At 55.6% G+C, this 100,968-nt stretch overlaps 3 protein-coding genes and 1 long non-coding RNA gene across 4 annotated transcripts in view; all 4 read right to left on the reverse strand.

Moving 5' to 3' along the window:
• ADAM33 (ADAM metallopeptidase domain 33) overlaps positions 1–14,080 on the reverse strand; it is a 32,688-nt gene extending 18,608 nt beyond the window's left edge. Inside the window, exons 1-3 of the mRNA XM_077782540.1 lie at positions 13,963–14,080; positions 10,460–10,542; positions 1,772–1,848 (exon numbers count right to left, since the gene is read on the reverse strand). Of these exons, the coding sequence (XP_077638666.1) occupies positions 1,772–1,848; positions 10,460–10,542; positions 13,963–14,080 (278 nt within the window). The remainder of the gene's footprint in view (positions 1–1,771; positions 1,849–10,459; positions 10,543–13,962) is intronic.
• A 7,005-nt stretch (positions 14,081–21,085) lies between these two features.
• LOC110480051 (centrosome-associated protein ALMS1) lies at positions 21,086–37,236 on the reverse strand. Its single transcript, XM_077782557.1, has 6 exons — positions 36,783–37,236; positions 31,736–31,974; positions 31,003–31,267; positions 29,676–29,739; positions 28,427–28,526; positions 21,086–21,495 (listed from the first exon to the last, which is right to left on the reverse strand). Exons 1-6 carry the CDS (start codon positions 36,823–36,825, stop codon positions 21,451–21,453), a joined length of 756 nt encoding a protein of 251 aa, XP_077638683.1. The 5' UTR covers positions 36,826–37,236; the 3' UTR covers positions 21,086–21,450.
• On the reverse strand, positions 37,053–80,766 carry LOC110480054 (uncharacterized). Its single transcript, XM_077782541.1, has 17 exons — positions 80,068–80,766; positions 72,857–73,022; positions 64,821–64,923; positions 61,908–63,846; positions 59,171–59,330; positions 58,133–58,557; positions 57,130–57,607; positions 55,726–55,856; positions 49,720–50,818; positions 48,592–49,434; positions 47,615–47,740; positions 46,516–46,677; positions 42,701–43,330; positions 41,697–42,598; positions 38,494–38,608; positions 37,443–37,643; positions 37,053–37,081 (listed from the first exon to the last, which is right to left on the reverse strand). Exons 1-17 carry the CDS (start codon positions 80,764–80,766, stop codon positions 37,053–37,055), a joined length of 8,208 nt encoding a protein of 2,735 aa, XP_077638667.1.
• Positions 80,767–82,693: 1,927 nt separating this feature from the next.
• LOC110480053 (uncharacterized) lies at positions 82,694–86,551 on the reverse strand. Its single transcript, XR_002467040.2, has 2 exons — positions 86,063–86,551; positions 82,694–83,137 (listed from the first exon to the last, which is right to left on the reverse strand). It is a non-coding gene; the product is annotated as an uncharacterized LOC110480053 (long non-coding RNA).
• Between the last annotated feature and the right edge of the window lie 14,417 nt (positions 86,552–100,968).

The following is a 100,968-nucleotide window of genomic DNA, read 5'->3' on the forward strand; positions in this document are numbered from 1 at the left end:
GGATGGCAGATCCCAGGGATGGCAGATCCCAGGGATGGCAGGTCCCGGGGATGGCAGAAGCCAGGGATGGGAGATCCCAGGGATGGCAGATCCCAGGGATGGCAGAAGCCAGGGATGGCAGATCCGGGGATGGCAGATCTGGGGATGGCAGGTCCCGGGGATGGCAGGTCCCGGGGATGGCAGGTCCCAGGGATGGCAGGTTCCAGGGATGGCAGATCCCAAGGGATGGCAGGTCCCAGGGATGGCAGGTCCCAGGGGATGGCAGGTCCCAGGGATGGCAGGTCCCAGGGGATGGCAGATCCCAGGGATGGCAGATCCGGGGATGGCAGGTCCCAGGGGATGGCAGATGCCAGGGATGGCAGATCCGGGGATGGCAGCTCACTCCTGGGCTGGCAGGGCCCTGTGGAAGGGCAGGACCCCTGCAGGGGGCTCAGCCACCCAGAGAAGGACAAGGGCCAGGTTTTCCCTGCTCTCAGTTTAGCTCAGCTTTGGGGTTTGGCCCGTCCCAAAGGTTCAGTTCTGCAGAAGAGAAGAGAGCAGCAGCACTCCCAGAACAGCCCTCCCGCCTCTCCTTTCTGCTGTGCAGCCAGCGTGGCCCCAGAAATGTCACTGCGGGCACGGCTGCGGCTTCCCAGCCTCTCCCCAGCCTCCTGCCGTGGGTGCTGGCACCGGGGCTGCAGTCACAGCTCAGACAGGGGACAGCAGCTCGGTCTGGCTCCTGCCAGCGACACGTGGGTGGCTGGCACGGGGACACGGGGACAGGGTGGGGACAGGGACGGGACAGCTGGGCTGAGGACACCGAAAGGCAAATAAATCCCCCCCACGCCCAGGGAGCTGGGCTGGGATGGCTGAGCCGGCCACAGCCCAGGCTGTCCCCACAGCCAGTCTGGGGTGCTGTGGGCTGCTCTGGGCGCTCAGGTCCCCTTTGTGCCACCATCCCCAGCTCAGGCTGAGCTCACCTCCTGCCCCCAGAGCCCCCCGGGCTGCCCCTCTCCCTCCTGCCCCTCTCCAGCACGGCAGAGTGGCACCGAGCAGGGCCAGGGGCCACTCCAGCGTGGCCAGGCCCGGAGCACAGCCAGAGCCAGGGCTAAGCTCTGCTCATCACTTCCAACCCCACCACCAACCCCCTGGCCACAGCCCTCAACACCCCCAGTTCCCCTTCCCGCACACCACAGGCTCCCCTGCTGGCACTGGGGGACACCGTGGGGGCTGGGTTTGCACCCCAAAGCGGCAGGAAGGGCTTCTGCCAGGAGCTCACCAGGGGACACAAACCCCCCAAGGGACAGAGAACTGGGGCTGCCCCAGCCCTGGAAGTGTCCAAGGCCAGGCTGAGCAGGGCCTGGAGCAGGTCCCAGGGGATGGCAGGTCCATGCCATGCATGTCCCTGCCCATGGCAGGGGTGGCAGAGCATCTTCAAGGTCCCTTCCAGCCCAAACCACTCTGGGGTTCTGGGGTTCTGTAAAATGCCACGAGGTCTGAGGCAGAGGGACATGGAGGGCAGGGCAGATGGACACAAGTTCTGGCCTTGTCCCAGGGGAGGCCAGGCTGGGTGAGTGGCACAGGGGACAGGGGACAGGTGCTGCTGCTGCCACCTGCATCCAAACTGCAGGGACGGAGCCCAGAAAGAGGCGACCAAGGTGGCAAAAGGAGCATTTCAGCCCAAATGGAGCCATGGGCTGTCCCTTCCCCTGCTGGACAGGGTGGCCAGGACACTGCCGGTGCTGGCAGGGGTCCCCAGTGTCCCCTCCCCAGTGCCAGCCCCGACACTCACTGGTTCCTCTCCAGCACCAGCACCAGCTCTTTGCCCTCGGCCGTCACAGCCACCTCTGCCCGGGCAGGCGCCGGCACCTGCAAGGGAAGGAGGGAACGAGGTCAGCAAAGGTCCCTGTGCCAGAACCTTCCTCTGCTCCCAGCTCCGGGGGCATCCCCGCCTCTCCTCCCCGGTCTGCTCCCCCCTCTGCACCCTGCCACGGGGAAAGTGGGATCCCTAATTCCCAGCCAGCCGGGATAACCGAGCATTCACGGAGATCCGGGATGAGGCAGCAAGTCCCAGCTCTGCTGGCAGCTTCCCCAGGGAAAGGCAGCGAGGGGGAGCAGGACAGGGGACAGGAGCAGAGCCAGGAGCATCCCGGGCTGGGCTCGGTGTGCTCGTCCCACCAGCTCTGCCTTGCTGACACAGGGAGACGGGCTCAGCCCTGGCAGGGTCAGTGCCCACGGGCACCCGGGGGATGGAAATCAGCACCAACGCCCCGGGCACAGGATGAGGGCCGTTAAAAATACCTCAGAACCGCGGGCAGAGAAAGGAAACTCTGACTCAGCTTCCCCAGGATGCCAGTGGTTTTACTCATTCCCTCTCTTCCGAGGGTGTTCAATGGAACCTGCCTTTGGATCCAGCCTGGCTCGGCCCAGCTGAGCGTGACAGGATGGGCCAGAGCCCAAAGTGCTGCCCTTTCCTGTGTCCCCACCCCCGTCCCCAGCGCCGAGGACACCGAGAGCGTGGCCCTGCCTGCTGCCATGCCTGGACTGTCCCCTCAGTCTGAGGTCCCCTCAGTCCGTCCCCATCCATGAAGCACACGGGGAGCTCAGGGGCTGCCAGCCCTCGGGATGGCCACGGGCCCCATCGTCTGGCCATGGACCCCATCGCCTGGCCATGGCCACGGGCCCCATCGCCTGGCCATGGCCACGGGCCCCATCACCTGGCCATGGCCACGGGCCCCATCGCCTGGCCATGGACCCCATCGCCTGGCCATGGCCACGGGCCCCATCACCTGGCCATGGCCACGGGCCCCATTGCCTGGCCATGGCCATGGGCCCCATCGCCTGACCATGGACCCCATCGCCTGGCCATGGCCACGGGCCCCATCACCTGGCCATGGCCACGGGCCCCGTCACCTGGCCATGGCCACGGGCCCCATTGCCTGGCCATGGCCATGGGCCCCATCGCCTGGCCATGGCCACGGGCCCGGTGTGCTTTTCCTGCCTCTGGAGGGAAAGGGGACAGGGGAAGGAGCTGTCCCCACATGACCCCGGGTCTGGCTGCTCTTGGCATCACAACTTTGCAGCTGGAACACAAGGAGCGCAGCAGGGAGGGGGCAGAGCTGGGTGATTCACGGCTTGGGACGGAACAGAGGTGAAATCCTGCTTCCCTAATTCCTACGGAGTTCGCTGTGCTCTTGCTCTTTCTGTAGCCCAGCCCTCCCACATATTGGGTATGGGGGGGACCGGGGGAGCCCCGGCCGGGCAGCCCCAGGGGACCCTCACCCTGAGCTCAGGACAAAGCATTTTGGGGTGCAGAGCAGCATTTCAGGGTGCAGAGCAGCATTTTGGAGCACCAGCACTGCTGCCCCGGTGTGGGGTTTGCACTCCAGGGTGGAGCTCCTGCACATCCCCCCGCAGGCTGCTCCAGGGCTGGGCCATCCAGAAAGCTGCTCCAGGGCTGGGCCATCCAGAAAGCTGCTCCAGGGCTGGGCCATCCCAGAAAGCTGCTCCAGGGCTGGGGCATCCAGAAAGCTGCTCAGCTGCCCGTGGGGCGGCTGTGTTCCGAGGAGCTCCGCGGGGCTGGGCTCAGGTCCGGAGGACAGCGAGGTGCCACTCCCGCCAGGCGGGATGTGGGATGGAGCCGGGATGGAGCCGGGAACGGGGATGGAGCTGGGATGGAGCCCGGAATGCAGATGGAGCAGGGAATGGGGATGGAACTAGGATGTGGGATGGAGCTGGGAACGGGGATGGAGCCGGGAACGGGGATGGAGCTGGGATGGAGCCCGGAATGGAGATGGAGCAGGGAATGGGGATGGAACTAGGATGTGGGGCTGGAGCAGGGAATGGGGATGGAGCTGCAGCCGGGCTGGCTGAGCCCCCCTGGCCTCCTGCTCCGTCTGCCCAGCTCCAAAAAAGGCGAGCAGCCACAGCACCCCAAGGAAACAGCCCCGGAGCAGAGGGAGGCGAGGCCCCGGCTCCGACACCTCCGGCGGGTCCCCGGCCCGACCGCGGCCCCGCCGAGCCCCGGGCAGGGGCTGATCCCCTCCTCCGGCGGCGCCGGGAACGGGCGGTATTTTTGGAACACGATCTTGTACAAACATCGCTCTCTGGCCAAACATGGTCTGTACATTTTTCTCGCCGTTTCCCTCCTTTCCCCCGCCTCTTGCCCTCCCTTTTTTTTCTCCCCGTCTCTGATCTCCCCAGCACCCGCTCCCTGCAGCCCTCTCCTCCTCCTCCCCAAGTCCCGGCCGGCTCCTTCCCGGTTTAGAATTCCCCAGCAATTACTCCCTGCCTCCACTCGAGAGCCGTTCCTGGCAAAATGTTCTTTCCCAGCTGCCGTCTTAAAGGGACACGGGGTAATCCCGGCGCCCAGCTCCCGTCCCATCTCCCGGGCTGCCAGAGGCTGCAAAACAACCGGCTGCTGCTGGGATTGACGGGATGCACCACAAGCTCTCCCCCGTGCCTCAGTTTCCTCTGAGAGCTCCTGGAGGGGCAGGGGGAGCAGGGGATGGATCCTGGTTCCAGCTGGGACGGGCCCAGCTCAGCTCCTGGAGGGATCAGCAGCAGTAAAAGCAGGGAAAGAGGAATGCGGGCAGCCCTTGTGCCAGCAGGAGTCCCGTGCCCGCTCTGAGCCCGGGCAGGGTGGCTGCAGTGCTAAAGGCTGCTCCTCGTGCCTCGGGCCTGCCAGGGAGCCGGGCCCCAGCGCTCCTCGGATCTGCACTGGGAATGATCCAGGATCAGCTCCTCCCTGCGCTCCAGCATCCTCCTGCTCCAGCGTCCTCCTGCTCCAGCATCCTCCTGCTCCAGCATCCTCCTGCTCCAGCGTCCTCCTGCTCCAGCATCCTCCAGTTCCAGCGTCCTCCTGCTCCAGCATCCTCCTGCTCCAGCACCCTCCTGCTCCAGCATCCTCCTGCTCCAGCGTCCTCCTGCTCCAGCATCCTCCAGCTCCAGCATCCTCCAGTTCCAGCATCCTCCAGCTCCAGCACCCTCCTGCTCCAGCGTCCTCCTGCTCCAGCATCCTCCAGTTCCAGCATCCTCCAGTTCCAGCATCCTCCTGCTCCAGCATCCTCCTGCTCCAGCATCCTCCTGCTCCAGCGTCCTCCTGCTCCAGCATCCTCCAGTTCCAGCATCCTCCTGCTCCAGCATCCTCCAGTTCCAGCATCCTCCTGCTCCAGCGTCCTCCAGTTCCAGCATCCTCCTGCTCCAGCGTCCTCCAGTTCCAGCATCCTCCTGCTCCAGCATCCTCCAGTTCCAGCGTCCTCCTGCTCCAGCATCCTCCAGTTCCAGCATCCTCCAGTTCCAGCATCCTCCTGCTCCAGCATCCTCCTGCTCCAGCGTCCTCCTGCTCCAGCATCCTCCAGCTCCAGCGTCCTCCAGCTCCAGCATCCTCCAGTTCCAGCACCCTCCTGCTCCAGCATCCTCCTGCTCCAGCATCCTCCTGCTCCAGCATCCTCCTGCTCCAGCATCCTCCAGTTCCAGCATCCTCCAGTTCCAGCATCCTCCAGTTCCAGCATCCTCCAGTTCCAGCATCCTCCTGCTCCAGCATCCTCCAGTTCCAGCGTCCTCCTGCTCCAGCATCCTCCTGCTCCAGCGTCCTCCAGTTCCAGCGTCCTCCTGCTCCAGCATCCTCCTGCTCCAGCGCCCTCCAGTTCCATTATCATCCCTGGCTCCAGCATCGTTCCAAGGTCCGGCATCATCCTGGATTCCAGAATGTTCCCAGGTTCCAATATCGTTCCTGGCTCCAGCATCATTCCAAAGCCCAGCATCCTCCAGGGCTCCAGTATCACCCCAGGTTCCAATATCAGCCTGGGCTGCAGCAATTTATCAGGTCAGCATTATCCCAAGGTCCAGCATCATCCTGGATTCCGGAACATTCCCAGCATCATGCCAGGTTCCAATACCATCCCAGGCTCCAGCAGCCTCCTGGGCTCTGCCATTGTCTCAGGCTCCAGCATCATCCCAAACTGCAGCACAATCCTGTGCACCAGCACTGTCCTGGGATCCAGCAACATCCCAAACATCAGCATCATCCCAGGCTCCAATATGATCCCACGCTTCAGCAGCACCCCAGGCTCCAGCACATTCCAAGTTCCAGCACGATTTGAGGCTCCAGCACATCCCAGACTCCAGGATCACCATCCTGGGCTCCAGCCCCTTGCCAGGCTCCTCTTGCTCCTCCATCTCGTTGCTCCAGCCCCCATGACAGAACAGAGTTCCAGTCCTTGCCGAGGCTGCAGGAAGCGCCTTCTCTCAGCCCTGGCTGTGGGTGCAGGTGGTGGCCCCTCTCCAGGACATCCCAGCACCTCCAGTCCCACAGGGGCTGGAATTGTGGAATTGCAGCTGGGATGACTCTGCCCTGGCCAGGCCCCAGCCCGTGCCTGGCCCAGAGACCCTCCAGGTCCAGCTCCAGTCTGGTTTTACTTTTCACTGCCTTGATGAGAAAAACCCCAGGGCTCTGCAGAGGGCCAAGGGGGTTCAGCTGCTCTTCCCCAGCTCCCCAGAGCTCCCAGCACTCTCCTGATCCAGGCTGCCTCCCTCCCTGCCGGGAAGCTCCCGCTGCAGGACGGAGCTCAGGGAGCATGGAGCTCGCTGGGCAATCACCCAGAGCTCAGCTCCCAGCCAGGTCCAGCCCGGCCATCTGCTCGGGCAGCTCCCACACGCCCCCAGCCCCCGCGGAAGCTCCCAGAGCCCGGACGTGACGGGCAGGACACGTGAGGGATGGAGGCTACCAGGAGATGCTCCGTGGAGGATTTGCTGATGGGATTTGCAGCTGCTGCAGCAGCTGGGCCGCACCAGGGCTGCCCCAGGCAGGCGGGTGCCAGTGCTGAGCCCGGAGCAGCACGGCTCGGGATTCAGTGCTTGGCCAACACGGCTGGAGCACCCATGGACAGCAGCACCCATGGATGATAGCAGCACCCATGGACAGCAGCACCCATGGATGATAGCAGCACCCATGGACAGCAGCACCCATGAATGATAGCAGCACCCATGGACAGCAGCACCCATGAATGATAGCAGCACCCAGGGCCAGCGGTGTCCCAGGGCCGCCAGGGGAAAGGGGACACGGCGATATCACCGGGGCCCATGGGATAGCCGGAGCATCCCAGCACCGCCCCAGGGCAGGGATGCAGGAGCCCGCGATGTCACCAGGATGTCACTGGGATGTCACCGGGATGTCACCGTGATGTCACTGCAATGTCACTGCAATGTCACCGGGATGTCACCGGGATGTCACCGGGATGTCACCGGGATGTCACCGCAATGTCACCGCAATGTCACCGCAATGTCACCGCAATGTCACCGGGATGTCACCAGGTGCCGCGGTCCCACGGGCGGGGATGCTGCCTCGGGGCAGAGCGGGCTGCCGGCCTTTCCCGGCCGTGTTCATTTGCAGCATCTCTGCCGGGGGGCAGGAGGAGACACGGGGCACAGAACAGGGCAGAGAACGACACCGACACCGACCCCGGGCCCGGGCCAAGGGGCAGCGCCCGGCCCTGCCCGGCCACCCATCCCTGCCCCGAGCCCCCCACTCTGGCTCCAAGCCCCCGCTCCGGCCCCGAGCCCCCCGCTCCGGCCCGAGCCCCCCGCTCTGGTTCCAAGCCCCCGCTCCGGCCCCGAGCCCCCCGCTCTGGCCCTGAGCCCCCCGCTCTGGCCCCGAGCCCCCCGCTCTGGCCCTGAGCCCCCCGCTCCGGCCCGAGGCCCCCGCTCCGGCCCCGAGCCCCCCGCTCTGGCCCCGAGCACGCCCCTCTCCCCCCGCTCTGCCGGGAACAGGAGGCTCCTTGTCCCACTGGCCGGGCTGCGGGACGGCAATGCCGGGAAACACCGGCACCTTCCCGGTGCCCCGGAATGCCCCGCGGCCCCCGGTGCCCCGGAATGCCCCGGCTGCGGCCCGCGCCCCCTGTGCCCCCGGGGGCACCGGGCGGTGGCAGGAGCAGAAATAAACCTGCCCACCCCGCGTTCCCTTCTCATTGGGTCCAGTTAAATATAGACAGAGCCGGGGCTGCCCGCCGGGGAAGGACACTTCACCAGGGAGGGACACTTCACCAGGCAGGGACATTTCACCAGGGAGGGGACATTTCACCAGGCAGGGACATTTCACCAGGGTGGGGACACTTCACCAGGCAGGGACATTTCACCAGGGAGGGGACATTTCACCAGGCAGGGACATTTCTCCAGGGAGGGGACATTTCACCAGGCAGGGACATTTCACCAGGCAGGGACATTTCTCCAGGGAGGGGACATTTCACCAGGGAGGGACATTTCACCAGGCAGGGACACTTCACCAGGCAGGGACATTTCTCCAGGGAGGGGACATTTCTCCAGGGTGGGGACATTTCTCCAGGGAGGGGACATTTCACCAGGCAGGGACATTTCTCCAGGGAGGGAACATTTCTCCAGGCTGACCACAGCACCCACACGGGCCCTTCCAGCTGCTGCAGGAGCAGCCAGCCCAGGTTCCCCTGGAGAAGGCACTGCCCAGCCCCTGTGAGAGCCAGGGGACCACAAACCCCCTTCCCAAGCCCAGCTGGCTCCGCTTTGGCATCTCCTGGAGCGAGGAGGGCTGGCTTGGACCATCTCAGGTGCGATGCCAGCAGAGACCCCTCCCAGCAGAGCAAGCAGCCCCTCGGAGCGTCTGAATCACAGCTGGAAGGGCTGGACCTGCCCAAAGGAACCCCCAGCCCCTCCCGGAGGGCAAGGCTGGCCACAGGCAGCTCCTCCAGGGATGTGGGGACACCAGGGGTGGCAGGGAGGGGGGGGACAGGCTGGCAGGAGGGCACTGCTCCCAGGTCTGGCAGCACTTTCCCTTGGCTGCTCCTCCTACCCCAGCCACAGCAGGAGCTGACAGATCACTCCAGCTCCTCTCTCCAAGCTCTCCAGCTGCCTTCCACTCACCCTGCAGCTCCTGGCCATCCTCCTCCTGCCCAGCACTCATTTAACACCATGTTTAATTAACTCACTGCTGCACCCTCTGCTTTCCCTGATCATCACCTGAGGATGGTGATAGATCCTGCAACTGCCCAGTCTGCTCATGGATCCTGAAATCCAGCCCCTGCCCATGGATCTGAAATCCAGCCCCTGCCCATGGATCAGAAATCCAGCCCCTCTCCATGGATCTGAAATCCACACCCTGCCCATGGATCTGAAATCCAGCCCCTCTCCATGGATCATTTCTGAAATCCAGCCCCTCTCCATGGATCTGAAATCCAGTCCCTGCCCATGGATCTGAAATCCAGCCCCTCTCCATGGATCTGAAATCCAGTCCCTGCCCATGGATCTGAAATCCAGCCCCTCTCCATGGATCTGAAATCCAGTCCCTGCCCATGGATCTGAAATCCAGCCCCTCTCCATGGATCTGAAATCCAGCCCCTCTCCATGGATCATTTCTGAAATTTGTGGATCATTTCTGAAATCCAGCCCCTCTCCGTGGATCATTTCTGGAATCCAGCCCCTCTCTGTGGATCATTTCTGAAATCTGTGGATCATTTCTGGAATCCAGCCCCTCTCTGTGGATCATTTCTGAAATCTGTGGATCATTTCTGGAATCCAGCCCCTCTCCATGGATCATTTCTGGAATCCAGCCCCTCTCCATGGATCATTTCTGGAATCCAGCCCCTCTCTGTGGATCATTTCTGGAATCCAGCCCCTCTCCGTGGATCATTTCTGGAATCCAGCCCCTCTCTGTGGATCATTTCTGAAATCTGTGGATCATTTCTGGAATCCAGCCCCTCTCTGTGGATCATTTCTGAAATCTGTGGATCATTTCTGGAATCCAGCCCCTCTCTGTGGATCATTTCTGAAATCTGTGGATCATTTCTGGAATCCAGCCCCTCTCCATGGATCATTTCTGGAATCCAGCCCCTCTCCATGGATCATTTCTGGAATCCAGCCCCTCTCCGTGGATCATTTCTGGAATCCAGCCCCTCTCTGTGGATCATTTCTGGAATCCAGCCCCTCTCCGTGGATCATTTCTGGAATCCAGCCCCTCTCTGTGGATCATTTCTGGAATCCGTGGATCATTTCTGGAATCCAGCCCCTCTCTGTGGATCATTTCTGGAATCCATGGATCATTTCTGGAATCCAGCCCCTCTCCATGGATCATTTCTGAAATCTGTGGATCATTTCTGAAATCCAGCCCCTCTCCATGGATCATTTCTGGAATCCAGCCCCTCTCCGTGGATCATTTCTGGAATCCAGCCCCTCTCCGTGGATCATTTCTGGAATCCAGCCCCTCTCTGTGGATCATTTCTGGAATCCAGCCCCTCTCCGTGGATCATTTCTGGAATCCAGCCCCTCTCCGTGGATCATTTCTGGAATCCAGCCCCTCTCTGTGGATCATTTCTGGAATCCGTGGATCATTTCTGGAATCCAGCCCCTCTCCGTGGATCATTTCTGGAATCCAGCCCCTCTCGGCGGCTCCTGCAGGCTCCAGCCCTGGGGTCCCCCCGAGCTCGGCCGCAGGAGCTGCAGCCCCTGCCCTTACCTGCTCCTGCGGGCTGGCGGCTCTGCGGGCGCGGCCCCCCAGCAGCCAGCGAGGGGTGACCCGTTCTCCGAGGGACGGCGGCCCTGGGGAGGAGAAGAGCTGCTGAGCAGAGCTGAGGGAGCCCCAGAGCTGGAGCCCCTCCAGCCACGGCACAGGGGTTGGGAAGGGACGGAGCTGAGCACCAACACCCAGAGCCTCCCTGGGTGTCCCGGGGGATGGACCGAGCACAAGGCACTGTCACCCCTCCCCGGCCAGCCCCTCACCGCCGGCTCTGCCCTCAGCCTGGAAGGCTCCCAGGAGCATTGCTCCCACCCAGGCCCCACAGCAGGGGCCTAAATCCCCTGAATCTCCACCCTGGAGAAGCAGCTGGCACGGGGGAGATGTGGCTGCCCCGGATCCACGGAATGTCCCAGGCCAGGCTGGACACTGGGGCTGGAGCAGCCTGGCACAGTGGGAGCTGTCCCTGCCATGGCAGGGGTGGCACTGGTGGGATTTAAGGTCCCTTCCAACCCAACCATCCCATGGCTCTGTGATTTGTGGGAAGTGTGGTTCCAGCACCCCAAATCCAGCCACGCTCTTTGCAGCCAGGGCTGGGCAGGAGCAGGAACAGGAGCAGGAGCAGGAGCAGGAACAGGAGCAGGAACAGGAGCAGGAACAGGAGCAGGAGCAGGAGCAGGAACAGGAGCAGGAGCAGGAACAGGAGCAGGAGCAGGAGCAGGAGCAGGAGCAGGAGCAGGAGCAGGAGAGGAGCAGGAGCAGGAGAGGAGCAGGAGCAGGAACAGGAGCAGGAGCAGGAGCAGGAACAGGAGCAGGAGCAGGAACAGGGGCAGGAACAGGAGCAGGAGCAGGAACAGGGGCAGGAACAGGAGCAGGAGCAGGAACAGGAGCAGGAGCAGGAACAGGAACAGGAGCAGGAGCAGGAGCAGGAACAGGAGCAGGAACAGGAGCAGGAACAGGAGCAGGAGAGGAGCAGGAGCAGGAACAGGAGCAGGAGCAGGAGCAGGAGCAGGAGCAGGAACAGGAGCAGGAGCAGGAACAGGAACAGGAGCAGGAGCAGGAGAGGAGCAGGAGCAGGAACAGGAGCAGGAGCAGGAGAGGAGCAGGAACAGGGGCAGGAACAGGAGCAGGAGCAGGAACAGGAGCAGGAGCAGGAACAGGAGCAGGAACAGGAGCAGGAGAGGAGCAGGAGCAGGAGCAGGAACAGGAGCAGGAGCAGGAACAGGAACAGGAGCAGGAACAGGAGCAGGAGAGGAGCAGGAGCAGGAGCAGGAGCAGGAACAGGAGCAGGAGAGGAGCAGGAACAGGAGCAGGAGCAGGAACAGGAGCAGGAACAGGAACAGGAGCAGGAACAGGAGCAGGAGAGGAGCAGAAGCAGGAACAGGAGCAGGAGCAGGAACAGGAGCAGGAACAGGAGCAGGAGAGGAGCAGGAACAGGAGCAGGAACAGGAACAGGAGCAGGAACAGGAACAGGAGCAGGAGCAGGAGAGGAGCAGGAACAGGAGCAGGAGCAGGAGCAGGAAACAGGAGAGGAGCAGAGCAGGGACAGCAGCAGAGCAGAGGAGCTGGCAGGGCTGTGGCCCATCAGGGTTTGTCTGAGCTATCCCAGCCCCCCGGGCAGGCAGCACAAGCCATTCCTTGGCTCCAGCCAAGGCAGACAGACTTTCTAAGATTATTTCTTTCCTAAACAATGTGGCTGGATTTGACTGCAGCGCAGGGAGCAGCCACTGATGACTTAAGCCTGGATGACAACAGAAGAAAAAATTCAAATCTGAAGCTGCTGCAGAGAGGGGACGAGGCTGAACAAAAATGTCAAGGGTTGGGCCACCTTGCCAAGCCAAATGTTGTCAGGGAGAGCTTGGATGGAATTATCTTCCCCAGCAAAGTTATTTACTCAGAGAGTGGAATAACAGGGCTCAGGGCTCTGTGATTTTACAAGCTTGTTTTGGTTCCCCTTGCCGAGACCCGGGGCTTTGGCTCGAGGGAAGATGAAGTTATTGAAAGACAAAAGGAAAACAAAGGTGGAGTTACGGGCTGGGAATTGCTGCTGGAGCTTTTGGGATCAGGTCACCCCGCCCGGCCACCTTTGTTCCCCGGGAGCGCCCGGCGCTATCGCCCGAGGTATTTAATCGGTTCCATTAAATATAGCTCGGAATCAGATTCCAGGAATAGCTGCAGATAAGGGGTGGCACCATCCCAGCTTCCTTCTCCTCACCTCCTCCCAGAGCAGGAGCCAGGCCCTCCACCCCAGCCACACACGAGCTGCTTTTCCACGGGGAAACTGAGGCACGGAGTCAGCCGCGCCGGGGCAGCCGCTCCGGTGGGGTTTGGTGCCCTCCCATTTCAGGGCAGAGGAATAAATCCCACTGCTTTTAATTCCCAGAGGAGGAGGGCAGGGAGCGCTGCCTGCCCCGGCTCTCCCACGCCAGCTGGGGAGAGGATGGGACGCGAGGGGCGGCTCTGCTGGGCTGGGCTCCGGGCCACGTCCCAGAAATCCCTCAGTTAGGAGGTTTAAGAGACGAGATTTAAGTTACGATCTTTTAAATTTCCCACTGTTTTGTTTGTAGTTTTTGCTGGGAATCTGAGAGACTCAGAGCACGAGACGGGCCCTCCAAAATAAACCCAAATGTAGCACAGAAAGGGTTTCCCACATCCCCCTTCCCTGATTTCCTGGAAACCACTCATTCCCAGCCCTTTTTGGGAGCGCTGTGGGGAACAGCGCTGCTCGGGCGTTCGGGATGCCGGACCCCGAGCTCGGGGCTGGGGGAGCCCCGAAGGAGCCTGCAGGGGCCGGGATCCATGCAGCGGGCAGCTTTCCCCTCTCCTCTCCATCCGAGCAGGGCTCTGGCCCCAGCGCCCTCCCTGCTCCCCTCCCAGCTCCCGGCTCTCTCGGGGTAGCTGGAAAACTCCGAGCAGCAGCCGAGCCCGGCAGAGCTCGGAAGAGAAAGAAATAATAGCAAAAAATGCGCTCTGGGTGGAGGAACATCAGCCCTGACTTCTTGGGATGGCTGGGGAAGGAAATAGGGATGAGGAAGACGCTGCAGGAGGCCGAAGGGAAACTGGCACCCCCCTCTCCTCCTCCGGCTCCCATTTAAAACGCGATAGGAGCCTCTGGGGAAAATCCGTATTTCCTCACCAACGGAACGAGCCACGTTTCACGGCGAAACCCGCAGGCAGCCCAGACCCCGAGCTCGTTCCCGAGAGCCGCGGAACGGGGGCTGTGAGCCGGGGCTCCGGGGCTGCGAGCCGGTCCCGGCCCGGTGCCGGGGCTGCCCGGTCCCGGCCCGGCCCAGCCCGTCCCTCCGGCCGGCGGGGCCCGGCGGGGGCAGCGCGGAGCGCCGAGCGGGGGCTGGGGGTCCCGGGGGCGCGGGGGAGCGAGCGCAGCCCGGAGCCCCATCCCAACCCGTCCGCATCCCCATTCCCATCCCATCCCATTCCCATTCCCATCCCACCCCCACCGCTGTCCCTTCCGCCCCATCCCCACCCGCGCCCCCAGCCCCCCTTACCTGCCGGCCCCGCCCGGCCCCGCGGGGGGAGCCCCAGCAGGACCCCCAGGAGGGCGAGGCGGAGCCCCCAGCCCGTGGCCGAGCCCCGGCGGGGCCCGGGGGGGCCCGGCCCGGCCATGCCGCCGCTCCCGGGCTGTCACCGCCCCGACTCGGCGCCTCCGGCCCGACCTCCTCCTCTTTATGCCGCCGGGTCCCTCCCCCGCCGCGGAGCCCCGAGCGCGGCCGGCCCGGCCGGGGGGCGGCGGGGAGGGGGCGGCTTTGTTCGCCCGGATTTATTGCTGTGATTCTTGGCCCGGCCCGGCCGCGTAATGAGAACCAGACCCGCGGCTCGGCGGCTCCCAGGCTTCCCCCGCCTGCCGCGGCTCCATCCATCACCCATCCGTTATACATCCACCATCCATCATCCATCTGTCATCCATTCGTTATATATCCACCATCCATCCATCATCCATCCATCATCCATCCATTCATCCATCCATCCATCATCCATCCATCCATCCATCCATCCATCCATCCATCCATCCATCATCCATCATCCATCCATCCATCCATCCATCATCCATCCATCATCCATCCATCCATCCATCCATCATCCATCCATCCATCCATCATCCATCCATCCATCCATCCATCATCCATCATCCATCCATCCATCCATCCATCATCCATCCATCATCCATCCATCCATCATCCATCCATCCATCCATCCATCATCCATCCATCCATCCATACATCCATCCATCCATCATCCATCATCCATCCATCATCCATCCATCCATCATCCATCATCCATCCATCATCCATCCATCATCCATCATCCATCCATCCATCCATCCACCATCCATCCATCCATCATCCATCATCCATCATCCATCCATCATCCATCCATCCATCCATCCATCCATCATCCATCCATCCATCCATCATCCATCATCCATCCATCATCCATCCATCCATCATCCATCATCCATCCATCATCCATCCATCATCCATCATCCATCCATCCATCCATCCACCATCCATCCATCCATCATCCATCATCCATCATCCATCCATCATCCATCCATCCATCCATCATCCATCCATCCATCCATACATCCATCCATCCATCATCCATCATCCATCCATCATCCATCCATCCATCATCCATCATCCATCCATCATCCATCCATCATCCATCATCCATCCATCCATCCATCCATCATCCATCCATCCATCCATCATCCATCCATCCATCCATCCATCATCCATCATCCATCCATCCATCCATCCATCCATCCATCCATCCATCATCCATCCATCATCCATCCATCCATCCATCCATCATCCATCCATCCATCCATCCATCCATCCATCCATCATCCATCATCCATCCATCATCCATCCATCCATCATCCATCATCCATCCATCATCCATCCATCATCCATCCATCCATCCATCCACCATCCATCCATCCATCATCCATCATCCATCATCCATCCCTCCATCCATCATCCATCCATCCATCATCCATCATCCATCCATCCATCCATCATCCATCCATCCATCCATCCATCATCCATCATCCATCCATCCATCCATCCATCCATCCATCCATCATCCATCCATCATCCATCCATCCATCCATCCATCATCCATCCATCATCCATCCATCCATCCATCCATCATCCATCCATCCATCCATACATCCATCCATCCATCATCCATCCATCATCCATCCATCCATCCATCCACCATCCATCCATCCATCATCCATCATCCATCATCCATCCCTCCATCCATCATCCATCCATCCATCATCCATCATCCATCCATCCATCCACCATCCATCCATCCATCCATTATCCATCCATCCATCCATCCATCCATCCATCCATCCACCCACCCATCCATCCATCCATCATCCATCCATCCTCCATCCATCACATGTGGGGTGACGGAACGCGTGTGGGGTGAGGGAGCACCCACTTCCCTTCCTGCACACACGCCCAGCCCCTTGGGGTGCTCCTCTGGAACCAGCTGGATGCGGCTGGAGCAGCCTGGGACAGTGGGAGGTGTCCCTGCCATGGCAGGGGTGGCCCTGGGTGGGATCCCATGGACTTCTGCCTTTCCTGGGCCCCTCTGGTCCCCCTGAAGCTTCAACCCACCCTGCAGGTCCTGCCAGCTCCAGGAGAGGACAAATGCTCCAAAACGCAGACCCTGCCAAGAGGGACTGTGGAAGTGTGGTGGGAACCCGAGGGCACGGCTGGGAATCAGCAGCCTGGCACAGACAGGGCAGATCCCAGGGCACAGACAGGGCAGATCCCAGGGCACAAAGGGGACAGATCCCAGGGCAGACAGGGCAGATCCCAGGGCACAAAGGGGACAGATCCCAGGGCACAGACAGGGCAGATCCCAGGGCACAGACAGGGCAGATCCCAGGGCACAGACAGAGCAGATCCCAGGGCACAGACAGGACAGATCCCAGGGCACAGACAGAGCAGATCCCAGGGCACAAAGGGGACAGATCCCAGGGCACAGACAGGACAGATCCCAGGGCACAAAGGGGACAGATCCCAGGGCACAGACAGAGCAGATCCCAGGGCACAAAGGGGACAGATCCCAGGGCACAGACAGGGCAGATCCCAGGGCACAGATGGGACCCTGTCCCCATGGCCTCACTGCTCCTCCCCACCGTGGGACATTTCTCCTCCTGTCCCTCCCCTCGGCCGGGCAGGAGTGCCCTGCGTGCCCCAGGAATGCCAGCCGGCTGTGGGACGGGCAGAAGTGGCTGGCAGCAGCAGCTGGGGCTGGGGCAGAGTTACAAAAGGACTTTTTGTGGGCAGGAGCAGGCGCCGGCCCCTGGCCCCTGTCACCAGCACAGGCGGCAGCTGCAGCCAGCCCGGCACAGGGGAGTGAGCCCAGGGCACAGGGGAGAGCTGGGGCCACCCAGAGCCTGGGGTCACCCAGAGCCTGGGAGCACCCAGAGCCAGGGTCACCCAGAGCCTGGGAGCACCCAGAGCCGGGGTCACCCAAAGCTGGGGTCACCCAGAGCCAGGGTCACCCAGAGCTGGGGCCACCCAGAGCGGGGGTCACAGACAGGAGAGGCCCCGGGGCTCTGGCTGCAGGGCTGCTCCCCCTCCCAGGCACTCCCTGTCCCCAGCACATGGACATGGGCATGGCAGGGTGACCCTGGGCAGCCACAGCCTCGAACCATCACCCCTAATGTGGCACAGCTCCCTCTGGGAGGGACACCCTCAGGTGTGCCAGTCACAGAATCAGGGCATCGTTGGGGTGGGAAATGATCTCCAGGATCACCAAGTCCAAGCTGTGCCCCATCCCCACCTCGTCACCAGCCCAGAGCTCTGAGTGCCACCCCCAGGGATGGGGACTCCACCACTGCCCTGGGCAGCCCCTTCCCAAGCACCTTTTCCACGAGGAAATTTCCCCAATATCCACCCAACACCCCCTGGCCAGCCTGAGGCCGTTCCCTCTCCTCCTGTCCCTGTTCCTGGGAACAGATCCCAAATCCCCCCGGCTGTCCCCTCCTGGCAGGAGCTGTGCAGAGCCACAAGGTCCCCCTGAGCCTCCTTTGCTCCAGGCTGAGCCCCCTCAGCTCCTCAGGAACTCTCCATTCCCTTCCCAGCTCCCTCAGGAACTCTCCAGCCCCTTCCCAGCTCCTCAGGAACTCTCCAGCCCCTTCCCAGCTCCTCAGGAACTCTCCAGCCCCTTCCCAGCTCCGTTCCCTGCCCTGGACACGTTCCCTTCTCCAGTCAAACATCTCCCCCACGCCTGTGCCCTGGCAGACCCAGATGGAGCCCATCAGAGCAATGTCCCAGCTCTGCCATCCCAGGGACAGCCCAGTCACGCTGGTGTCACACAGCTCCTCAGCCCTGTCCCCTCCTCCCGGGCAGTCCCAGGGGCTCTCCCTGTCCGGAGCGAGGTCAGGGCTGAGTCAGGGGCCAGGCAGGAGCCAGGAGCCAGCCAGGACGATTCATGGGATGTTCTGAACCCATCTCAGGTGGGGGAGCAGCAAACCTGGGGAGAACAACCTGGAATCTCTCTGGCATCGTGAACCTTGAAGGAGCCTCTTGGGAAGCAACAGGGCAGCAGCACGTGGGCACATGACTAAAATGAGACTGGATTTGAGAAGCCCCTTCTCCCTGGGAAGGCTCTCCCGGGTGTCCTCATGCCCCTGGAATCTGAGCTCCTTCCAGGAGCATTAATCAGCGTGGCTTCCATTTGTCACGCCGAGGCCGCTCACCCTCTGCAGGGTCCCGCAGGGCCGGGGGAATTCACTTTATCTGCTGATGTAGGGAGAAAAATATTACTAAAAGCTTGACTTGCAAGCCTTGCTCGTGTGAAAGCGCCGGGCCTTCCCCGTTTCCAGCCACATTCCTGCCCCAGGCTGAATTCCTGCCCCGGCCCAGCGCTGGCTCCAGCCGGCCCCAAGAGCAGTCACGGCCCCATAAAGGCAGCACAGAGGAAACAATATATTAAAACTGCTCCGCTGGATTGAAGTGGGATCTCACTAATGAACAGCCACTCAGGAAGTCATGTCTTCCTCAGGGAATCGTTTCAGGAAAAGTGAATTATAATCCAGGACGCACTCATGGAAAAAACGAGATGGACTTTGGGCTGACAGAGCCCACAGCCCATCCAATCCGAGGTGCCGGTGCAGGGCAGGGCCTGCGTGGCCTTTAAGGTCCCTTGTGATCCCAACCATCCTGGCATTCTGGAAGTGGTTTCCTCACCTGCTTTGGCACAAATCCTTCATCTTCTCCTCTCCAAAGCCTTCCCGTGGTGCTCTCAGTGACGAAACACACGGGCCGAGAGAAATCCTGGCAAGAGTCCCCCGGAGGCAGCCACGCTGGGCAGGCCGTGTCCAGGCAGAGGGACAGTGACCACGGACGTGGGGAATGTCCTTTTCCAAGGAAATCGGGCACCTGAGCCGTGTCTGGCATCTTCCCTGCACTGCATTTCCATGGAAGCCCTTCCAGAGCCCAGCAGTGACACAATGTGCCCCACACACCCCCCGAGCCCCAGCAGCCCCTGATGGGAGAGGGGTTCTCCAGGGGAGGGGTTCCAAAACCCCCAAACCAGCTGAGAGGGGTTCTCCATAGGAAGGACTCCAAAAGGGCTGCCTCCACAGAGGAGGATCAGGGCTGATTCCCTCGGGATGGAATTTACAGCACAAAGGAAGAACAAGTGCAATGGTCATAAAGGAAGAAATGGAAGGTGCTTCTGAAGAGGAAAAAACGCCTCTCATTTTAAAATAAAGCATGTTTCAAACAAAAGGTGGATTTTTACACCACTTTTCCATCTCTTCCAGGAGGTTTCCCAGCTGCAGGTCAGGCTGTGGACACACATCTGTCCTACACAGCAATCCCTGGGGGGTGCTGCTGATCACAGGACAATTCTGAATAACAGAACACAAATCTGCTCGACAGTGTTGAAAAAACCAGTCCTGCCCTAATTCCACTTCCAGAGCTCTGCAGAATTTACCCTAAAGTCTGTGTCCAGTTGGAGGGATGACTCCACTCTGGAATCGGCACAAGACAAGCACAATTTCCTGAGGTTTTGGAAAGCAGCTTGGCGTGCTGGAAGCAGTGACTGCAGATGTCAAGAGCCCCCAGCAAACTGGGAGCTCTGCACCCACAGGAGCCCAGCCCACCTGGGCAGGGAACGGCCCTGGAGCAGGCAGGGGCAGCTGGGCAGCATCCCCAGGGAGAGAGACAGCAGGGGTGGCTGGATGGGAACCCCCACCAGCTCTGGGGGGAAACCTCATCAGCCAAAGGTTTGTGCAGCCTGGCACAGTCCTGGAGTCCCATCCTCCGAGGGGTTTCACAGCCCTGGGGTTGTGGCACCTGGGGACACGGCTCAGGTGTGGCCCTGGCAGGGCTGGGGGAACACTGGGCTTGATCTCAGAGGGGTTTTGGAGCAGCAAGGCCCTCAAGCTCCCCTCCTGTCTCCTCACTGAAAGCTTAAAGGCACAAATAAGCACCTGAGTGGCCTTGAAGGAGCTCCAAGTGAGGCAGGATCTCGTTAGGGCTCCAGCACCCCCCATTTCTCCCAGGGAACAAATCTGTTCAGGAATCCGATCAGCCCCTGCAGCCTCAGCACCTTTTGCTTCACACAAAGCTCATTGCCAGCCCCAGTAAAATTCCAAAGGCAAGGCAGCAATCCCATCCCACCTGGTCCCAGTTCCAGCTCAAGGCCTGGCTGGACAGGGCAGGGGGTGGCACTGGATCCCTTCAACCCAAACCAGGCTGACGCTGTGATAAACAGGTAAAATTGGGTTTTGGGAGGTGGGAAGGTCTGGGAAGATGAGCCAGAGTCTGAGCTGATTTATCCCAGCCATGGGATGGTGTTATTTGTAATCTGCACTTTAGCTTCCATTTCTGAGACCAGACCAGATCAGGGAATCCTGCAATGGGTTGAGTGGGAAGGGACCTCAAATCCCATCCATTCCCACCCCTGACATGGCAGGGACACCTCCCACTGTGCCAGGCTGCTCCAGCCCCAGTGTCCAGCCTGGCCTTGGGCACTGCCAGGGATCCAGGGGCAGCCACAGCAAATCTGGGAATTCCAGCCCAGCCCCTCCCCACCCTCCCAGCCAGGAATTCCTTGCCAAGATCCCAGCCCAAGCTCCCCTTTCCCAGTGGGAGCCATTCCCTGGCTCCTGTCCCTCTGTCCCTTGTCCCCAGTCCCTCTCCAGCTCTCCTGGAGCCCCTGCAGGCCCTGGAGGGTCTCTCCAGAACCTTCCAGCTCCATGGTGCCCAGCCCTCCCAGCACTGGGTGTTCCCTCCCAGCTGTTCTGAGCTGCCACAAACATCTGAGGCAGAGAAGAGAGGAAGCCACAGCTCACACCCTCTCTGCTTTCCTCAGATGTCTTTTCCTGTTTATCCATCCCATGAGCTGCTCAGGGAGGATCAGATGAAACTGAGACTTGAGCACTTCATAAACCTCATTTCTCCCCTGCATCTTCTGGGTGCTGCTGGCCCAGGGCACAGCCAGGGACCCTGGCAGGACAAACCATCCAAAAAAGGGATTCTCCCAGAAAAGGCCTGAAAGCTCCCCCACCATCACCGTAAGTGTTTCTGCTCACCCCTCCTGGTCCCTGCACAAACACAGCTGCAGCAGTTATTACAACTCAGCTGTTTTATTGAAGTACAAAACATAACAAGTGAATTTCCTACATTGAGACAGGAATTAAAAAAATTAAAAATAATCCTCATTAAAACCCACTGAAAATAAATATATAAAACTGCTATTCCAATCAGGGAGTTATAAATATATTATGAACCAAGTTTTTCCAGACTCTGTTTCCTCTGCAAGTGCCTAAGACCACTATAAAACCCCAGCTATTTATTTCAAACCCTGGCACTCCCCAGGTCACAGGCTCTTACGCAGGGCAGGATGGCAGTACAGGGGGAGGCAGGAGCACAAAGTGGGGCTGCAGGAGCCTCCAGGGCCCGTCCCTGTCCCGGCACTGCTGCGCTGGGGGCTCAGCTCCAGGACACCTTCTTCCCCAGGACACGGCTGGCGATTTCCTGAGGGACAGACAGAGGGGCACACGTGAGTTTTAGTGCTCTGAAAGCTAAAAACGCCGAGCAGAGCCTCTCTGCACACATTGCCAGGGAATCCCAGAGGGGTTTGCCTGGGAGGGCCCTGCAAGCCCACCCAGTGCCACCCTGCAGGGACAGGGACACCTCCCCCTGGCCCAGCCCCAGGGTCCAGCCTGGCACCAAGGGGCAATAAACACCCCAAAAGGGGAATTTAAACTGTAACATGTAATATATGTTATAAAATAATTCATGTTAAATTAAATTAAAACCACAGCATCTTGTGTACTGAAACCAGTGTCGGGCAACAAGCAAGCTAAGGGATAGAAATCCAAAATGCCAGGAAGACACTGTCCCCAGAGGTGTCTATTCCAAAGCTGTACATTCCAAAGCTGTATATTCCAAAGGATTTTTCGTCTGACAAGACCCCAGCTGGAGGCATTTCTGATAGGCAGCAGCAGCAGCAACAGACAAGTGATAAAGATTCAAACACGAAGAAGGCACTGTGCCAGAAATGTGTATTGCAAGGGATTTCTCAGGTCTGACTAGGTCCCAGCAGGAGGCATTCTGATAGGCATCAGCAGAAGCTTATCCCAGAGATTTCCACCTGACAGGATTCCAGCAGTTTTCCACCGGGAAAAGCACCATAACATGCTAAAGAAGACAATTTGCTAAAGTAGATCCCTTCCACAGCCCAGAGACTGTATAAAAATGGACCCCTTAGAAGTGACTCTCGGAGACCCACGGGGACTTTGGTGACAGAGAGGCCAAGCCCTAAATCTCCCTGACACTGATGGCCTGGCTCAGAGTCGAATTGCTTGTGGCTTTCCTTTTTTAAATGTATGCTTTGATCATGTAATACATTTCTTTAATTATGCCACAGGACCATTAATTTATAACATAAACCAGGACAACTGAGACAGCCCAGAGCTGCTCCCTGGGAACACCCGGATGTCCCTGTGGAGGCTGCAGTGGGAATGGCCAGGGCCAGGAGGGTGGGAATGGCCAGGACAGGCTGGAGATTGTCCCTGGAGCTGGCTGAGACTTCCTCAGCAGGAGCAAGAGCTCCTGGAGCTGGTGTGAAATCCAGAGCTGTGCTTCGTGTCAGGCAAAGAAAGGCAACCTGTGCAGCTGTGGTCATGAAATGGCTGGAACACGGCCATGGGGCAGCTATGAAGATGAGTGCTTTTGAACCAATCTTTTGCGTGTAAATAACAATTATAAGTCTTAAGCTGTTTTGTAATAAGAACTTTTGAATTATAACTTTAGAATGTTGCTTAATATTAAGGATTTTAAAGTGCAGTTTTAGAATGTACAAAGGATTTAAGCAGAAAGGGAAGTGACCCTATCTCAAGTTCCTGGAGAAGGAAGATGGACATCAAGATTGCTGATTAGTGATGTCAAAAGGGGAAGCTGAACATCACTACCATAGATTAATGATCCCAGAAAATAGAAGTTGGAGCCCAGCATGTGGACATACATCCTGGGATATACACAATAGGGTAGAGAAATCGGAAAGGAACCAGACAGCACCATCATAGATTTACCATCCTGGAGTACAGAATTGTGATGTTAAAGGTAGAAATGGAAACTGCTGAAAGCTCATGTAAAAATCTTATGAATATGCATGAATATGACCAATAAATACCAGCATGCCAAACAATCAGTGTGCAGTGGGAGGGGAATCCCCCAGCACTGTACCCAGCGCTGGCTCTGCTCACACGTTATGATACTAATTAATAAATTAATACATTAATAAATGACTAAATTAATAAATGGAGTTGCTGCCTGATATATTGGCCGAGTGAAGCGTGTGGCTCCCATGGAAGGGAAATGTGCAGCAGCAGGGGAGGGCAGCTGGAAAGGAGCCAGGGCACAGCACCCCCAGGCACGGAGAGATTCCAGAGGCTCCCCCAGGCTGCAGCTCCACCTGTGGTGTGCCAGCACATCCCAAACCTGCAGAAACCCAGCTTCATTCCTCAGGGATGCAGGGCAGTCACCCATCGCCTGCTGCCCTACAAATTTGCTTAAGTTTGTTGTTATTTTTGTAATAACCCATTTTATTATTATGTTTTATTATTTTATTATTGTTTTGTTATTATTTTTGTAGTAACCAACAAACTTAAACAACACATAAACCTAACAATAAATTTACTGGAATCACAAACTCACTCCACCTTGTGGGAAAGCCTCGGAAATGGAACCAATCTGCATCCGATAAATTCAGAAAATCCATTTCTGTTTCACTGGGGCTAAAAGTTCTGACTGCTGCTGCCATCAGACCAGAATCTGTTCCCACTACAGAGTGCAAAATTCCAGGGCACTCCCCATCCCCTCATCTGACTGGGATGATTTTATGGTCCATTTAAAATTAAAAGCACAAAAGCAAAGGGCTGCTGGGACAGAACATCAGCCCAGATCCACGTGCACCCTGTGATAAAAATAACTTTGCTATCTTAATAAAGAGAAGTATTGAAGGATTTCAGAGACTAAGAATGTCTGTGCACTCCAGCCCAGGGATTTTTATGGCTCCAGTTCTAGGTGGGCCCATGTTGTTTCCTGCTCAGGATCATCCTCACTCAGTGCCAAGAAAACTTTCTTTTTCTCTTTTCCCCTCAGTGAGCTGCCCCAAACTGAAATACCTTGAGAGCAGCCCTGACAGCCCTTCACCTCCCAGAGCCCTGCAGGGATATTTGCACTCTGCTTCACAAAAGGGAACCAGATTTTGTTCATACATATTCACTAATTTGGGGTCTGATTTCCAGTCAAATAAACTCAGCTGCAGCTCATCCCTCAGCCTGGACACTGAGCCTGTCCCTCACTGGCAGTGTCCCAGGCCAGGCTGGGCACTGGGGCTTGGGGCAGTGGGGGTGTCCCTGCCATGTCAGGGCTGGGATTTATTCATTCATTCCTTCTTTTCCCAAATTTCATCATCTCTGTGAGCCCTCAAAGCCTTGGGGAAGGGGCTGGAGAGTTCCTGAGGAGCTGGGAAGGGGCTGGAGAGTTCCTGAGGAGCTGGGAAGGGAATGGAGAGTTCCTGAGGGAGCTGGGAAGGGAATGGAGAGTTCCTGAGGAGCTGGGAAGGGACTGGAGAGTTCCTGAGGAGCTGGGAAGGGAATGGAGAGTTCCTGAGGAGCTGAGGGGGCTCAGCCTGGAGCAAAGGAGGCTCAGGGGGACCTTGTGGCTCTGCACAGCTCCTGCCAGGAGGGGACAGCCGGGGGGATTTGGGATCTGTTCCCAGGAACAGGGACAGGAGGAGAGGGAATGGCCTCAGGGGAGCCCCAGGGTGGAAAATGGAACTATTCCTCATGGGAAGGATGCTCAGGCCGGGGCAGTGCCCAGGGAGGTTTGGGGTGCCCGTCCCTGAGGCCCTTGGGGACAGGGGCAGTGGTGGCCCTGGCAGTGCTGGGGATGGTTGGACTGGATGGGCTCAGAGGGATTTTCCACCCTGAGTGACTCTGTGGCTCTGGAATTTGGGACAGAGCACCCAGGGGCTGTGCCCAGCCCCACACGGAGCTGTGCCTCCCTGTGCCGTGTTTTCCCTGGAAAAATGCCGAAGGAGCTGCTCCCACAGGGTCACTGGGGCTCCTCGGGGACAGCAGCAGAGCAGGAGCAGCTCAGCCCTCCCTGCAGCAGCCTGGCCATGGGCGTCCTTGAATCCACAGCCCCATCCCACACTTCATGGAGCTCCTGGAGCATCTCCTTCCTTCCTTCCTTCCCCCAAAGCTCCCTCGTTTCTGGAGTCATTCCACAAAATCTGTGGTTGATTTTTCAGGCACACTCAAACTGGTGCTCTCAGCCCATCCTCACCAAACCGTTCCCTGATTTACAGCAGCTTTTCTGCACCAGCAGGGAGAACTAAAGCACTGGAATTGTTTGCTGCCATGAATCATCACCTCCCTTCCAATCAAACCCGTATTTATGCACAGAAGTTCTGATCCTGTTTCCTCCCTGCTTCCAGCCCACTCTGCCACTCCAAGTCAGTGACTGCCAAAACTCATTAATTCCTCAAATTGTACTGTACCAGCATCTGGAATTCTCAGACTAGGGAAAGATGTCCTGAAAATACCCTGCCCAAGTATAGCAACAAATTAAAGTCTTTCTAGTGGTAAATTCCCCAAATTAAAGTGGGAAGATGCTGTGCAGAATATATTACAAGTGCTGACTTCCAAAATCCAATGACTGCTGTTCCAAACAAATACCCAGCCTATTATTCCAGCTCTGGAATACTCCAGGAAAGGAGTTGTTTCAGCCAGGAGTTCAACACTAAAGCTGAGGTGCAGGTTTAGGATCCAGAGTTTAAAGAAAAGGCCAGATTTAGTTTCAGTGCCTGTCCATGCTCAGGGACACTGGTTTATCCCTCAGCCCCCCAGACAGGGGTCCTGGCTGAGCAGAGCTAGTGCTGGACAAACAGAGACTGCTGGAATCCTCAGATCCCACCAGGACTGCAAGGTTTAGGCTGGATAAATTAAGGATGACCCCAGGCTTTGTTAAGCACGGCTGGGAATTCCCAAATCCAGGCACAGCCAGGACACAGGAGAGCAAACCCAGCAGCCTCAAGGACACTCGTCCTTCCTGGGATGTGCTCCAAGACCAGTGTTCCACCCCAGGCCCTGCACAAGCCCTTGTTTGTATCATTTCACCAGCACCACGTTCCATTTTCCCATGGGATGGGAGGATTTCAGGAAAGGAAGGGGGAACTGGGTAGCAAAGCTGGGCTGATGAGATGGACCTGGACGCCCAGTGTCCTGGGCTGTGAGATATGGCTGGGGTGTGTATTCCAGCTGCCAGGGGTGTATTCCACCTGCCAGCAGTGTATTCCAGCTGCCAGAGATGGGGCAGGTATCTGTTCACTGGGCAGTTTTCTTTATCTCTGCCACAGCCCATCCTGCCTCCAGGAGATCTCTGCTGTTCATGGGCCATTAATTATTAATTATCTCCTGTTCATGGCCACTGAGTGTCCCTGCATGGCTGAGAAAATTCCATCATCCATGGGGAGATGCTCTGCCCAGGGGAGGAGCCAAACATTCCTACCTGGATCCAATCTGACCTGGGAACCCCACAGCAGCCTGTGCCCCCTGCATTCCCAGAGGAGCAGCTTTCTTCCCCCTGCATTCCCAGAGGAGCAGCTTTCTTCCCCCTGCATTCCCAGAGGAGCAGCTTTGTGCCCCACTGCATTCCCAGAGGAGCAGCTTCCTTCCCCCTGCATTCCCAGAGGAGCAGCTTTATCCCCACTGCATTCCCAGAGGAGCAGCTTCCTTCCCCCTGCATTCCCAGAGGAGCAGCTTCCTTCCCCCTGCATTCCCAGAGGAGCAGCTTCCTTCCCCCTGCATTCCCAGAGGAGCAGCTTTCTCCCCACTGCATTCCCAGAGGAGCAGCTTCCTTCCCCCTGCATTCCCAGAGGAGCAGCTTTCTTCCCCCTGCATTCCCAGAGGAGCAGCTTTCTCCCCACTGCATTCCCAGAGGAGCAGCTTTCTTCCCCACTGCATTCCCAGAGGAGCCCAGGCCCGTCTCCCCCAGCCCTGGAGCTCCAAGGAAAACTCCCCCCTTGTGCAGATCCTGCTCCAGCAGAAGCACAGCTGGCACTGCAGGAGGGCTGAGCCCCCCTGGGATGGGGCTGAGCCACTCCCTGACCCACAGGGGACAGGGCTGCTCTGACTCTGGCACTGGTTTGTTTGTACTATTGCATAGGTATTTTCAATTTTCCTAGTAAAGAACTGTCATTCCTATTCCTGTATCTTTGCCTGCCAGCCCCCTACTCTCAAAACGATAATAATTCAGAGGGAGGGGATTTACATTTCCCATTTCAGGGGAGGCTCTGCCTTCCCCAGCACACACCTGGCTTCTCACACCAAGGGACCTCCTCAGCAGATCCCTGTGTCAGGGACTCCCTGAGGGAACGTGGTGCTCCAGAGGGGACAGGGTGTCACACATAGGTAAAACCTTACTAAAAAAAAGCCTTTTAAAATCAGGCCTAAGCTAACAGCCAGCCTGATAGCTCCAGTGAGATAAGAATCATCACAGTGAGAATCAGCATTAAGAGAAGACAGGACACGTGTGAGGAGGAAGGTTTACCTGTGTGGAACACTCACTCCCCAGGAGACAAGACTGTGAACACACCCAGAAAGAGAAAGGTCTGATGGACACCTACACTAGCCATGGGCAGCCAGTGAGCTGAGTTTCAATGGATTGCTGACCAGTTACATTCAGACATGCTGCCTTCTGATAACCATAGAAATATAATGAAATATATATTAATACATTATATATAATAATATAATTATTATAAATATATAAAATATAATGATATAATAATATATAATATTATATATTATTATAATATATAATATATAATATATAATATATAATATATAATATATAATATATAATATATAATATATAATATATATTATGTAGTATATATAATTATATAAATATATACTATGTGAAATATAGATTTATAATATATGAATATAAGGTATATCATATAAATATATGAAAAGATATATTTTATTCTATATATTAATACAATAAAATATGAGCTATGTGAACAAAGTTTTGGCTATCCTGCATGAAGAACAGGTGTCTTTGTCCATCTCCATTGTGACAAGGGGGCACTCCCAGTTTTGTAGGGCTGAGCCCAGAGAAGCACTCAGGGCTTTGTAAAGCTCAGCTCCAAGGAGGCACTCAGGGTTTTGTAGAGTTGAGCTCCAAGGATGTAAAGCTCAGCTCAAACAGGCACTCAGGGCTTTGTAAAGCTCAGCTCCAAGGAGGCACTCAGGGTTTTGTAAAGCTCAGCTCAAACAGGCACTCAGGGCTTTGTAAAGCTCAGCTCCAAGGAGGCACTCAGGGCTTTGTAAAGCTCAGCTCAAACAGGCACTCAGGGCTTTGTAAAGCTCAGCTCCAAGGAGACACTCACGGTTTTGTAGAGCTGAGCCCTCAGGCGGTAGGAGCTGTACTCCTGCTTCCTCTGCTCCTCCTCCCTCTTCCTCCTCACCTCGGGGAGCTGCTCGTAAATCCTGACGGGAGAGGAAAGTAAAACCAGCGATCTGAAACTGCCTGACACCAAAAACCACCCAAGGAGAAATACTACAAAAGAAAAGCCCTATAAAATATGGTTTAGGCCCTGCTACTTTAGCTAAACTAGTAGCTAGCTTGTAAGTTCTTATGTGAAAAAAAGTATAATGAGAACCAAGTTTGCATAACAACTTGTAAAAATAAAGCAATAACAAAAGATCTGTCCTGTGGGAATCTACAAAGAGAAAATGTAAGCACCTGAAGAAAAAGTCTTAACACATACACACACACACAAGCACCTCCTAACCAATAAACTGAGTGTTGAGAAGGTTACTAACCAATTAGAGTCAAACACAGCTTTAAAAACTGTATAAATATGGGATTTGTTTATGTATATTTATTTCTATATTCATGTTATTTATATATTTATATTTACATAGTTTTGCTTAATTTATTTATATTTTATTTATTTATTTAAATATTAATTTTATTCTTCCTGCATGAAGAAACTGAGTCCTGTCTGCTTTACTGCAACACACCCTTGGCTTTATCCCCACATCCCTAAGGGTTGCTGGCCAAGCACATCCCTGACAAAACACAAAAAACCACAAAATTTTCCCTCCCCACACCCCCTCTGCAGCAGAGCTGTTCCAGAGGTAAATCCGTGTGAGTGCGCTGGGCAGTGCAGAGGTGAATTACTGCAGTCAGAAATAAGACAAACCCGATCTAAGGAGGTTTTTCCAAAGGTAAAATTCCCTGTACTCCCTCGGGGTGTTTATTTCTACAGAAAGCCTCTTCCCTGGGGAAATGCTGCCTCCCTGCTGCCCCATTACCCACTCTGTTAATCTGGGAGCTTGCTCAGATCCTCCAGTGTCCCCCAGCCCATTCCCTCTCCACTGGCACCCCGTTTGCTGGGGGTGGCTGACACTGCAGCACAGTCCTCAGCTTTGGCTACAGAAATTATTTCCCAAAAGGATTTTGTTTCTTGGAACTTCTAAGGACATTTCTCCCTCCCTCTGACAAGGCACCTGCATTTTTCACTGGAAAAGCTGAATTATTTGCACACCCAGTTCTTTGACTGCAGACAGGATTGAAAGCTCTTCCCTGCCCAGGGTACTGATCCACCTGAAATAAAATTCCCTGAACTTTACCTTTTAGATCTTTGAAGCATTTCACGCTTGGGAATTGCTCTTCTTTTTTCTTTCATCAGGAAACCTGAACGGAAAGTTTTGAGATAAGGGAACGATGAACGAGTTTGTTACAGCAAAAATGTGAGTCCTTTGTGAGTTTTATCGAAGTTTTTACAAAAAACTCTTTATAAGATCTTACAGACAACAGGGTTAAATAACTGTAATGCCTTTAGGCATACAGTTTATTTACAGAGAAATAAATAATAAATAAATAAATGTTTTTGGAGTTTTTAATGAACGGGACGAGACTACTGGGGTATGTTCCTTGAGCTTTACTGCAACATCAGCCTCATGGCATGGCTGAGACAATATGAAGATGGCAACAGCTCAGTCCTGCCAGCAGCAGCCAAAGATTTCTTTGTTACAGAGCATTTAAAAAACCTTCTAGCCAATAACATATTGCTAAAGCTTACAGACAATTGTTCCAGCCAATCACTACAAGCACACCTGCTGCACACAATGCTTGCTTGCATGCTTTCTATTACAACACACAATACTCCATTATTCATTTAAAACCTTCTACTATCTTGCTAAGCATATTTTCCTGCAGTCTTAAGGTCTAACTTAGCCAAGCCTAAAACTCAAGCTATTGTTTCATGTCCTTGCTTGCTGTACTATTCTAACCTTTCTACTTTTGGACTTTGCAACTGCAGCTAGTTCTAATTTCTCTGCCCTTTCTAAGGCCTGCTTTCCCAGTTTTCTGAAAATCTTCTTACCTTTACAATTTCTCACATTTATCCCTCTCCACAAAGAAACTCTCTTGACTTTGTTGCTTATTAACTACTTTTTTTGTTACATAGCTCTGCTATAATAGGTATTTCTTTTTGCTTGTTTGAATCACCTCTCTTGCTTCCTTTAAGTGTTGCTATTTTACACCACAGCAATTTTAACGCTGTAAAATACCTGGTGTGTTCAAAGGATGAAAGTCAAATCCAGTAGTAGTTACTATTTGCTGTTCTAATAAGTCTCATCCGTCCCAAGGTCTTAATTCAAAGCCTCCATCTATGTCTATACTTGCATCCACTGTCTCTGTAAGATCCCGAGAGCTTTCTGTGATTCCATTTCCTGCAATCTGCACTGCAAGAAGCAAAGCTAGCCAGCAGCAGCGTTAACACTCCATTTCACTCCATACTCCATTCTGCACTTCTACCTTTACTATTTCCCACAAATAAACACACCCTGAAGCACCACGTGGAGTTCATGAAACCAAAGAATTCAGATAAACACACCCTGAAGCACCACGTGGACTTCATGAAACCAAAGACTCCAACGCAGACCCCTGAAGTACCTCGGTTGGACACTGGGTGATTTGCAGCCCTGCAGTCCTTTCTCCTCCCTGCAGGCTGCAGCAGCTGCTGGGCTGGCAGCAGTCTGTCCCCCTGGGCTGGCAGCAGTCTGTCCCCCTGGGCTGGCAGCAGTCTGTCCCTCTGGGCTGGCAGCAGTCTGTCCCTCTGGGCCTTGTGCAGCCTCCTCTCCTCGCGGAGCAGCCGCAGGTGCCGCAGGCGCTGCCCCGAGCGCGAGATGAAATCGGGGCGGTGCAGGGCCAGCGCCTCCTGAGGGGACACAAACACACCCTGCCTGGCCAAGCTGGGGCTGGCAGCTGCAGGGGAGCCCCAGAACATCCAGCACGAACCCCAAAGCATGGAAAGAATCCCATCACAACACCGGGTGTCATATAAAACTCCTGTCCTTAACGCTGGGCAGGTGCTCGGAGGCCAGCGGCCTCTGAGCCTCTGGAAAGGAAAAAACCCTAAAATAGCAAGAAAGAATAATAAAAACCCATTTTGATCTGATACAGCACACCTCAATACTGTTTCTGTGTGGAAACAAGCAGTGGGACATTCTGCCAGCTACATCCCGCCAGTTCCTGAAGCCAAGGGTTATTAACCCCTGCGATACCAGACCAAGTCAAACACTGGGGAAACAACTGAAGTATCCTGGGGAAAGGCAGAGTGCCTCGAGCATCCAAAGGTTTGGCCCCTGAGGAGGCCCAGCAGTGCCGGGGTGCAGGGTGGCCTCACCTGCAGCGTGAGCTTGCCCAGGGGCTGCCCCAGCCCCCTGCCAGCCCCCGTGGGCACCGCCGCTCCCCGGGCCAGCCTGGGCTGCTCCTCCCGGTTCTTCTCCCGCAGGGGCTCTCTCCAGGCCTTTGTGCTGCCCCAGGGCTCAAACCAGGCTGGCCCAGGGCCAGGAGTGGCACTGCACTGGTTTTCTTTCCTCCATTCCCATTCCAAGTCCTCTGCTGGGACGAGCCACGGAGTCCCTGTTCAAAGAGCACAGGAGAGAAAGAAGACTTGAGGCAATTCCTGTGCCTGCTGCCCATCCCAATCCATGCAGGAATCCCAGAGGCTGAGGGACAACAAAGAGCTGGGAGGGGACACAGCCAGGAGAGGTGATGCCCGCTGACCCAAGGGTATCCCAGATCACAGTCAGGAGACAGAGCTGAGGGAAGAGGAAGGGGAGCACTTGGAATGATGGTGCTTTGACCTCCTAAATCACATCAGGCACAATGGAGCTATCCTGGGGATGGGAAAGTGGGCTGGGGGTCCCCAGGGTCCCTCCAGTGCCTCCAGGGGCTTCCAGGGAGGCTGCAGAGGGACCTGGGACAAGGGGAAACGGTCTGAAACTGAAGGAGGGCAGGTTGACACCAGATATGGGGAAGGAATTGTTCCCTGGCAGGGTGGGCAGCCCTGGCACAGGTGCACAGAGCAGCTGTGACAGCTCTGAATCCCTGGCAGTGTCCAGGCCAGGTTGGACAGGCTTGGAGCAGCCTGGGACAGTGGGAGGTGTCCCTGCCAGGGCAGGGCTGGCACTGGGTGGGATTTAAGATCCATTCCAAGCCAACCCATTCCAGGATTCTCCTGGAGCAGGAATTCCTTGTCTGGCTGTGCTCCTGTGGCTGTTCCTTTCCCCTTTATCCTGTCTCTGTCCCGATCCAGTGGTTGCCCACTCCCACCCTCCCACCCTGGCCCACATCCCGTGGGAAGGGAAGGACAGGGGGCTCAGGTGCAGCTGGGTTACACCACTGGCACTGCTGTGCCAGGTTTGCAGCTAGACCCAGCCAGTGCCAACACCGCAGCTGAATCCCAGGGGAATTTCCCAAGGAAGCACCTTGGGCAGGTTCAAGAGAATTCCTTCCCCAGGTGCCCCATTACCAGCAAGTCTTCATCAAACACCCCTTTTGAAAGGCCCAGCATTGTTCATTTTCCAGGTTTCTCTCCATGGAAAGAACAGCTATTTAGCAGCAATCACACATTTTTAAGGAGCCCTTCTGCTGGCCTAAGCCCTGTGGCTCTTCATCCATGTTTTGGAAGATCAATTGGCTGCTCCCAAATGTTCACCGTATCTCCAGGAATTCAGTTACTCACAGTTTACACACACAATGATGTGAATATATCAGCTGGGATTCTGAACAGATACTGAATTTTCTAAATTATACCCTTATGAGAATCATCAGTCCCCACAACAACAACAGTGATGAGTAAGGGAAATATTTTTAAACATTTAATTGTGACATTGTGAAGAGTAGCAGGAATTTAAGAGACAAAAAAATTTTAAAACGGTCAGGAGACTTCACCAGCAGCCTAAAAATGCAACTCTCAAAAACAGTGAGATCCTCCCAGTTTTCACCCAAGGACTCTGGGAAGCCTCAGGGCATGAGACATTAAGGACAAGGTGGTGACCAGCACCGAGAGTTTAACAGAATGTTTTGTACCTCAGAAATCAGTATTAAGCACCTACACATTCCCAGCTCTCTGCAGTGTTTATTGCTCCCTAGTGACTGCATTTCCTGCTCTGACAGCCATTCCAAGGCAGCAGTGCCATCCCACGGCAGGGTCTGCTTGAGTTCTCATGAGATGCCACTAGGAGGGGGCTGTGCCAGGGACAGCTCTTGGAGGCCCCCGAGCCTACCAGGTGTAATATGTAATATATGTTATAAAATAATTCGTGCTAAATGAAATCAAAACCACAGCATCTTGTGTACTGAAACCAGTGTCAGGCAACAAGCAAGCTAAGGGATAGAAATCCAAAATGCCAGGAAGACACTGTCCCCAGAGGTGTCTATTCCAAAGGATTTTTCGTCTGACAAGACCCCAGCTGGAGGCATTTCTGATAGGCAGCAGCACAGCAACAGACAAGTGATAAAGATTCAAACACGAAGAAGGCACTGTGCCAGAAATGTGTATTGCAAGGGATTTCTCAGGTCTGACTAGGCCCCAGCAGGAGGCATTCTGATAGGCATCAGCAGAAGCTTATCCCAGAGATTTCCACCTGCACTGGGAAAGCATGATAATATGCTAAAGAAGATAATTTGCTAAAGAAGATTATTTGCTAAAGAAGATAATATGCTAAAGATAACATGCTAAAGAAGATAACATGCTGAACAAGATAACATGCTAAAGATCCCTTCCACAGCCCAGAGACTGTATAAAAATGGACCCCTTAGAAGTGACTCTCTGAGACCCACGGGGACTTTGGTGCCAGAGAGGCCAAGCCCTAAATCTCCCTGACACTGATGGCCTGGCTCAGAGTCGAATTGCTTGTGGCTTTCCTTTTTTTAATGTATGCTTTGATCATGTAATAAATTTATTTTGATTATGCCACTGGACCATTCATTTATGACACAGAAAGGGCAGAGGCAGTGCCCTGCAGAGATGCACCTCAGGCTCTGGGCACTCCTCGCAGCTCAGGGGGAGGAAGGAGCCTTCCCCACGGTGCTCTGCAGCCCTGGGCCACTTTATCCCAGTCCTGTCCTGCCCCTTGGCCTCTGGCCTTGCCTGCATGTTCATCTTCTAGAGTTCTCCCTTCCCGGGCTCCCAGTGGTTTGTGTAACCCTGCCCATCCACCCTGGCATTCCCTGTTGTGCGGAATGCTCTGAATCCTCTCCTCAGGGAACTCCCAGGGCCTTGCCTCCCAGATTGAAAAGCAAGATGTATTAATTTCCCATCTGTATGGCAGTTGTCTTGCTAAGTGGGCAGTTCTCCTTATCTCTCCCACAACCAGTCCTCTCTCAGGAGACATCTGCTGATAACGGGCCATTGAATGTCACTGGTGACTGATAAGAGCTGTAAGATCCCACTGAGAGGTGCTGTGCCTAGAGGGAGGAACCAAGCATTTCTACCTGGATATAATCAGGAGTTTCTGGAACACCAGCACGCTTTTCCTGCACTGATTGCCCAGAGGAGCAGCTGCCTCTTCCACTGCAGGAAGACTGCACCTTTTCCACAGGGTCACTGCTCCAACAGAACCACACCTAACACTCCAGCAGCCACAATTCCCAACTAAACTGCCACCAACACGCTGAGTGTCAGGTTGTGTTCTGACTCTGTCAGTGCTGCTTTGGTTCACTGCATTGTTTATTTTATCTTTTTATTTTCTTCCCTAATAAAGAACTGTTATTCCTGCTCCCATATTTTTGCCTGAGAGCCCCCTTAGTTTCACATTTTTAACAATTTGGAGGGAAGTGGGGTCTACATTTTTCCATTCCAGGGCAGGCTCCTGCCTTCCTTAGCAGACACCTGTCTTTCCAAACCTAGACACCTTGGAAGAAGGTATCGTAGAGCTCTCCCCAGGCAGGCTGACAGAGAGGATGAGCCCATGGTGCTGCCCATGTCCACAGACTGCCTCCCCTGTGGCCAGCTGGCACTGCCCACCCCAGCTGCTCACCCCTCATCCCCCTGCAGTTGTGCCTTTTGCCCCCCATGCCCCCAGCTCACTGACCCCACACTGCAGTCGTGCACAGCACGTGGTTTGGGGTTGTCCCTGGTCCCTTTGGTGTGCCAAAAACCCTCTGGAATGCACCCCACAGAGCCCCTGCTGTGCCTCCCTGCTGAGCTGTCTGTGCTGTGAGTGAGTGCACGGACCTGGACTGGCTGTCCTTCTGTCCTGACCCTGAGCAGCTGCTGAAGGACACCCCCAGAGAAGGCTGCAGCATTTCCACCACCCTGCAACCCATCGGCCCCTTCACAGTGTGCTGCCCCTGAGCCCTCAGACCATGGATCCCTGATGCTCTTCTCTACCCCTCTTCCTCCGAATTTACACCCTGGACCCTCCTTTGTGTTTGTCTGTGGCCCTGGACCGCTGCAGTGTTAGACCCTGATAAATCCTTGCTGGACCTCCATGCCTGGAGCCTCCTGTGTGTGTTGAGACCTGAGGTTGGGAATTAACTGAGGTCAGAAATCCATTTCAGATTCAGGTGAAGTGTGCTGCTTTGGCTTGTTTCGTCTGTAGAATCTGTTAATTTGCTGTGCTCGTAAAAATCTGCTTGCAAAAGCAAAACTGCCTCAAACAAGGTGAAAGAAATGTGAACTTCCAAGCTAGAAGAAAATAAGGAGCCCCTTAGACCTTAAAGCAAGAAGCAAACCAAAACTAAAGTTACAGGAGACAGATGGACAACCAGAGAGCTCTCTGCACGAGAACTGATAAGAACTAATTGTGATAAATAAATATGCATAAACCTATTGCAAAACTTAATGCATGTGCAACAGGTTAAGGGACAAGAAGGACTCTCAAAGAGCACCCATACCTTCAGAAATCACTCAGCTTGTAGCCAGTGCTGCAATAAACACACCCCTTCTCAGCTTTAATTTCTGCAGTCACCTGTCCACACACCAGTGTGGTGCTGGTGCTCCCGTGGCTCCTGCCCCTGGGCACGAGATGCTCTTGGGGAAGGTTGTGGCTGCCACCACCAGGGACACAGCACGGGCCTGGGTGTCCCCAGCCCTGTCCTGGGTGTCCCCAGCCCTGTCCCAGTGTCCCTGGCTCTGCTGTGTGTGTCCCCAGCCCTGTCCTGGGTGTCCCTGGCCCTGCTGTGTGTGTCCCCAGCCCTGTCCTGGGTGTCCCCAGCCCTGTCCCGGCTGTCCCCAGCCCTGTCCTGGGTGTCCCCAGCCCTGTCCCAGTGTCCCCAGCCCTGTTCCAGGTGTCCCTGGCCCTGTCCCAGGTGTCCCTGGCCCTGTCCCAGGTGTCCCCGGCCCTGTCCCAGGTGTCCCCATCCCTGCTGGGAGTGTCCCTGGCCTTGTCCCAGTGTCCCCAGCCCTGCTCCAGTGTCCCCAGCCCTGCCCCAGCACTGACCTTGCTGGAGGCGCAGCCTGCTCCTCCTGCTCCACGTGTCCATCAGGAGGGTGCCTGGCTGTGCCCAGCCCTGCTATGTGTGTCCCCAGCCCTGTCCTGGGTGTCCCCAGCCCTGTCCTGGGTGTCCCCAGCCCTGTCCCAGGTGTCCCCAGCCCTGTCCTGGGTGTCCCCAGCTCTGCCCTGGGTGTCCCTGGCCCTGCTGTGTGTGTCCCCAGCCCTGTCCCAGGTGTCCCCAGCCCTGTCCCAGTGTCCCCAGCCCTGTCCCAGGTGTCACCAGCCCTGCCCCAGCACTGACCTTGCTGGAGGCACAGCCTGATCCTCCTGCTCCATGTGTCCATCAGGAGGGTGCCCGGCTGTGCCCAGCCCTGCTATGTGTGTCCCCAGCCCTGCTGGGAGTGTCCCCAGCCCTGCCCCAGCTGTCCCCAGCCCTGCTGGGAGTGTCCCCAGCTCTGCACCAGCCCTGTCCCAGTGTCCCCAGCCCCGTCCCAGTGTCCCCAGCCCTGTCCTGGGTGTCCCCAGCTCTGCCCTGGGTGTCCCTGGCCCTGCTGTGTGTGTCCCCAGCCCTGTCCCAGTGTCCCCAGCCCTGTCCCAGTGTCCCCAGCCCTGTCCCAGTGTCCCCAGCCCCGTCCCAGTGTCCCCAGCCCTGTCCCCGGCGCTGACCTTGCTGGAGGCGCAGCCTGCTCCTCCTGCTCCACGTGTCCATCAGGAGGGTGCCCGGCTGTGCCCAGGGCTGCTGCCAGGCTGGGCCCTGGCCCGGCCCCGGGGGCTCCCGCAGCTGCTGGCTGCTCCTGGGCGTGGGGAAGGTCACCCCAACGTCCCGGGTGTTCTTCCTGGTGGCACTGCTGACGATCTCCAGGTCTCCTGGAACGGAAACCAAGCAGGGACGTCTCGCTGCCGTGTGCCAGGGCAGGGAATGACCCCACTCCACTTCACCCACCTCCAACAGCCCAAACCTTTCACATTCCCACTTCCCCAAACAAGGAGAGTTTCCTGTGGCTCAGGATGGTTACTGCATGTTAATCTGAGTGAAATTAAAACCAAATACCCCAAGCAAATTATACATTTATCTGGAGGTGGGAATTCAACTGGAATTAACTCTGCCTTATGAAAATCCTTCCCTGATTCAATCCGCTTGCACACAAGCAGGAATAAATAAATAATTGCTGCATCTGATGAATAAACCAAGGCCATTACTCAATGTGATGACGGGGAGTTGGCGTGGAAATGAAAGCAATGAAGAAACTGCTAATTGCCACCAGAAAAAACCCAACTGCAGAACTGCACCAGGCCAGGAGCAGCTCGGGACTGAAATAGAATTTAACACCCAAAATATTCCCGGGAAGAGCACGGAACACTGCAGTTGCCTTCTGAAATAGCATATGCCTACAAAACGCATTCTGGGAGGAACAGATGTCTTGGGGAAAAAACAATAGATGAAAAAAAGGCAGCTCACCTTTGCCACTGAAACGGAGCAGAAGCTGAGGTTAATAAACTTCCAAGTGAGAAAACTGGTTTTTAAAGCAGCCCAAGAATGGCAAGTAAACAGCTCATGCTCAGTGAACACATCACCCTTCCCTGACAGCACTCAAAGGGAATTTGGAGGGTGCTGCCTGTGCAGACCCATGCCCAGGAACACCCAGGAACGGGCTCCAAGGACAGGAGAGGCAGGAGGAGCCAGGGAAGCGTGGAATTGTGGAATTCAGGGCCTCACCTGCCTGGATCCCTTTGTTCAGCATCCATGCCCGTCGCTTGCTGCTGAGGGCAGAGCTGGGTCCCCAGGAACTGCTGCTGGCACAGGTGGACTCCAAGGAAAAGGGAATGGTGTGCTGCAAAAACAGGCAGGAGAACAGAAATGCCTGAAATTCCAACCAAAATGAGCAGCAAACAGGATTCAAACAGAAAAGAGTCGTTGCTTTTTCCCTTGCTGTACCTCGGTTCTGCTGTTAATGCTGAGCCCGGGCTGACCTGTCCCACTGCTCTCACAAACCCAGCCCTGCTCCACCCTGGGCACTTCCAGCAGCCCCCTTTGGTACATCATTAAAAAGCACATTATTTACATTAGAAAAACACATTATTCCTGTGGGAAGGGCTTGCTGGCATCAGTCAGGACAGCACTGGGCATCCTCCAACCCACCTGGGGCTGTTCAGCTGCAGGGACAGCTCAGAGCCCCTTGCTGGGCCTGGAGGGGCTCCAGGAGAGCTGCAGAGGGACTGGGGACAAGGGACAGGAGCCAGGGAACGGCTCCCACTGCCAGAGGGCAGGGATGGATGGGATCTTGGGAATTAGGAATTGTTCCCTGGCAGGGTGGGGTGGCAAAACCCTTTTGAAGCAGGGGAAGCTCCCTCAGCCTGTGATCCTCACCACAGAGTCCTGCAGGTGGGAGAAATTAAACTCCATAAATCCAAGAAATAGGAGGGACCAGGGGAGTGTCACACCTTCACCCACACCAAGCCAGGTGTGAAAGCTGCAGGGCTGGACACAGCTCGGAGATCACACATTAATTTCAATTAATCAAGCCATCAAACTGCAGGGCTGCTGTCCCAAGCCTTGGCTCGGCGCAGCACAGGAGGGCTGGGGTGTTACCAACACCAGTGAGCTGGCAGCACCTCCAGGCTCTCTGCAATTCCTGACAGGGCCTGCAGCCCCCTGAGCTCCAGCTGCAACTCCACAGCTGCAGCCAGCAGCCTGGAGAAAATTAACTGGTGTCCTGTGAGCAACCCCAACGCCAGCCACCACGGAAATGCAGAGGCCTCCTTATTCCCTTCCACTGCAGCTCTAGCACCCCAAAGAAGACCTCAGTACTAGAAGGAGGCAGTTTTGGCTCCCATAAACCTGTTTTTCTTTAATCTCCTGTACCTATCCCTGCTCCAGGAGAGGCACTGCACAGATGCTCAGATATGAATTCTCTTTCAGATAATAGAACGTGCGAACATTTGAATTGTGAATGTGTGAATTTGAATTATGTGCTCGGCAGGAACGTGTAAAACCAGGGAGAAAAACCCCGAAATATGCTGAAAAATCCCCTTCCCCTGCAGGTGCAGCGCTGAACAGCAGCAGGCAGCCTGGGCAGGGCCAGGAGTGCTCCTGGTGGATGGGAATGCTCCCTGCTCCCCAGGCTCAGCTCGCAGCTCCGGGAGAAGCTCCTGGACTGGCTCTGGGAGCTGCAACCACAAAAGCCAAAGCTGGAAGCAGGTTTGCTGGAGGCAGAGCTGACAGTGGGCTGCCAGCAAGCTGAGCTCCCAGTGCAGCATTCCCACGAGGATTGGGCAGGGATCTCTCTGGGATCCTGCTCAGAACGGAGATATCCCTCAGGACCAGACATCTGCACTAAAAGTACAAAGAAATCTTGACTTTTCCTCAGCTAAACAGCCCAGAAGTGACCAAAAATGGAATTTTAAATTAAATTTGCTATTTTGCCATCTATTTTCTCTCACTCCTTATCTGAGGAGGGTCATGCGTGTCTTCAGATAGATTTTTTAAAAAAGAATATTTCACCAGCAGATAAAAAATGTGAGTTTCTAAAGCCACAGGGGGTTCAATGAGCCTTTAAAGGTTTTATTCCCATAGCATTAATTCCATTTGTCATCTCACAGGTAATTTAACAGGTACAAAAAAATCACATTTGGGTTAACGGTACAATAGACCCTGAAAAATTCATCTTGTGAATGGAACACGGAATAAAATCATCTTCTGAATTCTACAACTGTGCCCAAAACGTTGGATCCTAGTGCTGGTGTTCTGGTTAACAGTCCTAATATTGCAAAGGTCAGGACAGTTTTATTTTACCTTCAAATAAATGCTGTTAATAAAAATATTAAATATTTTTTAAGCCATTCTTCACCTTCAAAAAGATTGCTTCTCCCCCAGATTTGTTTAGTTATTTGCATTATTTCTCATTATTTCATCATTCACTGGCTTATTTGACAAACAGACTTGGAGTTGTTTCTATAAAATAAAATGGCTAATTTCAATTAAATCTGGTAGTAATGAAGCCAATTCCACTTTCATCTGGAAATACAAAAGAGTGAAAGAAGTAATTCAATATTCCTCACTTGTTCTGTGCTTTTCAGCATTCCTGTGTATCGCAGAACCCCTTAACTCTGTAATTCCTTACTAAAATCACCAAATCCAGGCTGAGTCCCTCTTTAAGAACATTTCCATTTCTCCTGCCAAGGGCAACAGCCAACTTCACCTGAAGGAATTACTCCCTCCCCTTTCAAACAGCTGCAGGGCAGAGTTCTCACCTGGAATTCTCAGCTCTTTAAAGAAAAATGTCCACAACCAGCCGGACAAAACAATTTACACATTTTTACAAGACCAACAGCAGGGAAGCTCCATCATTGTATGGATGCTTGCCCAGGGATGTCCTGGCTGGGACTTGCACCAGATTCACAACCTCTGCCCAAAGCAGAGCCTGCAGGTATGGGGAAGAGCAGGATCTGTGCCAGGGGAATGAGGGAAAGCAAGGGAATGCCCCAGGGAAGGAAGGAAAGCAAGCAAGGGAATGTCCCAGGGAAGCAAGGAAAGCAAGCAAGGGAATGTCCCCAGGGAAGCAAGGAAAGCAAGCAAGGGAATGTCCCCAGGGAAGGAAGCAAGGAAAGCAAGCAAGGGAATGTCCCCAGGGAAGGAAGCAAGGAAAGCAAGCAAGGGAATGTCCCAGGGAAGGAAGGAAAGCAAGCAAGGGAATGTCCCAGGGAAGGAAGCAAGGAAAGCAGCCCCAAAGCAAGCCCAGCTGGTGTTCTCCAGCCCGAGCTGCTGCCCTGGCTCCTGCAGACTCAGCCCTCGGCCGGGGCAGCTCCAGGGAAGGCAGAAGCCTCCCCTACCCCAAGTTCTCAGCGGGTCCCCGCTCCCAGAGCCCGGCACAGGAGAATTCCCGTGGGGATGGTGCAGGGCAGGGCTCAGGGAGCTCTCACCTGGCTCTGCCGGTCCTTGCCCATGCTCTGAGCAGCCCCTGCCCCTCCACTCTCCTCATGCCACTTCTGGGAACGGCTCTTCTGCTGGCTGATGGCACTGTAGAGCCGGGCCAGCCTCGGGGCCAGCTGTGGGGCCGGGCTGGGGCTCTCGGTGTCCGGGGCCAGCTGTGGGGCTGGGCTGGGGCTCTCGGTGTCCGGGGCCAGCTGTGGGGCCGGGCTGGGGCTCTCGGTGTCCGGGGCCAGCTGTGGGGCCGGGCTGGGGCTCTCGGTGTCCGGGGCCAGCTGTGGGGCCGGGCTGGGGCTCTCGGTGTCCGGGGCCAGCTGCAGCCTGCGCTGCCCGAAGGCCCGGAGCAGCCTGGCCGTGTCGATGGTGGACAGGGACGGGGAGCTGCTGTCCCCCGAGGCGGGCGACGTGTCCAGCCCCGCCGGGGTGTCCCAGGCCGAGCTGCTGCCGCTGCTGGGCCCTGCGCTCAGCCTGCTCTCCGGGGAGCTGTCACTGGGCATTCCCGGGCTGCCCCGGCTCGCGCGTGGCCTGCGTCCTGCCCGCGCTCCCCTGGGCTCCGCGCTGCGCCCGGGCCCGGCTGTCCCTGCCAGCCCCGCTCCTGGCCGCTCCCTTCCCGGGCTCTCCTCCTCGGCATCCTTCTGCCCCGCTGCTGCGGGCGCCAGCGCGTGCCGGACGGGGTTCTGCAGGAGCCTGGCCAGCCGATCCAGGCGCTGCACGAGGGACAGCTCCCCGACCCCGCCGAGCTGCTGCTGCTGCTGCTGGCGGCCCTGGCGCTCCAGGAACCTCAGCCACAGCTCATCCAGGCCGCCCCTGGCACGGCCTCTCGGCCGCGGCGCCTTCCCCACGCTCTCATCCAGGCGAGCCGGCCGGCCACGGGGCCCGGGATCGCTGCTGGCAGCTCCATGGGGCAGCTCTGTGCCAGCAGCTCCGTGGGAATACTCCCTGCCAGCAGCTCTGTGGGGCAGCTCAGTGCCAGCAGCTCCATGGGAATGCTCGGTGCCAGCAGCTCCGTGGGGCAGCTCGGTCCCAGCAGCTCTGTGGGGCAGCTCAGTGCCAGCAGCTCCGTGGGGCAGCTCCGTGCCAGCAGCTCCGTGGGGCAGCTCCGTGCCAGCAGCTCTGTGGGGCAGCTCCCTGCCAGCAGCTCCGTGGGAATACTCCGTGCCAGCAGCTCCGTGGGAATACTCCCTGCCAGCAGCTCCGTGGGGCAGCTCGGTGCCAGCAGCTCCGTGGGGCAGCTCGGTGCCAGCAGCTCCGTGGGAATACTCCCTGCCAGCAGCTCCGTGGGGCAGCTCAGTGCCAGCAGCTCCGTGGGGCAGCTCAGTGCCAGCAGCTCTGTGGGAATACTCCCTGCCAGCAGCTCCGTGGGGCAGCTCCGTGCCAGCAGCCCCATTCCCGAAGGACGCCCTGGCGCCCGGCTCCTCGCTCCTGCTGTCATCGGGCTCCGCAGCGAGGGTGAAGAACGGCCCCGCTGTGCCCCGGGGGGCACGGGGACCCCGCTGGCGCCGGGGGGCAGCCCCCGAGGAGGGGGCAGCGCGCCCAGCTCCGGCCCCGTGCCGGGAGGGCTCCCTGGGATCCTGGCAGCTCTGCCCGGCGGGAATGCGGACACCACGCCTGGAACCATCTGGGAGCTCTGCAAGACAGAAAGCACTGGAATGGTTTGTTGCTCTGCTGGAAGCGGAGGATTTTCATCCTAAAACACGACAGAGGATTAAAAGCAGGATCACCCAGCTCATTCCCAAAAGCAGTGAGCCCGGAGATGCGGTCTGAGCATTATTACAATCACATAAAGAAGTATTTCCGATCTTCTGCAACATGAAATATTCCATCCAAGTGAATCTGGGGAGGAATCTAATTCCACCTCAGGGAACTGCCCTGACCAGCCCTGAACTGAACTTTTATTTGGTCCTGCAAGGGACCCCCAAACCCATCCAGTGCCACGGGCAGGGACAGCTCCCACTGTGCCAGGCTGCTCCAATTCCCACCCAGCCTGGCCCTGACACTGCCAGGGATGGAGATGCCCTGGCCATCCACTAAACACATGCAGCACGAGCCAGGATCACTCTCCAGAACAGCTCTAAAGTGATTTTTAACATAATGTAAAAACTACCAAGTTTTAAAATGTGTTTTGTGTTTTTTGTAGAAAGGACCGGGTGGTTGGATCTCCTCCCTTCCCAGCCTGGGGCTGAGGTGGAACACAGAGATCAGGGATGCTGCAGCCAGGGCCAGCCTCACTAACTCTGGAAGTGCAGGAATTTTTCTTCCCATACAAGGGCAATGTTTATAAACTTGTGTAAGAGGCTTCCTCCACATCCTCCTGACAAATGAGATCAGGCTTGGGAATGCCAGGCAGAACTTTGCTATTCCTGGCTTTTTAGAAAGTTACCAAGAAATGGAAGGAATGTAAACAGGCAAAAAAATAAAAATAAGTTTGTATAGAGAAACTTCTTTTAAAAAAATACATAACTTGCATAATTTTAAGTTCTAGACAAGCTCTGTGGGTAGAGGTAATCTTTTATTAGATCATCTAAAAATACAGTTGAAGAAGTCAGGGAAGATTTAAGACATGCAAGTCTTTCTTCTGAAAGCTCCTTTAAAGTTCCAGCTGCACTGGCTGCCTTCACAAAAGATTCTTTCTCCTTACAGTTCCTTTCTTACCTGGGCCTTTAGACCATCACAGCAATAAAAAATGTTAGGTGATAATTTTATATTAACACTTTTGTTCCCCCTTATTTTTATCCAGGTTATTGATGTTGCAGCCTTACATAATCATTGAAATTTTCCTCTGCAAATAAAAATTGTCTTCTGGAAACACCAAAGACTCACCATTCTGAGAGGAAAAGCCTCAAAGAAAAAAACCCATGTGAAGTGAAAAATGAAAATGATCAGATGGAAACCCTATCAACACATCAGGACAAGGCCCTGGCAGGCACCATCAGCACAGCAGCTGCTGCAGAGATGCAGCCACCAGCGAGGGTCTGGCTCCAGCAGCTGTGTGCAGGGATGAAAACCCAGCACCAGCCACACACAGGCAGAGTCTGTGCTCTACAAAGTGTGGGAATCCAGGGAATCTCTCTGGCTGCCCTGGGACTCTGGCAGGGGTCAGGAACCCCCCTGGACAGAGCCCCCAGAGACACTGGCTGTGATCTCTGTCCATGAAAAAGAGTTTTCAATCTTACAGGATCAATTACCAGCTCTGAGTGTTTGATATCAGTAATAATTAAGTGTGGCACGGGTGCAAAAGTAAAATTTTAGGATTCTAGATTAGGGGTCCAAAGGGGACAAGATGGAGGAAATTGGGTGTGCCATGTCCTTTTTCTCCTTCTTCATGCCCTCCATGTCTCACTGTGCTGTTGGCATTTTTCTGTTGGTTCAGGCTGGGGACACACTGTCCAACGTAGGTGACAGATATTGGCACGTTCTTGTAAATCCAGCCCAGGGAGTTTCTGGTATTTAATGTTTGTCACATCCCACTGAGGGCAGAGCCCCACACGCTGCCCTGCAGGACAGAGCTGGGCAGGGCAGCAGAACATGTGAGAGATAAACAGAATAAACAACCTGGAAACCAGCACAGACCAATTATGGCTTCTGCTTTGGCAGCGGGGCTGACAGACAGAAAATTTCTACAATCTCAAAATCATCAATACCACAAATTCCAACAACAAAGTGTCCAGGAGGATTCCTTCCAGCTGGGGTAATGTCAGTGCTGGTGGCATCTCAGTGCCACCACAGCCAGGTGGCACCCAGGGCTGGGCTCAGCCTGACCCCTGGGGCAGAATCCTCACCAAACACAGCCTGGAGTGGCCTTCCTCCTCCTCCTCCTCACCAAACACAGCCTGGAGTGGCCTTCCTCCTCCTCCTCACCAAACACAGCCTGGAGTGGCCTTCCTCCTCACCAAACACATCCTGGAGTGGCCTTCCTCCTCCTCCTCACCAAATACAGCCTGGAGTGACCTTCCTCCTCCTCCTCACCAAACACAGCCTGGAGAGCAAACCCTGACCTTCCTCCTCCTCCTCACCAAACACAGCCTGGAGTGGCCTTCCTCCTCCTCCTCACCAAAGACAGCCTGGAGAGCAAACCCTAACCTTCCTCCTCCCAGGCAGTTCCTCCAGCCAGACAGGGACAGGACAGGGCCAAGGACAGGGCCAAGGACAGGGCAGGGACAGGGACGGGGACAGGGCAGGGCCAAGGACAGGGACAGGACAGGGCCAAGGACAGGGACAAGGACAGAGACGGGGACAAGGACGGGTCAGAGACAGGGACATGGGCAAGGACAGCAGCACACTGAGCTGCAGCTCGGGGACACGCAGGGCACAGAGGAACCTGATGTGACATCCCAGGCCAGTGGAGAGTCCCTGAGCAGGGACAGCCCCAGCCCCAGCCCAGCTCAGGGAATCCCAGCCACAGGGAATTCCTGACAATCCCTGGAGACACAGGAATGCCAGCAAATGCCGATGGCCGAGTTTTCCCTGGAATCCTGCAATGGGCTGGGTCGGAGGGATCTGAAATCCCATCCAGTGTGACCCCTGCCAGGGCAGGGCCATCTCCCGCTGTCCCAGGCTGCTCCAGCCCTGTGCTGCCTGGCCTGGGACACTCCAGGGATGCAGAGCCCAGAGCCTCCCAGGGAATCCTGGATTTTATCAGTCAGGGAGAAGCAGAAGGACAGGAAAACAGAGTCAAATCTAGCAATTTCTGGCAGACTCTCGGCAATGCCACCAGAACCATGGATCCTGAAATGTCAGATCTTTTGCTCTGATTTCCTTCACATGTATGAACACACAGAAACGATTACAAAATTAAGTCCACATTCTAATTACCTGGAGGCTGTTCCAGTGGCGTGCTGTGCTCCTCAGGCCAGGCCAGCTTGGGCCGGTGAGTGTGGATCATCCTTCCGTGCTGGGCAGCTGCCCTGGCTGCAGGGAGATCATCTGCCACACCCAGCACTGGGGCCAGGAGCCCTGCAGGAGCCTCTTCTGAGCCTGCACAGAGAGAGCAGCGGGAGGAAACAGGGGAGCAGACACAGAAATGCCACAATGAGCCAGCACGCAGGAGCCCTGGGATGTCCCAGGCCAGGCTGGATGGGGCTGGGAGCAGCCTGGGGCCGTGGGAGGTGTGGAATGGGATGGGCTTTAGGTCCTTCCAACCAAACCATTCCATGCCTCCATGAGCCTACCCCTTGAACCTTGAGCTGTCCCCAGCAATTCCTCATCCTTGCCAACCCCACCTGGTTACATCCCATGGATTTCCTGCACTCAGCTCCCTCAGCTGCCCCCCTAAGCTGAGCCCCGAGTGCAGCAGGGACTGGGAAAAACAAAATGTATTTTTCCACCCTGCTGCACGTTTTCCTAGAACCTTGTGCTGCTTCATTTGCATAGTGAATTTTTATATATGGCATCATCATTTCTGCAAAACAACAGATTTGTAGCACATTTGTTTCTCTCATTTTGGACACGTTTCGCCAGATAAACTTGAGAAAGGTCAAGAGCAGGGACACCTAAACTGTGCCCAGCACAATTTCTGGGCACTTCTGGCACTGCTGGATCAGCCTGACCCTTTGGTCACCACTGCTGGAATTCAAGAACTGGACATCTCTAACACAAAACTCTCAGTATTATAAAGCTCTGAGTGAAACCAAGCTGCAAATAAAACTGTGATAACCTGTAAGAAAAACCTGCAATAAACCCAGTGGCCTGCTCTTTCCAGGAAAAGTGGCAGAGATTTGAAAGGATCCCAAGTGAGCAGCAATTCCCAGAGGAAAGCAAGGGCTGATGGGGCTGCAGACACCGAGTTCTGCTCCTTTTGGCTGCCAGAATGGAGCAAGCACCCCCTGCAGCCCCGAGGAGAGCAGAGCCCGCAGCAGGAGCTGCTCACAGACAATTCAGCAGAGTGCCACCAGCCTGGACAGAGGGCGAGTACCTGAGTGGGAGCTGGCTGTGCTGGCCTCAGGCTCCCCGGGGGACATGGTGGCTCCTGGCTTCTGGAAAGGCACATAATACATGCCAGAGCTTCCCGAGGGCTTGTAGGGCAGCAGCAGGGGCTGGGCTGGGGGGGCAAGGCAAACAGTGAGCAGGAGCCACGCTGGAAACCCTCATGCAACAGGGCAGGGCCTGGGCAGGCTGCTCCTGCTGCTACAGCCTGAGGAATACACTGTTCTTCAGCCAAATGGATTGCTATTTCATTAGCTAAATTAGATTCATTGGATTTTTTAATCCCCACCCACAGGTAGAAGGTTACCATCCCTTACCTGGAAAAACAGCTTCACCTGTTAATTATTATCACCCTGTGGTCAGGGTGGCAAACAGTGACTTCCAGAAACATCTCCTGTACCCACAGAGCTCCAGCTGATCCCAGTTTGAAGGAGCAGGGATTTGTCCCTCGAGTCAATAAAAGCAACAACAGAGCCCCAGTACCAAACACCACAGGGGTGGGAAACCCTGTGAACACCCACATCCCTCTGCTGATAGATACCCCAAACCCTGCAGAGTTTTCTGTTTTGTTCTATTAAAAACAGCCATGTGCAGATTTGCCCCTGATTTTTTGGTGTTATCTTGACTAGAGAGTTAATCAGCAATCAGCTCCAGCTCTCACTGAACTCCAAGTGAATCAAATCAAACCACCTACACACAAACACCAGAAAATATCCTCCAACCACACCTGGACACAATGGATTCAGCCCTAGAGAAACCTGAACTGAATCCCAACTCTGTCCACACACAAATCCCTCCTAAAAGGGCTGAAAAACTCAAGGTTAAGGGTTGGGGTTTTCCCCTCATATGAGCAACTTCAAATATCCCAGTTATCTCAAGGATGTTATTTCCACAAAAAAGCTGGGTTTGGTTTTGTGCTTTCACATTCACCAACACAAATCCAAGGTAAGGCAGGACTTTGCTCACCCGGCTGCCTCGGGAAGGGGGGAATCTCCCTGCGGGACGGAGCTGCAATCCCAGGAGCTTCAGGGGCGCTGGGCAGCGATGGCAGCTGGGCAGGGCCTCCCCCGTCCTGGGCATCAACACAGATCTCTGCGGAGAGCGTGGCTCTCGTGGCACCTTCCGTGGTGATCTGCGTGGCAGCGTCGGAAGTCCTCGTGCCAGCTTTTGCAGCGGGGGCAGAGCTGGGGGTGCCCCGAGCCCCCCAGTCCCGGAGCCGGGCTCTGGCGCTGCCCTGCAGCAGCTCCTGCCTGGGGGAAAAGGCCTGGCTGGGACCTGCTGGGGCCACTGGCTCAGCCGAGCTGGGAGCCTCGGGAGCACCCTCAGCAGGAGGGGATGCAGGAGCAGCTTCCACTGAGGCTTCTGGAGCTGCTTTTGGAGTCACTGCCCGAGCCCTCCCGTGAGGTTTGTCCCACAGCTGGATCCCGTTCCCCCCGCTCCCGGCCCTGGAGGAGAGGGTGATGTGCACACAGCTCAGGAATCTCCTCACGGGCCACGAGGGAGCCTCAGGCACGGTGGATAAAGCCTCATCTGCAGGGAAAGGCTGAGCAGCGCCCAGCTGCTCCCTCCCAGCCTCTTCTGATGGCTCCTCGGGGCTCTTCCTGCCCTGTGCCCACACCTGGGCAGGGCCCTGCAGCAGAGCCCGGCGTGCAGCTGGGCTGGGGCTCTCGGAGCTCTGGGGGAGCCGGCTGTGGCCAGGGGGGATCTCCTGCTGCCGGGGCGGGCTCGGAGCGGGGGGTTCAGGGGATGCCTGCACCTCCTGGCTGAGCCCCCCGGCCGTGGCACGCCGTGCGTCCCCCTCGGGCACGGCTCCGGGCACCAGCTGGGGCTGCTCTGCTCCCGGGCTCTGCCTTTTCCCAGCCAGGCTGCCGGGCTGCCGGGCTGCTTGCTGCAGAGCTGCAGGGCCAGCAGCAGCCCCAGCAGCAGCAGCCGAGGCAGCCGGCCCGGGGCTGGGGGCACAGCCCTGCCTGGCAGCCCGGGGCTCTGTGCCCAGCCCCTGCTCCCCAGGCAGGAGCCCAGCCTGGCTCTGCGAGCAGGGGCTGCTGCAGGGGCTCGGCCCGCCCGGCTGCCCCCAGCCCTGCCCCGGCCCCAGGCCTGCCAGGGACAGCTCCCCGTGGGCACGGGGGGCGGCCACAGAGCTCCCTGCGCCGGCATCCCGGGCCAGAGGGGCACGGAGCTCTGCCATGGAGCTGGGGTGCCCCACGGCCGGGGGCTGCAGCTGCACATCCTGCAGCTCAGCAGCACTGCAGGGCTTTAGCTGCAGGTCAGCAGTGCTGCAGGGCTTCAGCTGCGCATCCTGCAGGTCAGCAGTGCTGCAGGGCTTTAGCTGCAGGTCAGCAGTGCTGCAGGGCTTCAGCTGCGCATCCTGCAGGTCAGCAGCACTGCAGGGCTTTAGCTGCAGGTCAGCAGTGCTGCAGGGCTTCAGCTGCGCATCCTGCAGGTCAGCAGTGCTGCAGGGCTTTAGCTGCAGGTCAGCAGTGCTGCAGGGCTTCAGCTGCGCATCCTGCAGGTCAGCAGCACTGCAGGGCTTTAGCTGCAGGTCAGCAGTGCTGCAGGGCTTCAGCTGCGCATCCTGCAGGTCAGCAGTGCTGCAGGGCTTCAGATGGATGTCCTGCAGGTCAGCAGCACCCCAAGGTTTCAGCTGCATGTCCTGCAGCAGAGACCAATCCCAGGGATCAGCTGTAGGCAATGGTGCTGCTGGTGGGGAGCTGGGCTGGAAGAGCTCCCCAGTCCTGGAGAGCTGTCCATGAGAGCTGGAGAGCTGTCCATGAGAGCTGGAGAGCTGTCCATGAGTGTTGGAGAGCTGTCCCTGAGTGCTGGAGAGCTGTCCCTGAGTGCTGGAGAGCTGTCCATGAGTGCTGGAGAGCTGTCCACGTGTGCTGGAGAGCTGTCCATGAGAGCTGGAGAGCTGTCCATGGGTGCTGGAGAGCTGTCCATGGGTGCTGGAGAGCTGTCCATGAGTGCTGGAGAGCTGTCCATGAGAGCTGGAGAGCTGTCCATGGGTCCTGGAGAGGTGTCCATGTGTGCTGGAGAGCTGTCCATGAGAGCTGGAGAGCTGTCCATGTGTGCTAGAGAGCTGTCCATGGGTCCTGGAGAGGTGTCCACCCCTGTCCCTGGGACAGCTGGAAGCCTGGACCCGCTCCTGCTTCCTCAGGTACTCAGAAGCTGCTTCCAACCCACAGAGCCAGGGATCCTGAAAAGTTCACAGGGGTCACGTGGAGAACGTCCCACCCCGGCCAAACCTGGCAGGAACAGCCAAAGACGAGAGCTGTCACCAGCCAAGAGTTTGTCATCAGGGAGGGAACCCAGCCAAGGAATTAGTTCCTTAACATCCCCAGCTGTAAGAAACTCGTTAAACTTTATCCTTTTGAAGTGCCAAGTGACTGTGCCCAGCCATTTCCCAGGCCAGGGCTGGTCCCACCACAGGAGGGGCTGCCCCTGGAGCCCTGGCAGTGCCCAGGGCAGGCTGGAGCCTGGCAGCAGCCTGGGGCAGTGGAGCCCACCCCGTGCCAGGAGCAGCAGCTCTCCCACCCCTGCCCTTCAGGTCTGCTGTGGGCATCTGGGGCAGGACAGGGCTCACACACAATTCCATGGGGACCCAGCCCTCCCATCCCCACGTCCCAGGCGTGTGGGGCTCTGTGCACCCTCCTGTGCACAGAACTCCTGCAGTGGCCTCAAGTTGCACCAGAGCACGTTGAGAAAGGATCTCGGGACCAATTTCTCCCTGGAAAGGGTTAGCAGGCATTGGAACAGGGACCTGGTGGTGTCACCATCCCTGGAATTGCACAAACATGTATGGGTTAGGCACTTGAGGAGACTCTGGTGCTGAATATGGTGGTGCTGTTTGATGGTTGGACTTGATGATTTTGGAGGCCTTTTCCAACCCGAATGATTCCATGATTCCAACCATCAGCATGAATTTATTCATTCAAGTACAACCCAAAATTCCAGCACTTCCACTGAAGAGAGTAAATCTGAGATAAATGTGCTGCCATGGAGATGGGCCAGATAAGCTGACTTAGAGAAAAAAGACACAAAAATCTAGGTTATATTTACTTTTTCCTACTGGTTGGGCCAACTGTGGAAGCAGCAGAGTGTACTCCAGTCATGAAGCACCACGGGCCCCTGGGTGATTATATCCCCATCAACCAGTGGGAATTTGGCAAGGAAAAGCAGCGGGAAGCATTTTTGGTGTAAAGCAAACATATAAACAAGTATTTCACAACAGCTTTCCCAGCCTTTCTCCACCCCAGATATCCTGACAGCAGCAACTACTCCAGCAGGGCCTGGATCACTATCCCACTTCTCTATCCCACTTCTCTATCCCTTTATGGATTTTAAGGCAAAAAATGGGTTTATTTGGCATTTCCCCCAGCCAGGAGGGGCTGTGGAAGAGCACAGGGATGATCCCAAGCCTTCTCCTCCCTGCACCACGTGCCAGTTCAACGGCCTGAGGTAATCCAGAGCAACTCCCACCCGCGAGAGCAGGCACAGAAGTTGTGATAAACTCATCTTCCCAAGCCTTTCACATGTTTTATTGTGCCTCTTATGTGTCATGCTTCCAAAAAAGCTCCCTGTGCCATATGATCCACAGGAGCCTGCAGAGCAAATTTAGAGCTACAACTCCGTGAACTTCCTGGAGAAGTGAGAAAGCTCAAGGAGTGGAAAAGTACAGCAGGGAGTGGAGGAAAACGCTGCACCAAGGGGAAAGGAACCCACAGGGAAGGGGAGAGGAAGCATCTGGCACCCTAAAATAAGGTGGGGAGATCAGGTCCTCAACTTAGGAGGAAGATCCTGAGGTTGAAGATGCTGGAATTGTGTTTACACCCAACAGCAGCTCCAAACCTGCCACGGCAGGGATACCTCCCACTGCCCCAGGTGGATCCAGCCTGGCCTTGGGCACTCCAGGGATCCAGGGGCAGCCACAGCAAATCTGGGAATTCCAGCCCAGCCCCTCCCACCCTCCCAGCCAGGAATTCCTTGCCAAGATCCCAGGCCAAGCTCCCCTTTCCCAGTGGGAGCCATTCCCTGGCTCCTGTCCCTCTGTCCCTTGTCCCCAGTCCCTCTCCAGCTCTCCTGGAGCCCCTGCAGGGACTCTGAGCATTCCCTGGAATTTTCCCTTCTCCAGGGGAACATTCCCAGCTCTGCCAGCCTGTTCATGTTGAATATTCCAGGGGTTTTGAGCCCTCCAGAGCACTCCAGGCCGTGTTTGCAGCCCCTTGCAGTGCCCCTCCTGAAGCCTCTGCTCAGGCAGATGTGGGAAACCCGCAGGATTTTCCCTGCCTGTGACAAACACCTCCCTGAGACCCTCACCGGCCTCAAAAGGTGGAAAATCTTCCCAAGTGAAACATCCCAGAGAACTCCCCCAGGGCCCTGCTCCTTTCCCTGCCCTCAGAGCTCACACACTTCCCGTGGCAAACAAGAAAATGCCAAGAAAATCCAGGGGCACCTGAATTCCTGGAGCTGTCACCTCTGAAAGCGAGAGGCAGAGCCTGGACATTCCCAAAGAACACCCAGCCAAACCCGCCCCACAGGCACTGCACAGAGACCTGCTGGAGGAGTTGTTTGCTTCAGTAGGAACAGTTTGTCCTTCTCAGCCTGAAAAGTTTAGGAGAAGGAAAATGTCTTTTCCTAACCTCTGTGCTGTTCTTTTTAAGCCCATGCATGGCACTTTGGCTCTAAAACTTCCACCCTTACTGTACACAACAGTTCCCATTACATTTACAGCAGAATATTTTGCCTGGCTATGGTTTTTTCAGTGCAATAGTTTTGAACAATCTGTATTTTTCAGTGACAGTGTTTGTCTTGGAGGGAAAAGTACATTTATCTTAAGTACAATAAAAAAACTCAGTGACCTTCACTCTGTAAATTCAAACCTTTTTTTATCTCAAATTAAAAACATTGCAGTGCAAAAGTACTTTCCAGATCAAAGCACGAGGTGCTGTGGTTGAACTAAAGCAATTTCTCGGGAGCCTGGTTTGCAACATTATGGGGAATTTCTTCTTACTCTAAATGGGGATAAAACAATCCCCAGCTGACACTGAGTCACAGCAAGGTAAAATCCTTGGGTCCACACTGCACAGAGTTCATTTTAGGGACAAAGTTGTGACCAACAAAATCTAAAATCTGGGGGGAAAAGCTTTGATGCCTCTGGTTTTGTATTTCTGTTTTGTTTCTTTTTTTTAAGAAATCTGAAATTTAAGAAATGTGAACTTCTAAAATATAATATTTATAATGCTATCATATATTAAATATTTCTATAGTAAATATAATATATATCATTAAATTTTATATATATTATTAAAATGTATTATTTTATGTGTATAATTTATTTCGATAATAATTGTTAATAAAATAGTCACTTTCTTTTTCCCCAGTTGCCCAGAGATTCCACCAGCCAGGAATAGCTGGGAAGCTGGGCCTGACGGGGTTTGGGAGCTGCTGTGTCTCCTCCCAGCACTGCTGATGCAGAGAAGCTCAGAACACAGAGTACTCCTAAAGCACGACTGTCACTCCTTCTAATGCAGGGCTTTTAATTAAAACAAACAAACCAACCCCTGCTGCTTTTCCCAGGAGGCAGGCAGGCTGCAGGAGAAAACAGGAAAATAATCACAGGAAAAAATAAAGAGGGAGCTCTTCCTAAAGCTCAGGGCACTTGTCTGAACCACCAGTCCCTAAAAACCTTGCCCTAGTCACCCTGGAGACCAGAGCAGTGCCAGAAACTGCATTTAAAGTGAAAACAAAGGTAACACACTCCTGCTCAGACAAACAGCAGCACAGACATACGTTCTGTAATGAACTAGAAACACTCCAGGGGAGATGCACCACCCATGGCAGCTCCAGTCAGAGCTGCAGAGCCTGACCCTCCTCAGCCCTGAGCACTGAGCCTGCCCCAGCCCAGCACAGCCACCCCCACGCTCCCCCAGACACTGCCCAGCTCTCTGGAGAACACCCTGTGTGCCAGCATCCTCACCTGCAGCAGCCTGGAGCAGCCCTGTCCTTCCCTTCCCTTCCCTTCCCTTCCCTTCCCTTCCCTTCCCTTCCCTTCCCTTCCCTTCCCTTCCCTTCCCTTCCCTTCCCTTCCCTGTCCTTCCCTTCCCTTCCCTTCCCTTCCCTGTCCTTCCCTTCCCTTCCCTTCCCTTCCCTTCCCTTCCCTTCCCTTCCCTTCCCTTCCCTTCCCTTCCCTTCCCTTCCCTTCCCTTCCCTTCCCTTCCCTTCCCTTCCCTTCCCTTCCCTTCCCTTCCCTTCCCTTCCCTTCCCTTCCCTTCCCTTCCCTGTCCTTCCCTTCCCTTCCCTTCCCTTCCCTTCCCTTCCCTTCCCTTCCCTTCCCTTCCCTTCCCTTCCCTTCCCTTCCCTTCCCTTCCCTTCCCTTCCCTTCCCTTCCCTTTTCTTTTGAGAGTTTTAAAGTTCCTATACATCTTCTGATATTTACATATTTCAGCAGAGCTTTCTCACACTGCTCATGTAAACAATGATTGCTTTGCATTTTTCTTTGTGTGAGGAGAGGATTGATGGGCTGCTGCCTTGACCAGTGTGGTTGGAGAGGTGGCGGCTTCCCCCTCCAATCCACTGTCACTTTTGCTACGGTATATACACTGGAGTCAGAAAATAAAGTTTACTTTCTTAAGTTCTTTTTCTTTCCTTTTACATCTAGCCCGCCTCTGTGAGTTATTTTGTGCCACAGAGTGACACTGCCCTGCCCTCTGCCCCAGCACAGGAGGGCTCCAGCCCCCCTGCCCCAGGAGCCCCCAACCCAAAAATGCTGCCATTGCCCGGGGGTGCCCCATGCCACCCAGCTCCTGCCACCCGGGAGTTTCCCAGGCACCACCAGCTCCTCCACAAACGTTCTGTGGCAAGAATTCCTGCAGCCAACCCAGAACCAGGAGCTTTGGGCACCAATCCTCCCCCACCCCTCTGTCCCCCATGCCTTCCTCTGGCACATCTGAGTGCCACCCCCAGGGCCAACCCACCCCAACGTGCCTGGGAAAAGCACAGAAACCCCAAAGCCCCCGAGGGCAGGGGCAGCAGCATTCCCCCAGCTGAGCTGCTCTGTACCTTGGCCTGTGCAGGTTTCATTCCCCCAGCTGAGCTGCTCTGTACCTTGGCCTGTGCAGGTTTCCTGGCCTTTGGGAGCAGCTCTGCCTCGACTCCCTCCATCCTGGGCAGGGTCTCTTCATCCCAGTCTGGCCCACGCTCCTGGGACTGGCTGGCCAGCTTCAGCTTCACCCAGGCTGCCAAAAAAACAGACCAGCAGAGCTTTCCTTTCCCATTCTATCTACAAGAAGAGTCTTTAACTTCAAGGCAAGCTGTGCATGTCTGGTTAGCCCGGCTGAGAGAACAAAGAGCACACCAAATTCCAGAGCTCCTGCAATGACCAGGAATACAACAGCAAAGGGCTCCTTGAATGTCTCTTTGGAGAGATGGACCCAAGACTTTCCTGGTTCTGCCATCCTCACAGGCTCAGGCACAAGTCAGAGCTCACTCACACAATCCCTTCCCACATTCCTGACTTCCTAACTGTGTGGACAAAGTAATCCCTTACAGTGATGTCAAGAAAAGAAAGTTTTCAAACTGGAGAAGCCCAATTCTACCCAATTCTGTCACAGCACAGAGGATTCCCCAGGGTCCTGCTTCTTTCCCTGCCCTCAGAGCTCACACACTTCTCGTGGCAAACAGGAAAATGCCAAGAAAATCCAGGGGCACCTGAATTCCTGGAGCTGTCACCTCTGAAAGCGAGAGGCAGAGCCTGAACATTGCCAAAGAACACCCAGCCAAACCCGCCCCACAGGCACTGCACAGAGACCTGCTGGAAGTCAGAAGATCCCTGGGAAGTGCCCCTCACTGAAGCCCTCTCCATGAAAGCTTCTCATTACACTACATGAGAAATAACCAATATATAATCTCCTTCAGGCAGGGAGCAGCCTCATCCCATCACTCCGAGCAACCCCTGACACAAACCCGCCCCAGAACGTGCCAAAGCCAGCCCAGCATGTGCCAAAGGCAGCCCAGCACGTGCCAAAGCCAGCCCAAGACGTGCCAAAGCCACCCCAGCACGTGCCAAAGCCACCCCAGCACGTGCCAAACCCACCCCAGGATGTGCCAAAGGCAGCCCAGGCTGTGCCAAAGGCAGCTCAGCACGTGCCAAACCCACCCCAGGATGTGCCAAAGGCAGCCCAGCACGTGCCAAAGCCAGTCCAGGATGTGCCAAAGGCAGCCCAGGCCGTGCCAAAGGCAGCCCAGCACGTGCCAAACCCACCCCAGGATGTGCCAAAGGCAGCCCAGGACGTGCCAAACCCACCCCCGGATGTGCCAAAGGCAGCCCAGCACGTGCCAAACCCACCCCAGGATGTGCCAAAGGCAGCCCAGGACATGCCAAAGCCAGTCCAGGATGTGCCAAAGGCAGCCAAGGATGTGCCAAAGCCACCCCAGCACGTGCCAAAGCCACCCCAGCACGTGCCAAAGCCACCCCAGGCCATGCCACGGGCAGCTGAAGGGCTCTCTCACCTCGGATCTTGCTCTCGTGCTCCTCGGCACTCCTCAGGAGGCGGCTGGCAGGGATCCCGGGGGAGGTGGTGCCCAGGAGGCTGCGGACACGGGCTGCCAGGGAGTCACCACTGCTGCTGCTGCTGCCTGTCCGGCTCCTGGCACTGCCAGCCCCGGGCACACTGCTCTGGAACAGCCCTGGGGCACTGCCAGCCCCGGGCACGCTGCTCTGGAACGGCCCTGGGGCACTGCCAGCCCCGGGCACGCTGCTCTGGAACGGCCCTGGGGCACTGCCAGCCCCGGGCACGCTGCTCTGGAACAGCCCTGGGGCACTGCCCAGCTCCTGGGAGCGCCCAGGCCTCCCCAGCAGGCTCCTGATACGGGCGCTGAGGGAATCCCCACTGCTGCTGTCCTCGCTGCCCCGCGTCCCTGCTGCCCTCCCGGGCTGGCACAGGGAGCCCTGGGAGCCCCCCAGGCCGGCAGGGACGCTGCCCAGGGGCTGCAGGGCAGGAGGATGGCCTGGCCCTGGAGCTGTGCTGGCACTCAGGCGGCTGCTGGCACTGCTCTGTGCCAGCCCCACAGGGGCAGCCTGGCTCCTGCCCGTGGTCACACCGCTGCACCCCTCTGGCTCCGACCTGCCCGTGGATTTCCCCGTCCTTGGCTCCAAGGCCATTCCCTTCAGCCCCTCCCTGCGCTGGGAACTGACAGCCAGAGGCTCTCCCCATGGCAGCTGGCAGCTGGCAGGGGGCAGAGGATGCATCCCCAGCCCCTGTCCCTGCTCTCCGCTCTGGACCACGGCCTCATCCCACGACAGTCTCCTCTGCAGCTCAGGGATCCGGTCCTGGCCTAACCTGGCACCCTTGGGATCCTGCCCAGGCTCCCTGCAGGGGGCTGTGGGCCGAGCAGCACGGCTCCAGCTGGCAGCGAGACCCTCTGCCTGTGCCAGCAGCTCCTGCAGCTCCCGCAGCGCCCCGGGCCCCAGCAGGGAATGCCCTCCCTGCCCCTGGCTGCTCTCACTGCCCACACTGGAGCTCTGGGATGCTCTGTCCAAATCCGTGTCGTGCCCAGCCCCAGACAGCGTCCCCGCAGCCCATCCCTGCCCGCTGCTGCCCGAGCTCCGGGACTCGGGGTCAGCAGGGACACCCCCAGCCCGGGCAGCCCTGCCCGGGGAGCGGCCGGGCACGTCCTGCTCTGCCCCAGCAGCTCCCTGTGCACCCCGGGGTGGCCCGCCCGGGGCAGCCCCCGGCAGCTGGGCGCCTGGCACGGTGCCCTGGCCGGGTGGGCGCTCCCCGGGGAGCCTGGGGGAGCTGGGGCACGGCTCCCGGGGGGACGGCAGCTCCCGCTCCTGCCCCCAGCCAGCCTCGGAGCCCGCGGCCAGGGACACGCTCAGAGGGGACACGTCCGAGCCACGGCTTGCCTGGCACATCTCAAAGGCTGGCAGCAGTGCACCTGCAAGGGAACAGAGCACAGATCAGTGCCGGGGGCTCCAGAACGCAGCGCACAGCCCTGCCTGTGCCACAGCGCACACCGAGCGAGGACAGAGCGGGAAAGTATTTAAGGTGTGCTCTTAGCATGGCACCTGAACCAAGATCTCCATGAGAATTGCCTCCTGACAGAAATCTCAGGAGTACTTCAGATAGATATCAGACAAAATACAAACTTATCAGAGTTGTGTTATTTAACTAATTATAATTGTTATAGTATACATATACCAATTATAAGTAGTTACATAATAATATATAATGTATATTATTAATATTAGGTGTATTATAATATAATAATGTAATACAATATCTACTATAATAATAATAGACAATTAGAATTAGTTATTAATAATAATCTATCCCAATAATTATTATTTATTGACTAATTATAATTTTAATTGGCTATAAATACTTATAACTGTTAAAATTAATTATATAATAACATAAAACATATATTATTAATAATCTTGGTTATATAGTAATATAATGTAATAAAGGCTAATATCATACAACAATATACAACAATTAGGATTAGTTCCTAGCAATAAGCCAGCAGGGAAAGAAGCAAAGCCCCGTACCCTGAGCCCGCGGGGGAGCCTCGCTCAGGGTGCCCAGGGCGGGCTGCAGGCTCCTGGGCTGCCAGGGGGAGAACTCCAGCTCGCACAGGGACCCCCGCGGCACGAAGGGCGCCAGGATGGTGCCAGGGGACTGCTGGATGCCCAGGTTCCGCAGGTACACCTGGGGGAACAGCACACGGTGCCAACCGGGGCAGGACGCAGCAGAGCCCTGCCAGCCTCGCCACGGGCACGGCACTGCCAGCCAGGCTGCCCAGAGAGAGAGCCCAGCCCAGCTGCTGGGAACTCCTCTCCACCTCACACACACAAATACAAACACAATCAGAAACACAAACACACACACAGAAACACAAACACAAACTCAGGGAGAGAGCCCAGCCTCGCCGCTGGGAGCTCCTGTCCACCTCACACACACAAATACAAACACAATCAGAAATACAAACACAAATTCAGGGAGAGAGCCCAGCCTCGCCGCTGGGAGCTCCTTCCCACTTCACACACACACACAAACACACACACAAACACAATCAGAAATACAAACACACACACAGAAATACAAACACAAACTCACAAACTAACAAACACAAACAAACACAAACACAATCAGAAATACAAATGTCAACACACACAATCAGTAATACAAACACTAACTCTCACACACAAACTCACACACACTAAAACTCACACACAGACTCACACTAACTCACATACACACACTAACACACACTAACTCACACACACTAAAACACACTAAGACTCACACACACACTCACACACACTAACTCAAACTCACACACACAATCTCACACACTCCAACACAAACACACATCTGTGGGTTCAAAGCCTCCTCCCTCCCCAGACAGCTGCTGCTCAGGAAACACTGGCAGGCTCGGGAATTCCAGGCAGCAGCAGGGAAGCTCCTGATTTTTTAGGACAAGTGTGGCCAAACCTTCCAGGCAAATGGTTGGGAGCACTTTTGTCAGGGCTGGTTTACACGCAGATGTTATGTGCAGGGAAAAAATACAGACAAAATTTTCCTTGACTTCATCACCTGTAGGGCAAATTAATTTCAACTCATCCACTCTTATGTCCTCAACTAGCCAGGAAAATGAAATAAATTGATTACCTTACAGCTCCATTTCCTGTGATTTGATGACACACTTCCACATTAACAGCCAGGTGAGTGACCTAATCTCCTTTAGTTTCCACTAAAGGAGCAGCACTGCTCAGAACTAGGCTGGGAGTGTAATTATAGCCAGGAACAGAACTCATCTCTGTGGCTCATGAATGCCATTTCAAACACCCCCCTCCAATATTTATATTTGTTTCACCACGGGTTTGCAAAGACAACAGAGGGAAAAGAGCTTCCAGAGCACATTCCCAAAGAGCTGGTGATTATGGAGTCATCTTGTGAGAGGAGCAGCCTCTTACTCAGAGGACAGTAACATGTTTGTCATTACCATAAATCTGCATCTCATTTGCTCCAGCACTCCCAGCTATTCTGCCCCGAAGGTGCTGCAGTGCTCTCCCCTGGCTCCAGCCCAGCCAGGGGAACCTGGATCAGCCAGGCAGGACACAGAGCAGGGAAGGGAGGAAGAGCTCTGAAGGTCCTGCATGAGGAACACTTCAATAATTCAGAACTGGGGCCTCAGGAACAGGAACAAAGTGAAAAAGCAGAGTGAGAAAATCACAGGAAAATAAGAAATTTCATTTCCAAGGAGTAGTGTTGGGTTTGCTGCTCCTGCAGAGCTGGGGGGGAGCTCAGCTCTCCTCACTCAGCACCTGAACCTCATGTTTGGACAAGGAGAGATCTGAGAGAGCCACCAACTTCCCCTTCTCTCTCCTCCTGCTCCCCTGATGTCAGATTATGCCTTTTTCTGACCCAGAGATGGGATAAGTGAGAGGTGTTTTAAAACTGTCATTCCATTTCCAGTCTCATGTGAAGGGTGAGACAATACAGATGTTATAATTCACACCATCACAATCAGAAGTTGACTATTTCCTAATTACAATACACTAGAAGTGTTTTTTGGCCTATCAGCTTTAGCCACAGCATGATGTAAATGCCTTAAAGCCAATCACCTAAAATTACCTGTGGGTCCCACTACAATGCATCTTTCAAAGCTCTATTTCTCCGAAGTATCCAGGCTTATTTGCAAGGCCATCCTTTGAAATTAGTTTCTGGTTCCATTTATCTCTCAACAATGCCTGTCCCATTCCATGGCATTCTAAGTCAGCATTTCTTGTCTCAAGGTTTGCACTGGGTGACCCTTCTGCCAGGCTTTGAGAGTTCTCCACAAATCCATTTCCTACACCCTGACACTCAGCTACCCCTGGGAACGACAAGAGACCTTTCCCATATCCAACCCTGTCTTTGTCCATGTTAAATGTTACTAAAAGTTATTTTTCCACCTGTATTTAAGCTAAGCTGAACCAGTAGCATGGATGAAATTCACTGTAGCACAAGGCTGTGTAAAACCATTTGTTTTGGCTTGTAGTGATTAGATCCTCTCCTAAAAGAGCAGTGGGGCAAAATGGAAAAGTGAAAAACAAATTGAAAACTCTGAAAAAAAAAAAGGAAAACTCTAAAAAAGAAATGGAAAACTCTAAAAAAGAAATGGAAAACTCAAAAAAAAAAAAAGTGAAAAAAAAGAGAGATAACTCTGGGAAAAGAAATGGCTAATGCTGGGGAAAAAATGGCTAACTCTGGAACCAGAGCTTGAATTAGAACCAAACTTACCGGGATCCTTTCTTCAATATTGAACTCTTCTTTCTTGGGAGTCTTCAGTGCTGCTCCAGGGGGGATGGGGCTGCTCCCTCCTGCACTGGGGCAGGGTCCGGGCACCACCAGGGCCTCCTGAGGCTCCCCAGGACCATCAGGAAAACTCAAACTCTCCAAGGAAATGGCTCCAAAGATGTCCATGATATCGTCACCACTGGGCATGCTGAGGCTGAGGGACTCACTTCCCTTCTCCTCACACTCCTGGTGCTCCTCAGCCGGGGAGCTCCCGTCTTTTCTGAGGAGCTGAGCAGCACTGGACACGAACACAGCCGGGGCCGAGCTTCGCCTCGCGGCGCTCCGCACGCCTTCAGCTGGAGATCCAGGAGCCACCTCTCGAGTGGTGGAGCTGCCAGAGCCCCCCAGAGCCCCCCAGAGCTGCCCTGGGCTGGCTCCAGCCAGGGCTCTGCTGCTGCTGCTCACGGCGTTGTCAGACCGGGACCTGCTCAGGGCAGGGGCAGGCAGCGCCTCTGGGAGGGGGAAACGCAAACTTCCCAGAGACCCTGTGCCCCCGCAGGCAGGAGCAGCGCGGCCCTCGGCATCTCCAGGGCCTTTCTGCACTGGCAGCACACAGCTGGAAGCCCTGGGGCGGGCACTGGAGGCTTCCCTTGCAGGGGGAACCGCACCTGGGACACGCGAGCTGGTGGCATCGGGACCCTGCTGCGGCTGGCCCACGTCCCAGGCTCCCACCTTCTCCAGGAAGCCCAGCGAGGGCAGGGACTGCATCCTGCCAGGGCACGGGGATTCCAGCTCCAGGGACTCCAGACATGCACAGGTCTTGTCCACAGCACTCTGGGGAGGCTGCTGCTCCCCAGGGCATCCAGGGGCAGGGGACTCCCCTGGGGCTTCTTCATTGGAATGGGAAGGAGAGGCCTGAAGGTCCGTAGGGATCTCCACAACTCCAGCACGTCCTTCTGCCTTCCCAGCTTTCTTCAGGAACAGCCCTGGAGTGGACTGGAAGTTGGGATGAGCCAGGTGCAGGGAGAAGGAGCCCTCAGCTCCCAGACTGAAGGAAGGGGAGATCTCTGTGGCTCTGTGTCCCCTCTCTATGGAGCAGTCGGAGGCAGTCAGTTCATCCCTGCTCCCCACGGGCTCTGCCTGCCCTGGGGAGTGCCCAGGGCACGGGGCAGCCTCCTGGGGCTGGCTGGGTGGCACAGCAGGGACCAGCCCCTCTGTGCCCAGCCTCCCTGCTGGCTGCTGCTGCTGAAGGGCCAGGAGAGCTCCCTGGGAGCCCCCGAGCTGCTCCCCACGTTCCTCCTGCGCTCCTCTGCCTGCCCCAGCAGCTGCTGCACAAAGAACATCTCGAGCGGCCGAGTTTGTAGCACGGCCTTTCCTCAGGATGTCACAGAAATTGCTCGGCAAACCAAGCTCAGGCACCTTCTTTCCATTTTCCAGCTTCTCCAGGACTCCTGCTCCACTCCCAACCGCTTTCACCTTTTCCTGCTGCATCCCCCTTTCACTTTTCTCCGAGAATTTGGTCAGTGCCGTTGTATAGGAGGAGTTTCCTGAGGAGGAGGATTCCTCCTGCCCCGGGGACTGCTTGTTGCCCTCTGACAGCTCAGAGCCAGCAGCTGGGCCATCACTGTCCTGGGAGGAGCGAGCACAGCAGTGTCCATCCTCCCCAGCCGTGCCCCAGGGCTGCTCCAGCCCCTTCCCCAGCCCCTCCTCTGGAGCTGGGGGTGCTGGATCCCCCCTGCCCCGGGGCCCTGCTGCCTCCTGCTGGGACCCCCTGTCCCCTCTGTCCCCCCGGCTGCCCAGGGGCTCCGCAGGCAGGGCAGCAGCTCCAGGATCCGCCTGTCCCACGGGCTGGGAGTGCTGGCATGGACTGGGAAGGGCACTGCCGTGGACGTGGGGAGGCCCTGAATGCTCCAGGGATGCTCCAGAAACATCCGGGATTCCCCTGCAAGAAAAGTGAACTTCTGATCATTTATTTTATTTCAGCATCTCTGGTTTAAATCAGAAACAAAAGAACCCCAGTGACAACTGGGGGTTAGCAATATTCACACAAATACCCATAAATGCATCCCCTAAAGGGGCAAAACTCAAAGGAATGCAAAGAAACATCAAAAATCTCCTATAAAACAAAGGCTCAAAAATAATATAACAATTATAACAATTTTTACTTAGTATGGCAATATTTTTCAACCTGTTTAGGACTGAAACATGTTTTACTGACAGGCTGTAATTAGTTACATAAATAAATAAAATTAGCTAAGTAAAATATGCAACATGTACTTACACATATCACAGCTTGCCTTTGATTTTTTAATATAAATCACCTAATTCAGTTCATGATATCAATTATTTTTTTAAAGGACATAAAAGCAGCCAGGACTCAGATAAGCAACGAATTCCTATAAAATTCTAATTCTCATATTGGGGATTGCTTAATTAATAGTTCCTTTATATTAAACATACCATCAAATCCTAATAAATATTATTCCACGCAAGCAGAGCACCTCGAAATGAAGGTGACAAAGCCTTTTACTGAAACGGCTTTCTTTATGCATTTTAACCCCAAATTTGTACTGTAAATTACACACTGGCTCCAGCATAAACCACAACACTGTCCATGTATGTTTTCCTCCTGTAAATGCAGAAATCTGATCTTTGTCCCCAAAATTTCATGAAGTTTATTCCAGAGATGTTGAAGAGGGTGGAGTTCCTCATTTTCCCCGGATACCTCAGCAGACAAGCTCAGAAGAGCCTGGTCCTGCTTCTCCCTTGCTCAACCTCTTCTGAAGGCAAAATCCAGAGGTGCCTTCTCTCCACACAGCCCCAAACCCCCATTTCTGAGCCCAGGCCCTGCCTTTACCCATCACCCAGTGCAGAACCAGCCAGGGGAAAGGAACAGCCCCAGGAACCCCATCCCACCTCAGGGGAAGGAAATCCATCTGGGATCCCTGCAGGAACGTCTCAGCCAGGGCTGGGCTCAGCAGCAGGGGCAGGCAGGGGGAGAATCTGCTCTCCTGGATAGCTGTGAGAGAGAAAACACCAACAGGGCACTGAGAGCTGGCAGCAAGCCTCACAGCCCCAGAGATGCCCAAAGATCCCAGCCGCACATCCCCAAAGATCCCTAAAGATCCCAGCCCCACATTCCCAAAGACCCCAGCTACACATCCCCAAAGATTCTGGCCTCCCATCCCCAAAGATCCCCAAAGATCCCAGCCCCACATTCCCAAAGACCCCAGCTACACATCCCCAAAGATTCTGGCCTCCCATCCCCAAAGATCCCAGCCCACATCCCCAAAGATGCCCAAAGATCCCAGCCCCACATTGCCAAAGATCCCAGCCTCACAGCCGCAGAGATCCCCAAAGATCCCAGCCCCACATTCCCAAAAATCCCCAAAGATCCCGGCCTCACATCCCCAAAGATCCCAGCCCCACATTCCCAAAGACCCTGGTCTCACATCCCCAAAGATCCCAGCTGCACATCCCCAAAGATCCCAGCCCCACACCCCAAAGCCTCCAGCCGCAGGGAAGGGAAGGCAATCCCACCCCTGAGGCCTGGAGCCTCCTCCCTCCTGGATTAAATTCAGCTTTCTCAGCCCCTACCAAACCCAAGCACTCACCCCTGGCACTGCCATCCCAAACTCATCCCAGATTTCCTTCTGTGCCATCCCATCCCTGCTTGTTTCCAGGTGGGATGTCACAGGGATTTGAACCCATCACTTCTCACTGTACAACCCAAGATCCCACAGATTCCCTTCTCTGTTTTCCATAAACCCTGATCCCAGCAAAGGCTCTGTGCCATTGTTTTCCTGAGGGACTCAAGTTGAAGTAACAATCAAACCCAGCAGAGTGATGATTGCTGCAGCAATTCTAGTTTCTATCCTGCATTTCTTTGCTCTTTGGGGTACTTGGTGGTTTTTCCCAGCTCATTGCTTACAAAAACAAATGGAAATTGTTCATACCACGAGAATAAAACAACTCTAATATAGATAGAATTATCTGTGGGGTTTAGATACAACTGTACGTTTGGGGGGGTTTTCCTTTTAACTCTAAGCTGGTGTCTGAGAAGTGCAAATAACTACAGACATGTCTGAGGGGTGCAAAGCAATACTCCCAGTATTCAAAGCAAGCCTTGATTATTAAAGAGAAAGAGCTATCTGTGGTCACGAGAGTGACTTCCCAACCCAGAAATGCCATTTATTTAATTTAGGCTCATTAGTTTCCAACCACTCAGACATTGCACAGTCTGCAGCACTTAGAGGAGCACAGTCACATCAGAAAAATGAGCATTACACACAAAAATTCCAATTTTCATTCCATCAGCTCCAGCCCAAGGCATCTCTACCCACACTGCATCACCTGACCAGGGGCAGCCAACCACAAGGCAACCTTGCTTATTAATTTTTTTTTATTTAATACTTCCAATTAACATTTTTAATTACTTTAGAACACTAGGTACTGAGAGGATACTTGGCCAGATAGAATAACTGAATTTGCAATACCAAATATGATTAAAATGCTTTTTTTGGAAGCTTAGAGAAAGGAAATGAGCTTAAAAGATAGGTCTAAATAGCTATTCCTGAGCATTATGACAGCAGGAGGAATTCCAGAGGGCTCAACCCACACTGGGAAGCAGAGCTGGATGGCAAAATTCATCCTGACACACGTGGAAGTGGGAAAAGGAGAGGAGCAGCACAGAGGGGCAGAGCCAAGAAGGAAGCAGCAGGGTCAGGAAAACTCAACTGCAACTCAGCAGCTCCTCGGGGCCCTGTTCCACCAACAGAACACCCCAAAGTGGGATTAAAGGGGCAGCCCCGAGGGAACAGTGGGACTGGGGCAGTGATGGGATTGGGGCAGAGATGGGAACATGGGATTGGGGCAGTGATGGGATTGGGATTGGGGCAGAGATGGGAACATGGGATTGGGGCAGTGATGGGAAGAGTGGGATTGGGGCAATGATGGGAACATGGGATTGGGGCAGTGATGGGATTGGGGCAGTGATGGGATTGGGATTGGGGCAGTGATGGGAACATGGGATTGGGGCAGTGATGGGAAGAGTGGGATTGGGGCAGTGATGGGATTGGGGCAGTGATGGGATTGGGATTGGGGCAGTGATGGGAACATGGGATTGGGGCAGTGATGGGATTGGGATTGGGGCAGTGATGGGAACATGGGATTGGGGCAGAGATGGGAACATGGGATTGGGGCAGTGATGGGAAGAGTGGGATTGGGGCAGTGATGGGATTGGGATTGGGGCAGTGATGGGATTGGGATTGGGGCAGTGATGGGAACATGGGATTGGGGCAGTGATGGGAACATGGGATTGGGGCAGTGATGGGATTGGGATTGGGGCAGAGATGGGAACAGTGGGATTGGGGCAATGATGGGATTGGGGCAGTGATGGGAACATGGGATTGGGGCAGTGATGGGATTGGGATTGGGGCAGTGATGGGATTGGGATTGGGGCAGAGATGGGAACATGAGATTGGGGCAGTGATGGGAAGAGTGGGATTGGGGCAGTGATGGGAACATGGGATTGGGGCAGTGATGGGAACAGTGGGATTGGGGCAGTGATGGGAACACTGGGATTGGGGCAGTGATGGGAACAGTGGGATTGGGGCAGTGATGGGAACATGGGATTGGGGCAGTGATGGGATTGGGATTGGGGCAGTGATGGGAACATGGGATTGGGGCAGTGATGGGATTGGGATTGGGGCAGTGATGGGAACATGAGATTGGGGCAGTGATGGGAAGAGTGGGATTGGGGCAGTGATGGGAACAGTGGGATTGGGGCAGTGATGGGATTGGGATTGGGGCAGTGATTGGAACATGGGATTGGGGCAGTGATGGGAACATGGGATTGGGGCAGTGATGGGAACAGTGGGATTGGGGCAGTGATGGGATTGGGATTGGGGCAGTGATGGGTACATGGGATTGGGGCAGTGATGGGAACAGTGGGATTGGGGCAGTGATGGGATTGGGATTGGGGCAGTGATGGGAACATGGGATTGGGGCAGTGATGGGATTGGGATTGGGGCAGTGATGGGAACATGAGATTGGGGCAGTGATGGGAAGAGTGGGATTGGGGCAGTGATGGGAACAGTGGGATTGGGGCAGTGATGGGATTGGGATTGGGGCAGTGATTGGAACATGGGATTGGGGCAGTGATGGGAACATGGGATTGGGGCAGTGATGGGAACAGTGGGATTGGGGCAGTGATGGGATTGGGATTGGGGCAGTGATGGGTACATGGGATTGGGGCAGTGATGGGAACAGTGGGATTGGGGCAGTGATGGGATTGGGATTGGGGCAGTGATGGGAACATGGGATTGGGGCAGTGATGGGTACATGGGATTGGGGCAGTGATGGGTACATGGGATTGGGGCAGTGATGGGAACAGTGGGATTGGGGCAGTGATGAGATTGGGATTGGGGCAGTGATGGGATTGGGATTGGGGCAGTGATGGGTACATGGGATTGGGGCAGTGATGAGATTGGGATTGGGGCAGAGATGGGAACATGGGATTGGGGCAGTGATGGGATTGGGATTGGGGCAGAGATGGGTACATGGGATTGGGGCAGTGATGAGATTGGGATTGGGGCAGAGATGGGAACATGGGATTGGGGCAGTGATGGGATTGGGACAGAGAGGGGATTGGGATTGGGGCAGTGATGGGATTGGTGGGATTGGGGCAGAGATGGGACTGTGGCAGTGACAGGATTGGGGCACTGAGGGGACTGGGATTGGGGCAGAGAGGGAATTGGGACTGGGGCAGTGATGGGATTGGTGGGATTGGGGCAGAGATAGGACTGAGGCAGAGATGGGACTGGGGCAGAGACAGGATTTAATCACTCTGAACCCCAATTTAAAACCAGGAGCAGGAGGCTGAGCCAATTCCCTGTGATGTCCCTCACGCTCCCCTCAAACGCACAGAGAACAGAGGGGTTTGTCCAGGGCTGGCACTGGATTTTCCACTCCCAATTCCCAACAAGTGACTGGGAGCACACAGGATTTCCAGTGCCTTTGGCCCGCCCAGCACACATTCACTCCAGGAGTTTTTCACTGTTACACTCGGGAATACTGAGCAGATTCATCTGCATACAGAATTGCATTAAAGATGCAAACCAGTGTTTTTTAAGAAATATTAAGCAAGTTGGAATCTGAACTCTCTCAGCTGTGTTAGATGGAGTTTTCCCCCTCCCAAAAATTGTTTTCTATTTAAAATGGCATTAGTGAACAAATAATAATAATTGCAGCTATCAAATCAGACTTGTCAGCTCCCATCATGACACACTTCATGTGGCAGAACTGGCACCTTATTTTTAGTCATGCAAGAAAGGAGGAAAACAAGCTTTTCTGATTTCAGCTTAACTTCTCCACTTTGAATGAGAACGTATTTTTGAGCTAAACTGAAAAGCAGGAGTGATTAAAGAACAGGATTTTACACACACACACAAAAATAGGGTGTGCTTTGGAAATGAAGAAACAAAGAGGACTAAGGGAGGGAGCAGAAAATAATAGGGGAAAAAAGCTGTCAAAACCAGATGTTGCCAATCCTTTGTGTACAGAGATTAATGAAGTAGATGTGCATATACAGGCACATACACACACCCCATAAATCACAACATTTGGCTGATAAATGAGTGCTTTCAGCTCTATTATACCAACAAAAACCTAAGTGCCACTCGACATTTGTTTTAAGAAACTCAAACAGATGAAAAAGTGACTGAACACTCTCCATGAGCAGGAAACTCAGCCCAACCATTCCCAGCTCAAACCATTCACAGCTCAGCCATTCCCAGCCCAAACCATTCCCAGCTCAAACCATTCTCAGCCCAACCCATTCCCCCTCAGTCAGAGCAGCCTGAGGGGATGCAGGAGGAACCAGCAGGACAAGGAAAATCACTCGTTTCAAGATCAGACCTCACACACCAAACACCTGCAGAGCTGTGCCCTCACCCTGGGATCCCTCACCTGGTCCCACCCTGGGATCCCTCACCTGGTCCCTGGCTTCTCCCAGGAGTGCTCTGGTTTTGCCATGTGGCAGTTATCTGCTGGGGCTGACAGCTCCCACCTTTTCCCAGGAATTCCCCAGGGATCTGCTGGGGCTGACAGCTCCCACCTTCCCAGGGGATCCCCTCAGGACTCGGGTGGTGAGAGCTGGTTGGAAGCAGCAGATGATGACAGGGCCAGGAGAGAAGGGCGAATGAAAACTGGGGCAGGAAAAGGAAAGAAGAGGCAGAAAATTGAGATGTGCAGCAGCCACATTCTCCATGGGAATGCAGCCTTGCAGCTCGCTCCCTGCAAGGAGCTCAAGGAGATCAGTAAGGAGCATTTCACAGGGCTACAAACCTGATTTCATGGTTATATAACACAGAATTAGCTATTCTATGAACCCCAAACATAGCCCTCTCCCAGGCTTTCCCTCCTTCGCTTTCTTCACCTCTCACAGCACACAGACCTCCTGTTTGTCAGTGCCTGCCTTTCCTCTGGGGACAGAAATCCTGGGGCACACTTGGGGTGCTCAGGAGGGATCCTGGGGCACATTTGGGGTGCCCAGGAGGGACCCTGGGGCACATTTGGGGTGCCCAGGAGGGATCCTGGAGCACATCTGGGGTGCCCAGGACAGTTCCTGGAGCACATTTGGGGTGCCCAAAACGGTTCCTGGAGCACATCTGGGGTGCCCAGGAGGGCTCGGGTGGCTGTGCCCAGCCCGAGGCAGGCCTGGAGCAGCAGCCAGGGCTGGAAGCAGGCACTGACGTCGGTGCTGCTGTCCCCGAGCTCCTCGTGTCAGAACTGGGACTCTTCCTGCTGTCACTCTGAAGGCCAAAAGCCTCCTCAGAGGAGTTCAGCAGGCAGGCAAAGGCAGGCCTGTGACTTGTTCTGCCAGCCTGCTGACAAGTCTGAATGCCACAGTCAAGCTGCCATTTGGGGGATAAAAAAGGAAGGCAAAACAAAAACAAAGCTTCGGCTCTGTCAAGCTGTTCCACGGAGCAGCAGGAGCACTTCAGTACAACTGTCACTGTCACTCCTCCCCTCCTGACATGAAATCCAAGACACTTTTTGAGGAGGAGAAGAAGAAATAAGTGAGTATTGCAGCTATGGCTTCCTTCCCCCTCACCTCCCCTCCCGTATCTGGGAATTCAGAGCACACGCAAAGCCTGCAGCCCATCTCTAGAGAGCAGCAGATGAAACAGCACAGGAGAGGCTTCTCACAGCTTTTAGCACACCACAGAGCCTTCTGCTTGCTCCTTAATTCCAGCTGCACTGGAAACGTAAAGCTGGACAAATATCAAGAAGTTTTCCTTGATTAAATGGCTTCCAGTTGTGCAAATAACAACACTGGGGAAAGGGCTGTAAAACACCTGAAACACAGGAATGCTGCTCAGAGGATGGGCAGGAAAAGGCATGGCCAACCCTCCATGTCCTCCCACTTGCCAAGATCTGTCCTGAACCTCACTTTCCTACAAAAACAGGGATTTATTCACTATCCACCAGCTTCCTGTGATGCACACACAGCCTTTAACCACCATGCTGCCTGCAGATCCAACTCAGAGGCAGCCCAGGATGGTTTTCATTCCACGAAGGAGAAAAACCCTGCAAAACCACCTCCCAGGTAGCTGCAAATGCCCAGCAGGCAGCAGCTCACTGGTGCTGTGAATGAACTCAGCTACGAGCAGCCCGTGCTGTGTTCCCTCTCGCTGTCCCCTCCACTGCCTGCCCTGGCTGTGGAAAACAAACCTGGCAGGAGGTGCAAACAGGAGCCCTTTGATCCAGAAGTTACCAAAAGCCAACCTAATCTCTGCAGAAAATGTTACAGGAGACACCAGGGACAGCCCTCAGGTGACACCCACAGCAGCAGGGACTGAGCCTCAGAGGGTTTGGGTTGGACCAGAACCCACCCAAGGTGTTCCTTCTCCTCTTTGCAGGCTCCTTCAACAAGGACAGAGCAAAATCATCTCAAAAACTGAAGAAAATCACCAAGAGCTCTGCATTGAAAAAAGTAAAAGTCAAACTCATAAACCCCTCAGGAACTGCTAGGAGGAAATTCCCAAGGCAGTTTAACTCCATGCCCTTCAAGTGGAGTTTAACTCCCAAACAAAACCCCAAAAAGCAGCTGCACACAGGCAAGCTGGCACAGGGAATGGCAAATGGCACAGCTGAACCTGCACTTAGCTGTAAGCACGGGAGGTTTATGTAAAAATATCACAGTTATGTTTTCTGCCTCTCCATAGTTGTGTTTGTGAGGAAACACCACCAACTTCAGGCACACGTGGAAAGGTGAGTCACAGGAGGAATATCCTCCTGGGCAGGGGAACTGCTGGTCCTGCAGAGGGATCCGTGCAAAAAGAACCACACTGGGCTGAGAAACTGCATTTTCAGGTTGTGCTGGACCAGGATGCTCTGGCTCCACATGGAGATGAATGGAACCAAGGAAGCACAAAGGTGAAATTTGAAATGCTGGAGTTTCTCAAGCCTTCTTTGATTGACCTGCTGGGACGGGGTGTGAGAAGGAGCAGTGGGGCAGGGACCTTGGCTGGAGTGAGTGTTGGGACTGGAAATCTCAGCAGCAGCAGAAACTGCACCCAAAGCCAAGGGCAGCAATGAGGAATGGCTCAGGTGGAAGGGATTTTAAAGATGTTACAAAGATATGTCATTGCTCCCCCTGCCATGGACACCTTCCCCTGCCCAGCCTGGCCTTGGGCACTGCCAGGGGTGCAAGCTGCACTCAGGTTCACTCTGAATTCACAGGAAAACAAAACAAAGCTTAACCTGGCACAGAAGGAACCTGCTCATGGCAGAAGATCCAGGGAAGGCACTCAAACCCTGCCTGAGGGGGGCTTTGACACCAACATCACCCCAAGTCCCCTCGCAAAGCTCATTTCTCCCTGAAGTAAGGTCCAGGGCAGGCTGGGCCTGACTGCCCAGTGCAATCCTCAGCCTGTGGCTGCACATACCCAGGGGGGAGGCAGGGGCTGCAGCTCCAGAGGCCTCTGCTGAGGGCAGCAGCCCTTCCTCCAGCGTGGGCAGCTCCGACAGGGCCCTCCGGGCACAGCTCAGGCCCAGCTTGGTGTCCCAGGAGCAGCTGCTCCCCTGCTCTGCTGCCAGCCAGAACCATGGCTCCTGGGGGAGGAAAGAGAGCTCCATCAGCATCAGCACCATCATCATCATCATCAACCACGGCTCCTGGGGGAGGAAAGAGAGCTCCATCAGCATCAGCACCATCATCATCAACCATGGCTCCTGGGGGAGGAAAGAGAGCTCCATCAGCATCAGCACCATCATCATCATCATCAACCACGGCTCCTGGGGGAGGAAAGAGAGCTCCATCAGCATCAGCACCATCATCATCAACCATGGCTCCTGGGGGAGGAATGAGAGCTCCATCAGCACCATCATCATCATCATCAACCACGGCTCCTGGGGGAGGAAAGAGAGCTCCATCATCAGCATCAACCATGGCTCCCGGGGAAGGAAACACTGCTCCATCACCATCATCATCAACCATGGCTTTTGGGGGAGGAAACACTGCTCCATCACCATCATCACCATCATCACCTGTGAGACTGAGACAAGCAACCAGTGATTCTGAACAGGGTTTCCTACACAAACGCTCAGCCTGGAGTGTGAAAGGCCCAAGAGTCATTAATGACAGCAGGGAAGTCATTAATGAGTGCAGCAAAGTCGTTAATGACAGCAGGGAGGTGTCCCAGGAACTCTGGGAGCCCAGCAGTGCCCCTGCTCTGCCTTTGCAGGCACTGCCAGGGGCTGCAGCTCCTCTCCCCAGCAGAGCTCTGGCACAAGCAGGTGGAACTGCAGGAACTGCCCTGCAACAGCACTCACAGGAATGTCATTTCTATTTAAATGTATGGCAGAGCAAGCAGCAGGGCAAGACCCAGCCCTGCTGCCTGTGCTGAGCTGTCCTTCCTGAAAACACCCAGGGAACCTCCTGGGAACTGCACCAAGCCTGCACTGAGCTCCATCAGACTGGCCTTTAGGGTGTCCCAGCTATTCCCCTGGCTGTTCCCACCCTCTGCTCCAGCTTTTGTTACCTGTCCTGGTAAGAGTGAACCTGCAGGGCCTGTCCTTCCTCCAGGGCTCCTCCAGAGCCTCCAGCAGAGCTCATCCCCCCGGACATCCCCAGGCAGTCTCAGCGGAGCTCTCCCCAGCCCGGGCAGCTCCCCGGATAATCCAGCCAGGAATGATCCCTCCCTTGCAGGGCCTGCCAGGCAGCAGCTGCAGCAGGGCCATGCAACAGTAACATTTAACCGAGTAGGAAATCTATCTAGATTTAAGTGAAATGTGCTGCGTACTGGCTTAGTAACATGAGTGAAATATGCTGTTTACTCTGTTAACTGGACTGTACTTATAAAACTATCTTAGCTAAAGAAAAAAAAATGCAATCTCCACAGTGAAGAGATAAGAGGGGCCCCTTAAACTCTGAAACTATAAAAAAAAACCAAAGTTAAGTCTACAAAAAATTGACAAAAAATTAGAGAGTTCTCTGTACAAAGAGACAACTATAAATTATAATGTGAATTCAACAGAATAAATATACATAAACCTATTGTAAGATTCCATGTATACGTAAATTAGTACAAAATAATTAAAAAAATCAAGAATCCTCAAGGGGCAAGCATGCCCTTTGAAGAGAAATCCCTGCATGCACCCAGCGCTGTAATAAAAACATACCGTTCCCTACAAATCTTTAATAAAGTTGTAAAGTCTTCATTTTTCATCACAATTCAGCAGCAGCACACTCTGCTGCGTTATTCCAGCTTTCATCCCCGTTCCAGAGAGGAAATAAGCTGGGTGAGAAACTGCCCCCTGGCAGCACTGGGTGTACCAGGGCACACAACGAGGCAGCTGCAGGCAGGAGCAAAGATTTACTAAATGAGTGTAATCATCTCGGAGGGCTCCCACATACTTTAAATCAAATGAAGGAAATTTAACAACGTTTTTCTTCCTGAAATTCAATACATCGCTTCAGCTGCTAAATACATAAAGAGGGGTAAAGACAGAAATAAAGCTGAACAACTACAGCCACCCCCACAGCACCCAGTGCCATGAATTAGAGCTGGAAAAGCAGCTCTGAACCCAGGCTGCAGTTCAGGGACAGAAATATTAATGTTAGGGGTTTTCAACTACTGTCACAGCCAGGTTAGCTCTCCTTGCGTTATTCTGCCCCACAGACCACTGAAAACACCCCACAGCAGAACAAAGTCAAAACCCAGGGAGAGGAGGGAAGGAGATCTCCCCAGATAAGTGATGGCAACAACCTGATCTGCCAGGACATCAGAAACACACTGTGATTCCTGCCAACACCTGAGGGCAGCCCCAGTAACCCCACAGCCACCCCCTAGCACTCCCAGGGACTCAATCCCAGCCCCACTAACCCCACTGCCACCCTCCAGCACTCCCAGTCCCACTAACCCCACTGCCCCTAGCACCCCCAGCCCCACTAACCCCACTGCCACCCTCCAGCACCCCCAGCCCCACTAACCCCACTGCCCCTAGCACCCCCAGCCCCACTAACCCCACAGCCACCCCCCAGCACTCCCAGGGACTCAATCCCAGCCCCAGTAACCCCACTGCCACCCTCCAGCACTCCCAGTCCCACTAACCCCACTGCCACCCTCCAGCACCCCCAGCCCCAGTAACCCCACAGCCACACTCCAGCACTCCCAGGGACTGAGTCCAGCACTCCCTGGCTCCAGCCTGACAACCCTTTCTGGGAAGGAATCTTCCCCAATTTCCAACCTAAACCTGCCATGGCACCACCTGGGGCTGCTCCCTCCTGCCCTGGCGTTTGACACCCCAACAGGCTCTGCACTTGGGCATTGCTTCCTGCCCAAACTGAACTTAGATCTGGGCAAGCTGCTGTGCTGGGCCTCATCTCCTGTGGCCCCTGGGAAGCCCAGGGATTTCTGCACAAAAGCAGCTCAGAATTTGTCCGTCTGCTGGTGGTGCCATGGTGGCAGGAGGAGATGGATGGTTTGGGTCTGGAGAGCACCGCTGGCCCCCCAGTCATGGCTAGAGCGAGGTACAGCTTCAGCAGTTTTAGAAGCAGGGTTAATAACAGCACAAATCAGAGCTAAATGAAGCTAAAGGAACCTCTGCAGCCTGGCCTGGCTCTTGCCTGGCCCCAGGTGCAGTGAGAGGCCGGGGCCACTGGGAGTCAGCAGCCACTGCTGCAGGGCAGGGACAGGGACAAACAGGAACTCACCTGGCAACCAGGGAGCACCGGGAGCACCGGGGATCTGCCTGGAAACACCAGGGATTGCCTGGAGCACCTGGGGATCCAGCTGGGAGCACTGGGGATCTGCCTGGAAACACCAGGGATTGCCTGGAGCACCTGGGGATCCAGCTGGGAGCACCGGGGATCTGCCTGGAGCACCCGGGGATCTGCCTGGAGCACCCGGGGATCCAGCTGGGAGCACCGGGAATCCAGCTGGGAGCACCAGGGATCACTGGGAGCACCGGGGATCTGCCTGGAAACACCAGGGATTGCCTGGAGCACCTGGGGATCCAGCTGGGAGCACCGGGGATCTGCCTGGAGCACCGGGGATCTGCCTGGAGCACTGGGGATCTGCCTGGAAACACCAGGGATTGCCTGGAGCACCTGGGGATCCAGCTGGGAGCACCGGGGATCTGCCTGGAAACACCAGGGATTGCCTGGAGCACCAGGGATCCAGCTGGGAGCACCGGGGATCTGCCTGGAAACACCAGGGATTGCCTGGAGCACCTGGGGATCCAGCTGGGAGCACCGGGGATCCAGCTGGGAGCACCAGGGATCCAGCTGGGAGCACCGGGGATCTGCCTGGAAACACCAGGGATTGCCTGGAGCACCTGGGGATCCAGCTGGGAGCACCGGGGATCCAGCTGGGAGCACCAGGGATCTGCCTGGAGCACCGGGGATCTGCCTGGAGCACCAGGGATCCAGACATCTCCTGCCCTGCAGTGACCATAAACATCTCCCATTCATCACCACCTCCCAAAGAGCCCTGGGGACCTTTTGTGACACCAGCCATCCCAGCACCCCCAGACACACCGGTCCAGCCCTGTCCCTGGGCTCTGTCCCTGCCCAGCCCTGTCCCTGGGCTCTGTCCAGTTTATCCCAGCTCCCTCTCCTGAGCCTCCACCCCACCTCACCCCCAGACTCCTCTCCAGGTACACAGGGCAGGGAGGAACATTCCGAAGCACTGTGGGGTTACCCCCTTCTGTCCAGCTGAAGCTGCATCCCTCCCTCTGTTAATTCTGAGCTGCTTATTTTGGGTTTCGTGCAGCAGCTCAGTCAGAAGGGGCCCTGAAAGATCAGCTGGTTCAGCCTCCTGTGGGAAGGGAGCCCAGTTCCCAAAGAGAAGCACACAGCAGAGCCAACAGCAGCACCCACAGCTGAGAACCAAAGCCAGGAGCTTCCCTGCACCATCAGCCCCTTCCTGGCTCACTGCAAATCAAATTTAGAGTCACCCAGGGCAGCTCTGCCATCAGATTTCCATTCCTGTGCAAAGCCCCCTTAAGTGCCTGCTGCCCAAATCTCACCTCCAACACGAACACTTAACAGCATTTCTGAGTTATTTCATGGAGTGAGAAGCCACCACTCCTTCACACACTCAGCTCTGGACCACTGAAAAAGCACTGACTATCCCCTGGCCTTTCATTTGTGCTTTACTTAAATCATACTTACAAGAGCTGCATTTTGCATCTCACTGTCCTGGGATGTTTTTAGGAAAAATGCTCATTCCTATATATTTTCCACCACTGAAATAAAAGGTACCTCTGTCATCAGGTACCTTAGTTTGCTATCCCTACTTCAAAAATGAAAAAGCAGAAAGCAGAATTTCAAGGAATTATGGACATTCTGGCACTTAGCCATCAATTTGCAGCATTTAAGAATGAAAACCAGGAACCTGACCCTCATTTGTCACACTCAAGTTTAGCTAAATGTAGAATCAAAAACTTGTTAGGACAGGGCTTAAATCATCCTCAGCTTCAAAAATAAACTGAGAGAGGAAATGGCCAAAGCTGAAAAAGCTAGAAATGGTATAAGCCAGAAGCCTCAGTCTGTGGGTTACAGAATTCCTCCCCTGATGCCCAGAACACCTTTAAATTCCCATAAACTGGGACATCACTCCCAGCCTCTCCTCAGCGAGCAAAAACTTGAGGGAAGTGTTGAGAAGTTTTTTAAGCCAATTTGAATCCCAGTCCACCACAAATCTGTGCTGGCTTCTGTCACAACGTGTGACAAAACACCCCAGAGGCCAGGACAGGTGAGCAGGGCACAGCAGCACAGGTGACTCCTGATTGCTGCTGGGCTTGGTCCTCTGGACACCCCTGGGAAACTCCAGCCTGAAGCCCCCAGCAGAGGAGATTTTCTGAAACGAGCTGAAATCACGCCAGAGGGGAACAGAAGGGCACAGCAGAGGTGTCAGAGCAGCCACCTGGGCACCAGGGCTGCCCTGGCTGCACCTGCAGCCCCAGGGCAGCAGCAGCTGAGCTGGGCTCAGTCCAGCTGGGACTGCCAGGGCTCAGCTCGGGTTGTCAGAGCAGCACTCCCAGCCTGGGCAAAACAAACACACAGGGGACAACGGCCAGCAGGGAACAGCAGCGCCCAAACCAGCCCGAAGGAACTGGGCTGAGCAGGACCGAGTGACACAAGAACCAGGAGGGGAATTCACTGCTCTGGAACCCAGCTGGCTGGGAACTGCCCTGCAACAGCACTCACAGGAATGTCATTTCTATTTAAATGTATGGCAGAGCAAGCAGCAGGGCAAGATCCAGCCCTGCTGCCTGTGCTGAGCTGTCCTTCCTGAAAACACCCAGGGAACCTCCTGGGAACTGCACCAAGCCTGCACTGAGCTCCATCAGACTGGCCTTTAGGGTGTCCCAGCTATTCCCCTGGCTGTTCCCACCCTCTGCTCCAGCTTTTGTTACCTGTCCTGGTAAGAGTGAACCTGCAGGGCCTGTCCTTCCTCCAGGGAATGTTTCTAGAAGTTGATAAGGCATCTACCTCAGGTTTCCACATGGCTGCTGCACCTCTGAGCCCCTTCCTGGCTCTGGGGCTGGCACACCTTGGGACTTTTCCCTCTGAGAGCAGGGGCACAGCGACCACCAAGTGCCAGAGCACTGCACCACCACAGCACGGAGCTGCCCCGTGCTCCCACAAGGTGCCAGCTCAGCAGGACACCGGTTCCTGCACGGCTGTGACGGGACACAGCTCACAGGGATCTCTTCCCAGCCCCCTGCAGGGCTCTGAGCACAGCTGAGTGCACAGAGCTGTGTGTGAGCCCTCCACGGAGAAAAGGAGGCTCTGGGAGACCTCCAACACCTCCCAGTACTTAGAGGTGGCTTTTAGAAAAGAACAACAACTTCCTACACTGGCAGTTACTGAAAAGAGAAGGGGGATGTTATCTGAATTAAAAGCTGAGAGATTTAGATGAGATTTTGGGAACAAATCCTTCCCTGCCAGGTGGGCAGGCCCTGGCACAGCTGGGGCTGGCCCTGGATCCCTTGCAGGATGGACACTGAGGCTGGAGCAGCCTGGGGCAGTGGGAGGTGACGCTGCCAGGGCAGGGGTGGCACTGGGTGGGATTTAGGGTCCCATCCATGCTGTGATCCATGAGGGCAGCCCCTGTCCCTGCTCTCTGCAGGTCGGAGACTCTGCTAGCTGCACCCACCTGTCCCCAGGGAACAGAGCAACTCATCATTATTCACCTATAATTAGCACAATAACAGAACACAGAGCTTTTCCCAGGAGAGCAGAGGGAACCCGGAGCCAGTGTGACCCTTCTCCGGGGGAGAGAGCAGGGCACGGGGGGACCGGGATGGGGCACGGGGGGACCGGGATGGGGCACGGGAAGGGGCTCGGGCCACCGCCTTTATCGGGGGGAAGTGACCCCTTAAGAGCCCTTTCACGGGCCAGGAGGTGACACCGGCCGGCTGCCCCAGCCCCAGCAGGGTGGGGACCCAGCGAGTGACCCAGCGTGGCGCACGGACACGGGGACACACACACGGGGACACACACGGACACGGGGACACACAAAGGGGGACACACAGACATACATATAAACACACACACACGCACACACGCACGCACGCGCGCGCACGCACGCGCACAACGGCTCCGGTCAGTGAGCGGCTGCTCCCGCCCGCCCGACCCCGTGCTCACCTGAGCCCGCTGCTCCTGCTCCTCCTGCTCCTGCTGCTGCTGGCCGTGCTCCATGGCGGCGGCCGGGCCGGGCCGGGCCGTGCCGAGCCGTGTGTCTGTGTGTCCGTGTGTCCCAGTGTCCCGCTGTCCCCGTGTCCCGCTGTCCCCGTGTCCCGCTCTCCGCCGGGCCCGCGCGGTCGCCAGGGACTCGCGCTCGCCCCGCGCGCGCACGCGCCGGGACCGCCCCCTCTCCGCGCCGCCATTGGTCAGCGGAGTGGGCGTGACCGGAGGCGCGAGCCCCGCTTCCCGCGCGCTGATTGGCGGGCGGGGAGTGGCGGGGCGGGGCTGCGGGAGCGCGGGCGCGCGCGGGTGTTTTGGCGGGCAGCGGAAGTGCCCGGATGGAGCGGGGGGCGGGGCCGTGAGGGGCCGTGAGGGGCCGGAGCGGGCAGGATGGACCTGCCGGGGCACGGACACTTTCCGCTGCCCGGGGAGCTGCGCCCAGCCCGCCCGGGGACACTGCCAGGGTTCCGGGGGCAGCCACCGCCTGTCACCTGTGCCCGGAAAAGCTCCCCCGTATATCGGATCTGACGGGATCACCGGATCGCTGGGGCTGGAAAAGCCCCTCCGCACCGCCCAGTCCCACTGTGCCCCATCGCACCTTGTCAGCAGCGCAGAGCTCCGAGTGCCACCTCCAGCCCCTCCCCGGACACCTCCCGGCATGGGCGTCCTGCCAATATCCAGTGACCCCCCTGTGAATAAAGCCTTTCTGATATTTGTCCCCTGGTCCCAGCCCCGCCTCTGGCAGCGGGAGCCATTCCCTGGGTCCTGTCCCTCGTCCGCCTCGGTGCTGGCTGACACGCAGCCCGCAGCAGGCCCTTTGAGACCGGCGGTGTTAGCGGAGATGAGCTGGGATTTTCCTGCCTGGGATTCCCCTCAGCTCCCTCCCGAGCTCGCCGGCAGGAGCGGGGTCTCTGGTGTGTCAGGAGCCACGGCCAGCGGGGCTGGAAGAGCAGGCTCAGAGTCCGGGAGATGGGGAAGATGAGCAGAGCCTCTCCATGGACACCTTTAGACCTGTGTGTCAGTCCTGAAATCCGCCATAATTCCCGATCCTGAAATCATGCGTGGTTTCCTGATCCCCGAAATCCGCCATAATTCCTGGTCCTGAAATCACGCATGGCTTCCTGATCCCCGAAATCCGCCATAATTCCTGATCCATTAAATCCTGCGTGGCTTCCTGATCCCCGAAATCCGCCATAATTCCTGATCCCGAAATCATGCATGGCTTCCTGATCCCCGAAATCCGCCATAATTCCTGATCCTGAAATCATGCATGGTTTCCTGATCCATGAAATCCTGCATGGCTTCCTGATCTATTAAATCCTCCATGATTCCTGATCCATTAAATCCTCCATGGCTTTCTGATCCCTCACCTCCTCCATGGCTTGTTGATCCCTGACATCCTCCATGGCTTCCTGATCCATGAAATCCTCCATAACTCCTGATCCCTGAAATCATGCATGGCTTCCTGATCCATTAAACTCTCCATAATTCCTGATTCATGAAATCCTCCAAGGTTCCTGGTCCATGAAATGCTGCATTGGCTTCCCAGCCCCTACAATCCTTCATCACTTCCTGATCCATTAAATCCTCCATGGCTTCCTGATCCCTGCTATCCTGCATTGCTCCCTGATCCCTGCCATCCCCACGGCTCCCTGATCCCTGCCATCCCCAAGAATCCCTGATCCCTGCCATCCCCACGAATCCCTGATCCCTGCCATTCCCCACGGCTCCCTGATCCCTGCCATCCCCAAGAATCCCTGATCCCTGCCATCCCCACGAATCCCTGATCCCTGCCATCCCCACGAATCCCTGATCCCTGCCATTCCCACGAATCCCTGATCCCTGCCATCCCCATGAATCCCTGATCCCTGCCATTCCCCACGAATCCCTGATCCCTGCCATCCCCAAGAATCCCTGATCCCTGCCATTCCCCATGGCTTCCCAGTCCCTGCCATCCCCACAGCCTCCCTTCAGTGCCCAGAGGGAAGGAGGAGCTCTCCCTTCTGCGGACACAGCCTGGGCCTGGCAGAACATCTCTCAGAAGGCAGTGTCTGCACTGGCTCTGCAGAGATTTGGGTGTTATTTTTCAGCACTAGATAAATGCGAATGCTCAAATACAGCAAGGCAAACATTCCTTAAAATAATTAAGATGCTGACAAAAAAATGCAGCTTGATATTCAGCCCCATCTCCTGTTCCAAATCCAATTAAATGTGTCGGCTCAGCCCGTCCCAGTGCTTATTTATGCACACCCCTAAAACCCATCCCCTCGGCAGCGATGGGAGAGGCTGGAGGGAGCAGCACCCATGGGAGTCACTGGCGAGGGGAGAGGAGGGGCAGCGATCACAAAGCAAACCCCGCTGGAAGAGAGAGGCAGCAGTCCCACACTCGCTTCCCGGGCAGTCCCTGGAGGGCTGGTGCTGCTGAGAACAGCTCAGTGTCACCTGGGGGAACCTGCCAAGCGCTGCCGGGGACTGAAGGGCTCCTCTGTCACACAGATTCTGTCACTGCCTTTATTTTTAGCGATTCACAGGCAGGGAGAGGAGGAGGAAGGGTTGGCTGAATGTTTATCGCTCGCACATCACACAGGAAGCTGTTCACATTTTTATTAATTGACTAACAATATCCAGAGACTTACTCAGGCTGAGATGGAATATGCTCAAATCCTTTCCAGTAAAATGTCACTTGAAATGAAAATGGCAGAGGAATTTTTAGAAAGGCCATCGCTGGGGGAGATTCTTGGAGAGAGAAGAACCTGCCTTTCCCCAAAACTCTGTCAACCTCAGGGGCTTTTAAAGGTGACATGTAGTATATTAAAATACAGGGACTGATTAATGTGCTAATTGCAGGGGAGAATATAAAATACAATCGTGACTTTAAATACCTTGGAAAAGGGGAATGTTTGAACATCAGGCCGTGGCTGGTGCCAGTGACATGTTAATTGCCAAGTTTTCAACGTGAGGATTTCTAAGCTCCAAGGTGGTTGGAAACTCATCGTTACTGGGATCTGATCAACAGGATTCCTCAGCCGCTCTGGAAAACAAACCTCTGCTGGTTTAGTGTCTGTGTATTTTAGAATCAGGTAACTTAGGAACACTTACACCTGACTGAGCTTTCTCCCCTGGTTTGTGATTGAAAAAATGGATGTGCTTCCACGTGAGAGATCCAGGTAACCTCTACACCAGCTCCCGTTAAAAAAATGGAGAGGAAGAGGCAAGTGAGGGAAGAGAAAGTGTGTCAGAAGGGTGGGCAGCGAGGAGCCAGCGAGTGCTGGCACAGCAGCAGCGTGAGGAGGCAGGAGATTCAATGAGCCAGGGGCAGGGGGAGTTCCCAGCTGCAGGAGGAGCTGGATGTGTATCATTAGTGCCAGGGAAGGAGCTCACTCTGGGGCTGCAGGACATGAAACCAGGAATTAGGAGAGGATGCCGCTGACAGGCAAAGCTCCTGAGCAGAGCGCAGGCTCGGGCAGGAAAAAGGAGACAAAAGGGAATGAAAGCATGAATGGGGAGGCTGAGCTCCGTGCTGGGAACGCTGGGACACAGCGGCACGGGGGATTCCAGGCCGGAATCACACTGCAGGAGGTGCCCCAAGCTGGGAGCACATCCCTCCCTGGCTGCCTGCAGCAGCACCAGCGGAGTGCCCTGCTTGCTGCAAGCCGAAGGCTGCGGGGTTTATTGGCTGATTTCAGCTCAATCACATTGAGGGATAAACGGAATCTGGGCTTAGCTGAGGCTTCTGAGCCGAAAAGAGCAAAACAGGATTAAAGCAGGAAAACAGTTTAATGGGATAGACTGATCTGAGGAACTTGGGCTCAGCATCCCTGGCTCACACTGGGATATTGAAGGGGCAATGGCAGCTGCCTCACAGTCCATAGCAGGGGATAGGATCACAGAATGGCTTGGGGTGGAAAAGACCTTCAAAACCACCCAGTGCCACCCCTGCCATGGCAGGGACACCTCCCGCTGTCCCAGGCTGCTCTGAGCCCTGTCCAGCCTGGCCTTGGGCACTGCCAGGGATCCAGGGCAGCCACAGCTGATCTGGGCACCCTGTGCCTGTGTCCCTGTGCCAGGGGGAAAGTGACTCAGAAGTGCAGTCTGTGAGGGGATACAGCTCCTTCCAGTGAGCCCACAAGGTGCCCAGGAAAATCACCCACCTGCTTTAGGTACTCTGGTAAGATGCCCAAAGTTAGGGCAAATAGACACAGCTCTTGGCAACCCGGATCTAGAGAAAGCTTGCGATTCCTTCCTGTGAATGTATGCGAGTTGTTTAAAATCTTATTCCATGTGCAGTGATGAAAGCCCTGCATCGACAAGGCCTGGACCTGGGGGAAAACACCCTCCAGGAGGGGCCTGGGATAAAGAGGGAGCCAGAGGACACATCCCAGTGAAGCTGTACCCCGAGGGCCAGCAGGCTCTGGGGTGTGAAAGTGTGCCATGGCTTGTCAAACCAAAGTGGCAGCTGGGATGGAGAAGGAGCTCCAGCGCTCTCCTGGGCAATGCTGAGCCCCGATTCCAGACTAAAGGGAACCCTGGAGTTCCTCCAGTGACCCAGGGTGGGCTGGGAGCTGCTGTGAGCCAGCTGGGCTGACACCCAGCACAGCCCCTGCCGCGGGCACAGCCTCGGGACCGGTGTCTTGACTCACGTCTTATGCAATCCCTCTCCTCCCCAGGAAGCGAGAAGGAACCGATTAAATCTGCCCACACAGCGTCTCTAATGCCTGAGCTGAAAGTGGTGGGGAAGTATGATGGATATATGAAGCCCTTCCCAAGGTTTTCGGGCAAATCAGGGGAAAGTTCCTTCAAAAATGTACAGCTAATTATGGATTTTCCAGCTGCGATAATGTTCCGAGGTCTAAGTCTTTAATTAAATCAGAGGTTTACGAGTGAACATTCCTGGTAGGAGTCTGTAGGGAGTAGCCTTTGAATTGGTAAATCAGCTCCTGAATAAACCACTTGTCAAGCTGAAACGCCGCGTTCCCTGAGTTCTGTGCTAAGTTTAAACAAGAAAATAACTGAATTTCATGGAGATGAAGAATGGCAGTGCTGGGAACTGGAGACGTTCTCTCACCCTCAGGTGCTGTGTAGCTCCTGCAGAACATTTTCTGTCTGTGCCACCCCATCAGCTGCTGCCACTGCTCCAGCAGTGGAATCATCTGTTCTCCTGCTCTCTGTGCTGCCCCAGCTGCCACAGACACATCCACGGGCCCTGATTCCCTGGGAGGGTGGGCAGGGGCTGGCACAGGGTGCCCAGAGCAGCTGGGGCTGCCCCTGCATCCCTGGCAGTGCCCAGGCCAGGCTGGATGGAGCTTGGAGCACCCTGGCACAGTGGAAAGTGTCCCTGCCATGGCAGGGGTGGCCCTGGATGGTGCTTGAAGTCTCTTCCAACCCAAACCATTCCATGATTCTTTAATTCTGCTGGTGCATTTGAGGCACTTCAGACCCAGATGTGCCAGGACTGCCCATGTCCTCAGTCTGACCTCCCTGACCCAGTCTGCAGCAGCATCAGGGCTCTGGGCTGGGCCTGGGGAAGCCACAGCATCTGTTTTCTATCTCTTTTGTACCTGTTTCATGCCTGTTTTATATCTGTTTAATTGTTTAATGCCCAAAACACTGACAAGCGTTGAGTTTCCAGCGTGTCCTTCCCTCGCAGCCTGACCAGGCTGCCCTCACAGCTGTGCCCTGCTGGCACTCGGGGGATCAGAGCTGCAGACCACAGCTTGGCCTGAGTTCCCTGAGCTCTGGAGCCAGCTGCTCTCTGTCCTCACTGACCAGCAGCCACAGGCAGTGTGTCCATAGTGGCCACATGGCCAGCGTGGTCCTGTGCCCAGCCTCTCCCCTGTGCCTCGTGCCCTCTCTTGGGCCCCTTCTACCTCTGACTGCCCTGTCCTTCCCCAAGTGTCCTTCCCCAAGTGTCCCAGGCCCAAGTGTCCCAGCCCCAAGTGTCCCAGCCCCAGCTCACCCCTCAAGCTCTGCTCCATGTCCTGTGCAGAGAGTGTGGCTGGGTTGGAGCGATGGAAAGTTCAATTGCCTCAGCACAGACTAATCCGAATGTGGCCGTGTGAGCTCTCTTTGTAATCTGTGGGGGAAAATCGGAGTCTTTTAGGGCATGAGTCAGCTAATCTGTTTTAGTCTCTATTTTGGGAGGAGATGAAGCATGTCCTCAAATTCGCTGTTCTTCTCTGTTGACTTCAAAGGGAGCCCAACGTGACTTGCTGGGACGGAGGTGTCTGTGCAAGGGAAGTCTATCTTTGGGCAGATGGATCTCGCATTGAAGGGGAAGGGTGACTTCATCCATCAGCTGTGCATTCTTCGTTTCAAGCTCTGCTACCTGCCTGAGGCACTGCTCACTCCTCAGGGTCCCTTTCTTTGCTCTGCTTCTTGCCAAGGACAGGATCTCAACCACAACTCCCAAGGATTGATGGACAACATCTGTAGTGACCCTCCCCTGCCCCCCACTCTTCTCCTCCTGGTGTGAGAGTTTCCTGATGCTCCCACCCTTCCCTCAAGCACCTCACAGTGTCTCCTGAGCTCTCCCTTTCATCCCTGCCCTGCCCCACACCCCATCCATGATGGAGAACTTCTCCTCACAGTCACACCGAGGTTCTCTCATGGCCAAAGGCCTCCACTGTGACCCCCACCTGACCCTCCACTCCTGCCCCACCCTCCAGTCTCCCCTCCAAGCTCCCTGAGCACACGGAACACTGAGGAGCCCAGGGCTTGGAACCCACCAGCATCAGCTGCTCAGGACTTTGCCCAGTGACGTTCTGAGTACCTCCAAGGATGGACAAGCCAAGCCTGCCCAGGATTCCTCCAGTGCCCGTCCCTTCCAAGGGCTAAGGAATGCTCATTCCAGAGTCCCTCATGAAAGTTAAATGAATAAAAGGTTAAAAAGTTAAATCTCAAAAGCAGTGCTTCATCCTCACCTTCCCTGAGTCAATTCCAGAGCTTGGAGTCTTGTCCTTCTCTGGAATCTTCCTTTTTCTCAAGTGCCTCCTTAGGGCAGATGCCTTCAGTGAGGGCTTTGGAGGATTTTCTCTCCCCTTTAGGAGCTGGAAGAGAACTGGACCTGCCCCAGCCGTGTGTGCTGGCACCCAGAAGCCCCAGGCCTGGGCAAATCCCAAAGGAAAGGTGGGAATTGTGTCCCTGTGCCCTCAGGTGAGAGCCCACCTGCAGAGCTGCTCCTGCTCCTGGATCCCAAATCCAGGAGGACGTGGAGCTGCTGGAGAGAGCCCAGAGGAGGCCCCGGAGCTGCTCCAGGGCTGGAGCCCCTCTGCTCTGGAGCCAGGCTGGCAGAGCTGGGAATGTTCCCCTGGAGAAGGGAAAATTCCAGGGAATGCTGAGTCCCTGCAGGGGCTCCAGGAGAGCTGGAGAGGGACTGGGGACAAGGGACAGAGGGACAGGAGCCAGGGAATGGCTCCCACTGGGAAAGGGGAGCTTGGGCTGGGATCTTGGCAAGGAATTCCTGGCTGGGAGGGTGGGAGGGGCTGGGCTGGAATTCCCAGATTTGCCGGGGCTGCCCCTGGATCCCTGGAGTGCCCAGGTCAGGCTGGACAGTGGGGCTGGAGCAGCCTGGCATGGGGCAGGTTGGCAGAGGGTTGGAAGTTCCAGGTCCTGGGGGTCCCTTCCATCAGCCCTTCCCTGGTTCCCCAGCAGCCCCAGGCTCTGCTCTGCTCCCCCCGTGCTGCTCCAGCCCCTGCTGCCCTTCCCCAGCCCGCTGTGCGGCCATTCCTGCAGGAGTCCCGGGGAGCAGAGCTGCCCGCCCTGCCTGTCCCCTCCCTGCTCCATCTGTCCGGCCCCATCTGTTCTGCTCCTCTCTGAGACACAGGCTGTGCTTCCTGTCTCTGCTCCGAGAGCCAGACTGCAGCCTGCCTGCCCGGGAGCTAACGGGCACCTTCACGAGGAAATCAGTAAATAAACATTCTTTTCGATCGTTTGTACAGACACGAGAGCTCCTTTCATCGACCCCGCACCGACGGCCTGGCCTTCGCCTGGCATGAGAACGAAGAGAAGCTCCAATTTGTCCAAGGCTTGACCTCCCCAAATCCTCCCCAGGGTAACGAGTGACTACTTCAGTTTTAACCATCTGATCATGCTGAAATTGCTGAAGTTATAATTATAAACCTCCAAAGTAAGAGCAATAACGTGCAACTGGAGCTCATTTTCAGACTTGGCTGAGAAAAGGCTGAGACCAGACTGAGTAATTTTAATTTAGGTAAATTAAGGGTTTAAATTTAGCCTGGCAACTAAAATCCCACAAATCACAAACCATCGCCCCATGTTAATTGCATGAGCATCCTCTTATTATTTCTTCGTTTCTGACCAGTCAGAAAATCCTCATCCCAGTATTAGTCATGCCCTGGGTGTCTGGGAACTTGTAATATTTTACATTGTGTTTCTTTCGTTCTTCACGGAAAGGTTTTTTATTGCTTTACTATTAAAGTACAGTACAGGACTATTTTGGGACAGAAACCCTTCAAATTAACTGAGTTTTTATACTCTGTAAAAATGAGACCTACCTGAGGAACTATTTCAATGCTCATTCTTCAATTTAGTACTGAGTACCTGAAGCAGTAAAAGATTTTGCTCTTAATCATATTAATGAACTTGATTATTTTAGGAACCCAGGCTGCCAAGCAGGTTATCTATTTCAGTCTGTAACTGCATCACAAATTAGCAGAGCAATTAAAGCAAACGTGGAGCCAATAACAAACGTGTGAAGGGTTTCAGAGCTGGGCTGCTTGGGCAGGGGGCTCTGCTGTGGGGGCAGCAGAGTCCCAGGAAGGGGTTTCAGAGGAACCACTTGTCCCATTTGGTCACTCCCAGTGCAGGAACGAAGGAAACGGGATTTCCTTGCACAGAACTTACAATTGTGAGATGCTTTCTACATGGACTACTTAGTTTATTCTCTCCTGAAGGGGTAATGGCTTTAAACTGAAAGAGGGAAGGTTTAGAGGGGATATGGGGAAGAAATTCCTCTTGTAAGGGTGTGAGGCCCTGGCACAGGTGCCCAGAGCAGCTGGGGCTGCCCTGGATCCCTGGCAGTGCCCAGGCCAGGCTGGACTCTGGGGCTGGAGCAGCTGGGACAGTGGAGGTGTCCCCATGGCAGGGGTGGCACTGGGTGGCTCCGAGGTCCCTCCCAAGCCAGGCCATTCCCCAGTGCAATAATTAGGAGGAATTCCAGTGGCTCCCACAGTGGGAATGCAGAGGAAGCTGCTCCCTAAAGTTTGGTTTGGTGGTGAAGCAAAACTTCCCAGGGCTTTTGAGCAGCCAAAGCCCCTGAGAGGTGACTGTCCCCCTCCCAGACTGGAGCTGCTCCTGCTCCCAGGCTTTGGTGGATAAGGGAAGAACAAAACCCTCCTCCTCCCCTTGGACAGCGCTCAGCACTCTGCTGCTGGCTGGGATTTTACAGCCACAAGACATAAATATTGCTTTTATTATTGGATTTCTCTGGAGTTAACCCGTATCCAAAATGTAAAACATTTCTGGCGTATGTACCCATAACTATGGAATCATGGAATGGTTTGGGTTGGAAGGGACCTTAAATCCCCTTAAAGGGACAGCTGCTCTGGGCACCCTGTGCCAGGGGCTGCCCCCCTCCTGGGGAACAACTCCTGTCCAATATCCCATCCATCCCTTTCCTCTGGCCGTTCACCCTCCCCAAGCCCACCCAGCTCTCCTTGCAGAGTCCCCTGGCACTGCAGCCATCGGCTCCTGCACAGCTCAGAGCCCAGAGCAGGGAGCCTGAGCTGTGCTGCTCCTGTATCCCTCAGCTGGCATTTCTGTGGCAGTTCCAGTGACCCTCCAGCATCTCCCGAAGGGAAGAGAGGAAATCATCCTCCTCCACCACAGCAGTTCCCAGCTCTGATGGAGGAATTCCTGCTGGGGAATGTTCCCATGGCAGTTTCTTCCTCACAGCCCCAGCCCCCCTGGAGCTCTGCCAGTGATCCTTGTTCTAAAACCATTCCTGCCCATCTCACGCCCTGGATGGATCCCAGAGTTTTCCACCCCAGGCTCTGAGCTGCTCAGGAAGAGCTGGGTTACTCACCCGTGCCACTGAGAGGTGATGAACGCTCCTAGCACTCCGAGCTGGCTGCCAACCTTGAGCTGAAGGGTGATAAAAGAAAGATGAGAGGAAAGGAAATGTGAGATGATTGATAAAAATATAATTCCGCTGATAATCCCATCTGTCAGACTAATAACTCGCTGGTAATGTTTTTTTAATAATAATAACTCCTGCTTACATAACAGCTCCTATATGTGGCTTTTAAAGTCATTTGTAGGCATTAATTAAAGCCCAAAGCAGCCGTAGATGGGAATTCACATCCCCTCTCCCTGTGCCACTCCGCATTCCACGGGCAGGGAAGTCAGCAGGGCTGGCTGCAGGGAAATGCAGATTGCTGTGAGCAGAGCAGCTCCTGCCCGCCGTGCAGGGACCTGGGCAGGAGCCGTCAGCAGGAGGGGGTTTGGGACCCCCCTGCCAGCCCTGCTCCCTGCAGGAATCAGGGCAGGAGCCATCAGCAGGAGGGGATTTGGGACCCCCCTGATCCCCCTGCCAGCCCTGCTCCCTGCAGCAATCAGGGCAGGAGCTGTCAGCAGGAGGGGGTTTGGGACCCCCCTGCCAGCCCTGCTCCCTGCAGCAATCAGGGCAGGAGCTGTCAGCAGGAGGGGGTTTGGGACCCCCCTGCCAGCCCTGCTCCCTGCAGGAATCAGGGCAGGAGCTGTCAGCAGGAGGGGGTTTGGGACCCCCCTGCCAGCCCTGCTCCCTGCAGGAATCAGGGCAGGAGCCATCAGCAGGAGGGGGTTTGGGACCCCCCTGCCAGCCCTGCTCCCTGCAGCAATCAGGGCAGGAGCCGTCAGCAGGAGGGGGTTTGGGACCCCCCTGATCCCCCTGCCAGTCCTGCTCCCTGCAGGAATCAGGGCAGGAGCCATCAGCAGGAGGGGGTTTGGGACCCCCCTGATCCCCCTGCCAGCCCTGCTCCCTGCAGCAATCAGGGCAGGAGCCATCAGCAGGAGGGGGCTTGGGACCCCCCTGCCAGCCCTGCTCCCTGCAGGAATCAGGGCAGGAGCCATCAGCAGGAGGGGGTTTGGGACCCCCCTGATCCCCCTGCCAGCCCTGCTCCCTGCAGGAATCAGGGCAGGAGCCGTCAGCAGGAGGGGGTTTGGGACCCCCCTGATCCCCTGCCAGCCCTGCTCCCTGCAGCAATCAGACCAGCAGCCCCGGGGTGAGACTCGGCCTGTGGAGCCAGGGCACAGCTGTGGGCACTGCTGGATGGGCACAGCTGTGCCCGTCCTGCTGCCCCATCGTTGTCACCACCACTGGCATCATTACTGTTATCTCTGATGTTGTTGTTGGGCCATGTTTAACAAAGAAAAGCTTCCCCTGGGGTTTCAGGGTGCAGAACCACAGCTCCATGTCACTCGGCTGAAGCAGAAGGGGCACACAGGGTGACCAGCTGTGCTGGCCAGCACCTGGCTGTCCCTCCTGCAGGCTCTGAGCTCCCACATGGCCAGTGGAGCCTCAGGAGTATCCACAGCCCCTAAACTGGCTGAACTGGGCCCTAAACTGGCTGAACTGGGCCCTAAACTGGCTGAACTGGGTGCTTCTCTTTGCTGGGCTCCTTTCACCTCACCTGAGCAAATCAGGCACATGTGGGCCACAGACACGGTGCCCATGTGCATCAGCACAGAACTTCATCTCCTGCTTTAAAATGGAATTTGTCATTGCCCAATGCAGGTACTGCTGCTGAGCCAAATGCCCTCAGTGAGTCCTTCCAGGTTCTCTTCAGCTGCAAAGACAAAATTGCAGCTTTGGGAGGGGTCACACACTGATCCACAGCAGCAGCTCCTGGCTTGCACCCCAAACGCCAGGCTCAGATTTGCACCCCAAACGCCAGGCTCAGATTTGCACCCCAAAAAGCCAGGCTCAGATTTGCACCCCAAAAAGCCAGGCTCAGATTTGCACCCCAAAAAGCCAGGCTCAGATTTGCACCCCAAAAAGCCAGGCTCAGTTTTGCACCCCAAATGCCAGGCTCAGTTTTGCACCCCAAAAAGCCAGGCTCAGACCCAGCTTTGTCCATCCCCACCACTTTGGCTGTGCTGCCCCAACCTTTCTGCGCTCCCCCCTGCTCCCTTTGATACAGAAACCAATCTAAAAAGGGGACTGATTTAAAAAGTGCATTTCTTTTCTCTCCGGCCTGTTCCATTCCCTCCATCCCTCTGCTGCTCTCCCTGCACACTTTAAAGGAATAAAGCAATAGCTGGGAGGCTTGGGCAGCTTCAGCCACGGGGCCACGAGGATGAGGAAGAGTCCAGAGGGAACGCAGGTGAGGGATGGCTGAGGGCACGTGGAGGCTCAGCTGGGGCAGAGGGGACCGAGGGCAGAGCTCAGCAGGGGCAGCTCCCACCTCTGGGACAGGGAATGCTGGAGCAGGGCAGGTTTAGGTTGGATTTTAGGGAAAGGTTCTTCCCCAGAGGTGCTGGCACTGCCCAGGCTCCCCAGGGAATGGGCACGGCCCCGAGGCTGCCAGAGCTCCAGGAGCCTTGGGACAGCGCTCCAGGGATGCCCAGGGTGGGATTTTGGGGGTCTGGGCAGGGACAGGGGTGACACTGGGTGATCCCTGTGGGACTCTTCCAGCTGAGAATTTTCTATCATTTTATAACCCAACTGTTGTGCATGTCCCGAGCACGGGAAGATTTTTGTACAGCCTCTTAGTGAGAGCCCTGGGAGGCATCAGGGGACCCAATGCAGAGCTGCAGCTCTGCAGCACCTCAGACCTGCAGCTCTGCAGCACCTCAGACCTGCCTGGTCTCCCTAGCACTGCCCCCTGTCCAGGCTGACATTCTCTCACCTCCCAGACAATTCTTTATGGGAGAAGTTGCCATTTCCACCCCCATCTCCTTCTCAGCCCCTCTTTCCCTCTGCTGCCCTTTTCCCTGTAGAGTTCCCGTTCCCTGACGTGCCCACGATGTGCCAATCCCAACCTGAGTTCTCTGGCAGTGACTAAAGGGGCCGAGCTCTGAGTCACTGCTCCTGGCTCGGCACCCGTCCAGCAGCACGTCACTGCTGGCCTCAGTTACAGCAGGAATTCCAGGAGCTGGCTCCCCTCGGTGGCTTTTCCAGCTGCTGGTTTTGGCTACGGGATCACCGGGGATGTGCCAGTGGAAAATCAGCGCTGGTAGCCTGGGCACTGTGGGTGTATGGGGCTTTCAGCAATCCTGGCAGCAGGGTTTCTGTGCCCTCCCACCTGTGAGGGAAGATGCCCTTGGCCGAGCTGCTTGCCATCCACACTACTGGGATTTTAGAAGCTCCTTTGAAAATCCCTGTGACCCAAATCTGGGGTTTTCTGTAGCAGAACAAAGCCCAGGTCTGGAAAAGCCTGGGATCCCAGGAATGGCCTGGGAAGGAGAAGTCCCTGCCTTTTGGGACCTTTCCCTGCTGCAGTGGAGCTGAGCCATGAGGGTCACAATGTCCAAGGGACAGAGCAGGGCGGGCAGGGAGCGGGGTGGGCACGGAGCAGGAAAGAGCAGGGAGCAGAGAATGGGGTGGGCATGGAGCAGGAAAGAGCAGGGAGCAGGGTGGGCATGGAGCAGGGCAGAGCAGGGAGCAGGGCAGAGCAGGGAGCAGGGTGGGCATGGAGCAGGGCAGAGCAGGGAGCAGGGTGGGCATGGAGCGGGGCAGAGCAGGGAGCAGGGTGGGCATGGAGCGGGGCAGAGCAGGGAGCAGGGCAGAGCAGGGAGCAGGGTGGGCATGGAGCAGGGCAGAGCAGGGAGCAGGGTGGGCATGGAGCAGGGCAGAGCAGGGAGCAGGGTGGGCATGGAGCGGGGCAGAGCAGGGAGCAGGGCAGAGCAGGGAGCAGGAAAGAGCAGGGAGCAGGGAGCGGGGTGGGCACGGAGCAGGAAAGAGCAGGGAGCTCACAGGGGATGTGCCCTTCGGGGAGTCCCAGCATGGCTAGGTGGGAAGGGACCTTAAATTCCACCCAATGCCACCCCTGCCATGAGGACACCTCCCACTGTCCCAGGCTGCTCCAGCCCAGTGTCCAGCCTGGCCTTGGGCACTGCCAGGGATCCGGGGCAGCCCCAGCTGGGAATGCTCTGGGAATTCCAGCCTAACCTCTCCCCAGCCTCCCTCAGAACCACCAGGCTGGAAGAGACCTTCAGGACCATCGAGTCCAGCCCAGCCCCAGCACCTCAGCTCAGCCCTGGCACCCAGAGCCACATCCAGGCTTTGTCAAACACACCAGGGATGGGGACTCCCCCACCTCCCCGGGCAGCCACTCCAGACCTCGATCACCTTTCTGGAAAGAACTTTTTCCTGATTTCCAGCCTGAACTTCCCTTGGTGCAGCTCGAGGCTGTGACCTCTGGCTCTATCCGTGCCTGGAGGAAGAGCCCAAGCCCGGCTGGGCACAGGCACCTTCCAGGAGCTGTGGGGAGTGCTGAGGTCACCCTGAGCCTCCTTTTCTCCAGGCTGAGCACCCCCAGCTCCCTCAGGGGTTCCTCACAGGGCTTGTGCTCCCAGCCCCTCTGGATGAGCTCAAACATCTCCAAGTCCTCCCCAAGCTGAGGGGCCAGCACTGGACACAGTTCCAGCCAGGAATTCCTTGCCAAGATCCCAGCCCAAGCTCCCCTTTCCCAGTGGGAGCCATTCCCTGGCTCCTGTCCCTCTGTCCCTTGTCCCCAGTCCCTCTCCAGCTCTCCTGGAGCCCCTCCAGGCCCTGCAAAGCCCCAGTCCTGCTGCTGCCGAAGGGAAACGTTTCCAGTGATGTTTCCTGGATGTGAGGCTGCATGGACAGCCTGCTGCTGGCTCCTCCTGCTCCAGCTGCTCATTAGGGCATCCTGGCTTTTCTCTTTTCCAACACCTCCTTCCAGCTGCTCAGAACTTTTGCCACACTAGAATTGTTTGGACGAGTATTTTCTGGGACAAATGCTCCTCTCCACCCAAGATTTTATGTAAAGTTTCTGATAAAACAGTTCAGTGGTTTTTCAGGAATGAAAGGAGGAGGAAATAAACGTTTTGCCAAATTGGAAAATGTTTTGGAGTGCTGTCAAACGTGGAGACGCCTATCCCAGGAAAATCCACCTGAACAGCTTTGGAAAATCTGGCTTTTCTCCTTGTTCAGCCAGTCCAGTGGCGGTGTCCCTGGCCAGGTGAGATGGGCTTTAAGGGCCCTTCCCCCGTTTCTCTCCAGCACTGAAGCGTGGTGGCTCTGTGGCAATGCCCAGCAGCGCAGACCCGCTGCTCTGAGCACAGGAGGCTCTGCAGTCCCCGGAGCCCCAGCCTGGCTCTTCCAGGGAGGGCTAACTCAGCCCCAGCAGCTCCTGAGTCAGCTGCCAGGGCCCGCCTTGGCCCTGGGTTCCGTGGAAATGGGAACGTGTTCCCTGCTTTCCATGACCTCGCCGTGACAAAGGGGAAGCGAAACCTGGCAGGTAGGAAACATTCCAGGCTGGGCTCAGGCGCTTGGAAAGCAGCCCAGCATTCTATGGAGCACACGGGAACAGCAAACCCTGTCCATCCCCTCGCTCCCGAGTGCAGGCAGGGGCTGCAGCCACCAGTGGAAATGCCCACGCACCACCTCTGATGTCACCCCTTCAAACCTTGTGCCAGGGAAGGTCACAGCAGTGCCAGCAAATGTGACCTCACTTCATCTCCTGCAAATCAGGCACGCGTCTTCCTCGGAAATCCTCGAGCTTCCAGTGCTCCCTGGGCTTTACAGATTTACAATCAGTGTTTGAAGATGAAGTCTAAAGAAAGGGGGAAAACAAGAAGAAAATGCCATGTGGAGGTTAAAATAGAAAATATTTAAATGTACTGTACCAGGAGCGGTTGTTTCAGAGCTAAGAGTAAATAGTCATGAGCATATTCAGACCCTGAGGACACAGGGATTATGCCTTGGACAAAGCAGGAAATTCAGAAAATGGGTATTTCCTGAGAAATCAACTTTATTTCTTCCACTGGGAAAAGAGGAAAGGAGAATTTCCACCAGTCACCGAGGAAACACAACTGTGCACAGCACCAAATGTCTGCGTGTGTGGAGCCAGAGGCAGGGCAGGATCAGCCCAGGTGGTCAGGGCTGGAATGGATGCTGGACATCGGCCAGCCCAGTTCCAACCAAGTCCCCAGCCCTGCTGGGTGGGGCATTTTCACCCCACACTCCCCTCTAAAACTCTTCTCCACATTACTGAGTTAAATCTCATTGTTCCTCTGCACCAGGGCATCAGAAAACCTTCCTGGGTTTGGCCAGAGCACTTGGGCTGCCCTGGATGCCTGGCAGTGCCCAGGCCAGGCTGGACAGGGCTGGGAGCACCTGGGACAGTGGAGGTGTCCCTGCCGTGGCACCGTGGCAGGGCTGGGATGGGATTCAAGGTCCCTCCAACCCGAACCACTCCAGGATTCCCTCCCAAAGCTGGCTCAGGGAGGTGTCTGGAGCCTCAGCCAGCGGGGCTGGATAACCCAGGGCTCTGGAGGACTCACCTGGTTCCTTCTCCAGAGGTGGCCAGGGCCTGGAGTGAGGCTGCTCAGCCAGGTCCTTTTCCCTTCAGGAGTGAGGCTGTTCATCCAGGTCCTTTCCTTTCATGGAGTGAGGCTGCTCAGCCAGGTCCTTTTCCCTTTCATGGAGTGAGGATCTCAGCCATGTCCTTTCATTTCATGGAGGATGCTCAGCCAGGTCCTTTCCCCTCAAGAACCATGGCACATCCAGATGTGAGACAATCCTGATTTCATCAGCAGAGCCCTCGGGGTGGGTCCTGCCCTGCTGGGGAGGGTGGTCCCAGCGGCCCTGGGCAGTCAGGAATCCCCCTGGGGCTGAAATCCTGCAGGAAAGGGGATTCCCAGCACAGTGGGACACGCCAATGTGGCCCTGGGCTGGCTGGCCGTGTCCCAGCTCCCTGGACCCGCAGCTGCCAGCCACCCTGGTGCTCAGGGATGCAGAGCAGAGGGATGGGCAGGGCCTGGCCAGGATTCCAGGATTCCCTGCATCAGGAGCTGGGATGGAGCCAGAGCATGGAGAGACACAGCCAGGACTTCCAGAGGATTTCCCAGTTCAAATAAAGCCTCTGTTGGGCACAGAGGGACTGCCTAACCCAGATTCTGGGAATCACAACTGCCAGGGCTGAGGGTGAGCGCCACTCCCGGATCTGAAAGAAAAAAGCATTGAAAAAATGGGAAATAAAATTATTTTCTTTCTAAGCAGACCCAGCAATCTGGGGAGTGACCTTTGTGTTACCTGAACACTTTGGGTTCACAGCTCTGACTAAATAGTCATTTCTGGGTATTTTCCCTGTCTGTAAGGGAGGAAAATGTTTGTTTTTCGCAGAGAATCATTGATTTGGTGATTTTTCCCTGGGCAGAGGTGCAAAGGCCCAGCATTATAAAAGGTGATCAAGCTTGAGAAGTGTCTCTCCTCAGGAACATCACTTTTTACTTTTATTTCTCTATTGTCCCAGAATTCCCTGAAGCAGACTCAGCTCCTTCTCCTGTTTATTTTTAGTTGTGAACTGGAGCAGGGAAGGAGGAATCAGCGTGAGCTGAGCCTGCCTCTGTCACCCCAGGCTGTCCCATCAGCCCAGAGCCGCGGCTGCCCCTGCCCGCACCAGCGGCTCCGCAGCGGCCGCATCCCGCCGTGCCCGGGGCAGCAGCGGCAGGGCAGCTCCGAGAGGGACCCCGGGGCAGCAGCAGGCTCCAGCAGGGCCGAGCCCGGCAGCAGCTCTGCTGCCAGGGCTCCTGCAGAGACGCGCTGAGCTCGGGCCAGCTCTGCTGGTTGGTGTTTGGCAGAGGGCAGGAGGGCCAGGCCCTGCCCTGTCCCTGTGCGGTGACCCAGGAGAGCCCCGGGAATCCTGGTACCAGCAGTGCCCCGGGAATCCTGGTACCAGCAGTGCCCCGGGAATCCTGGTACCCAGCAGTGCCCCGGGAATCCTGGTACCCAGCAGTGCCCCGGGAATCCTGGTACCAGGAGAGCCCCGGGAATCCTGGTACCCAGCAGTGCCCTGGGAATCCTGGTACCGGGAGAGCCCCGGGAATCCTGGTACCAGCAGTGCCCCGGGAATCCTGGTACCGGGAGAGCCCCGGGAATCCTGGTACCCAGCAGTGCCCCGGGAATCCTGGTACCCAGCAGTGCCCCGGGAATCCTGGTACCAGGAGAGCCCCGGGAATCCTGGTACCCAGCAGTGCCCTGGGAATCCTGGTACCGGGAGAGCCCCGGGAATCCTGGTACCAGCAGTGCCCCGGGAATCCTGGTACCGGGAGAGCCCCGGGAATCCTGGTACCCAGGAGAGCCCCTGGGGCCACCCAGCAGAGCTCTGGGCATGGAGAAGGGGCTGGAGAGTTCCTGAGGGAGCTGGGAAGGGACTGGAGAGTTCCTGAGGAGCTGGGAAGGGAATGGAGAGTTCCTGAGGAGCTGGGAAGGGAATGGAGAGTTCCTGAGGAGCTGGGAAGGGACTGAGCCTGGAGCAAAGGAGGCTCAGGGGGACCTTGTGGCTCTGCACAGCTCCTGCCAGGAGGGGACAGCCGGGGGGATTTGGGATCTGTTCCCAGGAACAGGGACAGGAGGAGAGGAATGGCCTCAGGGGAGCCTCAGGGTGGACACCAGCAGGAATTTCCTCATGGAAAGGGGAAAACTTGGGATCACCCAGGGCAGGGGTGGAGTGCCCACCCCGCAGGGATGTCACACCTGTGGATGTGGCCCTCGGGGATGTGGGTCAGTGGTGGCAGGGCTGGGGGTCTCCACAGTCTAGGGGAGCTTTTCCAGCAGAAACATTCCCAGAGTTCCAGCCCCGGAGCCCGGAGGCTGCTCAGTGTGTGACCACAGCAGGAGCTGTCCCAGCTCCTGGTCCAGGGCCATCACCCCGAGTCCAGCTGAGGACAGACCCACCACCTCCCTCACCCCACGGGACTGGGGGGTGAGAAATGCCCTCTGGCATTTCCACTTCCAGCTGAAGCTTTTCCCCTCTCTCCCAGGCTTGGGCAGCCCAGAGGAGCGAGAGGGGAAATTCTGCTCCTCTCGTGGCTGAACTAAGAACAGATTTAATTTACATCCCACACTAGAGCTCAGCATTTTCCTAATTACACAGCAAACAGCTCATTTGAGGAGTTCCATGGATGTCCCTGCACTCCCAACCTTTGGCATGAAAATCACTGAGTTCTGTTAATGTAATTAATGCTTAAAAAGAAGGACTGCTCTCATTTCACTCCTGGATTCTGGAGCTGAGTCAGGATCACAACACTGCAGCCACAAGCAATCATCAGGGCTGGCTGGAGGGACCTGCCTCGGTTAGCAGCCTCCTTGGAGGAGGGATTGATGGCACAGAGCTGCCCTCGGAGCCTGATGGGTTTATTGCACGGAGAGCAGAGTTAATAAATCTCCCTGCTGCTCTGATTAACGATTCTGGAGAGGTCTCTCCACATCCTTGGAAGCTTTCCTGAAAAGGAGCAATGAGCTGGCCAGAGAAGCAAATAACTCTCCCAAATGAAAAGCTGCTGGATAAATCCATTTCCGAGCAGGGCTGGGCCAGTCTGCGTTCCCTCCCTGGTGCTGGGGGTCCGTGGGCACCACGGGAAAGGGTGCTTGGCACACTCAGGGTGCTCTGAGCGACCTGCAGGACCCGAGCAGCCCCCCGAGCCCCTGCAGGAGCTCCCGGCGCATTCCCAGTATTCCCAGTAATGCCCGTGGGCACTGGGATCGTTCCCAGTATTTCCAGTAATGCCCGTGGGCACTGGGATCGTTCCCAGTATTCCCAGTAATGCCCGTGGGCACTGGGATCATTCCCAGTATTCCCAGTAATGCCCGTGGGCACTGGGATCGTTCCCAGTTCCCAGTAATGCCCGTGGGCACTGGGATCGTTCCCAGTTATGCCCGTGGGCACTGGGATCGGGTGTGGGAGCTGGCTGGCTGCCCGGGCAGGGTGGGGCAGAGGCACCTGGAGGTTTTTCCTGTGCCCAGCTCGGCTTTGTGCCCTGGCCCTCGCCAGGGGCCGATCCCCACGGCTCCTTAGGCAGCGCCCTGATCGGATCTGGGGCTGGCACTGGCATCTCACCCGGGCGGTGCCCCCGCACGCCTTGTTGATCCTAAAACACCTCAGTGTCCCCAAAACACCTCATGGTTCCTAAAACACCTCAGTGTCCCCAAAACACCTTATGGTTCCTAAAACACCTCAGTGTCCCCAAAACACCTCATGGTTCCTAAAACACCTCAGTGTCCCCAAAACACCTTATGGTTCCTAAAACACCTGTGTCCCCAAAACACCTTATGGTTCCTAAAACACCTCAGTGTCCCTAAAGCACCTGTGCCATCCCTGCTCACTTCAGTGTCCCCACATACCTCAGTGTCCCTAAAATACCTCAGTGTCCCCACAGACCTGTGCCATCCCAGCACACCTGGCCCATCCCAGCACACCTCATTGTCCCCAAAATGCCTGTACCATCCCAACACACCTCAGTGTCCCCAAAACACCTTATGGTTCCTAAAACACCTCAGTGTCCCCAAAACACCTTATGGTTCCTAAAGCACCCCAGTGTCCCTAAAGCACCTCAGTGTCCCACACACCTGTGCCATCCCTGCTCACTTCAGTGTCCCCACATACCTCAGTGTCCCCACAGACCTGTGCCATCCCAGCACACCTCAGTGTCCCCAAAATGCCTGTGCCATCCCAGCACACCTCAGTGTCCCCAAAACGCCTCTGCCATCCTGACACATGAGTGCCACCCCAGCACACCTCAGTGTCCCCAAAATGCCTGTGCCATCCCAGCACACCTCAGTGTCCCCACACACCGGTGCCAGCCCAGCACTTCTCACCTTCTCTCCTGGCATCCCCGAGGACCCCCAAAACTCAGCCTGCCCCAAAAGCCCAGCTGGGCCCTGCCCTAAAAGCCCTG

This window comes from Lonchura striata, chromosome 4 (assembly GCF_046129695.1).
Source record: "Lonchura striata isolate bLonStr1 chromosome 4, bLonStr1.mat, whole genome shotgun sequence".
NCBI lineage: Eukaryota > Metazoa > Chordata > Aves > Passeriformes > Estrildidae > Lonchura > Lonchura striata.

Excerpts from the sequence above, each read along its gene's own strand:
- LOC110480051 (XM_077782557.1), bottom strand. The coding sequence starts at position 36,825 with ATGGACACGTGGAGCAGGAGGAGCAGGCTGCGCCTCCAGCAAG. Across the intron at positions 29,740-31,002 it reads TCACCCAGTGTCCAACCGAG|GTTTCCTGATGAAAGAAAAA; the intron begins GTACTTCAGGGG and ends CTTTCCGTTCAG. Across the intron at positions 28,527-29,675 it reads ATGCTTCAAAGATCTAAAAG|GATTTACGAGCAGCTCCCCG; the intron begins GTAAAGTTCAGG and ends CTCTCCCGTCAG.
- LOC110480054 (XM_077782541.1), bottom strand. The coding sequence starts at position 80,766 with ATGCCGGGAGGTGTCCGGGGAGGGGCTGGAGGTGGCACTCGGAGCTCT. Across the intron at positions 49,435-49,719 it reads CGGGGAGCTGTCCCTGGCAG|CCGTGCCCGAGGGGGACGCA; the intron begins GCCTGGGGCCGG and ends TGGTGCCCGGAG. Across the intron at positions 38,609-41,696 it reads GCAAGGACCGGCAGAGCCAG|CACACCATTCCCTTTTCCTT; the intron begins GTGAGAGCTCCC and ends CTGTTTTTGCAG.